General features: G+C 44.7%; 1 protein-coding gene across 1 annotated transcript; it reads left to right on the forward strand.

Annotated features, from left to right (window-relative positions):
* Nucleotides 1–13,808: 13,808 nt before the first annotated feature.
* EBI3 (Epstein-Barr virus induced 3) lies at nt 13,809–91,641 on the forward strand. The gene is made up of 6 exons (XM_073588100.1): nt 13,809–14,007; nt 75,893–76,138; nt 78,716–78,833; nt 79,907–80,085; nt 83,841–84,004; nt 87,671–91,641. The coding sequence occupies exons 1-6, from the start codon at nt 13,830–13,832 to the stop codon at nt 87,842–87,844; spliced, it is 1,059 nt and encodes a 352-aa protein (XP_073444201.1). The 5' UTR covers nt 13,809–13,829; the 3' UTR covers nt 87,845–91,641.
* Nucleotides 91,642–129,136: the final 37,495 nt, after the last annotated feature.

The raw sequence follows: 129,136 nt of genomic DNA on the forward strand, positions 1-129,136 counted from the left end.
GGGAAATCTAAACTGCCCCCAGAGCAGACCCCAAAGCAATAGACAGCCCCCAACATGTATTGACGGTGAAAACAGATGAAAACACAAACACAGACAGAAAAACAGGCTGAGCAAACGATGGGGCCCTCACTAACTAGATAGGACAGGAAAGAAAAGCAACTGTCTGCAATCACGCAAAAACCCTGCCAAAAATAATGTCCAACACGTCTGGTAGAAAAGGCCCTGAAGTCACTAGACTTCAAAATCACTATATCAGCACTCAGGTATATTCTGAAAACAGAGCAAAGAGATCAACTGATCAAAGACAAAGATGGAGTTCAGCCAGTCCCTACCAGGACTGGCTGAACACAAACATTAAGTAAACCAGACAAAATCTCATGGAACAATAGCAGAGCAAAAACTTAGCTTTAGTAGACAGGACTAAACTGGAGGCCAGAGCTCAGAGCAGAGAGGATCACCAGCAACCCAGCAGGGCGTCGGCGGCCTTATATCCACTCAGAGATTCCAGATGTCCAATCACAGTCCACCTGTTCAGATGACAGGTTTTTCCCATCCAAATCAATTTCACTACCTCCTTTCACCAGCAGAGGGAGTTCATCGAACATCAAAGGTGAAGGAGAAAATGAGCTCATAACAGCACCCACTGATGAAACTATGTCTCACATCAGCGGCACCTGCTGTCACTGTTATCAGTAACAGCAGACATAGCCTGATGGGAGCAGTAGTCTCATAAGCCCACGCCTGCTAACTAGAGTTGAGGGAAACGGGTTGAAAAATTTCAAAAGTCACCGACTTTTGGCAAAGTCGGGTTTCATGAAACGAAACCCGACCCTAGGATGAGGTCGGCCACGAGGTCGGCGACTTACGCGCCAAAGTCGCGTTTCAAAAGTTTGTTTTGCGCTCTTTTTCAGCCAATCAGGATCCACGGACACTGTGGGCAACGTGATGACATAGGCACAGGTCACCACCATCTTTCAGAAGGGCATGCAAGTGATTGGCTTGCTTTGGTGGGCGTCACAGGGTGTATAAAAGGGCGTGCACGCCGACCGCCATCTTACTTCTGCCGATCTCAGTATAGGGAGAGGTTGCTGCTGATTCTGTAGGGAGATCATTAGGCAGGGAAGAAGACAAGAAAACTGCTTCTGCTGCTAGCGATTTGGCCTGCACAACACACCAGTCACTGTGTGTGCAGTGCAAGGGGAGGCTATATAGTGGTGTATCAGTGTTGTTGGTTGTTGGGCTGCCTTCTAAGGCTTCCTGACATTCCTGCATTGCTGTTTACCCACTGCTCCGCAAACTGCTTTTTTAAAAGCAATCCCAATTTTTTTTTTTTGTCCTGCTGAGAAGAAAAAAAAACTGCTTCTGCTGCTAGCGATTTGGCCTGCACAACACACCAGTCACTGTGTGTGCAGTGCAAGGGGAGGCTATATTGTGGTGTATCAGTGGTGTTGGTTGTTGGGCTGCCTTTTAAGGCTTCCTGACAGGCTGGCATTGCTGTTTACCCACTGCTCCGCAAACTGCTTTTTTAAAAGCAATCCAATCTCCCTTATCCTCTAGTCACTTTTGTCACAGCTGTGCCATCGAGCCTGTGACATAGCGCTCAGATATCAGTGGGCCTCACACAATCCAAAAGTGTCCAGTGTCCACAAGTGTCCGCAGAAATTCAAAATCTCCCTTATCCTCTCGTCACTTTTGTCACAGCTGTGCCATCGATCCTGTGACATAGAGCTCAGATATCAGTGGCCCTCACACAATCCAAAAGTGTCCAGTGTCCACAAGTGTCTGCAGAAATTCAAAATCTCCCTTATCCTCTCGTCACTTTTGTCACAGCTGTGCCATCGAGCTTGTCACATAGCGCTCAGATATTCATTGGGCCTCACACAATCCAAAAGTGTCCAGTGTCCACAAGTGTGTGCAGAAATTCAAAATCTCCTTTATCCTCTAGTCACTTTGGTCACAGCTGTGCCATCGAGCCTGTCACATAGCGCTCAGATATTCATTGGGCCTCACACAATCCAAAAGTGTCCAGTGTCCACAAGTGTGTGCAGAAATTCAAAATCTCCCTTATCCTCTCGTCACTTTTGTCACAGCTGTGCCATCGAGCCTGTCACATAGCGCTCAGATATTCATTGGGCCTCACACAATCCAAAAGTGTCCAGTGTCCACAAGTGTGTGCAGAAATTCAAAATCTCTCTTATCCTCTCGTCACTTTTGTCACAGCTGTGCCATCGAGCCTGTCACATAGCGCTCAGATATTCATTGGGCCTCACACAATCCAAAAGTGTCCAGTGTCCACAAGTGTGAGCAGAAATTCAAAATCTGCTTTATCCTCTAGTCACTTTGGTCACAGCTGTGCCATCGAGCCTGTCACATAGCGCTCAGATATTCATTGGGCCTCACACAATCCAAAAGTGTCCAGTGTCCACAAGTGTCTGCAGAAATTCAAAATCTCCCTAATCCTCTCGTCACTTTTGTCACAGCTGTGCCATCGAGCCTGTCACATAGTGCTCAGATATTCATTGGGCCTCACACAATCCAAAAGTGTCCAGTGTCCACAAGTGTGTGCAGAAATTCAAAATCTCCTTTATCCTCTAATCACTTTGGTCACAGCTGTGCCATCGAGCCTGTCACATAGCGCTCAGATATTCATTGGGCCTCACACAATCCAAAAGTGTCCAGTGTCCACAAGTGTGTGCAGAAATTCAAAATCTCCCTTATCCTCTCGTCACTTTTGTCACAGCTGTGCCATCGAGCCTGTGACATAGCGCTCAGATATCAGTGGGCCTCACACAATCCAAAAGTGTCCAGTGTCCACAAGTGTCTGCAGAAATTCAAAATCTCCCTTATCCTCTCGTCACTTTTGTCACAGCTGTGCCATCAAGCCTGTGACATAGCGCTCAGATATCAGTGGCCCTCACACAATCCAAAAGTGTCCAGTGTCCACAAGTGTCTGCAGAAATTCAAAATCTCCCTTATCCTCTCGTCACTTTTGTCACAGCTGTGCCATCGAGCCTGTCACGTAGCGCTCAGATATTCATTGGGCCTCACGCAATCCTAAAGTGTCCAGTGTCCACAAGTGTGTGCAGAAATTCAAAATCTCCTTTATCCTCTAGTCACTTTGGTCACAGCTGTGCCATCGAGCCTGTCACATAGCGCTCAGATAATCATTGGGCCTCACACAATCCAAAAGTGTCCAGTGTCCACAAGTTTGTGATGAAATTCAAAATCTCCCTTATCCTCTCGTCACTTTTGTCACAGCTGTGCCATCGAGCCTGTCACATAGCGCTCAGATATTCATTGGGTCTCACACAATCCAAAAGTGTCCAGTGTCCACAAGTGTGTGCAGAAATTCAAAATCTCCCTTATCCTCTCGTCACTTTTGTCACAGCTGTGCCATCGAGCCTGTCACATAGCGCTCAGATATTCATTGGGCCTCACACAATCCAAAAGTGTCCAGTGTCCACAAGTGTGTGCAGAAATTCAAAATCTCCTTTATCCTCTAGTCACTTTGGTCACAGCTGTGCCATCGAGCCTGTCACATAGCGCTCAGATATTCATTGGGCCTCACACAATCCAAAAGTGTCCAGTGTCCACAAGTGTCTGCAGAAATTCAAAATCTCCCTTATCCTCTCGTCACTTTTGTCACAGCTGTGCCATCGAGCCTGTCACATAGCGCTCAGATATTCATTGGGCCTCACACAATCCAAAAGTGTCCAGTGTCCACAAGTGTGTGCAGAAATTCAAAATCTCCTTTATCCTCTAGTCACTTTGGTCACAGCTGTGCCATCGAGCCTGTCACATAGCGCTCAGATATCAGTGGCCCTCACACAATCCAAAAGTGTCCAGTGTCCACAAGTGTCTGCAGAAATTCAAAATCTCCCTTATCCTCTCGTCACTTTTGTCACAGCTGTGCCATCGAGCCTGTCACATAGCGCTCAGATATTCATTGGGCCTCACACAATCCAAAAGTGTCCAGTGTCCACAAGTGTGTGCAGAAATTCAAAATCTCCTTTATCCTCTAGTCACTTTGGTCACAGCTGTGCCATCGAGCCTGTCACATAGCGCTCAGATATTCATTGGGCCTCACACAATCCAAAAGTGTCCAGTGTCCACAAGTGTCTGCAGAAATTCAAAACCTCTCTTATCCTCTCGTCAATTTTGTCACAGCTGTGCCATCGAGCCTGTGACATAGCGCTCAGATATTCATTGGGCCTCACACAATCCAAAAGTGTCCAGTGTCCACATGTGTGTGCAGAAATTCAAAATCTCCCCTGTCCTATAGACACCTTGTACCTTGTTTTACATTACTATATAGTTTGTTGGATTTTGTCTACATTTCTACCAAAAATGAGGAAGGCTGGTGGAAGAGGCTGTGGAATTGGGCGGGGGTTGGCAGCTGGTAATGATGGTGTTGGTGGTGGATCTGATGGTAGTGGCAAGAGCAAAATAGGACCGAATGCAGGAGGTGTTGAGCCTGCGTCATCGTCTGGCTACATAAGGCCTCGAACGCTTAGTTTTCTAGGAGTTGGCAAACCGCTTTTAAAGCCAGAGCAACAGGAAAAAGTTTTGTCTTACATTGCTGACTCAGCCTCCAGCTCTATCGCCTCCTCTTCTTCAGTTGTAAAAAGTAAAAGCACTGAGTCGTCATTGGAGGCTCATGTTCATGAACCACACCTTTCCTTGTGTCCTTCACCCCAACCAAGATTGAAGGATGACGCAGGCCATACTACTGATTACTCCATGGAGCTGTTTTCACATACCATGCCTGGATTATCAAGTCAAATGGTGAATTACCCAGGCCAAGATGAATCTGACATGGAGTGCACTGATGCACAGCCGCTGATGTATGATTCTGCTGGTACATTCACTCAGAGCACTACATTGTCCTCGCAGTGTACAGAGCCAGATTCTGACCCTGATGAGACTCAGGTGCCCCTTCCCGCACACTATACCACCATACACGGTGACACAGAGGAAGGTGCACATGACATAGAAGAGGAGGTGATGGATGACCCAGTTGTTGACCCAGACTGGCATCCATTGGGGGAAGAGGGTGCTGCTTCCAATAGCTCAGATGAGGAGCATCCACAGCAGACATCGACATCGCAACAGCTGTTATCTGGCAGGCCCGGAGCACTCCAAAGACAGGTTCCAAACATCAAAAGAGTTGCTGGACAGCTTGTCCAGAGGGTCAAAAGATCACAGCGTACTAGGCCGCAAAATGTCTGCCAAAGTAGGAAGAGTGCAGTGTGGCACTTTTTTGACCAAAATCCTCATGATCAGGCCAAGGTTATCTGTAAGAAGTGCGCAAAGACCTTTAGCCGAGGGAAAAATCTGAAAAATTTGAATACCAGTTGCATGCTTAGACATTTAACCAGCATGCACTTGCAAGCGTGGACACAACACCAAACCTCAAGTGCCACATGTGCAACTGATCACAGCGAAGGTAGTCAGCAACGCTACATTGTTTCCCCCACTGTAAGCCCACCGGTTAGCACAGCAGCAAATGTTGAGGTGTCGTTGCAAGGCCACAGCAGTCAGGGAATCCCACTGTTATATCAATGAAAGACTGATTCTAGGCCATCAGAAAGAACACCAACTCCATCACCATCATCAACCCTCTCTCAGTCCGCCCTGTCCACCGCTACTTCCACCATATGCAGCTCTCAAGTCCAGCTCACCCTCCCAGACACTATGAGTAGGTCAAGAAAGTACTCAGTCTCTCATCCGCGTACACTGGGTTTGAACGCCCACATTGCCAAACTAATCTCGTTTGAGATGATGCCCTTTCGGTTGGTGGAAAGCACAGCTTTCTGCGAACTCATGGCCTATGCAGTACCATGCTATGACCTACCCAGTCGCCACTTCTTCTCTCGCAAAGCCATCCCAGCCCTCCACCATCATGTGAAAGACCGCATTGTCCATGCACTCAAGCAGTCAGTGAGCGGAAAGGTGCACCCCACAACTGATGCATGGTCCAGTCGGCATGGCCAGGGCCGTTACATGTCCATCACTGCGCACTGGGTTAATGTGGTGGATGATACAGGGTCCACAGGGGACAGCGGTGGTGGGACAGTGCTGCCTAGCCCATGGTATAGGAAACAGTTGGCAGTAGGCGTTCGACCCTCCTCCTCCAGAAGCGAAAGCTCGTCCACAGAGCGCAGTCGTACGAGCACTCCATCTGCAGCTGCCACTGTTGCACACGATGTGTCCCCCTATCGAGCAGCTAGTGGAAAGCGTCAGCAGGCTGTGTTGCAGATGATGTGTTTGGGCAACAGACACACCGCCGAGGTGCTGGCCGAGTACTTGAAGCGACAAACTGAGTCATGGCTGGGCAGTGTACATCTTGAGTCAGGCAAGGTAGTTAGTGATAACGGCCGGAATTTTGTGGCAGCCATAGCCCTTTCAAAACTCAGCCATATACCTTGCTTGGCTCACACCTTGAACCTGGTGGTGCAGTGCTTCCTCAAAAATTATCCGGAGTTAACAGCCGGTCGCCTGTACACTCCGTTCGTATGCAGAAGCTGCAGCGATTGCTCCACCTTCCCAACCACCGCCTCATTATCGACATTGCAACAAGGTGGGACTCCACCCTGCACATGGTGGAGCGGCTGTGCGAGCAGAGGCAGGCCATAATGCATTTGTGGGAGGATACACGGACAGGCACTTTGAGAGCAGACATGGAGTTGACAGGTGTGCAGTGGTCGAAGCTGAAAGACCTCTGTAAAGTCCTTCAGTGTTTTGAGGAATGCACACGGCTGGTAAGCGCAGACGACGCCATCCTAAGCATGAGCATCCCACTTATGCGTCTGCTCATGCAAACTTTGACGCACCTTAAGGAGCAGGCGTCTGCAGCCAATGTTGATGAGGAGGAAGAGGAGGAGGGAATCCTTGATGACATTCAGCCATTGTCTGCTCAGGGACCTCTCCTGGAAGAGGTGGAGGAGGAAGAAGAGGAGGAGGATGATGGGGATGATTACTTAGGGGAGGAGGATGCATCTCGTGGGGCAAGTGAAAATGTTGGCGTGGCAAGGTCTGGTACAGGGTTTGTGCGTGACTGGAGGGATGTGGATTTGCCAGAAAGTGCTCCTCCACCCAGCACTCGCAGTGCATCATTGACACCGGGAACATTGGCCCACATGTCAGATTATGCCTTGCAGATCCTAAAAAGGGACCCCCGCATTGCCAAAATGATGAACGATGACGACTACTGGTTGGCCAGCATCCTGGATCCACGCTATAAAGGCAAATTACAAAACATCATGCCACAGGAGAACCTTGACCTAATATTGGCTAATAAACAAGCAACTCTGGTAAATCAGTTGCTTGAGGCATTCCCAGCACACAGCAGCGGTGATGGTTCTCACACGAGCCGTACGGGCCGGGGGCAGCTTGGCAGAGGTGTTCGTGGTGCACACAGCAGAAGTGGCATTGGAGACAGGGGTTTCATGACAATGTTGTGGACTGATTTTTCAAATACCGCTCACACAACTGGTAATACTGCATCGATGGAAAGTGACAGGAGACAGCAGTTGTCAACTATGGTTACAAACTACTTTTCCTCCCATATCGATGTTCTCCCACACAGGTCATTCCCCTTTGACTATTGGGCCGCTAAACTGGACACCTGGCCTGAATTGGCCCAATATGCCTTACAGGAGCTCGCTTGCCCAGCTGCAAGTGTGCTATCGGAAAGAGTCTTCAGTGCAGCTGGATCAATCCTGACAGAAAAAAGGACCCGTCTGTCAACCCAAAATGTGGATGATCTAACCTTCATTAAAATGAACCATGCATGGGTTTCCAAGGATTTTGTCCCACCTTCCCCTGATGACACATAGGGTGACAGAAAAATGGCTTTCTTTGGTCCACCTCTTCCTGGGACTTGACCTATTTCGCCTTTTGCATCAGCTGAATGTCCAACATCAACATATGCCACTTTCTAAAACTCCCTAACTGTGCTGCCTCCCCCCCATGGCCGGGGTCACCACCTAGCGCACGACACCGTGCGAGTGCCGTTGCCCTGGACAGGTGGGTAGGCCGACTCTTGGGCGCGGGCACTGGCACAGGGTCCCTCATAGTGCAATCAAGTGTCTCTGACAGTGGTGGTGCACACCCGCCGTCAGACACACCGCCGTACTATGAGGGGCCCAGTGCCAGTACCGACGCCCTCGAGTGGGCCCCCCTTGCTTGGGCAGGGCCCCAGCATTTGCAATCTTTGCCTCTCCCTGCTCCTCCGCTGTGTAATCTGGGCCGTCAAATCCATACTGTGCCTGACACCGTCTGAGCCTGCCTCCTGATGTACAGACATATATTTTGAATGTGTACGCTATTCATACATGTTATCCGGGGATACGGTACCCTTTCTAACCTTTGTGCAATCACGTGCAATCCATACTGGGCCTAACACCGTCTGAGCCTGCCTCCTGATGTACAGACATATATTTTGAATGTGTACGCTATTCATACATGTTATCCGGGGATACGGTACCCTTTCTAACCTTTGTGCAATCACGTGCAATCCATACTGGGCCTAACACCGTCTGAGCCTGCCTCCTGATGTACAGACATATATTTTGAATGTGTACGCTATCCATACATGTTATCTGGGGATACGGTACCCTTTCTAACCTTTGTGCAATCACGTGCAATCCATACTGGGCCTAACACCGTCTGAGCCTGCCTCCTGATGTACCGACATATATTTTGAATGTGTACGCTATCCATATATGTTATCCGGGGATACGGTACCCTTTCTAACCTTTGTGCAATCACGTGCAATCCATACTGGGCCTAACACCGTCTGAGCCTGCCTCCTGATGTACAGACATATATTTTGAATGTGTACGCTATTCATACATGTCATCCGGGGATACGGTACCCTTTCTAACCTTTGTGCAATCACGTGCAATCCATACTGGGCCTAACACCGTCTGAGCCTGCCTCCTGATGTACAGACATATATTTTGAATGTGTACGCTATCCATACATGTTATCCGGGGATACAGTACCCTTTCTAACCTTTGTGCAATCACGTGCAATCCATACTGGGACTAACACCGTCTGAGCCTGCCTCCTGATGTACAGACATATATTTTGAATGTTTACGCTATTCATACATGTTATCCGGGGATACGGTACCCTTTCTAACCTTTGTGCAATCACGTGCAATCCATACTGGGCCTAACACCGTCTGAGCCTGCCTCCTGATGTACAGACATATATTTTGAATGTGTACGCTATTCATACATGTTATCCGGGGATACGGTACCCTTTCTAACCTTTGTGCAATCACGTGCAATCCATACTGGGCCTAACACCGTCTGAGCCTGCCTCCTGATGTACAGACATATATTTTGAATGTGTACGCTATTCATACATGTTATCCGGGGATACGGTACCCTTTCTAACCTTTGTGCAATCACGTGCAATCCATATTGGGCCTAACACCGTCTGAGCCTGCCTCCTGATGTACAGACATATATTTTGAATGTGTACACTATTCATACATGTTATCCGGGGATACGGTACCCTTTCTAACCTTTGTGCAATCACGTGCAATCCATACTGGGCCTAACACTGTCTGAGCCTGCCTCCTGATGTACAGACATATATTTTGAATGTGTACGCTATCCATACATGTTATCCGGGGATACGGTACCCTTTCTAACCTTTGTGCAATCACGTGCAATCCATACTGGGCCTAACACCGTCTGAGCCTGCCTCCTGATGTACAGACATATATTTTGAATGTGTACGCTATTCATACATGTTATCCGGGGATACGGTACCCTTTCTAACCTTTGTGCAATCACGTGCAATCCATATTGGGCTTAACACCGTCTGAGCCTGCCTCCTGATGTACAGACATATATTTTGAATGTGTACGCTATTCATACATGTTATCCGGGGATACGGTACCCTTTCTAACCTTTGTGCAATCACGTGCAATCCATACTGGGCCTAACACTGTCTGAGCCTGCCTCCTGATGTACAGACATATATTTTGAATGTGTACGCTATCCATACATGTTATCCGGGGATACGGTACCCTTTCTAACCTTTGTGCAATCACGTGCAATCCATACTGGGCCTAACACCGTCTGAGCCTGCCTCCTGATGTACAGACATATATTTTGAATGTGTACGCTATTCATACATGTTATCCGGGGATACGGTACCCTTTCTAACCTTTGTGCAATCACGTGCAATCCATAATGGGCCTAACACCGTCTGAGCCTGCCTCCTGATGTACAGACATATATTTTGAATGTGTACGCTATCCATACGTGTTATCCGGGGATACGGTACCCTTTCTAACCTTTGTGCAATCACGTGCAATCCATACTGGGCGTGAGAACGGCTGGCGAGCTGTTAAGCAAGCTACAGCACCTGTGGTTTGCACACATAAGTTTTTCATTTTTTCAGGAATGACGGTTAGGCCTAATTCCGGAACTGCGGTTGACCTGCACTTACTGGGAAATCATTGTTCGTGGGTAATAATTGTCATCAGTGATCCCCATCAGTAACGTTGTTCAGCGGGTTATCTGCACCTGTAAGCGACAAACGCTGGCCTTTTCAGTGTAGCGCACATGCAGCCACGGACATGTAATGGCATGACACACCAGTTATTGGCCAATCTCATGTGCCAGAGCCTCACGTGTCCCTCTAGTAAGCCGGACTCGGACCGCGGGGCATGACGGAGTCTCGTTCGTTAACGGAATTAAGCTTGCAATGTGTGCATCTGTTCTGTAGCTGGCATGGTTGAGTTTTCCCAGGTGGAGTCGAATTTAACCGTAGGCTCCACTCCTGGTGGTGCCCTTCTGGACATTCCTTTAAGGTTCAGCTTTGCAACCATACTGCCCACGTAAAACAAACACTTTGCCTTCATGAACGCTGTTTGGAGGGTCATGACTCGTGGGAATAACGCCGCCCAATCAGTTAACCTGCTAGAGAGATCGTTCGTTGCTCCCAAGCATGACATCACACTCCCTAGGAAGGAGGTAATGCCACTGTGGCGACCGTACTCCTGGGGGCGACACAAGTGCACTGATGCCCAGCCACTGCTCGATGAATCTGCTGGTACATTGACCCAGACCACTACATTCCCCTCGCACGCTACACGGCCTGAATCTGACCCTGATGAAACTCAGGTTACCCTTCCCATATACAGTTCCATCTTACACGGTGACAAAGAGGAAGCTGCAGATGAAAGTGCAGGTTCGGCCCACCCGCCATCAGACACACCACCGTACTATCAGGGGCCCTGTGCCAGTGCCGTCGCCAACGAGTGGGCCCCCCCCTGCTTGCTCAGGATTACAGCACTTGCAAAGTTGAAATACTGTGCAGTGAGATGGAAGATGGGGACGACGAGGAGTCCAGACAAGTACAGGGATTCCCTTATTTGATTGTTTTCAATGTTGGGACAGCAATTTTTGGGGAGCACTATACTCTGGAGAATGATAGATGGTGCCCACCATACACTGGAACATTCCAAAGGTGGACATCAGACACTGGAGCAGCATTTACAGGGCCCATTATACACTAGAGCATTAGAAATGGGGCCCATTATGTTTGGAGCATTATTTGGGCCCATAAGACAGTGGAGCTTCATCCATGGGGACCAACATATACTGTAGCATTATGTGGAGCTCATCATATACTGTTTCAAACATTATATGGGACCAATGATTCTGTATGGAGAAATAGATGGGCCTCGTCATGAGATGTAAAAAGTGAAGTATTTTTCATTGTACTATACCGCTATTTCTCTGCCGTATCGGAGCATGATGAGTTGTGGTATGTGTTAAAGGGGCGCTCTTTCGCCCAGGGCACATGAAAACCTGGAGCCAGCCCTACCCCCCACAACTTCAACCAAATAACCCCCATTTTTCAGTGCGTAACTTGTATTATGAAGTTAATTAAGGTTGACAAGCTTAAGTAAGAAGAATTGATGCTTTTGGCATTCAAATGGGCACTGTAGGTGTGTTTCCTGTCCTCCTCTCACTGCCGACTTTTATTCCCCATTGACTTACATTGGGTTTCGTGTTTCGGGACGACCCCGACTTTTCCCTATAATCGGACGATCTTGCTCGACCCGACTTTTGGAAAAGTCGGGTTTCACGAAACGAAACGAAAAGCGACCCTAAAAAACAAAAGTCGCTCAACTCTACTGCTAACCTGTGGTAATCTTTTTACCGAAGGTCACTGCTGCGGGTAAGAGTCACAGCTGCGGGGTCACACTGACATCTGACAGCGTTACCCTTCAGCACTCTGACTGTCAGTCTTAGGCTAGTTTCACACTAGCGTTAGGAGGCTCAGTGCCGGGCCGTCGCTAAGTTCCGCTCTTGTCCGTGCCTCCTCCGGTCAGCTCCTCCTATGGGCATGATGCTGCATGCGACCTGCGTACCCTATATTTAGCGTTGGGCACGCTGGGCATGCGCTGGTATGGTTTTGCTGGCGCATGCGCCCTTTTTGCGCTGCGCCGACGAACGCCAAATGCACCATGTTGCATTTTTGTGCGCTCGGTGCAGCACAAAAAGGGCGCATGCGCCGGTAAAACCATACCAGCGCACGGCCAGCATACCCAACTCTAAATATAGGGGACGCTGGTCACATGCAGCGTCACGCGCCCATAGGAGGAGCTGACCGGAGGAGGCGTGGCCAGGGGCGGAACTTAGCGGCGGCCCTGGGCTGCGCCTCCTAACGCCAGTGTGAAACTAGCTTTACTGTCGGTAGTGTTAGCGCAGGTCACAGTCATAGCTGCTGGGTCATGCTGACATCTGACAGCATGGCCCCGTAGCACTCTGACCGATGGTCTTACGGGCAGTAGCATTACCACTGATAAGAACCACCATGCCTGTGTTTCCCACGCTGTCACACAGATGACATTGTGGGGAACACCATAGAAAGCCGGTAAAAATGCAAACAAAAACTCGGCAAATCTGCAAACATTTTTACACCTGCGTTTTTGCTGTGGACTTGACTGACTAATTTGAATTCAGTGGGTGAAAAACGGTGCAGAAAAGCAATTGACATGCTGCAGAAAAAAACGCACTGCAAATACTCAAAAGAAGTTTACTGATCATGTGCACAACACTTCAGGATTGTCATTGAATTATCTTGCCTAAGGAGTCCATAGCGTTTTTGGCCCATTTCCTCATGGAAGAAATGCAGCGAAAACGCATCAGAAACGCACTGTGTGCACACAGCCTAAAAGAACAAAGAAGGTACTCATCCTCTCAGCTTCTGCGCCGGATCCTGTACGCTTTTTGAGTCCCGGCTGCAGCAGTGACGTCAAGTCGATAGTGCGCATCATTGCTGTAGCCAATCACTGAACTTAGCTGCTTGGCTAAGCTAGATGGCAAAAACTGCTGAACTAAGTGATTGACAACAGTTTGATGGGTACTGTTGTAGTGGCGATACTGCCGCAGCCAAAATATGAAGAACCAAGCAGCGGCGAGGAGACAGAACAGAACATTGCAAAGGTGTGTACCTGCTTTGTTTGTCATTTTAGGTATCTTAGAGCATTTAAAGTCCATTTTCCTGAAAGTGGAAAACTCCGTTAATACTTCATAGCATGAAAACACAAAAATGCCATGGGTTTTCCAATAGTTCATGTTTTGTGATTGAATTGGAAATTCCTAAAGCACATGACTGTAATTGGTAGTTAGTTTGAGGTTGTTTCACTTTTGATTTTGCTAAACGTTGTTCTTCCTTTGATCGTTCTTTTAGCTTCCAATTTGTTTTCCTGACCAATGGATGGGAGGATCTAATGTAGTAGATAACAGGATTTGTTCATGCAGCATAGTTTGCCAATAGGAGTACTGTAAATGAAGAGAGATCACACTTCACTCCCTGAACACTGCCATTACGTATATTACGTATTTCATGTATTCTCCTTGAGCTTACATAGTAGGAACTGTGTCCTTCATGTTTCAACAATGATCTGGACAGTAACTCTAGCAGCTGTGTTTGTGCTTCCTTCTTGTGAAGTCCTGGAGAGCAAAGGTAGGACAAGAAACATTTATATTTTGTTACAACTAGGTATCTGAAAGCCCCCATATGCATTAAAATAAGTTGATACTTCTGTTTTCTATGAAAAAAACACTGGCGGCTTATCTCCCGGAGAACATAGCGATTTGCAGTCCAAAATAGGACATGCCAGAACCACATCTTCCCCAACAATCAGTTGGCCGACCCTCATACACATTAGGCAGAACCTGTTGATATCGGGGGGTGGCAAATATTAGTTTATGTGTTTTCGGGCTTCAAGATCAATCCTAAAATCACACAATAAATGAAGGTACGTCGGACAGACAATATTGATTATAATGGCCCTCGTAAAGGGAAGTGAAATGTTAAGCCTCTTTTTCACACACCTGTTTTTAACTCATATGTGAAAAATGTGCCTTGTTTTCAGCATGTTGGACCCATTTTGGTCCATGTGTCAGTTACTACAAACCTTGTTTCATCTGTTCTTACATTTTTTCATGTCACATTTACAAACTTAAATGTATTTTATTGGGATTTTATGTGATAAATATCAGTGTAGCAAGTATTTGTGAAGTATAAAGGAAATTATACATTATTTTCTAAGTATTTAAAAAATATAAATCTGAAAATTGTAATATGCATTTATCTTCAGCCCCACGAGTCAATACTTTTAAGGATCACCTTTCGCTGCATTTACTGTTGCAAGTCTTTTGGGGTATGTCTCTACAAGCTTTGCACATCTAGAGACTGAATTTTTTGCCAGTTTATCTTTGCAAACCAGATTTAGCTCAGTGAAATTGGATTGAGAGCATCTGTGAACAACAATTTTCAAGTCTTGCCACAGATTCTTAATGGGATTTAGGTCTGGTTTGTGACTGGGCCATTCACACACATGAATATGTTTTGAAATAAACCATTCCATTGTAGCTCTGACAGTATGTTTAGGGTCATTGTCCTGCTGCAAGGTGAACTTACGCCCCAGTCTCAAGTTTTTTGCAGACTCTAATAGGTTTTCCTCCAGGATTTCCCTGTTTGGCTTCATCCATCTTTCTATCAACTCTCATCAGTTTCTTGTCCTTGCTGAAGAAAAGCATCCCCACAGCATGATGCTGCTACCACTATGTTTGATGGTGGGGATAAAGTTTCCAGGGTGCAGTTTTAGTTTTCCGCCACGCATAGTGGTTTGCATTTAGCCCAAAAAGTTCTACTTTGGTCTCATTTCACCAGAGCACCTTCTTCAACTTGCTACTTGTGCACCTTACATGACATGTGGACGAAGGTGCTTTAGTCAGATGAGATCAAAGTATAACTTTAAACACCTTGTGATTTTCTAAAAGGACATGTTTTATGGAGTTTCCTCATTGCACAGTGGTTATTATTGACCAACCAAAAGACAATTGTTGAACTGTTTACAGTGTCATGGGCACCAAAGGCTCACTCATTGTGATGAGTGAAGACTGGCTTATCAGGTCCAATCTCACAAAAGAGATACTGTAAGCATAAATTATTGGCTATAATAACAAGGTATCACAGCTTGCTATTTATAGGACTTTGTAGTCACAGACCAGTCTGATAGCTCTTGAGGACACCAGACATTGTGATGCTTTGGGATTTTTCTTTTACGTATATCACCTACCTAAAAACATTATTGAGGACCAAATAGTCCCCTTAATTCCCTAATTATAGTGTCTTCTTTTAGTAGGATAATACACCTTGCCACAATGCAAAAATTGGTCAAGAATGGTGCAACATCAAGATGTTGAATTGGCCTCCAAGTTCCCTAGATATAAATTGCTATATCCATTGAGGAAAACTATTGAGAAATTAGCCAAATAGAACTCTGAAACTCCAAGGTCATACTTACCACCAAACATACTAGGCCCTATTTAAGTTAAGGCTCAGTACACTTCATCACTGCACCTAGTCTACAGTATACTTGGGGAGCTTTTCCCCGACATACACTGAAATATTGCCATAGGCGACCATTCACCATATGCAGGCTGAAAGTGAGTTCTTTCCACCTCTGTCTAACTGGTATGTGCTTGCTTACTGTTTGTTTAATTGCATAGGAAAGTGTAACAGAATATGCTTTTTTATAAGTAGGGGCAATTGTAGGAAACTCTCTAGCACACACTTTAGTCTTGGATGTCCAGGACACAAAGACAACTTCCTAGTATCCCCTGGGGCTGAGCTAACCACATCCTGTCTGCCATAACCATTTTAACCCCTTTAGTTGCTAGACATTTCTAAATCAACAGTACAGCTTCTATCTGTCGCACAATGCAAAGAAATCCATTTCATTTGGTATACGTTTCTTTACAGTGGGTCCCTAAAAGCACCAGAATTCTGGCACAATTTGCAAAAGAAACCTGTCTTTTATGACTTTCACCATATCTGTTATTTCTCCATCCATCAGTAGCATAAAAATGTCTTTTGCACCATCAGTTTCAGTCTGGGGTGCAGTATTTTTTATTAATTTGTACTATCTATTTTTATCAGCTGTAAGTAGTAATTATCTATTTATTTATTGATTTATTTCTACCATAAGTTCCCAGCTCTCTAAATGATGTACTTCCAGAGATTTACATTTATTTGCAATCTCACCAAGCTGATGAAATGGTACATACATATATATCAATTTCCGGGGGTAAACTGAGAAGGTATGGGGGTTGTGCCGATGATCGCATGTAGTATATATGGATGGGGTCAGCTAGGGGGCGGTAACCCTGATGAAAAAAAATGCCATCCTTTGAAACGCGTTGGTCAGCCCCTTTTTGATCCCAACGCTGCTCTGTAGTTAGCTAGTGTGATGTCACACTCGAGCAGGTCCCATCGGCCTTTTTTTCTCTCCACGTCTGGTATCCAGGGACGCCACCAGCCAGGGCTTCCCTGGTTCTACTCAGTACCTCATACCTTCATGGCCTCTCGACACTAAGGCCTGTTTCACACATCCGTATGTTACCATCAGTCAAAATCCGCCGTTTTGCAAAAAAAAACGGATACGCCATTTTGCTTGGCGGATCCGTTTTTTTCCCATTGAGTTGCATTACCGGCGGATCTTGCCGGATGGCCATCCGTTGGATCAGTTTTTTTGCGGATCCGCCAAAATTTTGGCGTCCGCCGACATGCCTGGACGGACAATGCAACGTTTTTTCGGGCGGCTGGATCCGCATTTTACATTGCGCATGCCCGGAGGACTTGCCTCAGCGCAAATTTAACCTTAAACTCTGTTCTGGCGGCTGAAAAATTCATTCTCTCTCTCGCTCTCTCTCTCGACAGCGGTTCCTTTAAATTTCTTCCTTCACCGGATCTGTCAAAAAAACGGCCCGATGGCACACGTTGATGACCATGCACAGGCGGACAGGCGGACAACTGACAGAAAAAACTGATGTGTGAAACAGGCCTTAGGAGCACACTGCCTGCATGATCCACATTACTGGACGCCGCTCTGCAATTCCCTTGGTAAGCAGGTGGCCACATGTACCTGCACTCTTGCCTGCAATATCTGTAATGTGGCCATTGTCTCACCTACAGTATAAGAACAAATAGCCTGCAATATCTGTATTTTGAACATTGCCTTACCTGTAGTATTGGAACAAGTAGCCTGCAATATCTTTATTTTAAGCATTGCTTTACCTGCATTATTGGAACAATTAGCTCCCTAGGGAGATCCCATTTGGAGGTTCAGCTACATCATTTAAGGATCTATGCCTCTTCTGTGGTTACTGCCCATTCACTTTGATATTTGATATTTGCCACTTGTGATTTGTACATTCTGGGCAGTAGTTCAGTCGGCATCAGCTTTTGTAGGCAGTCCTCTGGAGTGACCCTATGTGCTAGGAAATTTTCAGTAACCCCAGGCTTAGCCTCAGTGGTCATTTAAAGGGTCTACTTTGTGATGGACTGTACTGTACCATCAAGTGGACATTATTTTATCAATCTAAGTATTTCTTCCGGTTTCTCATCCTCAAGCGCGCTATCATCCAGTTATATTCCTAAGCTCTTTTACTGGCATTATTGGCACTCTATCTGTCTTGATCCCAGCTGCTGAGGACCTTGTTGTGGTGGGTGAGTGCCAGTGTGTTCATTTAATTGTTACATATCTGTTATGTGTTTTACTCACCTTTTTGCTTGGCTTTTCAGAAAACGTGCCATGTCTAACATGCTGCACCGTGCACTAAAAAATAGCTAACATTTTGGAGTAAATTTCTTGCACGAAGTAAGACAACCAATAGGTAGTGAAAACTTAGACTAAACAGTCAAAAGTTGCGGGAGATTTTTTGTGCATGAACTATAATGACAGATTTGCGGTATTTTAAGACTGTTTAGTCCACATGTGGCTCGCGGCCCCATGAACTGTGGCTAGCAACTGTCTGCCAGCTTCGTGCATTAGGTCCAGGTCTAGCAAACAGGTATGAAGAGCAGATCTCAAAATGGTGAACTTTGTGAGTGGCCCTGCACAGAAGAGCAGATCTGGATGCATATTTACTGGTCGTAGGGGTTTAGAGATGTTTAGATATGGTATGCTGGAGGATGGAACTACCTGTTAGAGGAGGTGCTCAAAGCTGGATGTGACTGTGGGATGGGAGTCCTTGATGGGAGAATACTGAATGGTGGTATTGTGGGAACCCCTGGATCTCAGTGTACTGCTTTGGAGTGATTTCTGGGGAAAAGCTTTGGTTATCATTATACCTGTAATGGGGGATTTAGTTGACACTACTTTGAAAAGGGTGGGAGCTGGATGTGGCTCGCGACCCTCTCTCAGTGCTGAATGTGGCTCGCGACCCTCTCTCTAAGCTGAATGTGGCTCTCAAGGTCAGAAAGGTTGGGGACCACTGGTCTAAGGATTAGGCATTATTGATAAATATGCCCTACTATCTAAAATTATGAGTTTAGACTAACTGTTTAAACCTGCTGTGGATTAAACCTTTCTAAGAAGGTGCTTAGCAGTGAAATTCTAAGTCCAGGTATACACTAATAGTAACTGTTAATAACAAAAAAATTCCCAAATACATATTTAAAAGCCAGGGAAATAACAAAAAATTATGTCAACTCCCAAGCTACCTACATCAGCTCCAATACACATGTGACGCGCCTGAGGGGCCGTGGGATACTTGGTACCGGGCCCGTTAACTTCAATGGGAGATGTCACAGCGGCGGTGACCCGGTCCATGGCCCCAGGCGGTCATGTAAAAGGGGTAGAATTGAATGGGAATAAAGTTTATGTAGTGATTCGTGACGCCAGTTGGAGTGTTCGACTGTAGTATAGCCGGCACTGCAGATGATCCCTGGGGGAGTAGATGGTGATGGCAGTGCAGATGTTAAAACCCTCTCTAACCAGGTCAGGACCCCCAGAGATTGTGATGCAAGTAGAAGGCACGAAGTAATAAGGCAGGAGACAAGGAAAGTCACTTTATCATTTACTGTAGTTCAGGTGCAGTTCAGAGGAGATATTACAACTCTCACCAGGTGACAGTCTGCTCTGGAGAATGGGAGTTTTCTTTCCTTGCTGTAACTCAGTGTAACCTCCTGCTATTCTAATCCCTTCTGGGACCAAGGCTTTCTGGAGTTTGGAACTTCCCAGTATTGCCTTTACTCACTGTGTATTTCACCTTCAGCAACTTGCAGTTTGAATCCTTTGTGACGCAGCTCAAGTTCCCACTTGCACTGTCCTTCACTGATTCCAGGTTATTGCATTATTTCTGAGGGAAAACACTTTTCTGCTGGTTGTGTAATCCCACGCAGCCTCTCAGCTTACCACCCAGCTCTGAAAGCATGGATGATCTAGGGGCTGGTTCCCTGCTTTTTAGTACTCACTCCTGGATCAGCCACATGTCATCATGGCGTCCAGGCGTACTTCCTCCTTCTTCACCCTGAGAACAACAAGTTGGCCCCTCCCCCTCCCAGTTAGGGAATGTCTGCAAAGCTCTCAGCTTCAGACAAATGAGGGAATGAGGCAAATTGTGTGTGTGTCTAGCAGAGAAAGCATAACTCCCATTGCTCACAAAACACATACAGAACAGTACATATTTAACCCTTTTGTGGCGATTAAGACGCAGGGTGCCACACATGAAAGAGAAGGAGGACAAGGAGCAAACAGATGTCATCTCATAAGGTAAAAAAGTCAATTTTATTAATCAGTATATTAAGGTAAAAGAGTACATGCAACAACACATCATGACAATAAAGTGCCAAGTCAATACAGAAGATGATAAACTCCCCACACGCCCCTCTGATCACCCCAAGAAACATAACCCCATAATACAGTATAGGTCAAGTGACTGAAAGCAGGAGGATAAAGGCAAGCTCACAATAAACTGATGGCAAGAGGTGTAAAGCATTCACAGTGCGGGTGCACACATACAAGCCCCAGTGTTATAATTAGTGTTGAGCATTCCGATACCGCAAATATCGGGTATCGGCCGATATTCGCGGTATCGGAATTTCGATACTGAGTTCCGATACATTTTGCATATCGAATACCGGAATCAGAAGTTCCCATAATGCTATGAGCCAGTTTGATTTGATTCAGCCAATGAGGAATCCTCAGAAGTGTGGGCACATCCTGTTAGGCATGTAGGCATTTTAACAAATGGCATGGCTGTGATTGGCTGCTGAAATGATGTCATGATGCACTATTAAAGCCGCCGCCGCCATTTTGGGTTCACTCTGCTGTGAATTCAGTTAGGGACAGGCTGCTGTTCAAGACTCTGAGTGACAGTTAGAGATAGCGATTTGCTATATAATATTGTGCTTTACCCAGGCTACATTATCAACCACTGTAGCTTTCTTTTGTCTTGCAGCGCTGTTCACAGCTGTCTGCAAGGTCTGTGTGAGTGCAGCTCACGCTGTGTAGTGTGTCCTGCAGCCACCTCTGGTTGTAGGCCGCTCAGCGTGCGTCACTGCCTCATACAAACTTATTTTTGTTTTATTGCTGCTCATTTTTCATTAATTCTCCTATTAGTGCGCATTCATCCGTATCCATCTACATTGGTTGCAAACACTATATAGGAGTAGACAGCGGAGCCTTTCTGCAGCCTTTCAGTGCTAGTGCACAGTTATCTGCACTGTAAACGGCTGTCTCTGAGGTCTCCGTGTGTGAGTGCAGCTCACGCTGTAGTGTGTTCTGCAGCCACCTCTGGTTGTAGTCCGCTCAGCGTGCATCACTGCCTCATACATTGTTCTTTTTTGCTGTAGTGCTGCTTATTTTTCCAGAATTTCTCCTATTAGTGAGCTTCCATCTGTATCCAGCTAGATTGGTTGCAAACACTATATAGGAGAATATAGAGGAGCCTTTTTTCTGGCTTGTGCCCTGCAGCCCCAGCCAGATTAGTATTAGCCTATTTTTTGGAGCCTCATCTATTGCATTGTAGGTTACCTTCCTGCATTGAAATAGCTCCAAAAAGTTTGTGATACTATCGCTTTCGCATCTTTGGTCACATCCTTTTTGTTTTTTTGAAAAAAAACACGTAAATAAAGTTCACCAAACGCTCCACTTGACAGATGTGTAGGCCACATTAGCTCATATTAAAGTGTAGTCCACACACTTTATAAAATTAGTGTTTCTTATACCTGTTAGCAGCTGTTCAGGAATAAGCACACTAAGCCCCCCCTTTGTACTTTTCTGCCTATCTTTATCAGTCTACCAAGATGAAGAAGGCAGGGAGTAAGGCACGTGGTCGTGGGCATGGAGTTTCAGCAGGGAGAGGACGTGGGCATTCTGTGCCTGCTGCGGGCACCAGTGACTCAGCATCCCCCAGTTTTACCTGGGCACAGTCCTTTATGCGCAGCTTTGTAGGACCTCGCCGTACCCCACTGCTGCAGGATGAACAAATTGAAGCCGTTGTCGGATGGATGGCAGCTAACGCATAGACTTCAATTACTTCCACATCCTCTCAGGGCCAGAGCACTGAAGAGCAACCGTCTGTCTCTTCACCACCAGCCAAATTGCCCAGGCAGTCAGAGAGCCCTGGACAGGAGCCATCTCTACTTCTGTTCTCTGAATCTCTTGGCTTGGAAACAGGGGGCCAGCCAAGCAGCATTCTAGAATGTGAAGAAGAGGGAGTATGCAGTGATGCGCAACTGCTTTGTCCCTTTGAATCTGAAGAGGCGGGTGGGCAAGTGCCTATGGTCAGCACACCTCAGTACGCATTAGATGATGAGACTCAGGTGCCACTTTCTGGTGCGTACTGTGCTGGCGACACTACCCAGGAGAAGCAGGTGTTTGAAGAGGGGAGTGTAGATGATGAGGTCCTTGACCCATCATGGCGTGAGGAACGGGAAGGTGGTGGGAGCAGCTCTGAAGAAGAGATTCCCCGAACGGCCAAAACAGGAGGGAGGGGGCAGACCTTGGTTGCCTGTAGCCTCCACTTCGGCACCCGTAGGAGCATTCCTCTTCCAAAACCCAAAACGGGCGCTCCCAGGACTTGCAGTGCGTGGTCCTTTCTTGACACAGTTGCAGATGACATTTGCTTTGTCAAATGCAAGCTGTGTAATCAGAAAGTCAAAAGAGGGAAAAGTGTCAGCAACCTCAATACCACAAATATGTGGAAACATGTGCGGACCAAGCACGTGGTGGAGTTACAAAGACACACTGAAGACGTAGGCCAACCTACAGCACCACCTACCACCTCTTCAGCTCGTGTTGTAGCCTCTTCCTCCAGCTCACACACAGCTGGTTCGGCTTCCTCACAGGATCGCCATGGAAGAACCTCTGGCACTGTTGTCCAGAGACCCAGTGACATTCCACCCACAGCACCACGTTCCCTGTCATCCTCACACTCCCAGGCCACTCTACAGCCATCGGTAGCACAGGCATGGGAGAAAAGGCGGCCATACTCGGCAAACCATCCCCGAGCACAGGCTCTGAATGCTGGCATTGCAAAACTACTGGCCCTTGAAATGCTTTCATTCAGGCTGGAGGAGACTGACACCTTCCGTAACTTCATGGCATTGGCAGTCCCACAATACACCGTGCCCAGCCGCTTTTATTTCAGCAGGCAAGCCGTCCCTGCCCTGCAAAAGCATGTGGAGGGAAAAATTAAACATGCACTACTTAACGCCGTCAGTGATCAGGTGGACCTTGCTACTGACGGCGTTAAGTAGTGCATGTTTAATTTTTCCCTCCACATGCTTTTGCAGGGCAGTGACGGCTTGCCTGCTGAAATAAAAGCGATGCATGGACCAGTAACCATGGACAGGGATGATACCTTTCCCTCACTGCCCATTGGGTCAATGTTGTGGAGCCGGGTACAGATCTTGAGAGTGGCGCTGTTCTGCCAAATCCAAGGATTGCAGGAATCCAGTCTGTACACATTGACTCCTCCTCATACTCCAGTTCCTCAGAATCAGCGCTGCAGGAGCCGTCACGGTCTACCTCCACATGGACCCGTGAACGCTTACCTGTTACGACCGATATGAGCACAGCTGTGGCCAAACGTCAACAGGTCGTACTGAAATTAATTTATTTGGGTAATCTAAGCCACACAGCGCAGGAGCTCTGGAATGCCATCAAGCAGGAGAGCGACGTGTGGTTTGTGCCAGCGAATCTCCAGCCAGGCTTGGTAGTGTGTGACAATGGCCGAAACCTGGTGGCAGCTCTGGGCCTAGGCAACCAACATCCCATGTCTGGCACATGTGCTCAACTTGGTCGTGTAGAGCTTTCTGAAGGACTATCCGGATCTTGATGCACTGCTGCACAAGGTCCGCATAGAGTGCGCTCACTTGTGGCATTCCAGCATGGCAAGATCGCGCATTGCAGCTCTGCAGCACCAATTTCGCCTTCCGGAACATCGCATCATATGTAACCTACCCACCAGGTGGAATTCAGCATTACATATGTTGGAGCGGTTGTGTGAGCAGCAGGCAGCAGTAATGGAGTACCAGCTGCATCAGGCGCAAACAAGTCACACTGCGCGCCGTTCACACTTCACCACCACTGAGTGGGCCTCTATGAAGGACATCTGCCACGTTTTGCGTGCCTTCGATGATTCCTCGCAGATGGCGAGTGCAGATGATGCACTAGTCAGCATGACTGTCCCCTTTATCTGCCTGCTTCAAAAAACGCTGCAAGCACTAAGGGAGGAGGTTTTGGAAGAGGTGTAGGATGAGGAGTCACAAATGCCATCTGCTTCTGGACAGTCTGCGCAACGTGGTTCCTCACAAAGGCCTAAGCAGGGGACACTTTGTAAGGAGGATGAGGAGGAGTCAATGGAGGAGGAAGTCATCTCTCCAGAGGTACACAATGCTGTAGTAGTCAGTATGTAGAGCGAGGGTGGGGTGATGCAGAGCAGGCAGAGATGACGCCTCAAGCAGGGGACAGCGTTTCTTGGCCAGTTGGGATTCTGCAGCACATGGTTGATTTCATGCTGCAGTGCCTGAGAAACAACCGCCGCATCGCCCACATTCTCAACACGGCTGATTATTGGGTGTACACCCTCCTAGATCCTCGCTACCGGGACAACTTACAAAGCCTCATAACACCGTTGAACCGGGAGCATAAAATGCGGGAGTACCATGACACACTGGTGCATTCCATCATGTTCTCCATGCCACCTGAGAGCAGTGCTGCTAGTGCTTTACAAAGCAGCTCTGTGCGTCGAGGCAGTGGAGGAAGCTCTGCACAAAGAGGGAGCAGAGCCAGCGCCTCAGCATAAGGCAAGACCAGTATGGCCAAATGTGGCAAAGTTTTGTGTGCCCGCCACAAATGTCTACACCATCACAGACGGCAACGTTTCCGTCAGATGGTGACAGACTACATGTCTTGCCCTCTCAGTGTACTCCCAGACGGCTCTTCCCCCTTCAAGTTTTGGGTCTCTAAGCTGGATACATGGCCAGAGCTTAGCCAGTATGCATTGGAGGTGCTGGCTTGCCCTGCTGCTAGTGTAATATCGGAATGCGTCTTTAGTGCCGTAGGTGGTGTACTAAGAGACCGTCGCACGCGACTATCCTCTGATAACATTGACCGGCTTACTTTTCTGAAAATGAACAAGGCCTGGATCTTGCCGGAATTTGCCAGTCCTCTTCCAGAATAAATAATTGGTTGGCAACAGTATCCAGGTCTCCTGTTGTGTTCATGTTTCTACCACCTGAACTATAGTCCCTGGGCTCCAACACCGCCAGTTGTTGCTCAGAAGTGCCATCTGCACAGAGAAAAACACTAGCTCCTGTGTTAGTGGGGTTCAGTAACGCCAGCTGCTCCCCTGCTGTGTTTCCAGCAATGTCTCCTGCTCCCTCCACATTCAAACTACATCAGATATTAAACTTTTTCTGCACAGAAAAAAACACTAGCTCCTGTGTTAGTGGGGTTCAGTAATGCCAGCTGCTCCGCTGCTGTATGTCCGGCAATATCTCCTGCTCCCTCCACATTCAAACTACATCAGATTTTAAACTTGCTCCAAGTAGGCCTCAGCCTACTCCATGATTGATCCTGGGCTCCAACACCGCCAGTTGTTGCTCGGAAGTGCCGTCTGCACAGAAAAAAACACATGCTCCAGTGTTAGTGGGGTTCAGTAACGTCAGTTGATCCCCTGCTGTGTGTCCGGCAATTTCGCCTGCTCTGTCCACATTCACACTACTCCAGATTTTAAACTTGCTCCTATAGGCCTCTGGCTACACTCTGTTTCTACTGTAATCCCTGGGCTCCAACACCACCAGTTGTTGCTCAGAAGTGCCGTCTGCACAGAGAAAAACACATGCTCCAGTGTTAGTGGGGTTCAGTAACGTCAGCTGATCCCCTGCTGTTTGTCCGGCAATTTCGCCTGCTCTGTCCACATTCACACTACTCCAGATTTTAAACTTGCTCCTATTAGGCCTCTGGATACACTCTGTTTCTACTTTAATCCCTGGGCTCCAACACCACCAGTTGCTGCTCAGAATTGCCGTCTGCACAGAGAAAAACACATGCTCCAGTGTTAGTGGGGTTCAGTAACGTCAGCTGATCCCCTGCTGTGTGTCTGGCAATTTCGCCTGCTCTGTCCACATTCACACTACTCCAGATTTTAAACTTGCCCCAATTAGGCCTCTGGATACACTCTGATCCTACTGTAATCCCTGGGCTCCAACACCGCCAATTGCTGCTCAGAAGTGTCTTTGGCACAGGTACTCCCTCCTGTCCAGCCTGGTTCCAGCACGCCAGCTGTTTCCGGGTAGTGTCAACATCACTTTGCCACCAATACGATGTCCTGTCATGTTGCGGTCGGGTTAGCCGACTCTATGATGCCTGCAGTTTAGGTGCTTCCTATGTGGGCTGCGGGATCTGGCAATAAAAGCTGGTTCCGTAGTGCCAATAGGACAAGCACCCCCTGTAGGACTGTGGGTTTTGGTAACTGCGGCCGGCTCGTGGCCTTGCAACTTTGTTTTTCATGGGTACCTTCTGCTACCCATCTGGGTTCCAGCACTGTCAGCTGTTTCTCGGCAGTGTCTTTGGCTTAGGTGCCTCCTTCTTGGTATCCGAGTTCCAGCAATGTCTGCTGGTCCTTGGTAGTGCTTTGTAGCACCTCCTGCTTAGTAACCGGGTTCCAGTACCATCAGCTGGTCCTCGGTAGTGCCATAGGCTCTTGTTCCTTCTGCTACCCATCCGTGTTCCAGTACCATCAGCTGGTCCTCGGTAGTTCCATTGCCTTCTTGTACCTTCTGCTACATTTCCAAGTTCAAACTTTTTGAAATGGTTTTTGGTAATCACTCTGGATCTCCCTGACGACGACCCTGAAGACCACCCCAAAGAAGACCAAAAAGATGACCCTGAAGAAGATGACCAAGAGGACAAAGAACATGAAGACAACCACCCAGATACAGAACAACAAGAGACAGAAGAACAAAAAGCAGAAGAACAAAAAGCAGAAGAACATTAAGCATAAGACTAAAAATCAGAGCAAAAGATATTATCTAAATTATAAGCAGAAGAAGACTAAGCAGTGTATGGGGGTGAGTCCGTTCCTCCTCGTGGTGCCCCTGGAAAATGCCTGCTGCTGCAGGCCAAACTGAACGCTGACAAATCCTGTTGTAAATCTTTTGTGACAGGCAGAACGGCTGGTGTAATCTTCAAACTTTTATAGATAACAACTACAGGAATGCCTGTCACAAATAAGAATATGATGAAGAAGAAGAAGAATAGGAAGAAGATGAAGAAGTAGAATATGAAGAATAATAGTTGAATAAGAAGAATATGAAGAATGTAAAAAAAAAGAATAATAGGAAGAAGGTGAAGAAGAAGAAGATGAATAAGGTGAAGAAGAAGTTGATGAAAAAGATGCTGCTGCTGCTGCTGAGGATCATGAAGGAGAAAGTGTGGGAGAAGTAAAAAAGAAGGTGAAGAGCATGGAAGTAGTGAAACAAACATATCTGACAACATATTAAAAAAATGTTAACATAGTCAATATCTTTGTAACGCCGAACGTCTTAAAAAAAAAAAAAATTCCTGCTATTCCATTTGATTGGGCTAAACCTCTATGCCTTTAATGTCTCCTCCACCTCCCCCAATAGATTCTACATTATTATTACTTGTTTTTCTTCATGTAGAATTAACCTATAATGAAAGAAAGGGTTTATTTTAATTCCGATATTTCTGTCCCATTGACTTGCATTGGTTTCTCGTATCGGAATCGGCGATATCCGATACTTTTTGGGTATCTGTCCGATCCAATCCGATCTGATATTTCACGATATCGGATGGTATCACTCAACACTAGTTATAATGCCATAATAATAAAATAAAATAGTAGACAGAGCTTACCATCAAGAGGTGAGGAGAAGGGGGTCGGATGGAGGGGCATTCCATCCGACCCCCTTCTCCTCACCTCTTGTTGGTAAGCTCTGTTTACTATTTTTTTGATTATTATGTTCCCATATTTATTCTAGTTTGACCCTAATCTATTACATTGGATACATAAATGGGCCCAAACATTTCTCGATGATTGGCAACCCTAGCCATAGGGGATGCTCCTGATAGCACTGGCGGGTCAGGACTTAACATCATTTTTATAAACCTTTAGAAATAAATACACTTAGCGCATAAGAGCAGGAGAAAGCTAGGATAGTATGATTCCTCCCTGCATTTCTTTTTATGCTGGCGTCACATAAGCCATATAATGCATTCAGGGCTTTGGATGTCTATTAACAATTATCTATATTCAAAGGGTTGTTGACAGTACAAAGATCATGTCCTCCCAGCATGCTTTGCCACTAAATGTCACAGTTCAAAGCCCGTGCTGTCATTGTGATGTTTCCATAACAACAGTCCTGCATTTGTGTTCCAGGACTTAGTGTACACTTTGAACATTGTTTTCAGTGTTTTGTGTGTCAGGTAGCTGATCATTTCAGATCTCTGTCATCTCAGGGGATTCAGGCTGACACTATGTCAACTTGATCTCTTTAATGTCTAGTGCTGTGCAGCATGACCTGGCATTAAAGTAAGAACTGGGTTATGTGTCTGAATAATGTGACAAAAAAGTGACAAAATAATGTTACATAAAAGATGGTGACATCGATTCAAAAAAAGTTTCCAAGAACTGGACTGTTGTGACATTACAGCAAAACATTCAGAATTAATTTGGTTGATATTTTCCACATAGAAACTGTGTTTGACATTGGGTGAAGCAGTGAAGCAATTAGAAACCACTGGGTGTTCATATCATGGCAAAAGAAATCTAGGCTGCCCAAAGACCTTGGATGAGACAGTGAAGAAATCGAGTCGCGAACAAAATTAGTCCTAGAAAGTCAATCTGGCTGACTTACTAGTATGGATCTACAGGTGCCACAAACCACAGTATGGGGTATCTTACCAAAAAAGATCTTCATTGTAAGTCGTAGAGATTACATCTACAGGAGCTGAAACCAGACAGCAAACCAAAATGCTATAACTTTTGTCTTACAAGGATGATTGAAAAAGGACAAATTCACCGACAGTCTGGTGTTCAGCGATGAGGCTACCTTTCATCTAAGTAGGAAGGTCACTCGCCACAATGTTAGAATTTGGGGCTCAGAAATACCATGTGGACTTATTGAGCACAACGCAGAATCACCCAAAGTAACCTTATTCAGTGCACTGAGCAGGCTGCAAAGTCTATGGCCTATTCTTTTTTGCTGAGGGTACTATCTCTGGCCACTCCTGGCTTATGCCACAGATAGACTATGTTGGCAGATCTTCCTCTATCAGCAGGATGATCTACCTCGGCATTTCCTTTTGGATGTTCTCCGATACATGAATGAAACTCTGCCAAAAATATTGCAATGGCCGCGTCAGAATCAATTCACCAATGTTGCTCTGGCCTTCACAATCTAACACCTTATCATTTTATTTTTGCGGGGTTACATTTATGTCTCAGGGTCCACAGGATCTGAACCATCCGAGACAATGCATCACCAAAACAGTGGATTCCATGTCCGAGGATATGCTGGCATGCATCTGGACAGAACTGGATTGCCACCTACACAATTGCCGTGTCACCAGTGGAAATCACAGAACATATCTAGTATATAGATAAGACCTGGATAGTGTTTTCATGTTAATACATTTGTGTTATGTTCTCTCTGTTATGAATACTGAGGCTAGCATTTTACTCCATTTTTTTTAATCATCCTGTATTTATCTGCAGACTAGGATGAGTTTAGTATTGTTATATCATATCATTTTCTTATCAGATAAGTCTTTTTGTGGTCTTTCCTGATGAAGAAGTCATTTGTACTTTGAAACGCGTTGAATAAACCACCATTTTGTTATTTTGTTTAATCTCCTGGGGTATATGTCTCATTAATCATCAGCAAGTGTGGAAACCATCCACAAACCCTTTTTTCCACCCTTTGGTACAAATAGATGACATATTTAAAGCCTAATTTATACTTTCATATAATTTCTACTAATTTCTACTAATTTATAAAATCAAAATTGGTGTCAGATAGTTGAGGGCGATCAGTATTTTTTTTTACTGATGTTCATTTAGTAATTGTAGGTACAGAATTGTAGTGAAAAATTCTTGTAGTACTTATACTACAGTTTTTTCTACTGCATAGAATTACGGTAATTTATCTGCCGTCTCTCAGTAATTGTTTTTACTGTCGTTCGTTTATTAATTTTGTTTTTTATTTTACCAAATATTTATATTCTCCTTTTTATTTTATTTTTGTCTTTTTCTTTAAAGATTTTTTTATTCTATTCTTTTTTCTTTCTATTTCTTCTACTTCAATAAATGTATAAATAAAAAAGCTTACAACAAACACACACACACCTGAAAAAAAATTTGGTTATTTTACACAAACACACACATGAAAAATAAAATGTCTTGCTCGTCCCAAAGACAGTATTCATCCAAGGAGACATACGCCTTCCTTAGCTCCGACACTGATGGTGAGGGAGAGGATGACACCATCCTCTATTTTTCCTCCTCCTCTTCTTCTTCCTAGTGATAACGAACCCCCTTGCAGGTACCTCAGGACAGCAAAATAAGCCGGCACCCACCGATAGTAACCCTCTATGGACCTCGCCTCGCAAAAATTGTGAGCATCAGATTCCAGATTTGTGGACCAGGAATCAAATTTGACACGGCCGGAAAATTTTACACAGGAATCAATTTTTCTCTGGAAACTTTGTAATCCTCATGGTGGCCCAGACAAATTTATATGCCAATCAATTTTGTGTCCAAAATCCCACTTCATCATATGCTAATTGGACTCCTGTAGATACAATAGAAATGATGAAATTAAGGGGTCTTGTCCTTCACATGTGGTTAGTGAAGTCACAAGTTTGGCAATATTGGAGTGCTGATATTTTATACAACACTCCAGTTTTTCACATGGCTATGACCCGGACACTCTTTGAGGCCATCCACAAATATTTGCAATACAATGATAATGCACAGTGTCCACCCTGAGACTACCCCAATTTTGACTGACATTTCAAATTTTGGTTGGTCATTGATCATTACAGAAACAAATTTGCTGAGATATACATTCCCCAAAGGGACATCTGCGTAGATGAGTCCCTAATACATTTCAAGGCGAGGCCTAAATTCCAGCAATATCTGACCAGTAAGAGGGCCAGTTATGGAATTAAAATCTACAAGCTGTACGAGAGTACCTCAGGGTACACCCACAGATTTAGGGTCTATGATAGGAGGGATACTCGTATTGAACCCACTGAATGCCCCCTTGTCCTAGGAGTGAGTGGAAAAATTGGCTCAATGGGTAAAACCAAAGACCGCCCGTTGCCACCAGAAGATATACCGTGAGGTGTGGAATCTCCTCTGAGGACTTTGCACTGGCCGTTACTGGGACTACAACCCTCATCAGTTCACCTGTGACTGAGGAAGCCACGAACACGATAAGTTTATTGAGTGGACTGCTATCACATTGTTGTTGTTTTCAGCCCTATCATTTAAAAATTAACTATTCATCTCTCAACGAGGAGTATCTTTACTGTTCAATTAAATTGCTCTGCCATTCTTGCGTCGCTGCATCCCGCAACCTGCTGATGCTTGGTGTAGTCGGTAGGATGCAGCCAATAAGCGCAGAAGTGGCAGACTAGGTGGTCATGGGTGCCCAAAGGGCCAGCTTGTTGCTGGGGGCCATGTTCAGCAATCTCCCAAAGTTTACAGGGAGCAACTCACTGCTATGGGACTGGACCGAGCGCGTCAAGGGAATGCTGAGGATGCACGCTATGACACCAGCTATGCAGGCAGAGATTGCTGTGATAGCCCTGGATGGAGAAGCCAGATGTTCTGTTATATTTCAGCCCCTGCATGAGCGGAACACTTTCACTAAAGTGTTAAAAATTCTGGAGGAGATGCATGCCCGGGAGTGCATTAAGCGGGGGGGAGGCCGCTCACCCGGCAGCAGTTAAACTAGTGGGCTCCACGCCCGGGCGCCTGGAGTCTGAGCAGCCAAAGAGGAGAGCAGGCAGTCCCGCAAGTTTGATTTCCTTGAGCCCCCTTGTATGGGTCGAAATGGATGGTCGGGCCATCCACGGTCTAGTTGACACCGATTCCCAGATGACCACCATGCCGGTGATTACGTTAACTGCGGCCAATCAATTGCCCATCCCGGTCGCAAGGGTGGTCTGGATGCAGATTACAGTGTGTGGCAAAGATGTGGGCTGGAAAGGAGTTGTGTTGACCTCTGGAGACTCAAGTAATGGCCCCACCATGACGTTGGGGATGAATGTACTAAAAGAACTCGGGACTCTTCTGATCAGTGAGTCACCAGATGCTTTTCTAGACCGATGGAGCCCCCGCTGTTGTGATTGAGTCACCGTAGGAGGCAAAAACAGAAATGCTAGCTAAGTCCAGAAAACCAGAGAGGTTGGCAGCTATCGGATTGCAGACCCCTGAACCTATCAACACAACTAGCAGTAGCCGTGGGGGGTTCCTACGATGCCCTAGACCCCTCGATCACAGCCGGAGGACTAAATAGCCTAAAGACAGAAAGGGAAATCTAAACTGCCCCAGAGCAGACCCCAAAGCAAAAGGCAGCCCCCACATATAATGACGGTGAAGCAAGAAGAAAGAACACAACACAGACAGAAAGATAGACTGAGCAAAGACGGGGCCCAAGCTAACTAGATAGGAAAGGACAGGAAGGCTGCTGTCTGCAGTCCGTGAAAAACCCTATGAAAATAAGAGCCAACAGACTGACAGTGAAAAAGGCCCTGAAGACACTAGGCTTCAAAAAACTATGTCAGTACTCAGGAATATTCTGAAGACAGAGCAACCGGCAAAAGGAGATTCAGCTCACCCCAGCAGGGAATGGCAGAATCCAGAAAAGCAGGGCAAACAAAAACAAAACACAAATGCTAAAAGGCAAAGCAGAAAACTTAGCTTTAGAGGAGCAGGAATCAGACTGGTCTCCTAGACACAGAGAAATCACCCGCAGGGCAGAAGGGCGTCGGCAGCCTTATATCCAGTCCGTGACTCCACTCAGCCAGTCATCATCACTAGGCTCAGGTGCCTGATAATCAGGCTCATTACCTTCCTTTACCAGAATAGGGAGTTCACCAGACCTCAGTGACGAAGGGGAAAATGAACTCACAACAGTACCTCCCCCTTGAGGAGGGGTCACCGAACCCTCAACCACGCCACCAGGGCGATCAGGGTGAGCCCGATGAAAGGCACGCACCAATCTTTTGGCATGAATATCAGAGGCAGAGACCCAGGAATTATCCCCCTGACCATAACCCTTCCACTTAACCAAATACTGGAGTCTCCGTCTAGCCAGACGGGAATCCAGTATTTTCTCTACCTCATATTCCATGTTACCTTCAACCAATACAGGGTCCGGAGGTGCCACCCCAGGAACAACTGGTTCAACAAACCTCTTCAACAAGGACTTATGGAACACATTATGGATTTTAAATGTGACAGGAAGAGCCAAACGAAAAGAGACTGGATTAATAATCTCCAAAATCTTGTAAGGTCCAATAAATCTAGGCTTAAACTTAGGAGAAGCCACCTTCATAGCAATATTTGTTGATGATAACCACACCATATCACCAATCTTAAACTGGGGACCAATGGTCCTATGTCGGTTGGAAAACCGCTGGGCCTTTTCCTGGGAGAGAGATAACTTATCCACCACTTGGTCCCAGATCTGGTGCATTCTCTCCACCACAGTGTCAACACCTGGGCAGGCAGAAGGCTCCACCTGCCCTGAAGAAAATCGAGGATGAAACCCAAAGTTACAAAAAAAAGGTGACATCAAAGTAGCAGAACTAATGAAACCCAATCATCCTGATCAGCGGAAATAAAACATCTCAAATACGACTCCAAGGTCTGGTTTGTTCTCTCTGTCTGCCCATTGGTCTGAGGGTGAAAAGCAGAGGAGAAGGACAACTGAATTCCCAGCTTGGAACAGAAAGTCCTCCAAAATCTAGACACAAACTGAACTCCTCTGTCAGATACAATGTTCTCAGGAATCCCGTGCAAGCGAACCACCTGTTGCAAAAACAGGGGCACCAACTCAGAGGAAAACGGCAACTTAGGGAGTGGTACAAGATGAACCATCTTAGAGAACCTATCACAAATCACCCAAATAACAGTCATTCTTTGAGAGACCGGCATATCAGAGATGAAATCCATTGAAATATGGGTCCATGGCCTCCTGGGGACCGGCAAAGCCATCAACAACCCACTAGAGCGAGAACAAGATTTAGACCGGGAGCAAGTCCCACAGGACTGCACAAAATTCCTGACATCATGAGACAAGGTGGGCCACCAAAAAGAGCGACTCACCAGATCTCTAGTACCAAAAATACCTGGATGACCAGCCAATGCAGAGCAATGAACTTCAGACATCACTCTCTTCTTCCACTGGTCAGGAACATACAACTTTCCACTGGGACAACGCTCAGGTTTGTCCTCCTGGAACTCTTGCAGAGCAAGTCTCAAATCAGACGAGATGGCAGAAAGAACTACCCCTTCGCCTAAGATGGTAGCAGGCTTGGTCACCACAGGAGAATCAGCAAAGAAGCTCCTAGAGAGGGCGTCTGCCTTGACATTCTTAGTTCCAGGAAGAAAAGAGACCACAAAATCAAAACGTGTAAAAAACAAGGCCCTCCTAGCCTGTCTAGGGTTCAAGTGTTTAGCCGACTCTAGGTAAATCAAATTCTTGTGGTCAGTGAGGACCACAACTTGATGTTTAGCTCCCTCCAACCAATGTCTCCACTCCTCAAATGCCCATTTCATGGCCAACAGTTCCCGATTCCCCACATCATAGTTACGTTCAGATGGAGAGAACTTTCGGGAAAAGAAAGCACAGGGATTCATTTTCGATGTTACAGGATCCTTTTGGGACAAAACAGCTCCTGCACCAATCTCAGAAGCATTCACCTCTACCTGGAACGGGAGTGAGACATCAGGTTGCCGCAAAACCGGGGCGGAGGTAAATCTTCGCTTCAGCTCCTGAAAGGAAGCAACAGCCTCCGGAGACCAATTCAACACATCAGCACCCTTCTTATTCAGATCAGTCAATGGCTTGGCAATACTAGAAAATTTTGCTATAAATTTCCGATAAAAATTAGCAAAACCCAAAAACTTCTGGAGGGCCTTCAAAGAAGTGGGCTGAACCCAATCATAAATGGCCTGTACCTTGGCCGGGTCCATTTCAATAGTTAACGGAGACAAAATAAATATCAAAAATGAAATCCTCTGTACTCCAAAAAGGCATTTCGATCCTTTGACATACAGGGAATTCTCCCTCAAGATCCGGAACACAGTCCGAATATGTTCCACATGAGAATCCCAATCCTTGGAGAAGATCAAAATATCATCCAGATAGATAATCAAAAATTTATCGACAAAGTCTCGGAAAATATCGTTCATGAAGCACTGGAAGGCAGAAGGGGCATTAGTGAGCCCAAAAGGCATCACCAGGTACTCAAAATGTCCCTCCGGAGTATTAAACGCCGACTTCCATTCATCCCCCTGCTTAATGCGGATAAGATTATACGCCCCCCTGAGGTCAAGCTTGGTAAACCAGCAAGCACCTCTAACTCTAGAGAATAGATCCGAAATCAGGGGTAACGGATACTGATATTTAATAGTAATTTTGTTGAGGGCACGATAATCAATACAAGGCCTTAAAGAACCATCCTTTTTGGCCACAAAAAAAAATCCGGCACCTAAGGGTGAAGAGGATGGTCTAATATGACCCTTCTCCAACGCCTCCTTAATATAGGACCGCATAGCCTCGTGCTCGGGTACAGATAAATTGAAGAGCCGACCCTTGGGAAATTTACACCCCGGGGTCAGTTCAATTGCACAGTCATAACTCCGATGAGGAGGCAAGGACGCAGACTTATTCTCACTAAATACATCATAAAAGTCCGCCAAATAGTCAGGAACATCATGCGACTGAGGAGAGGTGGAAAAAAACGGAGCCTCACTAAAGGCACACCGACAACCCCAACTCACCACAGACACAGATTTCCAATCCAAAACTGGATTATGAATTTGCAACCAGGGAAACCCCAGAACAACGGCATCATGCAGACCATGCAACACCAAAAATCTGCAATTTTCTTGATGGTCTGGGGCGACCCGCATGACCACCTAGGTCCCAAACTGAGGTTTATTTTTCGCCAAAGGAGTAGCATCAATCCCCCTCAAAGGGATAGGCGTCTGCAGAGGTGTCATCGGAAATCCACAACGTTTAGCAAAATCCAAGTCCATTAGGTTTAGCGCTGCTCCCGAATCCACAAAAGCCTTGGCGGAAAATGTGGACAGGGAGCAGATCAGAGTAATTGCCAGAAGAAACTTAGGTTGAACACCACCAACAGAAAACGTGTGTGCAAAGCGTTTCTCTCGTTTAGGACAAACAGAAATAATATGCGAGGCATCTCCACAGAAAAAACACAGCTTATTACGCCTTCTGAACTCCTGACTAGAGTTGAGCGACTTTTGTTTTTTTAGGGTCGCGTTTCGTTTCGTGAAACCCGACTTTTCCAAAAGTCGGGTCGAGCAAGATCGTCCGATTATAGGGAAAAGTTGGGGTCGTCCCGAATCACGAAACCCAATGTAAGTCAATGGGGAATAAAAGTCGGCAGTGAGAGGAGGAGAGGAAACACACCAACAGTGCCCATTTGAATGCCAAAAGCATCAATTCTTCTTACTTAAGCTTGTCAACCTTAATTAACTTCATAATACAAGTTACGCACTGAAAAATGGGGGTTATTTGGCTACAGACTGTGGGGGGGGAGGGCTGGCTCCAGGTTTTCATGTGCCCTAGGCGAAAAAGCGCCCCTTTAACACATACCACAACTCATCATGCTTCGATACGGCAGAGAAATAGCAGTATAGTACAATGAAAAATACCTCACTTTTTACATCTCATGACGAGGCCCATCTATTTCTCCATACAGAATCATTGGTCCCATATAATGTTTGAAACAGTATATGATGAGCTCCACATAATGCTACAGTATATGTTGGTCCCCATGGATGAAGCTCTACTGTCTTATGGGCCCAAATAATGCTCCAAACATAATGGGCCCCATTTCTAATGCTCTAGTGTATAATGGGCCCTGTAAATGCTGCTCCAGTGTCTGATGTCCACCTTTGGAATGTTCCAGTGTATGGTGGGCCCCATCTATCATTCTCAGACGGTGTTAGGCCCAGTATAGATTGCACGTGATTGCACAAAGGTTAGAAAGGGTACCGTATCCCCAGATAACATGTATGGATAGCGTACACATTCAAAATACAGTGGGGAAAAAAAGTATTTAGTCAGTCAGCAATAGTGCAAGTTGCACCACTTAAAAAGATGAGAGGCGTCTGTAATTTACATCATAGGTAGACCTCAACTATGGGAGACAAACTGAGAAAAAAAAATCCAGAAAATCACATTGTCTGTTTTTTTTTTCATTTTATTTGCATATTATGGTGGAAAATAAGTATTTGGTCAGAAGCAAAATTTCATCTCAACACTTTGTGATATATCCTTTGTTGGCAATGACAGAGGTCAAACGTTTTCTGTAAGTCTTCACAAGGTTGCCACACACTGTTGTTGGTATGTTGGCCCATTCCTCCATGCAGATCTCCTCTAGAGCAGTGATGTTTTTGGCTTTTCGCTTGGCAACACGGACTTTCAACTCCCTCCAAAGGTTTTCTATAGGGTTGAGATCTGGAGACTGGCTAGGCCACTCCAGGACCTTGAAATGCTTCTTACGAAGCCACTCCTTCGTTGCCCTGGCGGTGTGCTTTGGATCATTGTCATGTTGAAAGACCCAGCCACGTTTCATCTTCAATGCCCTTGCTGATGGAAGGAGGTTTGCACTCAAAATCTCACGATACATGGCCCCATTCATTCTTTCATGTACCCGGATCAGTCGTCCTGGCCCCTTTGCAGAGAAACAGCCCCAAAGCATGATGTTTCCACCACCATGCTTTACAGTAGGTATGGTGTTTGATGGATGCAACTCAGTATTCTTTTTCCTCCAAACATGACAAGTTGTGTTTCTACCAAACAGTTCCAGTTTGGTTTCATCAGACCATAGGACATTCTCCCAAAACTCCTCTGGATCATCCAAATGCTCTCTAGCAAACTTCAGATGGGCCCGGACATGTACAGGCTTAAGCAGTGGTACACGTCTGGCACTGCAGGATCTGAGTCCATGGTGGCGTAGTGTGTTACTTATGGTAGGCCTTGTTACATTGGTCCCAGCTCTCTGCAGTTCATTCACTAGGTCCCCCCGCGTGGTTCTTGGATTTTTGCTCACCGTTCTTGTGATCATTCTGACCCCACGGGGTGGGATTTTGCGTGGAGCACCAGATCGAGGGAGATTATCAGTGGTCTTGTATGTCTTCCATTTTCTAATTATTGCTCCCACAGTTGATTTCTTCACTCCAAGCTGGTTGGCTATTGCAGATTCAGTCTTCCCAGCCTGGTGCAGGGCTACAATTTTGTTTCTGGTGTCCTTTGACAGCTCTTTGGTCTTCACCATAGTGGAGTTTGGAGTCAGACTGTTTGAGGGTGTGCACAGGTGTCTTTTTATACTGATAACAAGTTTAAACAGGTGCCATTACTACAGGTAATGAGTGGAGGAAAGAGGAGACTCTTAAAGAAGAAGTTACAGGTCTGTGAGAGCCAGAAATCTTGATTGCTTGTTTCTGACCAAATACTTATTTTCCACCATAATATGCAAATAAAATGAAAAAAAAACAGACAATGTGATTTTCTGGATTTTTTTTTATCAGTTTGTCTCCCATAGTTGAGGTCTACCTATGATGTAAATTACAGACGCCTCTCATCTTTTTACGTGGTGGAACTTGCACTATTGCTGACTGACTAAATACTTTTTTTCCCCACTGTATATGTCTCAGGAGGCAGGCTCAGACGGTGTTAGGCCCAGTATGGATTGCACGTGATTGCACAAAGGTTAGAAAGGGTACCGTATCCCCGGATAACATGTATGGATAGCGTACACATTCAAAATATATGTCTCAGGAGGCAGGCTCAGACGGTGTTAGGCCCAGTATGGATTGCACGTGATTGCCCAAAGGTTAGAAAGGGTACCGTATCCCCGGATAACATGTATGGATAGCGTACACATTCAAAATATATGTCTATACATCAGGAGGCAGGCTCAGACGGTGTCAGGCACAGTATGGATTTGACGGCCCAGATTACACAGCGGAGGAGCAGGGAGAGGTAAAGATTGCAAATGCTGGGGCCCTGCCCAAGCAAGGGGGGCCCACTCGTGGGCGTCGGTACTGGCACTGGGCCCCTCATAGTACAGCGGTGTGTCTGACGGCGGGTGTGCACCACCACCGTCAGAGACACTTGATTGCACTATGAGGGACCCTGTGCCAGTGCCCGCGCCCAAGAGTCGGCCTACCCACCTGTCCAGGGCAACGGCACTCGCACGGTGTCGTGCGCTAGGTGGTGACCCCGGCCATGGGGGGGGAGGCAGCACAGTTAGGGAGTTTTAGAAAGTGGCATATGTTGATGTTGGACATTCAGCTGATGCAAAAGGCGAAATAGGTGAAGTACCAGGAAGAGGTGGACCAAAGCAAGCCATTTTTCTGTCACCCTATGTGTCATCAGGGGAAGGTGGGACAAAATCCTTGGAAACCCATGCGTGGTTCATTTTAATGAAGGTTAGATCATCCACATTTTGGGTTGACAGACGGGTCCTTTTTTCTGTCAGGATTGATCCAGCTGCACTGAAGACTCTTTCCGATAGCACACTAGCAGCGGGGCAAGTGAGCTCCTGTAAGGCATATTGGGACAATTCAGGCCAGGTGTCCAGTTTAGCGGCCCAATAGTCAAAGGGGAATGACCTGTGTGGGAGAACATCGATATGGGAGGAAAAGTAGTTTGTAACCATAGTTGACAACTGCTGTCTCCTGTCACTTTCCATCGATGCAGTATTACCAGTTGTGTGAGCGGTATTTGAAAAATCAGTCCACAACATTGTCATGAAACCCCTGTCTCCAACGCCACTTCTGCTGTGTGCACCACGAACACCTCTGCCAAGCTGCCCCCGGCCCGTACGGCTCGTGTGAGAACCATCACCGCTGCTGTGTGCTGGGAATGCCTCAAGCAACCGATTTACCAGAGTTGTTTGTTTATTAGCCAATATTAGGTCAAGGTTCTCCTGTGGCATGATGTTTTGTAATTTGCCTTTATAGCGTGGATCCAGGATGCTGGCCAACCAGTAGTCGTCATCGTTCATCATTTTGGCAATGCGGGGGTCCCTTTTTAGGATCCGCAAGGCATAATCTGACATGTGGGCCAATGTTCCCGGTGTCAATGATGCACTGCGAGTGCTGGGTGGAGGAGCACTTTCTGGCAAATCCACATCCCTCCAGTCACGCACAAACCCTGTACCAGACCTTGCCATGCCAACATTTTCACTAGCCCCACGAGATGCATCCTCCTCCCCTAAGTAATCATCCCCATCATCCTCCTCCTCCTCTTCTTCCTCCACCTCGTCCAGGAGAGGTCCCTGAGCAGACAATGGCTGAATGTCATCAAGGATTCCCTCCTCCTCTTCCTCCTCATCAACATTGGCTGCAGACGCCTGCTCCTTAAGGTGCGTCAAAGTTTGCATGAGCAGACACATAAGTGGGATGCTCATGCTTAGGATGGCGTCGTCTGCGCTTACCAGCCGTGTGCATTCCTCAAAACACTGAAGGACTTTACAAAGGTCTTTCAGCTTCGACCACTGCACACCTGTCAACTCCATGTCTGCTCTCAAAGTGCCTGGCCGTGTATCCTCCCACAAATGCATTATGGCCTGCCTCTGCTCGCACAGCCGCTCCACCATGTGCAGGGTGGAGTTCCACCTTGTTGCAATGTCGATAATGAGGTGGTGGTTGGGAAGGTGGAGCAATCGCTGCAGCTTCTGCATACGAACGGAGTGTACAGGCGACCGGCGGATGTGCGCGCACAGTCTTCGCACCTTCTGGAGCAGGGCTGTTAACTCCGGATAATTTTTGAGGAAGCACTGCACCACCAGGTTCAAGGTGTGAGCCAAGCAAGGTATGTGGCTGAGTTTTGAAAGGGCTATGGCTGCCACAAAATTACGGCCGTTATCACTAACTACCTTGCCTGACTCAAGATGTACACTGCCCAGCCATGACTCAGTTTGTCGCTTCAAGTACTCGGCCAGCACCTCGGCGGTGTGTCTGTCGCCCAAACACATCATCTGCAACACAGCCTGCTGACGCTTTCCACTAGCTGCTCGATAGGGGGACACATCGTGTGCAACAGTGGCAGCTGCAGATGGAGTGCTCGTACGACTGCGCTCTGTGGACGAGCTTTCGCTTCTGGAGGAGGAGGAGGAGGGTCGAACGCCTACAGCCAACTGTTTCCTATACCGTGGGCTAGGCAGCACTGTCCCACCACCGCTGTCCCCTGTGGACCCTGCATCCACCACATTAACCCAGTGCGCAGTGATGGACATGTAACGGCCCTGGCCATGCCGACTGGACCATGCATCAGTTGTGAGGTGCACCTTTCCGCTCACTGACTGCTTGAGTGCATGGACAATGCGGTCTTTCACATGATGGTGGAGGGCTGGGATGGCTTTGCGAGAGAAGAAGTGGCGACTGGGTAGGTCATAGCGTGGTACTGCATAGGCCATGAGTTCGCGGAAAGCTGTGCTTTCCACCAACCGAAAGGGCATCATCTCAAACGAGATTAGTTTGGCAATGTGGGCGTTCAAACCCAGTGTACGCGGATGAGAGACTGAGTACTTTCTTGACCTACTCATAGTGTCTGGGAGGGTGAGCTGGACTTGAGAGCTGCATATGGTGGAAGTAGCGGTCGACAGGGCGGACTGAGAGAGGGTTGATGATGGTGATGGAGTTGGTGTTCTTTCTGATGGCCTAGAATCAGTCTTTCGTTGATATAACAGTGGGATTCCCTGACTGCTGTGGTCTTGCAACGACACCTCAACATTTGCTGCTGTGCTAACCGGTGGGCTTACAGTGGGGGAAACAATGTAGCGTTGCTGACTACCTTCGTTGTGATCAGTTGCACATGTGGCACTTGAGGTTTGGTGTTGTGTCCACGCTTGCAAGTGCATGCTGGTTAAATGTCTAAGCATGCAACTGGTATTCAAATTTTTCAGATTTTTCCCTCGGCTAAAGGTCTTTGCGCACTTCTTACAGATAACCTTGGCCTGATCATGAGGATTTTGTTCAAAAAAGTGCCACACTGCACTCTTCCTACTTTGGCAGACATTTTGCGGCCTAGCACGCTGTGATCTTTTGACCCTCTGGACAAGCTGTCCAGCAACTCTTTTGATGTTTGGAACCTGTCTTTGGAGTGCTCCAGGCCTGCCAGATAACAGCTGTTGCGATGTCGATGTCTGCTGTGGATGCTCCTCATCTGAGCTATTGGAAGCAGCACCCTCTTCCCCCAATGGATGCCAATCTGGGTCAACAACTGGGTCATCCATCACCTCCTCTTCTATGTCATGTGCACCTTCCTCTGTGTCACCGTGTATGGTGGTATAGTGTGCGGGAAGGGGCACCTGAGTCTCATCAGGGTCAGAATCTGGCTCTGTACACTGCGAGGACAATGTAGTGCTCTGAGTGAATGTACCAGCAGAATCATCCATCAGCGGCTTGCATCAGTGCACTCCATGTCAGATTCATCTTGGCCTGGGTAATTCACCATTTCACTTGATAATCCAGGCATGGTATGTGAAAACAGCTCCATGGAGTAATCAGTAGTATGGCCTGCGTCATCCTTCAATCTTGGTTGGGGTGAAGGACACAAGGAAAGGTGTGGTTCATGAACATGAGCCTCCAATGACGACAGTGCTTTTACTTTTTACAACTGAAGAAGAGGAGGCGATAGAGCTGGAGGCTGAGTCAGCAATGTAAGACAAAACTTTTTCCTGATGCTCTGGCTTTAAAAGCGGTTTGCCAACTCCTAGAAAACTAAGCGTTCGAGGCCTTATGTAGCCAGACGATGACGCAGGGTCAGCACCTCCTGCATTCGGTCCTATTTTGCTCTTGCCACTACCATCAGATCCACCACCAACACCATCATTACCAGCTGCCAACCCCCGCCCAATTCCACGGCCTCTTCCACCAGCCTTCCTCATTTTTGGTAGAAATGTAGACAAAATCCAACAAACTATATAGTAATGTAAAACAAGATACAAGGTGTCTATAGGACAGGGGAGATTTTGAATTTCTGCAGACACTTGTGGACACTGGACACTTTTGGATTGTGTGAGGCCCACTGATATCTGAGCGCTATGTGACAGGCTCGATGGCACAGCTGTGACCAAAGTGACTAGAGGATAAGGGAGATTTTGAATCTCTGCACACACTTTTGGACACTGGATGGACACTTTTGGATTGTGTGAGGCCCACTGATATCTGAGCGCTATGTGACAGGCTCGATGGCACAGCTGTGACCAAAGTGACTAGAGGATAAGGGAGATTTTGAATCTCTGCACACACTTTTGGACACTGGATGGACACTTTTGGAGTGTGTGAGGCCCACTGATATCTGAGCGCTATGTGACAGGCTCGATGGCACAGCTGTGACCAAAGTGACTAGAGGATAAGGGAGATTTTGAATCTCTGCACACACTTTTGGACACTGGATGGACACTTTTGGATTGTGTGAGGCCCACTGATATCTGAGCGCTATGTGACAGGCTCGATGGCACAGCTGTGACCAAACTGACTAGAGGATAAGGGAGATTTTGAATCTCTGCACACACTTTTGGACACTGGATGGACACTTTTGGATTGTGTGAGGCCCACTGATATCTGAGCGCTATGTGACAGGCTCGATGGCACAGCTGTGACCAAAGTGACTAGAGGATAAGGGAGATTTTGAATCTCTGCACACACTTTTGGACACTGGACACTTTTGGATTGTGTGAGGCCCAATGAATATCTGAGCGCTATGTGACAGGCTCAATGGCACAGCTGTGACAAAAGTGACTAGAGGATAAGGGAGATTGGATTGCTTTTAAAAAAGCAGTTTGCGGAGCAGTGGGTAAACAGCAATGCAGGAATGTCAGGAAGCCTTAGAAGGCAGCCCAACAACCAACACCACTGATACACCACTATATAGCCTCCCCTTGCACTGCACACACAGTGACTGGTGTGTTGTGCAGGCCAAATTGCTAGCAGCAGAAGCAGTTATTTTGTCTTCTCAGCAGGACAAAAAAAAAAAATTGGGATTGCTTTTAAAAAAGCAGTTTGTGGAGCAGTGGGTAAACAGCAATGCAGGAATGTCAGGAAGCCTTAGAAGGCAGCCCAACAACCAACACCACTGATACACCACTATATAGCCTCCCCTTGCACTGCACACACAGTGACTGGTGTGTTGTGCAGGCCAAATCGCTAGCAGCAGAAGCAGTTTTTTTGTCTTCTTCCCTGCCTAATGCTCTCCCTACAGAATCAGCAGCAACCTCTCCCTATACTAAGATCGGCAGAAGTAAGATGGCGGTCGGCGTGCACGCCCTTTTATACCCCCTGTGACGCCCACCAAAGCAAGCCAATCACTTGCATGCCCTTCTGAAAGATGGTGGTGACCCGTGCCTATGTCATCACGTTGCCCACAGTGTCCGTGGATCCTGACTGGCTGAAAAAGAGCGCAAAACAAACTTTTGAAACGCGACTTTGGCGCGCAAGTCGCCGACCTCGTGGCCGACCTCATCCTAGGGTTGGGTTTCGATTCATGAAACCCGACTTTGCCAAAAGTCGGCGACTTTTGAATTTTTTCGACTCGTTTCGCTCAACTCTACTCCTGACGTTGCGCCTTAGACAAAACTCTATCACATTGCATAGGTTCAGACGTCTGTTCAACCGGTGGCAACACCTCTCGTGCAATCCTGCGTTCACGTAAACGCCGATCAACCTGAATGGCTAATGACATAGAATCGTCCAGACCAGAGGGAACAGGAAATCCCACCATAGTATCTTTTACAGCTTCTGACAAACCCTTCCGAAAGAGAGCAGCCAAGGCATTATCATTCCAGGTAGTAAGGACCGCCCACTTTCGGAACTTTTGACAGTACAACTCTGCAGAATCTCGACCCTGGTTCAATGCCAACAGGGTCTCTTCAGCCTGATCAATAGCATTAGGTTCGTCATACAACAACCCCAAGGCTTGAAAGAATGTGTTCACATTAGTCAGAATAAAGGATGGAATCTCCAGCGCTGGACTTCAGTTAAAAATACATCATTTATTGTAAATTCTTAAAATAGAACAGAAAAAAGTATGGATAAGGACATACAGGCAGATGGGGTCTCTGGTGGTCTCCAACCAACGCGTTTCGACCTAGAGGGTCTTACTCATGGTTCACACTAGACCAATACTGACGACTACAAATAGTACAAAAACTAGTAAATCACAGGTGTTGGACAAAAGAATTAATGAAAATAGGGAGTATCCCTACCAGTTAACTCTTGCAAACACTCAGCCTAATGTGGAGCTGAAACAAAAACTTGTCGGAAAAACAGGAAAAAAAAAAAAAAAATCTAATAAAAAGATATCATAAGAATATAATAACAATCACAAAAATTATCAGAATAACCAGAATTGAATAGGACTAAGTAGAATGTAAATATACAGAAGAAAATATCAATCTAATTGCAATATTAAATCAAGTCGTTTGTTCAGACCTAATGGTACTCTTGTATTTAATTTAAAAATCCAAAAGGATTCACGATTTAATAATTTTCTCCTGAAATCACCTCCCCTAGTAGATCTATAGACTTTCTCTATTGCTATAATTTTGAGACTATCAGTTTTACCTCCATGAACAGTTTTACAATGATAAGAAACTGCTGAAATATTATAATTACTACTAGTAGCTTCTGACAAGTGTTTCCTAATTCTCTTTTTAAGAGGTCCTATTGTGCAGCCTACATATTGTAGGTTACAAAAAACGCATTCAATAACATATATTACTCCTTCTGAATTACAATTTATGTGAGACTGAATAGGGTATGATATGCCAGTAACACTGGAAGTAAATCTGCTGGTTTTAACCACATAGTTGCAGACTTTACAGGGATGATGTCCACATTTGGAAAAGCCTTTATATGACAACCAAGTATTATTTTTAGTTCTCCTATTGCTGATAAAAAGACTGGGGGATAAGATATCCCTCAAAGCAGGAGCTTTCCTGGCTATGTATCGTATCTGGGTATTGTCCAGAATTTGACCAAGTTTATTATCATTGTGTAAAATAGGTAAATATTTTTTGACAATGTCCTTTATCTTATTGAATTGTGGACTGTACATGGTAGAAAAACTAACTATAGGACGGTCATAATTATTACAGGAGGCCCGTGTGCGATTATTTTTCTTGTTAGCAGTAACTCCAGTGTGTACAAGGCTCAAAGGAGATTCATTCAGCAGGGTGTGTCTATCCATCCTGCTGACAATATTATCAGCTTTCCTTAGCATCCAATTGGCATATCCTATGTCCTTAAGTCTAGAGAGGGTTTTGTTTGATTCTTTAGCAAATGTTATAGGTGAACTGCAATTTCTTTTTAACCTAATTAATTCTCCCACTGGAATGTTTTTAACCACGTGCTTGGGGTGACAAGAATAAGCTTGTAAAATTGAATTTGTATCTGTGGGTTTTCTGAAAGGAAAAACGCAGACCTTTTGGTTGTCAGGATTCACAGACAAAGTCACATCCAGATAACTGATAGAAAAATCCGACACTGTAAATGTAAATGAAAGATTAAAATCTTTCATATTGATATAGCTAATGAAATCACTAATCCCTGAGATGTCTCCCTTCCAAATCAAAATCAGGTCATCTATAAAGCGGCCATATAGTTGTATATTTTGTGAAAAGGGATTATTGTTACATAAGATATATTTCTCTTCCCAAACAGCTACTGTAATATTAGCTAAAGCTGGGGAACATTTACCCCCCATACTTACTCCTTGTTTTTGTAAGAAAAAAATTCCATCAAATGAAAAATAATTATGTGAGAGAAGAAAGGAAACTGCATCCACAATGAAGGATTGAATTTCTATCACATATGTGCTATATTTGTCCAAAAAGAATGTGAGACTAGAAATAATCACATTGTGTGGTATGGACGGGTATAAACCCACCACATCACAAGTAATCCATGAATATTCTGGTGACCAATGATAATCATCCAAGGCAGAGATTAACATTTTGGTGTCTCTGATATATCCTGGAAGATCAATGACCAAAGGTTGTAGGTAATGATCAACCCACTCTGCCAATTTCTCTGAAAAAGACCCTATCCCCAAAATTATAGTTCTAAAGGGGGGGGGGGAACAAATCCTTGTGGATTTTAGGAAACGCATGATAAATGGGAATCACAGGGTTCTTGATATTAACATAATCATAAATTTTCTGTGTTATGGCCCCTGTGACTAAACCATCGTTTAATAATTTTGACAAATCACACTGAAATTTAGACGTGGGATCACTAGAAATCTTGGAATAGGTAGCAGAATCATTCAAAATGCGCAGATTTTCTGAATAATACAGACCAGCATTAAGCACGACTACTCCACCCCCTTTATCTGCCTGTCTCACCAGAATGTCAGCATTATCTTTTAACTCTTTCATAGCTGCTCTCTCTTGTGCTGTTAAATTGTCATATGTCATTTCTGTTATTTTATCAAGCTCCACTAAATCTTTCTCTATTAGTTCTTGGAATATATCTAGAATAGCAGGTCTGGACTGAACTGGATAAAACCCTGGATTGGGCATTTTAAAGAGATCATTTAAAGTCCTATTTTTTGGTAAGGAATGTGATTGTAAGTCTCTAAGAGTGGAATAGCCTATAAGATCTTTAAAAGAAAAATTTCCATAGGGAAAAATTAACTCAGGAATATTTGTAGATCCAGACAGTGACAAGGTCTCTGAAGAGGTGGACTGGTAGTCAAAATGACATTTCAAAGTTAAATTTCTGGCAAACTTATTCACATCTAGAAGAGTCTGATAAATATCAAATTTGTTGACTGGACTAAATCCCAAGCCTTTGCTCAAGAGAGTCATATGAGCTTCTGATAGGATATAGCTTGAAAGATTTATTACAGGGCATGTTGATATCTCCTCCTGTTTCTGAAGTGGTAGTTTCTTTTTATGTTTCCTCCCCGCTCTTCTCCGTCGTTTTTTGATCTCCTTACGATAATTCCATCACTACGGATATCCTCAGAATGATTAGTGTTGAAGGAAGCATCTAAGAACTCTTCTGACGTATTCAGATTAGAACTGGAAGACACTGTTGAATCATGAGACCTGGTGAAGCTGACCCTGCGATCTCTATGGTGAAAGCCTGAAAAACCATGCTGATATCGTTTTTTACCTTCTTGAAAAGGACGGCTTTTCTTCCAGGAATAGACCTGGTTCAATTCAAAGTCGCGTTTGTCTCTTGTGAATTTACTGCGTTTTATATCTGCAATATATTCTTCCAGTTTGGAAAGATTTTTTTCCATTCTTGAATTAAATTTGTCAAAGTCTTTCACATTATTGTGTTTGTTCAGAGAAGTCTGCATCTTAGTGATCTCTTCTTTAACACAAGTCATCTCCAGTACCTCTCTAAAATCTTATCTGACGAAAAAACTTATCCCTAGGGGATTGAGACTGAATAAAAGACCTACCTTCATCTACTCAGACACTTTCAGATTAGAGTGGGAGCAGATTCTTACACAAAGTTCTTTCAAATTAATGGAGTTGATTATTAAATATGAGGAACTGGAGATGACTTGTGTTAAAGAAGAGATCACTAAGATGCAGACTTCTCTGAACAAACACAATAATGTGAAAGACTTTGACAAATTTAATTCAAGAATGGAAAAAAATCTTTCCAAACTGGAAGAATATATTGCAGATATAAAACGCAGTAAATTCACAAGAGACAAACGCGACTTTGAATTGAACCAGGTCTATTCCTGGAAGAAAAGCCGTCCTTTTCAAGAAGGTAAAAAACGATATCAGCATGGTTTTTCAGGCTTTCACCATAGAGATCGCAGGGTCAGCTTCACCAGGTCTCATGATTCAACAGTGTCTTCCAGTTCTAATCTGAATACGTCAGAAGAGTTCTTAGATGCTTCCTTCAACACTAATCATTCTGAGGATATCCGTAGTGATGGAATTATCGTAAGGAGATCAAAAAACGACGGAGAAGAGCGGGGAGGAAACATAAAAAGAAACTACCACTTCAGAAACAGGAGGAGATATCAACATGCCCTGTAATAAATCTTTCAAGCTATATCCTATCAGAAGCTCATATGACTCTCTTGAGCAAAGGCTTGGGATTTAGTCCAGTCAACAAATTTGATATTTATCAGACTCTTCTAGATGTGAATAAGTTTGCCAGAAATTTAACTTTGAAATGTCATTTTGACTACCAGTCCACCTCTTCAGAGACCTTGTCACTGTCTGGATCTACAAATATTCCTGAGTTAATTTTTCCCTATGGAAATTTTTCTTTTAAAGATCTTATAGGCTATTCCACTCTTAGAGACTTACAATCACATTCCTTACCAAAAAATAGGACTTTAAATGATCTCTTTAAAATGCCCAATCCAGGGTTTTATCCAGTTCAGTCCAGACCTGCTATTCTAGATATATTCCAAGAACTAATAGAGAAAGATTTAGTGGAGCTTGATAAAATAACAGAAATGACATATGACAATTTAACAGCACAAGAGAGAGCAGCTATGAAAGAGTTAAAAGATAATGCTGACATTCTGGTGAGACAGGCAGATAAAGGGGGTGGAGTAGTCGTGCTTAATGCTGGTCTGTATTATTCAGAAAATCTGCGCATTTTGAATGATTCTGCTACCTATTCCAAGATTTCTAGTGATCCCACGTCTAAATTTCAGTGTGATTTGTCAAAATTATTAAACGATGGTTTAGTCACAGGGGCCATAACACAGAAAATTTATGATTATGTTAATATCAAGAACCCTGTGATTCCCATTTATCATGCGTTTCCTAAAATCCACAAGGATTTGTTCCCCCCCCCCTTTAGAACTATAATTTCGGGGATAGGGTCTTTTTCAGAGAAATTGGCAGAGTGGGTTGATCATTACCTACAACCTTTGGTCATTGATCTTCCAGGATATATCAGAGACACCAAAATGTTAATCTCTGCCTTGGATGATTATCATTGGTCACCAGAATATTCATGGATTACCTGTGATGTGGTGGGTTTATACCCGTCCATACCACACAATGTGATTATTTCTAGTCTCACATTCTTTTTGGACAAATATAGCACATATGTGATAGAAATTCAATCCTTCATTGTGGATGCAGTTTCCTTTCTTCTCTCACATAATTATTTTTCATTTGATGGAATTTTTTTCTTACAAAAACAAGGAGTAAGTATGGGGGGTAAATGTTCCCCAGCTTTAGCTAATATTACAGTAGCTGTTTGGGAAGAGAAATATATCTTATGTAACAATAATCCCTTTTCACAAAATATACAACTATATGGCCGCTTTATAGATGACCTGATTTTGATTTGGAAGGGAGACATCTCAGGGATTAGTGATTTCATTAGCTATATCAATATGAATGATTTTAATCTTTCATTTACATTTACAGTGTCGGATTTTTCTATCAGTTATCTGGATGTGACTTTGTCTGTGAATCCTGACAACCAAAAGGTCTGCGTTTTTCCTTTCAGAAAACCCACAGATACAAATTCAATTTTACAAGCTTATTCTTGTCACCCCAAGCACGTGGTTAAAAACATTCCAGTGGGAGAATTAATTAGGTTAAAAAGAAATTGCAGTTCACCTATAACATTTGCTAAAGAATCAAACAAAACCCTCTCTAGACTTAAGGACAGAGGATATGCTAATTGGATGCTAAGGAAGCTGATAATATTGTCAGCAGGATGGATAGACACACCCTGCTGAATGAATCTCCTTTGAGCCTTGTACACACTGGAGTTACTGCTAACAAGAAAAAGAATCGCACACGGGCCTCCTGTAATAATTATGACCGTCCTATAGTTAGTTTTTCTACCATGTACAGTCCACAATTCAATAAGATAAAGGACATTGTCAAAAAATATTTACCTATTTTACACAATGATAATAAACTTGGTCAAATTCTGGACAATACCCAGATACGATACATAGCCAGGAAAGCTCCTGCTTTGAGGGATATCTTATCCCCCAGTCTTTTTATCAGCAATAGGAGAACTAAAAATAATACTTGGTTGTCATTTAAAGGCTTTTCCAAATGTGGACATCATCCCTGTAAAGTCTGCAACTATGTGGTTAAAACCAGCAGATTTACTTCTAGTGTTACTGGCATATCATACCCTATTCAGTCTCACATAAATTGTAATTCAGAAGGAGTAATATATGTTATTGAATGCGTTTTTTGTAACCTACAATATGTAGGCTGTACAATAGGACCTCTTAAAAAGAGAATTAGGAAACACTTGTCAGAAGCTACTAGTAGTAATTATAATATTTCAGCAGTTTCTTATCATTGTAAAACTGTTCATGGAGGTAAAACTGATAGTCTCAAAATTATAGCAATAGAGAAAGTCTATAGATCTACTAGGGGAGGTGATTTCAGGAGAAAATTATTAAATCGTGAATCCTTTTGGATTTTTAAATTAAATACAAGAGTACCATTAGGTCTGAACAAACGACTTGATTTAATATTGCAATTAGATTGATATTTTCTTCTGTATATTTACATTCTACTTAGTCCTATTCAATTCTGGTTATTCTGATAATTTTTGTGATTGTTATTATATTCTTATGATATCTTTTTATTAGATTTTTTTTTTTTTTTTTTTTTTTCCCCCCGTTTTTCCGACAAGTTTTTGTTTCAGCTCCACATTAGGCTGAGTGTTTGCAAGAGTTAACTGGTAGGGATACTCCCTATTTTCATTAATTCTTTTGTCCAACACCTGTGATTTACTAGTTTTTGTACTATTTGTAGTCGTCAGTATTGGTCTAGTGTGAACCATGAGTAAGACCCTCTAGGTCGAAACGCGTTGGTTGGAGACCACCAGAGACCCCATCTGCCTGTATGTCCTTATCCATACTTTTTTCTGTTCTATTTTAAGAATTTACAATAAATGATGTATTTTTAACTGAAGTCCAGCGCTGGAGATTCCATCCTTTATTTTGCTTCAGTCAACACCCCTGATCAAGGTGACTCCGTGCGCAGGAGGATTATGGATCGCAACCGAGACTGGTGAGCTGACCTCCCTTCATTTTCCCTATCCTTCTATAATTACATTAGTCAGAATAGGATCATCTGGTTTCAAAGAAAACGCCCAATCCTGGGGATCGCCACGCAGCAAGGAGATGACAATTTTAACCTGCTGCGCGGAGCTCCCTGACGAGTTAGGCTTCAAGGCAAAAAATAATTTACAATTATTTTTGAAACTCAAAAATTTAGATCGATCCCCAAAAAACACATCAGGTGTTGGGATCTTTGGTTCAACAGCATGCGAACGAGCAAGGTAGGCGGAAATTCCCCACACTTCCGCAGCGAGCTGCTCCACACGATCAGACAATTGCTTTATCTCCATTGAGAGAAAAAAAATTCCCCCTACGGCCTCAGAGATATAGAGGAAAGAATATACACACTTTTTTTTTTTTTTTTTTAAACACAATTCTTTCCTGCTATTGAGTACCCTAGGATCTGCGGTATGGCGGGTGATTCTGTTGTGATTGAATCACCATAGGAGGCAAAAACAGAAATGCTAGCTAAGTCCAGAAAACCAGAGAGGTTGGCAGCTATCGGATTGCAGACCCCTGAACCTATCAACACAACTAGCAGTAGCCGTGGGGTGTTCCTACGATGCCCTAGACCCCTCGATCACAGCCGGAGGACTAAATAGCCTAAAGACAGAAAGGGAAATCTAAACTGCCCCAGAGCAGACCCCAAAGCAAAAGGCAGCCCCCCACATATAATGACGGTGAAGCAAGAAAAAAGAACACAACACAGACAGAAAGATAGACTGAGCAAAGACGGGGCCCAAGCTAACTAGATATTAAAGGAAAGGAAGGCTGCTGTCTGCAATCCGTGAAAAACCCTATGAAAATAAGAGCCAACAGACTGACAGTGAAAAAGGCCCTGAAGATGCTAGGCTTCAAAAAACTATGTCAGTACTCAGGAATATTCTGAAGACAGAGCAACCGGCAAAAGGAGATTAAGCTCACCCCAGCAGGGAATGGCAGAATCCAGAAAAGCAGGGCAAACACAAACAAAACACAAATGCTAAAAGGCAAAGCAGAAAACTTAACTTTAGAGGAGCAGGAATCAGACTGGTCTCCTAGAAGTCCACAGAGAAATCACCCGCAGGGCAGAAGGGCGTCGGCAGCCTTATATCCATTCTGTGACTCCACTCAGCCAGTCATCATCATTAGGCTCAGGTGCCTGATAATCAGGCTCATTACCTTCCTTTACCAGAATAGGGAGTTCACCAGACCTCAGTGACGAAGGGGAAAATGAACTCACAACACCCCGCACCTTCCAGAGCAAGGTGTTTCAATAATTGATACGGGTTGCTCAGGCCCAAGAGATGTCAAGTGAAGGAAAAGTTTTGGAAAGAGTAGTGATCCCAGCTGGTGCTAAACTAGCTCTGTCACCTGGACAGACGGTGCTCATGCTGCCCGTATGAGCTTGTACACCCCTCGAGAGAGTGGAAGTCCAGATAGAGCCAACGGTATTGGAACAAATACCCCTGTGACTCCTGAATGCTCGGACATTGGCTATCGTTCATAACGGCGGTGTAGTGGTGCAATGTGTCAACCTAGGGGAGGATCATCTTACACTCGCACTCAAGAGTGAAGTGGCACAAGTGCTGGGCATGCCAGAAGAACTAATACAACCAGAGGCCGTTCAGCTACCAGTGAAACCAGGGGACCCTTGGACTGTAGCTGTTTCTGTGCCCCCGGAGCAGTCATCTGGAAGAGCGAAGGAAGGGTGTCGAATCCTGGAGCAGATGCGGGCTGAACTGACGGGGCTCTCCCCCCAACAGGTGCAACAAGTGGAAGCTGTGCTGGAGCGTTACCAGGACATCTTCGCCCGTCATGATGATGACTTCGGGTGTACCACCGCCATAACCCACGAGATACCCACAGGAAGTGCCACACCAATCCATGAAAAATATAGGCAGACCCCGCCTCAGATGTACCAAGAAGTAAAAGAGATGTTGGCCCACATGCTGAGGACTGGATTTATCCAGGAGAGCCAGAGCCCGTGGAAAGCCCCTATCCTTCTATTTAGGAAAAAGGACGTAACCCTGCGATTTTGTGTCAATTATAGGCGACTGAATGCCTGTACGGTGTGGGACTTGTAACCCCTACCAAGAATTGAGAAGTCGTTGTCCGCCTTGGGAAAAGCAAAATACTTCTCGTCCCTAGATCTGGCCAGTGGATATTGGCAGGTGGCCATGGCTGAGCATGACTGGCCGAAGACAGTGTTCGTCCTGCCCATGGGATTATTTGAATTCAATCGAATGCCTTTTGGCCTGACTAACGCTCCTGGCATGTTTCAGCGACTAATGGAGAGATGTTTGGGAGATCTGAACTTTGAGGCTGCCCTCATCTACCAAGATGACATCATTGTCTATGCACACACCTTTGAAGAGCATCTGCGACGGTTGAAACAGGTGTTGAGTCGCTAACAAAAGCACGGCCTAAAAGTGAAGCCTCAAGTGTCACCTTTTTCGCAAACAAATTGAATACCTGGGACATGTCATATCCGCTGAGGGAGTGAGACCAGCAAGAGAGAAAATAGTGGCAGTGTAGAACTGGCCTACCCCGAAGACAGTGAAGGATGTTCAGGCCTTCTTAGGGCTCACTGGATATTACCAAAGATATGTGAAGAACTTCACCCGAATTGCTAATCTGCTGCTAAAGTTACTAAAGGGAGTGCCGTCTGGTGCAAAGAATCGGACAATCCGGTGAGTAGAAAGCCAGGAAGAAGCCTTCTGAGCTTTAAAGATGGCCTTGCCTGAGGCCCCAATATTGGCTTATGCTGACTTCTCACAGCCCTTCATCTTTCACACCCGTGAAAACCTACATGGCCTAGGAGCTGTCCTGTCACAAATGCAGGATGGGAAGGAGAGAATGATTGCCTATGCAAGCCAGTCCCTTCATGACTCAGAATGTAACCCGAATATGCTTAGCTACTTACCAGTAGCGGTGTTTTTCAGGAGCACACGACAGCACCACGAGAGAGAGGATCCGCCCTTCAGGGACAGGAAACCTACAGACACAAAAAGGGCAGCCCTCTCCCTCGCTTCAGTTCGATTACAGAGCACCTCCCTGGTTAGTAGCAACATATATATATATATATATATCCAACTAAATACTCTTCACACCCGTGCCTAAGGTCTAACTCCCGAGGAAAAGGTGTTGATCCATACTTGAGAAAATGAAGAAAGGGAGGGAATGGAAAGGTGCTGTCGTGTGCTCCTGAAAAACACTGCAACCGGTAATTAGCTAAGCATTTATTCGGTCGCCACGACAGCACAACGAGAGAATTACAGAGATGTAAAGAGCCTAGGGAGGGACAGCTGCCTCAAGCACCTTTCTCCCAAATGTGAGATCGGAGGAGTCGCCCAAATCCAACCTACAGTGTTTAAAGAACGTAGATGCAGAGCTGCCTTACAAATGTCCTCGATGGATACCACAGAGAACTCTGCCCAAGATGTCGCCAAGGCCCGGGTGGAGTGTGCTCTTACATCTTCCGGAGCTTCTGCGCCACCTGCTGTATAAGCCAGAGAAATTGCCTCCCTAATCCACCTGGCTAACATGTTTTTGGACACCCTAAGCCCTTTCCTAACTCCTTGAAAGGAAACGAATAGGGATTTGTCCTTCTTCCAAGAGTCTGTGGCCCTAATATAAGTAAGGAGACATCTTCTTATTTCTAGTGAGTGAAGTTTTTTCTCTGACTGGCTAACAGGGTTTGGGCAGAAAGAGGGAAGGACTATCTCTTGTAGTCTGTGAAACTTTGAAGCAACCTTGGGCAGATACAAGGGGTGGAGTCTTAGTATGACTCTGTCTTCTCTAAACTGAGTATACGGGGAGAGTCTAGAGAGAACCTGCAGATCGCTAACACTCCTGGCAGATGTCAGTGCGACCAGTAGGACAGTTTTGAAGGATAGGATCCTAATAGGGGCAGAATCAATAGGCTCAAACGGGGCTACTGTTAAAGCTGATAGTACCAAGTTCAGATCCCAGGGGACTAGCTTCTTTTTAATGATGGTCCTTGATCTAGCCACTGCCTTTATGAATCTGGATGCCCAGTAGTTGCTCGCTAGGTTACAGTTGTATAATGCCCCAAGGGCTGAGACCTGGAATCTGAGCGTGTTTGTGGCCAGACCCATCTCTAACCCCTTCTGCAGGAACTCCAAACCCTGGTTAACACGGATTCTCTGACCAACCTCCGCCCCTGAGACTTACAAGAATCTTTTCCAAATTTTGACGTAGATGTTTGTCATGGAAGGTTTTCTGCTTTTTAATAGAGTGTTGACTAACCCCGGGAGAAGCCTTTCCCACTCAGTAGTGCCCCCTCAAATTCCCCGCCGCTAGATGTAGATTGGAATACTGGACCCTGGGAGAGGAGATCTGGGAGCTCCGGGAGAATCCATGGCTGGGTCATCGACATCTTCCTCAGCCAAGGAAACCACGGCCTCCTGGGCCAGAATGGAGCTATCAGGATTGTGTGGGCCTTGTCTTCCTGAATCTTCCTCAGCACTGTCGGAATTAGATTCAGTGGGGGGAAGGCGTAAGCCAGGCCAAAGTTACATGGTATTAGGAGAGCGTCCACTGCGAGCGGGTCTTCTCTGGGGTCCAACGAACAAAATTGATGTAACTGCCTGTTTTTCCTGTTGGCGAACAGGTCTATTTCTGGGGACCCCCACATGCGCATGATCTGTTCAAAGATGGGCCTGTTTAGTACCCACTCTCCTTGCTTGAGCATGTTGCGGCTTAGGAAATCGGCTGTAATATTGTGTTTCCCTTTTATATGGAGGGCTGTAAGGGATAGAAGATGAACCTGTCCTATCTGAAAGATATAATATGCCACCTCCATTAATGCCCTTGAGCGCGTTCCCCCTTGATGGTTAATGTAGGCTACGGTTACCTGATTGTCTGAGAGAAACATCACGTGTCGGCCCTGTAGGGACATAAGGAAACCACTTAAGGCCCATTCTACCGCTAGTAATTTCTTTATATTAGATGAGTAGTCCTGCTCCTGTGGTGACCATACCCCCTGGATCCACATCTCCCCCATATGCGCCCCCCAACCCTTGGGGCTAGCATCTGTGATTATGACTCGGGAGACCTGATTTACCCAGGGAACCCCTCTATGCAGGTTTGGTATGTGAGTCTACCACCGTAGAGAATGTACTGACTCATGGGACAGTGTAAATTTTTTCTCTAGGCGACCTTCTAGCCGACATATCCCACTGCAGGGACCTGGTGTGGTATTGGGCCCAGAGAACCGCCGGTATACACAAAGTGAGAGAGCCCAATAGTGACATTGCCCCCCTTAGAGTGACCGAAGGGTTCTGTATTGCCCTGAGTGTTTGTCGCTGAATATTGTCCACTTTTGTTTCTGGTAACCAACCCTCCTGTAAACTGGAATCTATTAGCAGACCGAGAAACTGCTGCATTTCCATGGGTTGCAACCGCGATTTTTTGAAATTAATAATCTATCCCAATTCTTGAAGGCTGGATACTACCTTCCGTAATTGTGCGGTGCAATGTGACTCTGAATGTCCCACAATTAGCAGGTCATCTAAATAAGGGATCGCGAGAATATCCTGTTCATGTAAATGAGCCATAACTTCCGTCATTATTTTAGTGAAAACTCGTGGTGCAACCGCCACCCCGAAGTGAAGTGCTCTGATTTGGAAGTGGCTTACTATTCCCCCCAATGAAACCGCCACACTTAAAAATTGCTGGTGATATATGTGTATCGGGACATGATAATAAGCGTCTTTAAGGTCTAACACCACCATGAAACAATCGTTAGACAGCAGCTATATGGCAGATTTAACTGACTCCATTTTGAAGGTGCGAATGAAAATAAATTTATTGAGGCCATTAAGATTTATAATGGTACGGAAGGAGCCATCAGGCTTTTTGACCAGGAAGAGGGGGGAGTAAAATCCCTTACCTCTCTGTACCTCTGGAACTTTTACCAGGACTCCCTTCTGCTGAAGTTCCCGGACCTTAGACTCTAACGCCAGTTGTTCTGCAGAGGAAGAACGAATGGGAGTCAAAATAAATCGGTTAATAGGCATCTCCTGGAACTCAAATTTTAGCCCCGTTTTAATGACGCTATGGATCCAGTGGCTATTTGAAATATTTTTCCAGGCCGGATAGAAGTGTAAAAGCCTGCCTCCGACCTGGTCCGTCAGTCATTGAGGCTTTCTGCCTTCACGAGAGGAAAACATATATCCTTTTCCTTTCCTCCTGCTGGTGTCGTCCCTCGTTCTCTCTCTATTTGACCTTCTTCTGTCGAACCACCTTCTGTTATAGTCCCGCCTGTAAAGGGTCTCCCCAAGTAAGGGAACCATTTTTTGCTGTTGTCCGCTTTCTCCAAGAGCTCATCTAGTACCGAACCAAATAGGTGTCCCCCTTCACAAGGAATATTGCACTGCTTTGACCTGGCCTGCATGTCCCCCGGCCAACACTTCATCCATATGGCTCTGCGGGCGGCATTAGACAAGGCCGCTGACCTGGCCGCTAGCCTTATAGAGTCTGCTGATGAGTCTGAAAGGAACGCTGCTGCCCCCTGGATCATAGGGAGGGAGGATAGGATCTCTTCCCTAGGGACCTTGTCCCTGAGCTGTTCTTCTAGGCGATCTAGCCACACCATCATAGACCGGGCTGTACACGTGGCTGCAATAGCTGGCCTAAGAGATCCCGCTGAAGTTTCCCAAGACCCCTTCAGGAACACATCAGCCCTTCTGTCTAGTGGATCTTTCAGACTCCCCAAATCCTCGGATGGTAGAGAGGTTCTTTTGCAGGCATTGGCCACCGCCGCATCAAGTTTTGGGGCTTTATCTCATGCGGCTGATGCTGATTCCTCGAACGGGCACTTCCTTTTAAATGCTGGTGGTAAGGAACCCTTTCTTTCGGGTCTTTTCCACTCCCGCGTAATCAGGGAATTTATTTTATCAATAACTGGGAAGGAGCTACGAGACTTCCTGTCCAGTCCTTTAAACATAAGATCCTGTATGGAACTTTCTGACTGGGGCTCCTCGATCCCCATAGTGGTGTTCACTGCTTTTACTAGCCGGTTAATCTTGTCAGGCGGAAAACATGGGCGACCGGCTCTTCCCTCTGAGGATGAGGAGGATGAAGGGGATGATTCTGATCTCAGTTCCCCTGAGTCGCTCCCTGAGTCTGAAAACGGAAGCCCGGGTTCTACCTCTCTAACCCGTCTTTCCTGCGATAGGGCTTTAATGGCGCCCTTAATCTCCTGTCTAACCAACTCCCTCAGAGTGGTGGACAGGTCTGGGGTCTCCTCCGCTAATAGGTTCTGGATGCAGGGTCTGCATAGTTTCTTCACGTGGCCATCAGGGAGAGGAACGCCACAGTCGGCACACTCCCTGTGTTTGGTCTTAGCGGAACTCTTTTGTCCCTACTAAATTTAGGAGAGAGGGAACATAAGGGGAGACAATATATTACCAAGTAAACCCTCACGAAGATCACTTACCCCCTGCCTGTAGTAAGAGGTACCGCAGTCTATGGGGGGTCCTTCTTAGCCGATGATGTGTCTCTGCGGCTTGAGGACCTGCCGGACTTATCCTTCTCCTTTTGGCTGGCTTTAGCGTCTGTAAGGCGGCTACTGCCAATAGACCGCCGTTGGGAAGCTGAAGTGTGGGGCTTTCCTGTTGCGGGCGATCTGGCAATGCGGCTGCTGCTTGCTCCAATGAGTCCATTATGTGTAATGGCCTTGAAGCATCTGGATGCCTACGGAGCCCCCTTAACCGGCCTCCCCCGACGGTACTTGCCCTGAATGAGGCCAGCAGGTGAATCCGGGTGGCCTGCCCGATACTATGATGTGCGTTGGGGATGACCCCCCTACCCCAGACCACGCCCCCGCCAGGCAATGCCCATCGATGGCCTCCAGTACCCCCCTCCCGCCTGCCGGCGCCTACCTGGCCCAGCGCAGCATTCCGGAAGAGGCCCACGCCGCTGGTCCCACCGCGCATGCATGGCCGTGTCATCAGACTGCGCCGCCGGCCGCGTCATCAGGGACCACCCCCTTCCAACACGTCACAGAGGCCACGCCCCAACGGCAGCGGGCACCCGCCGAGACCGCGCCGCCAACCCCACCAAATAGAGGGGCACCCGCCCCAGATGCCGCCAGCAGGCCCCGGCCCAAAGGAGGGAAGCCCCCGCGCGTGTACTTAATGGTACACGTGGCGATGGGCCCCCTAAAGTCAGCCCTCCCCCTGGAGGGTGCTTTGCCCTGCTGCCACCTTACCAACAGTTCCCCTGCCGTGGGAGCTTCCAGGATACCGGGCAAGCTGCGGCAGGGGCCCTCCCGCTGCCTGACCCGACCAGCCAGCCCTGGGAATCATCTTCCGACAGATGTATGTCTGAAGAGGTTTGCCTGTCAGGGACAGGAAACCAAACTGAAACGAGGGAGAGGGCCACCCTTTTTGTGTCTGTAGGCTTCCTGTCCCCGAAGGGCAGATCCCCTCTCTCGTGGTGCTGTCGTGGCGACTGAATAAAACTACAGCTCTTTCAAGCTAGAATTGGGAGTGCTGATGTGGGGCGATGACTGAGAAATATGCCAAATATCTGTCACGGTCTGAGGTCTTGCTGCGCACCAACAACAATCCTCTGGCTCACCTAGAAAAGGCAAAACTGGGGGCCTTGGAGCACAGATGGGTGGCCCACATGGCGAAGTATCGGTATAAGATTGCTTACCAGAAGGGGACGAGAACACACACGCTTATGCTCTGTCGAGAGTGACCCATGACCGACCTGGACACGACCGAGATGAAGTGCTAGATAGATAAGGATAGATTAGAGAGGCGTCAAGAGAACGAGTGCCGGGACAACCTCGAGACGACTGGGTGTGACTCCAGTAAGAAGATAGGGATCTCGCCCAGCTGAGACAGTGGGTGGCATTGAAACAACTCCCTAGCCAAAGTGAAAGAGATGTTCTGTCCCCGGGAACACTGCGGATTCTCAGGCATCGCTGGGCCTCTCTGACCATTCCCAGCACCTGTGCACCGCAGTACTTTGGCCTGCCCACAACAGGGCAGATAAGTACACCTGCGCAGGAGCTCAGTGCCGGGGAACGATGAAGCAACAAGAGGGCGGCATCGCAAGAAGATGGGAGGCGCCAGACCATGACCTGCGATACCCATCAGACTGGACTGCACCAGACCGCCCCTCGAGGGGGGAGTATAATAAAACTTATTTTTCTTATCTTTCAGGTTGGACCAGGGGCTTATCTACAGCATTATAAAATGCTGTAGATAAGCCCTGAAAGGCAGTTGCCACATCTTATATCAGACAAAACTGCTGACAGGTTCGCTTTAAGCAACATATTAATTTCCAGCTGTTATCGTTGAGAAAACAAACTTTCTGACCGACCTGACTCTAAAGCGCAGTCATTTTTTAGTGTTGATGTGTCTGTCTTGTGTGCTTGATTAAGAGACCATAGTTTTATAGACTTATTTTCTTTACATATACAATATTTTAATAAAACGGTGCTAAAAATCTAAAATGATAGATGTTGCATCCACCGACGCCCCTAGGTTTTGTCAAGAACTCATCTCAAAGAAGCTGGCAAGACCAAGCCATCATAATACCATGCTTAGGAATAACTTTACTTCCTATGTCATTGTAGGGGGTCAGCCCCTGCTAAGAACTGAATTACACTATGACTTTAAGAGACAATGCTCCTCTTTGATTTGTGCTCATTTGGACTAGACCTTTATAGCTTGCACCTTGCTGTGTGTTGGTTTTGGACAAGAATCAGGAAGCGTGTCAGGTCAGGAAGTGGAGAAGGAGCCTCGTGGCTGTGAGAGACAGGCAGGACAATAACTGTGTTCTAACAACGAGAGATTGTTAAATGAACCAACGGCTTCAAGGGAGAAGATAGTGCCCAGTTACCACAGGATCGATCACTAGGAACATGTCAGAAGGAAAATGTTGCATCGCAAAGCCAAGATAGTTCTCCTGGAGCACCTGTAACCAGAGAGAGAAAACAATGCTGTGGTACCAGAAATCTTTCAACATTGGCACAGGGAATGAAACTTGCTTGGATCCGGAAGAAGACAGATCAGTTTACCTGAAGGAAGAACTCAACACAACAAACTTGGCTCATCTACATCAGGACCAAACAACAGCTACCAGACTTTCTTGTAAGCTCTACAGAACTGTGAGTGTACACCAGTGTTCAACTGTGTTATGGTGTAGAGCATGGTTCTTTAGCTAAGGCACTGTTGCAGCATGGACCGATTATCGGAAGCCTGTTTGGAGGTTAAAAGAGAGTAGTCTGTAGATATGGTTTATACTGTTTATATTGAACTTTGCATTGCCATAGTTGGAGTGCAGCTTGTGTGACATGATCCAGCTATCTCTCTTTGTATCTATTAATGCTGTTATCATTACAATAACTGTTCCAGCATATAATCCTCTGTCCTTCAATAAAGCCGGTGTTTTATTTCTGCCTCCTCGTCTACTGTACCGTATTTGACTCCTGCCCGGCGGTGTTATTCAGGCACCGCTACAAGTGCTGCTAGCAAAGTATGGTCACAGAGATGGAGGTGACTGACAGCAGTGGTGATGTTGTTAATGTGAGTAATGTAGGCAATGGTGGAACTCCTGCAAGGGCCCTCCCTATGAGCACATTGTTTTTAGTGTGCTGCACAAATTTACTGGCCAGAATACGCCACTGTCAGACTGGGTGACCAGTTTGCAGAACGCTGCTAAGATTTATACCGTTGGCCCAGAGCTACAAGTGGAGATAGGTCTGGCCACACTGGAAGGTGAGGCCCGCAGAAACGTATTCCTGCAACCAGAAAGCATGTGTAACAACCTTGAAAGAGATGGTGAAATTCCTTTAGGAAATATACAGTGAAACAGCTAGTGTGGGGCACCTCCAGGCAAAGTTCTCCAACCAGCTGCAGCGGGAAAGGTTCTCCAAATTTGCCATGGCATTTCATGAAATACTGGAAGAAGTGCAAAAGAAAGAAGCAGACGGAGTAGGCGGCATAGGCTCTGTGGACCGGGTACTATGAGAACAATTTATCCTGGGACTCTACAGTACTCCCCTAAGGCAGATCCTGCATGAGCGAGTTAGAGTGGATCCTGTTTTAAGCTCTTGACAAATATTGGCAGAGACAGACCTGAAGCAAAGAAAAAAGCTATGTTTCCGGAGTGCTACAGACCCAGACCGTCACAACCATAGGGGGCGTAAAGAATGAAGAGACTCTGATCAGAGTAGTACAAGTGCTTCAGAATTCCATGAATGTTATGCAAGAAGAATTGACTCAAATGGAAAAGATGGGAATTGGCTCTGCCAATGAGGCCGCCTACCTGGCCCTACAAAATCCTTATTGGATCTTCCCTCAGGCTCCCAAACCTGAGCCTCCCTACGCAAGTCTGCTGAACCTTTACCGTCCTTCACCTACTATGCCTATATGTGGACCATTCTACCAAGTTTCTCAATATCATCCACCGGCGGGCCTCCACCTGAGCCAATCAATCTGGGAACCCAGTGTCTTCCACTGAGGCCAGCTAGTCAGACTCCAAGGGCGCCTTCTACATACAAAGAAAGGATCATCAGGACACATGGTGTTGGTGGCGTGAAAGTAGAGCATACTTCACTAGAGGGTGCTAGAGTGATTTGCAAGGGCACCAAGAACCACCGGTAAACTTCTGGGCCCCCCGCAGTAGTGCGTACTGCGGGGGAGATAGAAGAACAAACCACCAAGCACAACTCCTAACATTTAGTTGCAGGGTATCCCATCCTGACAGCTGATTTTAAAGTCATCCCATTGGTCTGCTTAATGGATACCAGGTCACAAGTATTGACTATGCCCAATTGTACTTCAACCGTTATTTTCAAGTGATGGCTAAGCCGGAGCAGGAGACATTGATCCAGGTAACAGCAGCTAATCAGCAACTGATCCTTGTCATAGGAGTTGTGTGAATGAAAATGCAGCTATGTGGACAAGATGTGGGAAGAAAAGGCATCTTGCTTGTTCCATAGCCATTCAAAGAAGATGTAACAGTAATTATGGGCATGAATATCCTGTGAGAGTTGGACCAGATCATGTTCATTAAACAGGGGTCTGGCTTCTGGAAACAGGCCACTTAGCACAAACTCACCCAGAAAGCATTCCAACTGCTGATCTGTGTCTGTGGGACACAGAAGAGTGTCCCGATACACCTGTCTGTGCGAGTTATCTGAGTGAAGGGAAGGGTATCCCTTACCCTCCCTCCTTGTCAGGAGCCCATCCTACCACTGATTGTGGGAACCTCCCACAATCTTGAAGGTTTGGAGGTAGTCATTGAACCAGTGGGCATAGGAGAGGTAGGCCAGAATGCCCTGGAAGTCCATACATTAACAGTCGTCTATAATGAATAACTACCCATCAGAGCCATAAATGTAGGACAGAGAGAAGTCTGCATAACCCCAGAGGTGGAACTGGCTTGTGTGCATCTACATTGAAGCAAAGTGCTGATTTGAAAGACGTGGACTTGGCCCCGGTAGATGATGTGGTCTGGACCCTGGCAGTCACTGCCAAAACGGAAGAGGCCCCGACCCCGGAGAGTAATGAGTGTGACATCTTAGCCCAATTGAGGGTGGATGTGAAGGCTCTCAATCCTGTTCATATACAGTAGTTGAAGCAATGTTGTTGGAGAATCAGGCCGCGTTTGCCCACCACGCCGATGACTTCGGCTGCACAGATGCCATCATACATGAGATACCGACGGGGACACTTCTCCACTCCGAGAAACATATTGACAGATACCATCCAAGCTGTACCAGGAGGTGAAGACCTTGTTGATACAGATGTTGGATTCGCAAGTGGTGCAGGGTAGTCATAGTCCATGGGCAGCCCCAGTGGTTCTTGTCAAGAAGAAGAGTGCAACCATTCATTTTTGCATGAACTACTGTTGGTTGAATGCATGTACTGTGCGAAACTCACACCCCCTGCCCAGCATCGAAGGCTAAATAGTTCTCCACCCTGGATCTAGCTAGTGAGTACTGGCAGGTACCGGTGGCAGAAAAAGACAGGGCAAATACTTAAGGTGTTTATACTTCCAATGACACTGTTTGAATTTAACAGAATGCCAATCGGACTACCCAATGCACCGGGTACGTTCTAGTGTCTTATGGAAAAGTGCCTAGGCAACCTGAACCTTGAAGCTACTCTGATATACCTGGACGACATCATTTTGTACTCCGCTACCTTTCAGGAACAAGTGAACAAACTTGGGTAGGTACTCTTGTGATTACGGGCCCATGGCCTGAAGGTAAAGCCAAAGAAGTGTCATCTTTTCAGAACCTGTAGGAAGAGCTCAACCCAACAAACTCGGCTCTGCTACATCAGGACCAAGCAACAGCTACCAGACTTTCTTGTAAGAACTAGAGAACTTTGAGTGTACATCGGTGTTCAACGTGTAGAGCAGGGTTTTTTAGCTAGTGCGCTGTAGCAGCGGGTCCCAATTATTGGAAGCCAGGTAGGAAGTTAGAAGTAAATAGTCTGTAGAAATTGTATATACTGTTTGTGTTGGACTTTGCATTGCCATAGCTGGAGCACAGCTTGTGTGACACACGTCAGCTATCTCTCTTTGTATATATTATTGCTGTTATCATTACAATAACTGTTAGTCTTATTTTCCAACACATAATCCTCTGTCTTCAATAAAGTCAATGTTTTGCTTCTGCCTCCTCATCTACTGTACCGTATTTGAGTCCTGCCCTGCGGAATCATTTAGGCACTGCTACATCATGCATAGAATACCTTCACAAAATTGTTATTAGAATGTAGGTTAAACTTACAAATCTATAGTTTCTAACCAGTATAAGCACACAAATGCTGGTCTAATGATGAATGGCACTTCCACAATCACATATGAACCTACAAGCACAAGGAAGTATATGCTATATTTTAAAAAAAAAATGAAAAACTTTATTGAACAAATATCTACACATAAATTTTAAAAAAAATAAAAAAAATTTTTTTCAGAAGACACAAAATATAAAACGGATCTGCAATTGCAAGGCCAATATAAATCTAACTAATTTAGAAAAAGACTCACAAGTAAGATCCTATATCCAATATCTTGCACAACAGTTTGTGCTTATGAGAGTCTATGCACATATCAATCTAAATTTTCTAGCACATAATAGTTGGGTTTTATTAATTCAATGACTTATAAAGCAAAATTAGAGATGTTTCTATTGATTCCAGGTCATAAAGTGCTAAGTGCTTAAAGACAAATTAAATAATAAATTCGTCCTAGTGGACAAAATTCAAGCATACTAGGTTTAGAACAGGTATAAACATAATTAAGTTTAGATTGATATGTGCATAGACTCTTTAAAAAAAATAATTTATGTGTATATATTTGTTCAATAAAGATTTTTCATTTTTTTAAAAAATATATGGCATATGCTTCCTTGTGCTTTCAGGTTCATATAGTTTCTAACCAGTTTCTTGCTTAGTGAAATTTTCTGTTTTTTTGTAGCTCCTTTGCAAAACATATTAAAAAAAAACAAGTGAAAATGTAATATGTAATTATGGCTATTTTCAAGGTGTCCTTCAATCTGTATATTCAACCTACAGCTGGACCGTGATTCAGAAACTGACATTGAATTTTAAAAGTGTTTAAATCTTGTGTCAGTTTTCATCATGAGTGTTTCATCAGTATCTTTGTATGAAAAAATGGTTTCTAAAACTTCTCCTAGAAAATGGTTCGTGAAAAATGGATGATACAAGTATGCAACTAGAAAGCCATTAATATGCTGTCCAACCTAGCTTTCTTTTATTTGGGATCTAGTTAGCACTGAACTAGTCTTAAGCAAACCAATGACAAAGGATTTTCTCCTTGGAATTTATTTGAACCATATGTTGACTGGTGGCGCAGACGCCCATTTGGACACATATCTGTTGACACAGTGAGTAAGAGTTCTGTTTCTCATGGCAAGTGAAATAATTGTTCCCACCAGAATGCAAACTAGTAACACTTTTATGAGGCCGCACATGTATAAAATACCAATAAAAAACAACACACCTACTATTTAGGGCAGGGATGCTTGATGCTTTTATGAGGTGCCAGTGTATTGCACCATACTATGAGCCTACTGATCGCACATGATCAAAAGCTGCTCAGTATTTTTTAATTAAAATACAAAGTGCCAACAGTCTATTCTGAAAAGATATTATGTGACCGTGCTTAAAATAGATAAAAAACTAAGTACAATACTTCAAAGATGCCCTGATTTGAGAAATACATTCATGACCAAAAGTGTTGTAACCTTGAAATTGTTCCAGAAAATGAAGTATTTCTTCCAGAAAATTATTGCAATTATATGCTTTGTTATACACATTTATTTCCTTTGTGTGTATTAGGAAAAAACAAAAAAACAAATTAAAACAGAGAAAAAAAGGCAAATTGGACATAATTTCACACAAAACCCCAAAAATGGGCCAGACAAAATTGTTGGCACCTTTCCAAAATTGTGGGTAAAATTGTGGGTAAAGAACGTTGTTTCAAGCATGTGATGCTTGTTCAAAATCACCTATGGCAAGTTACAGGTGCGGACAATATGAAAATCACACCTGAAACCAGGTAAAAAGTTGAGAAGTTGACTCACATTGTGTGTCTGTGTGTGCCACACTAAGCATGGAGAACAGAAAGAAGAGAAGAGAACTGTCTGAGAAGTTGAGAAACAAAATGGTTGAACAAAATCAACAATCTCAACGTCACAAATCTATCTCCAGAGATTTGATGTTCCTTTGTCCACGGTGAGCAACATAATCAAAAAATGTACAATCCACAGTATAGCTAATCTCCCTGGATGTGGAAAGCAGAGAAAAATTGAAAAAAGGTTGTAACGGAGGTGAATAAGCAGCCCCAATCAAGTTCCAAAGAAATTCAAGCTGTCCTGCAGGCTCAGGGTGTATCAATGTCAGCGCAACCTATCTATTATTATTATTATTTATTGTTATAGCGCCATTTATTCCATGGCGCTTTACATGTAAGGAGGGGTATACATAAAAACAAGTACAATAATGTTAAACAATACAAGTCATAACTGGTACAGGAGGAGAGAGGACCCTGCCCGCGAAGGCTCACAATCTACAAGGAATGGGTGAGAATACAGTAGGCGAGGGTAGAGCTGGTCATGCAGCGGTTTGGTCGAGCGGTGGTTACTGCAAGTTATAGGCTTGTCGGAAGAGGTGGGTCTTCAGGCTCTTTTTGAAGGTTTCGATGGTAGGTGAGAGTCTGATATGTTGTGGTAGAGAGTTTCAGAGTAGAGGTGATGCGCGAGAGAAATCTTGTATGCGATTGTGGGAAGAGGAGATAAGAAGGGAGTAAAGAAGGAGATCTTGTGAGGATCGGAGGTTGCGGAGGTATCTATCAACATTGGAATTTAATGCAAATCTTTGGCAGGAGACCCAGGAGGACCCTACTACTAACAGAGACATAAAAAAGCTAGACTGCAGTTTGCAAAGATGTACATGAGTAAACCAAAATCCTTCTGGGAAAGCGTCATGTGGACTGATGAGACCAAGATAGAGCTTTTAGTTGAAGCTAGAGTTGAGCGATACCGTCCGATACTTCAAAGTATCGGATCGGAATGGATCGGCCGATCTTAAAAAAAAGTATCGGTATCGCCGATTCCGATACCGGAAGTCCCATTCAAGTCTATGGGACTTCCGGTATCGGAATAAGAAAAACCCTGTTTTTGCCTTGTACAGCCTCTCTGGGGTCTGTACGGGCCTTTCGGGGGGCTGTGCCGGCCTGCCAGGGGGTCTGTGCAGGCTCCGGTGGTCTGTGCCGGCCTGCCGGGGGGCTGTGCCGGCCTGCCGGGGGGGCTGTGCAGGCTCCGGTGGTCTGTGCAGGCTCCGGTGGGCTGTGCCGGCCTGCCGGGGGGCTGTGCAGGCTTCGGGGGTCTGTGCAGGCATCGTCCGATGGGACTACAAGTCCCATCGGGCGATGCCTGCTACCATGACAGTGATTGACACATTAGCCAATGATGGGACAGTAGTAGTCCCATCATCTGGCTAATGTGTTGAATGTAAAAAAAAAAAAAAAAATTACATGCTACATACATACTACATACATGCTACATTCATACTACATATATACTACATGCAACATACATACTACATATATACTACATGCATGCAACATGCATACTACATATATACTACATGCATGCAACATGCATACTACATATATACTACATGCTACATACATACTACATATATGCTACATATATACTACATGCATGCTACATACATACTGCATGCTACATACATACTGCATGCTACATACATACTACATATATACTACATGCATGCTACATACATACTACATATATACTACATACATACTACATGCATGCTACATGCTACATACATACCACATACATACTACATACATACTACATACATACTACATGCTACATACATACTACATATATACTACATGCATGCTACATACATACTACATGCTACATATATACTACATGCTACATACATACTACATGCATGCTACATACATACTACATACATACTACATGCATGCTACATACATACTACATGCTACATATATACTACATGCTACATACATACTACATGCATGCTACATACATACTACATATATACTACATGCATGCTACATACATACTACATGCTACATATATACTACATGCTACATACATACTACATGCATGCTACATACATACTACATATATACTACATGCATGCTACATACATACTACATGCTACATATATACTACATGCTACATACATACTACATGCATGCTACATACATACTACATACATACTACATGCATGCTACATACATACTACATGCTACATACATACTACATATATACTACATGCATGCTACATACATACTACATGCTACATGCTACATACATACCACATACATACTACATATATACTACATGCATGCTACATACATACTGCATGCTACATGCATGCTACATACATACTACATACATACTACATGCTACATACATACCACATATATACTACATACATACTACATACAATACATTCATACAATACATACATAGACATACAGTACATATAACATAGAGTAACATACTTACCAATACTTGTCACATTGTTCCCCGAAGCCATTGTCTTTTCCGGAATAAATATTAACATAACAAACCACAAAAATACTCACCCACGATCCGAAGCAGTCCACGAGTGTGTCCCACGACGATCTTGGGTAGAGAACTGCAGCATCAGCTGATGCCGCCGTTCTCTACGGGCTGCAGGAATCCAATGACGGAAGGTAGGTATCCTTCCGCACTGTATTCCTCCGCCACTTAAAAAAAAAAAAAGTCCCTAGTCTCACTTTATGCCATTGCTGTGTGGGAATTTCCCACGCAGCAATGGCATAAAGTGAGACTAGGGACTTTTTTTTTTTTAAGTGGCGGAGGAATACAGTGCGGAAGGATACCTACCTTCCGTCATTGGATTCCTGCAGCCCGTAGAGAACGGCGGCATCAGCTGATGCTGCAGTTCTCTACCCAAGATCGTCGTGGGACACACTCGTGGACTGCTTCGGATCGTGGGTGAGTATTTTTGTGGTTTGTTATGTTAATATTTATTCCTTTAAAAGACAATGGCTTCGGGGAACAATGTGACAAGTATTGGTAAGTATGTTACTCTATGTTATATGTACTGTATGTCTATGTATGTATTGTATGAATGTATTGTATGTAGTATGTATGTAGTATATATGTGGTATGTATGTAGCATGTAGTATGTATGTAGTATGTATGTAGCATGCATGTAGCATGCAGTATGTATGTAGCATGCATGTAGTATATATGTAGTATGTATGTGGTATGTATGTAGCATGTAGTATGTATGTAGCATGCATGTAGTATATATGTAGTATGTATGTAGCATGTAGTATGTATGTAGCATGCATGTAGTATGTATGTAGTATGTATGTAGCATGCATGTAGTATGTATGTAGCATGTAGTATATATGTAGCATGTAGTATGTATGTAGCATGCATGTAGTATATATGTAGTATGTATGTAGCATGCATGTAGTATGTATGTAGTATGTATGTAGCATGCATGTAGTATGTATGTAGTATGTATTTAGCATGTAGTATGTATGTAGCATGCATGTAGTATATATGTAGTATGTATGTAGCATGTAGTATGTATGTAGCATGCATGTAGTATGTATGTAGTATGTATGTGGTATGTATGTAGCATGTAGTATGTATGTAGCATGCATGTAGTATATATGTGTTATGTATGTAGCATGCATGTAGTATGTATGTAGTATGTATGTAGTATGTATGTAGCATGCATGTAGTATGTATGTAGTATATATGTGGTATGTATGTAGTATGTATGTAGCATGCAGTATGTATGTAGCATGCATGTAGTATATATGTAGTATGTATGTAGTATGTATGTAGCATGCATGTAGTATGTATGTAGCATGCATGTAGTATGTATGTAGCATGTAGTATGTATGTAGCATGCATGTAGTATATATGTAGTATGTATGTAGCATGTAGTATGTATGTAGCATGCATGTAGTATGTATGTAGCATGTAGTATGTATGTAGCATGCATGTAGTATATATGTAGTATGTATGTAGCATGTAGTATGTATGTAGCATGCATGTAGTATGTATGTAGTATGTATGTAGTATGTATGTAGCATGTAGTATGTATGTAGCATGCATGTAGTATATGTTATGTATGTAGCATGCATGTAGTATGTATGTAGCATGCATGTAGTATGTATGTAGCATGCATGTAGTATGTATGTAGTATATATGTGGTATGTATGTAGCATGCATGTAGTATATATGTAGTATGTATGTAGCATGTAGTATGTATGTAGCATGCATGTAGTATGTATGTAGTATGTATGTAGTATTTTTTTTTTTTTTTTTAACATTTAACACATTAGCCGGATGATGGGACTACTACTGTCCCATCATTGGCTAATGTGTCAATCACTGTCATGGTAGCAGGCATCGCCAGATGGGACTTGTAGTCCCATCGGACGATGCTTGCACAGACCCCCGGACATCAGCACAGCCCCCCGGCAGGCCGGCACAGCCCCCCGGCAGGCCGGTACAGACCCCCACAGGGTGCACAGACCACCGGCAGGCCGGCACAGCCCCCCGGCAGGCCGGTACAGACCCCCACAGGGTGCACAGACCACCGGCAGGCCGGCACAGCCCCCCGGCAGGCCGGTACAGACCCCGGGCAGTCCACACAGCCCCCCGGCAGGCCGGCACAGCCCCCCGGCAGGCCGGTACAGACCCCGGGCAGTCCACACAGCCCCCCGGCAGGCCGGCAGAGACCCCCGGAAGGCCCGAAATGACGGCGCATCATGATGCGCACACACCGCGCATCATGATGACGTCAGGCTGTCAATCAACTTTGAACTTCCGATTCCGATGCCGACTTCCGATATTGAAAAAATATCGGAAGTCTGTATCGGAATTCCGATACAGCAAGTATCGGCCGATACCCGATACTTGCGGTATCGGAATGCTCAACACTAGTTGAAGCACATCATTCTACTGTTTACCGTTAACGGAATGAGCCCTGCGAAGAAAAGAACGCAGTATCTACAGTTAAACATAGTGCAAGTTCAAAGATATTTTGAGATTGTTTTGCAAGCCATCATGAAATATGAAGATTATGAAAGGTTTTTGGTCGAACGGTAGTGCCTAGTGTCAGAAACTTGGGTTTGCATCCAAGGTCATGGGTTTTGCAGCAGGGCAATGACCCCAAACATACTTCAAGAAGCATCCAGAAATGGATGGAAACAAAGTGCTGGAGAGTTCTGAAGTGGCCAGCAATGACTCCGGATCTAAATCCCACTGAACACCACTGGAGAGATCTTAATATTGCTGTTGTGAGAAAGCACCCTTCAAATATGGGACCTGGAGTATTTTGCAAAAGAGTGTTCCAAAATTCCAGTTGAGAGGTGTAAGAAGCTTGTTAATAGTTATATGAAGCGATTGATTGCAGTTATTTACTACATATTGTGTGCAACCAAATATTAACCTGACGATGCCAACAATTTTGTCTGGCCCATTTATGGAGTTTTGTGTGAAATGATGTCCAATTTGCCTTTTTTTCTCAGGTTTTTTGTACTGTTCTAATACACAAAAAGGAAATAAACGTGCGTAGCAAAACGTGTAATTGCAATAATTTTCTGGGAGAAATACTTTATTTTCTGGAACAATTCCAAGGGTGCCAACACTTTTGGCCATGACTGTATCTGTGATGGTCACAATAAGTTCAATATTTGGCCTGTGCTTGACACAAGGATCAGTTGCTGTGTGTAGGAGGCTGACTGAATGGCTTGTTTCAATAGCTGTTAGCCGCTTTCTCTATACATCGGTCATGAAACAGGAGGAAGCTGGCCTAGTTTTGGAAATGAGAAGCCAGCCCCCTTCACACAAAATGCAGATGATGTTGCAACATAGGGAACATTCTCCAGCGTCAATCCAGGACTTGGAACTGGTGCGGGTATCATGACGTCAGAGACTCTTTTTACCTTTTGTTTTACATCTTGTAAAGTAAATTGTGTTACATTTATCCACTGAAATGTAATAGAGCGGTTTCCACTAGTTTATTTTGTTACATGTACTTTATTATTATGAAATCTGAAATTGTATCTTATTATTGCTGTTTGGCAAGACTCCCAAAAGCAGCAAGATGAGCCAGTCTAGCCTCTTTGCTCCTCCAGCAATACCCTCCCATGTGATGTCTTCACTATTTTTTAGTCTGCTTGGTTTTGCAGCTCTTCCCTCCTATTGCTTACAGACTATGATTATGAAGCAAAGAAAATGCAATCAGAGCCACCTAATGGACATCTTTATCCCTGCCGTAACCATTATTTCTCAATTTTGGACATGGCGAAACTGCTTAAGACTATGTCATTAAATAAAGATAGGGTATACAGAATTTAGCTTTGCATGCAGGATACGTCTTTCTGATGCCTGTAAACAATAAAAGTAAATTAATAGTTCAGGTTTTCTAGTTTCATAGTAGCTTGTTTTCTAATTTAGGTAATTGTAAAGTAACTAAAGCTGTTTCTACCCATACCTTTTCTTGAACAGGACCTGTCACTTTCTAAAAGAAAATTTAGTTAATCCTCTGATTCTGGTGCTTTTTTTATTTGGCAGAATGTCACTTCATTTCAGAGATGTTCACATTTGTTGCTTTTGAAGCATGGCATGTGAAATCTCTGCTTGCAGACAAACTGGGTGTTTTTTCAGAGTCTTCTCTGGGGGTTTGTGCTTTCACTCCTTTCCTCCCAAACACGGCTCGGCAGCTGATATAGCAGCACTATATGCTGCCGAGCTGTAATTGGCAGTGTCTGGGAGGAAGGAGTGAAAGCGCACACCTCTAGAGAAGACTCTGAAGAAATGCCTAGTTGGTCTGGAAGCATAGATTTCACATGCTGCACTCCAAAACCCACAGATGTGAATATCTCTGCAATAGAGTATCGCAGCGTAAAACAGAAAAGAATGGCAGAATCAGGGGATTTTTACAAGGTGTGTAACTCCAATTTTTTTTAGGCACATGACAAATACTCCTTAAAGTCTCCAGTTTTCCACAGAACACATTTAATACGTTATTGTGACATACTAGAAGAACCTTTGACAGACTGCAACTCTAACTGGATTATATCATAGGTATTGTAGCTTTTTTTTAAATGCTCGTAATCTTGAGCCAAATCTTAGAATTGGATGAACCAAAATGAAAAGTAAGAATTTCTAGAGCCTTGCTCTGAGCAGCATGTATAGTTACCCATTGTCTTTCCATTAATAATGGTTCTGGACTATTTACCCCGAACAATAGTCTTCTTTATTATTGTAGATCTTATACTAAGTCATTCAGTGTCCAAGTATCGAACAATCGCTTGACAAACAGAGAATCCTAAATTTCATGGTTCAGACTAATTGAGTCTTTGCTATGTTATTGTGTTTAGTCTGAGGTTTGTTTGTTATTTCTACTAATCCAAAATGGGAAGTCAGTAGAACTTGTGTAAATTGCAACTTTCACTTCCGACGGTTTCAAAGACATCAGCATATACTAATGTGTCACTGGAGAAGTGATAATAAATGTTAAATTTGTGGGGGTCCTTCAGGGGCCCCCTGTCAATCCCTATAAGGTGGCAATCACTACTCCTGCTCCCCAGCCGGCATGGATTCTAGTTAGGCATCATGGCTTATAGAAAATATTTTGATATGGACTTACCAGATTTGTCATCCAGAGGATTTATAATGTTTTTTCTCATATATCTACATGTATATTGCCAAATATAAGACCATTTGTGGTGTGAATAGATTAAAAGGCTGAAAACTGGTTAACACTGTTGCTTTGTAGCTCTGGAGTCCTGGGTTCAAATCTCACCAAGGGCAACATCTGCAAGGAGTTTGTATGTTCTCCCCGTGTTTGTGTGGGTTTCCTCCGATTTCCTCCCCCCAAAAAATTGGTAAAGAATCTAGATTGTGAGCCTCAATGGGGACAGTAATGATGATGGCTATAAAGCATTACAGAATTAATGCCATTACATAAGTGAGTAAAAGAAACAAAGTGAGTACAGTAATTAATTTTGAGGACAAATAATATTTCCATCAGCTGTTTCTTTTAGAAATCTATCCACTGATTGTTGATTAAGAGGATTAATTAAATGTTATCTCCTTTTTTTTCCACAGCGGTCATTCCAATTACTCGTCAGTTTGGGGAAATAGGAAAAGATATAGTAGTGCATTGTCATACTTCTTTTCCATCTGTAGAATGGAGGCTTAATGGTAGGGAAATCGGGAAGAGCGATGTTGTGTATTCTAATGGAAGCCGAAATCTCACACTAGTGGAAGCAAAGAAACACCAGAGCGGTAATTACAGCTGTCATCGCCCTCACAGCAACAAGACTTTGTCCTTAACAGAACTACAACTTGGATGTAAGTCTATGCTGATCCATTTACTTTGTTCTTGTTGATTTTTTTTTATTGCACAAAGCAGAAAGGTTGTAAATTTTACTCATAAACCAAATTTGTAACACGACTTGAATCATTTTGATTGCGCCTGTATAACTGGGAATGGACACTATTGCATTCCATTTCTGGCCATTTTGAGCCACATCCAGCAAGGGGAACACTGGACAAGGCAGAATGTTCAGCCACACTGATTGACAATCAATTTTACATGCTGTTGTGCAAATCAAATAGACCACAACCCCCATCTGTGGACGTCGGGCACTCAGACCATCCTCATGGAGTTGGTTTCTAACCGTTTGTGCAGACACATGCACATTTGTGGCCTGCTTGAGGTCATTTTGCAAGGCTTTGGTAGTGCTCCTCCTGTTCCTCCTGGCACAAAGGATGAGGTAGCAATCCTGCTGCTGGGTTGTTGCCCTCCTATGGCCCCCTCCAAGTCTCCTGGTGTACTGGCCTGTTTCTTGGTAGCGCCTCCAGCTTCTGGACACTATGCTGACAGACACAGCAAACCTTCTTGCCACAGCTCACATTGATGTGCCATCCTGGATGAGCTGCACTACCTGAGCCACTTGTGTGAATTGTAGAGTCCGTTTCATGCTACCACGAGTGTGAAAGCAAAATCAACATTCAAAAGTGACCAAAACATCAGCCAGAAAGCATAGGTACTGAGATTTGAGGGTGTCTTGATAATTGCCAATAATTTCCATCTGTTGTCTATTCCATTTGCACAACAGCATGTGAAATTTATTGTCAATCTGTGTTGCTTCCTAACTGGATAGTTTGATTTCACAGAATTTTGATTTCCTTGGAGTTATATTCTGTTGTTTAAGTGGTCCCTTTATTTTTTTGAGCAGTGTATTTTATTTTAGGACAAAAGTGTTTTTGGTATTGTCCCGAATTGGACTTTATCTTTGAAATGTTCACAGTGGCCCAGATACAGTCATGGTGAAAGTGTTGGCACACTTGAAACTATTCCAGAAAATGAAGTATTTTTCTCAGAAAATTATTGCAATTACAAATGCTATGTGTGTATTGCAACAACTCAAAAAAAAAAACAAAAATGGGCCAGACAAAATTATTGGCACCCTTAACTTAATATTTGGTTGCACACCAATTGGAATAAATGACTGTAATCAATCACTTCCTATAACCATAAACAAGCTTCTTACAACTTTCAGCTGGAATTTTTGACCACTCTTCTTTTGAAAACTGCTCCAAGTCTCTCGTATTTGAAGGGTGCCTTCTCCCAACAGCATTTTTAAGATCTCTCCACATGTGTTCAATGGGATTTAGATCCCGATTCATTGCTGGCCACTTCAGAACTCTCAGCACTTTATTTCCATCCATTTCTGGGTGCTTCTTGAAGTATGTTTAAGATCATTGTCCTACTGGAAGACACATGACGAAAACCCAGCTTTCTGTCACTGGGCATTACATTGAGACCCTAAATACTTTGGTAATCTTCAGATTTCATCATGCCTTGCACACAGTCAAGGCACCCAGTGACAGCGGCAGCTAAACAACCCCAAAACATCTTTGAACCTCCATCAGATTTGACTGTAGGTACTGCATTCTTTTCTTTGTAGGCTTCATTCCATTTTCAGTAAACAGTAAAATGATGTGCTTTACCAAAAAGCTCTATCTTGATCTCATCTGTCCACAATACGTTTTCCCAGAAGGATTTTGGCTTACTCACGTACATTTTGGCAAACTGCAGTCTAGCTTTTTATCTCTGTGTGTCAGCAGTGGGGTCCCCCTGGGTCTCCTGCCATAGCGTTTCATTTAATTCAAATGTTGACGGATAGTTTGCACTGACACTGATGCATCCTGAGTCTACAGGACAGCTTGAATTTCTTTGGAACTTCATTGGGGCTGCTTATCCACCATCAGGACTATCCTATGTTGCAAACATTCATCAATTTTTCTTTTCCATCCAGTTACAGGGAGATTAGCTACAGTGCCAAGGATTGTAAACTTCTTGAATGTTGCGCACCATGAGCAAAGCAACATCAAGATCTCTGGAAATGGACTTGTAACCTTGAGATAGTTGTTATTTTTCAACAATTTTAGTTCTCAAGTCCTCAGATATCTTCTCTCTCTGTTCTGTTTTCTGTTCCATGCTTAAAGTGGCATACACAGATAACTTCTCCTCTTTTTATCTGGTTTCAGGTGTGATTTTCATATTGCTCACACCTGTTACTTGCCACAGGTGAGTTTGAATGAGCATCACATACTTGAAGCAAAGTTGATTACCCACAATTTTGGAAGGGTGCCCACAATTTCGTCTCGAACATTTTTGGGGTTTTGTGGGAAATTATATCCAATTTGCCTTTTTTTCTCTTTTTTTGTGTTGTTCCAATACCCACAAAAGAAATAAACATGTATATAACAAAACGTGTAATTGCAAAAATTTTCTGGGAGAAATACTTTGCTTTCTGGAATAATGTCAAGGGTCTCAACACTTTTGGCCATGACTTTATATCCACCATACACACAGTACACATATAGCTTTGTTGATGGTTAAACTTGTCGTCTACTTAGTTCCTCCAGAAAAGCTCCATATCCAATGTTGGTCTGCAAGTTACCCAGAGAAAATAAAATGTACCTGGCACCTCCATCCTGATACCAACCTACACACCATCTTCCTTACATCATACAGGTAATGTTTCTACAATTAGTGAATTGGAAGCATTTTGAAATGTAAAATATTGACAAGAGATTTCTTTATTTTTCTTCTCCTGGACTGATCTTTAACCGATAATTCATGGGTAAAATCTGATTTCAGCTAAGACATATGTACCCAGTAGGGATTGTTCAGACGGACATATGTGCTCTGTCCATACGTAAAACTGATAGCATACAGATAGCACACTACTGACCAATGCAAGTCGCTGTGATAGTGCACATGAACGTTTTTATTCTCGGACCGATGGTCAGGGAGTAAAATGTTGTAATACGCACTACTGTGATCTGTATTCTGGGTCAAACTCGACCATTATAACTCACTGATCACATACGGGATACCATCCATATGTCATGTTTTTTTCACAGATCCAATACTATTATTAACATCGGAAACTGGATATGCCCTCTATTATTTATTGTTCATGTAGAAAACAGATGCCGTAGTATGGGTGTACAAAATAGACATGCAGACTGCATATGGACGTAACAAACTGATGACCGGAAGGCATACACATGACAATTCGGATGAAAAGCTGTCATTGTTCGTGAAACAGACAAATTTGCATTTGATCGTGTGAACCCCGTCTTATAATGGACGTGTCTGACCCAGAATACAATCACTATAGTGCATGGTGCGATTTTTTTTTTTTCATGTGAAAGATCACAGCGACTTGCATTGGTCAGTGTGCTGTCCGCATGCCATCGGTTTCCCATACGTTTGCATAAAACGTTTTTATGAACAAGCCCTTGCAGAGGTAGGAGATGACTATTGGCGCTTGGAGGGAGGAGATAGAGGCAGACCGACATTTTGCTGCAAGTTCTCTTGAAATGACAGGTACGGTTTTCCACAGAACTTCATGAGCACTAACTGTCATCTATCTCAGTAATGGAAAAATCTGTATTCACTCTAGACAGGCTTTACTTGTGAATTGAAAATTTTGAGAATGAAAGATGAGTGCTGAAGGAGAAAGAAGCAGATTTCTCTGATAATTAGAAACTTTGTAATATATCTTATGTCTGATAACTAAAACATGTATTTCTTTCTAGGTTGGGCTTGATAGGACCGGGGTCACCTAAAATATGTATACAGCATGAAATGAATCCAATGAGCTGCGAGATAAGAAGCTTTCAGATGTTTGAAGCGTTTCCTTATCTACTTAATGTAACAGCTGTAAACCGCTTGGGATCCATAACACAACTGTACTATTTCTTTGTGGAGAACATCAGTGAGTTTCGCTCCATAACTGTGGAGTTCTAGTATTGCAAGTGTGATCGTGTATACAAGGTTGTGCCGCTATATCGCCTTGTTCACACAGTGCAGTGATGTGGCGGAGACTGCAAGCGTTAACGCTTTGTGGGTAAAAAAAAAACATCAAAACCCGATCATTTCTTTATATTTTACATTTGAATCTTTTATTCATATTAATAAATTACACTGAAAAAACCCCACTGAAATATATTCTCAGCGCCACTTTAATAAGGCAGATATGACAATTCATAAAATTAAGATAATTACATTCTTACTCATTTAAAGGGGTTTTCTCAACATCACACCATAGGATTAGGGGTATTGTGCTGATCAGTGGGGGTCTGTATACTGAGACCCCCCAGTGATTCTGAGGGTTTAATCTTGAATAGAGTGAAGGTGCACATGCTTAACCTCTTCTCCATTCATTGCCTATGGGACTGCCAGGGAAATACAGCACTATTATAGACATGGGGATAACTTTCAATTTTGAGAATATCTCTAATATTTTTTTAGGAATAAACACATAAAAAAGTACCTCCTGTTTGTTTAGTCTCCAGATCCCTAATCTTTTTAATGTCTGCTTCTTCTGCACTACATTAGTGACCACAGCGTATATGTATGATATAGTAGGCACAGTATTTGTGGTAGCTGTAAAGTTTCCAATCTTGGCACTACTAATGCTATAGTGACATTATCATTATAACTCTGCTGTGAAGATTATTATAGTGGGCATTAATTATATAGCCTAAAACAGAAGTAGTGGAACAATATTGTAATTAGCATAACTTTGTAGTAGATGCACTAGTAAAGCTAAATCAGATTCAATAGTACCAATTTCCTCTTAAGGTGAACCTGTCAGCAGGATGTTGCTCAGTAAACTACAGACATTGTCTTGTTGCCGCTGTTACACAGATTGAAATGAAACCTGTGGTGAAGAAATCCGTCTTGTAGTTCTTGTGTAATCTGTGTTCGAAGTTTTCAGTTTATGATATGCTTGTGCTGCGAAGTGGGCCTGTAGGCAAAGTCTTATCTTCCTGCTCTAGGCTAGAGAAACCAAGGAAAGACCTGCCCACATGCTGCCCTGAAGCATAAACAGTCTGTCTCTCTCTATGGTGAGGAATATGTTTGTGCTTCGGAGTGGCCTGCTGGCAGGTCTTTCCTCGGTTTCTCTGGCTTAGAGCAGTAAGATGAGACTCTGCCTACAGTCCTATCCCAGAGAAAGGGCATCTCATTAACTGAAAACTTCTAACACTGGTGATTACACAAGAACCAGAAGATGGATTTCTTCAACCCAGGTTAACAACACCAACATGACAATGCCTGTAGTTTAGTAAAATTCTGCTGACAGGTTTTCTTTAAGGGTTGTCCACTACTCTGATAACTTCTTCTTAAAGAAACCTCCCATGCATATTTTTTTAATTAAATGTGTATATATGTGCAAATAATTTAGTGTGCGTGTATTATTATACTTGCCTACTGACGCCCTCTTCGGTGTCCAGTGCCGATCTTCTCCTTTTCTGAGTGACGTCACCACAATTGTGACTAGACAGCTCACTCTATGCTCCATGTGTGACCCAGAAGTCTCGTTTTGATGCTCCATAGGCTTACATTATAAAAGCCACTTCTGGGTCATGTAGGGTCAAGAACAATGCTGGAGACCGGTGAGAACAACGGTTGGTGAGTATATTAACAAACTCACACTACATAACATGCATGCATATATAGGGGAAAATAATATTTGATACACTGCCAATTTTACAAGTTTTCCCACCTACAAATAATGGAGAGGTCTTTAAATTTTAACGTAGGTACACTTCAACTGTGAAAGACAGAATCTAAAAATATTAACCAGTAAACTATATTGCATTATTTTAATATAATTAAATTGCATTTTATTGCTTGAAATAAATATTTAATCACCTACCAACCAGCAAGAATTCTGGCTCTCACAGACCTGTTTGTTCTTTAAGAAGCCCTCCTACTCTGCATGTATTTACTGCTCCTGTTTAAACTTGTTACCTGTATAAAAGACACCTGTCCACACACTCAGTCACACTCCAACCTCTCCACCATGGCAAAGTCCAAAGAGCTGTCTATGGACACCAGGGACGAAATTGTAGACCTGCACAAGGCTGGGATGGGTTACAGGACAATAGACAAGGAGTTTGGTGAGAAGGCAACAACTGTTGCCACAATTATTAGAAAATGGAAAAAACACAAGATGAATGTCAATCTTTTTCGGTCTGGGGCTTCATGCAAGATCTTGTCTCAGGAGATAAGGATGATTCTGAGAAAGGTCAGAAATCAGCCCAAAACTACACAGGAGGACCTGGTCAATGAGCTGAAGAGAACTGGGACCATAGTCAAAAATTACCGTAACACATTATGCTGTTATGGATTAAAATCCTGCAGGGCACGCAAGGTCCCCCTGCTCAAGCCAGCTGTAACACCCCTGCCGGCATCACTGCATGGCGTCCCACCTTCCATCTTACTCACCACTCCAGGCCATGCTGTGAGTTCTGTCCTCTGCCGTTTCCTTGCTGTGGGCCTCATGTCCTTGCTTGCTGCATACTTCCTGGCTGTATGCTTAGGACGGCGGCCCCGACACTTCCTGAGTCATATAGAGACAGGGTGCACTTTCCTAAAGTGTCCCCAGCCAATTGTGAAGAGGCCTCAGGTATTTTAGGCATCTTCACCCATTGGAGGATGCCTGAGCAACATTTCCCCTCAGTCAGTGTCTTGCTACTGAGGTGCCAGGTCCTGTCCTGTTTCCGCCTTCTCTGGGGGGCTGCATACCCAGACCTGTCTCTGTGCTTTGAGAGTCTTGTTTCCTGCCTTCCTGAGGGCTTCATACTTAGTCTTGTATCCTAGATCCTGTCGTTCCTGTACCTGACCTTGTCTGAACTCAGTCCTAACCTGTACCTGTTTGTATCCTTGTCTGTGGCTTCCTTTCCCTGCTGAGTGTATCCTTGTGTTTAAAAACGCACAGCAGGGAAAGGAAGCCACAGACATTGGGGACAACAAAGCTACAGACAAGGCAGAGGGCGAAAATGACTCTCCACTGACCGGGATGACCATCATATTATTGGAATGTCATTCAGCAACCGCAGGATGACATCAAGTGACCTACAAAAGGAAATGCAAATGGCAGCTGGGGTGAAGTGCACGGCAAGAACAGTTTGTAACAGGCTCCTAGAGGCAGGGCTCAAGTCATGTAAAGGTAGTAAAAAGCCTTTCATCAATGAGAAGTAAAGGAGAGCCAGGCTGAAGTTTGCCAAAGACCATAAGGATTGGACCATAGAGGATTGGAGTAAGGTAATCTTCTCTGATGAGTCTAATTTTCAGCTTTGCTCAACACTTGGTCGTCTAATGGCTAGATGGCGTACAAGCCACAGTGTCAGTGCCAGTTATGAATCCACCTAACAGTTGCCTTGTCCATTCCATACTTAGTCATTTTTTCAATAAGGATGGTGTGAGATACTTTGTCAAATGCTTTGCTGAAGTCAAGATATACTATATTTACAGCATTTCCCTGATCCACCCAGTCAGTGATTCTGTCATAGAAGGAAATAAAGTTAGTCTGACATGTCTTATTAGTTACAAACCCATGCTGACTCTGATTAATCCCTTCATTCTTATCCAGGTAGTTACATGCATGTTTAATAATTTGTTCAAAGATCTTTCCTGGTATAGAAGTCAGACTCATTACACTTAATATGTTTTATTTTCTAGTACGCCCTGATCCTCCTGTGAATGTCAGCATATCTTCCATATGTCATGAAAGCAAGAAATTATATATACAGTGGCAGCCTCCATATTCTTGGCCATACCCAGAACTATTCCCACTAAAATACAATGTCCGCTACAGAAAGGAGGGTTCCAAATTCTACACAATGGTAAGAAAAACAAACCAGCATTGTGCCCTATATGTAACCAAATGTAAACACACAGTGACAATTTCATACTGACAGCTGAGTGGCAAGGGAAGAGGTGCGGATCCCCGCATTCAGGGAGCTGTGATTGGTCAGTCAATCTTAAGCCCCCGTTACACACTGCGATATCGCTAGCAATATCGCTGTAAAGTCACCGATTTTGTGACGTTGCAGCGATATTGCTAGCGATATCGCTGCATGTGATACTTACCTCCGACCGGCTCCCCCGCTGGTTATTGCTGATTGCGCGAGAAGCTCCTGGACCATTCCTCGTTGGCCACTTCCTGCTGGGCTTCCTGTGGCGCCGATGAGCGACGTGTGGAGCCAGGCGGGAGGACGCAGGATCGCTGCGTCTGACAGGTGAGTAGCGACCCCCGACCCCTGCGATGTTGCTGGTGAGATCTGCCTGTGTGGCAGCTCACTAGCAACCACCTAGCGATGCACCAGAGATCCTGACCGCGTCATATCGCTAGTCGGGATCGCTGGTGCATCGCTAGGTGTAACGGTACCCTTACTGACCAATCACAGCATGATCGCACATGAAGTGCTGAAATATCAGCACCTCCTACCTGATCACAGCAGGAGCTCGGTGATTCTAGTGGCTGAGCTCCTGCGCTAACAGCCAGGGATGGTGCAGGCACTTCCCCAGGCTGTTTAACCCTCTAAATGCTGCAATCCAGAGCGATCGCAACATGTAGGAGGCAGGCAGTGGGATTGACCTCCCTCTGCCTGAAGATTGGTGCCCGCGTGACGTCAACATGGGGCGGCCTGGTTGTTGCCATGGTGACATTGGTTTGTCATGATGATCCCTGGGTCACCAAGCTACGGAAAGATGCTTAGACCATGTTTAGAACATGGTCTAAGAAGCTTTCCATATAGATATAATGCATTGCAATGCATTATATTTGTGATCAAAGTGAAAAAAAAGTGACATAGAGAGACTAAGTAAAAAGAAAAAACGTACATTTGTTTAAAAAAAATATAGAAAAATGAATTACAAAATAATACAAATATATTACACCGATAAATACAAATTTTTATGTAAAAAAAAGCACACATTTGATATCGCTGTGTCAGGAAACTATAAAACTGTCACACTAGTTAACAAAAACGAAACATGGCAAACTATGCTTTTTCTTCATACTGCTGGAAAAAAAGTGGAACAAGATGCGATAAAAACAAATGTAAATAAAAATGGTATAGCTGAAAATGTCATCCCATCCCGCAAAAAAAAAACAAGCCGCCCTGCAGCTCCATCAGTGGAAAAATTAAAAAGCGATGCAAAAATAATTATATTTTCTATAAATGCTTTTGTTGTATAAAAGCACCAAAACATAAAATAATTATATAAATGTTGGATCGCTATATTCATACTGACCCGAAGAATAAAGCTGCCATATCAATTTTACCACAGGCACAACGGCATACAATAAAACCTCCAAAACGACAATTCCTGAATTGCTGGTTTTTGTTCATTCTGCCTCCCAAAAATGGGAATGGAAGGTGTTCAAAAAATGTACCCGAAAATGGTACCAATATAAACTTCAACTTGTGCACTTCTGAAAAGAAGGACTTGCGGAACAGAGGCCAGACGGAGTCCAGAGAAACTCTGCGGCCTCATTATAGTGAATGGATTCTTCGGGGATCTCATCTAAATCACTTGACTCAGAGAAGTAGATGGAAACCCTGATATAAGTTCTCAGCGTAGAGCGCCGGATAAATGTGACCCCTAACGTTATGTAAAATGTTCCCAACAACAGCCCCAACTCAATTAAAAAAGGGCCATCATCTGTTAAAGTAAATAAAGGGGCTTCCATGTTACTGGTAGTACAAAGGATCTGGAAAATCGCTATGGTTCCTCAAGCCCCAAAATATGGTTAATTCAGCGCTCCCGAATCCAAATGCCGTCCTCCCTTCTGATCCCCACAGTGTTCTTAAACCACATTTAGTATCGGTATGATTGGCAGGGGTATAATTTCCAAAATGGGGTCCCTTGAGTAGTGGAGTCTGCTTTTCTAGCACAGGGGCTCTGGATATGGAGTCCGCAAACTATTGTAGGAAAATCTGCACTCCAGGAGGCAAATAGCTCTCCATCCATCCCAAAACTAAGCAGAATTGTACAGCCATATATGGGGTATTGCCACGTTCAGCAGAAATTGTGTGGAAATTTTTGGCCGTTTCCCCATGTGAAAATGTAAAATCTGGGGCTAAAACAACATTTGTGGTAAAAATGTAGTTCTTTTTTCTTCACTGCCCAATGGTATAAAATTCTATGACACACCAGGTGGTTTCAATATGACGATTGAGCCCCTAGATGAATTCATTGAGACGAGGTTTCGTTTGTAAAATGGGGTCACTTATGGAGGGGTTCTGCTGTTCTGGCAACTCCGGGGCTCTGCCAGTGTGACATGGCACATGCAAACAGAACAGTAAAATCTCCACTATAATATGGTGCTTCTTCCCTTCTAAGCTTTGTACTGTGCTTCAAAAATAGTTACCGATTACATTTAGGGTATTGGCCGAATCAGGAGAAATTACACAATAAACTGAGAGGTCTATTTTTTCCTATTAGCTTTAAAAAAAATTTAAAAATTATCTACTAAAACAACTTTTTAGAGGTAAAAATGAAATTATTCTTTCTTCACTGCCCAATCGTATACATTTCTATGAGGCACATGTGGTGTCAGCATGCTCAATGCACCCCTAGATCAATTCATTAGGGGGTGGAGTTTGTAAAATGACAACACTTTCTGCTCTTCTGGAACTTCAGGGGCTCTGCCAATGTGACCTGGCAGCCTCAAAGCATTCCAGCAAAATTTGAACTCAGATATGGCTCTTCTTCCCTTCTGAGCTTTGTTAAGGGTTGCCCGGTTAAAACAAATTACCCTCCATCCTCGGGAGATTTTTTTATCCTGGATTCAAAATGGAGCTGCAGGTCAAAAAGTTGCTCAGCAGCCCCGTAGAGAATGAATAGAGTGCAGATTGAGCATGCACATTGAGGCTTAATTCTAATGGGGATAAAAGTGCCCCGTACTGGCGATCCTTGCAAGTCCCCCCAGTCAGACCCCTACTGACAAACATTTGTTACCTATCTTGTGAATAGTTAATAGAAGTTGTCTGGGGAAAATATGTTATCAGCAGGATTTTGCTATGTACTCTGAGCGCACCATGATGTAGGTGCAGAGATCCTGATTTCAGCGATGTGTCACTTACTAGGATGTGTGCGGTTTCAATAAAAGCAGGAGAGTATCACTGCAGGACTATTGTACCAAGTAGTCCTCCTGATCTGTTTAAGCACACCCCCCACCACTGATAAGCAGCTTTCTGTCAATACACAGTGTACACAGAAACCTTCCAATCAGTGTTGTGGGCGGGGCTACACAGGGATCAGCATTCTGAGCTCTGCTAGATATGCAGCAGAAAAAACAATGAGTTTATTATCATAATTACTGCAACCAGTAAACAAAGTGATCCATCACTAGCATCAGGGTCTCTGCCCCTACATCATGCTCTTCTCAGATGAGCTAGCAAACACTTGGTAACAGATTCTTCTTAAGATTGATATCGTTTAGCACTGACATGTACTGACTATTCATCTTGCACTTTCACTTATTTTTCTACATCCCACAGGTTGGACCTTATGAGCAGACCTCTTTAGTGCTCACTGGAATTCGACCAGGAACCACTGTACATGTTCAGGTGGCTGCTAAAGATATTACGGACTTGGGACACAACAGTAACTGGAGTGAAGTAGTAGCTGGTCGTCCATGGAAGCCAAATGATTTTGTGTGTTTTTCTGTATAGTTAAACAATGATTACACACTGACACTGCATCACCTACTGGAAATAACCGATACAGGCTGTGCCTACCTTATAGCAAGGGAAGGGGTTAAACCGAGCTCTATTTACCTAGTGACAGAAATTTCATTTTTGAGCTTTCATTTTTTTTATTAAAGCAACATTTGTTTATAGAACTTTGTTATTTTTTGCGCACATAGTCACTTGAAGAGCTTATTTTCCTATTTTTGGGGGGACAATTTGAAGTTTTGAATGATGCCACTTACTTTACCATGTAATATACTGTAAAGCAGGAAAAATAATCCAAGGCTGGTAAAACGGTGAAAAAAAAATGCAATTCTGACATTGTTATTTGGGTTTTAATGTTATGGTACGTGCTATTTGGTTAAAATGACCTTACAGTATGCTTCATCATGTCAGTAAGGGTACGGCAATACCAAACATGGTTTTTTTTTTTAGATTTTAGTAGTAAAAAAAAAAAAAGTTTGTAAAAGAAAAACACTTACTGATGATGCAAATTTTTTTTTTTTGCATTTTTCCATTAAAGGAGTGATGAGGTGAGGATTTGTTTTTTTATGCGCTGAGCATACATTTTTTAATATCATTTTGGGGCACCTGCGACATAAATTAAGTTTGATGATTAGCTGCTCCTGCTGCTAATATATGTTACGGCAGGGCTTATTGTAACCTGAATTCCTACCAGTAGCAGCGAATCAAAACCATGTAGTTCACTGCTTTTTTGTAAAAGTTTATATAAATCAATAAATCATACTGCTGCTATTCATCCCTTGTATCTTGGTCAACAGCTGCCAACACAATAAGATATCCCCACACACTATGATTTCCACCCAGCTTCCCCCGCCACAATATGATGTCTGTCCACACAGCCAGTCAAACAATATGATGTGCCCGCACAGATCCTCACGTAGTATGATGTCCTCATGCAGCCCCCCCCGAAGTATGATGCCACCACATAGCACACAGTATAAAGTCCCCACACTGCCCCCACCAGTACTAATAACTTAAAGAAAAAAAGTCCCCTATCCCCATTTCTGCTTCTCTGGTCTGTGCTGTGTACTGAGCTCCTCACAACAATCGCGATGTAGTCATGTCATCGCCTCTGCACTTTTGGATGCACAGGCTTAATGGTGGAAAACGACAGCTCCCTGTTCAGTCATTGTATTCACCATTATCTGCATCCCGAGGATGCAATTACCGATAAAATAGAGTCACTGGGCAAGTGAAGGCCAGGTGGTGTGGGATGATGTTTCCAGCATTTTGACTGTCCATGGGCCAGACGGGAACAGCCAAAGGGCTGCACGTTGCCCAGGTCTGATGTCTATACTGTAATACTACAATATTCCAGTGTATAGTGAAAATGATATTCCCCTATGAAGCCCACCCACAGGTTGGGCTTCACAGAAGAACCAAGATTGCAACTGCATGGGCCATCAGCAGGCCACTGACCGCCAGGCCAACCCACCTGTTCCTAGGGAGGAGCTAGAGCAGACCTTTGATCTGATTAGTCAGTAACGCCACATGAATTGGGTGTCCTTAATGTGATCAGTGACTGGGGCAATGGGTAGCGTGATCCACAAGGAAAAGTGTTAGCAGGAGTGAGTGATACTCCGTAGACGAGGTCTGGGGAAGAAAGCCTAACAGAATGCTACGGAGTCATCTGACAGTCAAATGACAGAGCAGGACAGCGTGACAAAGAGAGAGTGCCTCGTGCGGCAGTTCCAAGGTGCTGGCAAGCAGAGAAGCTAAGTAACGGCCATAGTTGCACAAGTAGCTCCCCTAAGGGGAAAAGTCACAAGGAATCGTGGATTGAAAAATTGGAATCTCGCTTACTGGTTAGTGGGGCTGTCATTTGAGGCTAGGGAAGTTCCTGAAGTGCTGTGCTGTGTAGTGGTGTAGCTAGAGAGGCTATCGGAGAGAGTGGAGCAAGCTCAATAAGGAACGGTGTATGAAAATGTCATATGTTCTAAGAGAAAGGTCCACAAAGTTTTGCACCTGCTTTCCACTATACTGTATATATTTCTCTGTATTTTATTGTTCAGTAAAAGACAGTTGATTTTTGAGCGGTGGTCTCCTTCATTTTCATGTAGTGTGCCGGAGAGTGAACCACGAGTACCTCATCGACAGCTACCGTGCCGCGTTACAGGACATTCATAGCATCTATACAAAAAAATATTTATTGAAACTAAAATGGCCTTAAATTCAATTTGTAGAAGTATCATAATATTACCTTCTGACTTAGGTATTATGACAGCCATTTTATGCACTGGTCTTAATAAAAAGCTTGCTGAAATGCACATCAGGGTCTTAGTCCCCTTCCCTCCTGGCTTACGTACACGATATATCTATATACAGTATATATAATTGCTATGTCACTATAGTGTCCAAAAAAGTAAAAAATGGCACTTTAACTCAGAATATGTTACTCAGACCCCTATTTAAAATAAAGAGGGGGAACGAAAAGATAAATAATTAAAATATAATTTTATTACATATAAGGTTAAAACAAACAATAAAATTAAAACGCAGAATGCCTCACATAGGACTGTGCCAACTCCCAGAATAAAGACTAGAATCCAATTATATATATGAATAAATTAGGAAAGCCACTAAAGACTCAAAGTCTCCAGAAATTCAATTTAAACAGCAGACAAAAAGGCAGCAACACTTATCTGCCCAGATCATGGAACAAATGCACTACAGGGTGCAGCCATCCCATAAAGCAAGATGTCAGCAACACAGGTGCAAAATGCTAGATAAGCAGCCACTCTCCACCTACCCATTCCTGGAGGGGGTGACTGCCCAGTATACTATTGCACAATAAAGGCCAGCATAGGGCGCTGTTCACACAAGGGAACTGCATGGTGTCTGGTTCTCAGCCTATTAGTCAAGCCCCTACTATTCGAGCTATCTTTGCTCATTAGCATCATCTAGTGTGACCATTATACTGTATTTATAACAGCCTTGGTGCTATAGGTAGCTCAGCATTATACGTGTCATTCATCTTTTTTTGCTTATTTTAACAGAGACTTTATTCAAGTAAAATTAACACCGACAGCCACTGTGATTCTTTCCTCCATATTAGGCTAAATTTGTATTTATAATATTCTATTAGCATTTTGTGTATTATGAATTTATTACTGTGTTCACTTGTAACTTTTTACTACTGAAACTGATCTGACCTGATACAGAGATCATTTAATCACTTGGTATTCATATATATAATTGGATTCCGGTCTTTATTCTGGGAGTTGGTACGGTCCTTCTATGTGAGGCATTCTGCTTTTTTAATTTTTTGTTTTAACCTTATGTTTAATACAATTATATTTTAATTATGGATCTCTTTGTTCCCCCTCTTTATTATAAGTAGGGGTCTAAGTAACAAATATATATTTATGTATCATCATGTATGCTTTTGCACACTGACCACCAGAGTGCATTCTCCTCTCATTTTTAACACTACTGTTGAATATTATTGAAGCCCACATGGACTAGTTGTACTAACATTTATGCTTCCATGGTATTTTTAATATCTTATTGTGGATGAATCCTAGGTCCACTTGGAACATTTAATTATGCAGTTGATCTTTCTATTTTATGCATTTCACCCCCATTGAATATTGACTTCTACGTATGTATCCTCATATATGGGCTACTGAGCTCATCAGACATACTGGTTGCCATCCCTTTGGATGCATGCAAAGGGATTTCTGTTGTCTTAGTCTCACTTTATAATTTAAACTTGTTTTATTCTTATTCTAATAAAGTTTATATTCTTATTTCTATATGGACTTTTTGGCTTCCCTTTGTTTTGGTATGTCATAATTTATTACGGGGCACATCCCTGTTAATAAATTAAGCATTCAGTGGGTACAGAAAGTATTCAGACCCTTGAGTACTGCAGAAATTCTTTTGTAACCTTGGCCAGATCTGTGCCTTGCCACAATTCTGTCTCTGAGATACTTGGTCAGTTCCTTTGACCTCATGATTCTCATTTGGTCTCACATGCACTGTGAGCTGTGAGGACTTATATAGACAGGTGTGTGTCTTTACAAATCAAGTCCTATCAGTTTAAGTAAACACAGCTGGACTCCAATGAAGGAGTAGAACCATCTCAGGGAGGATCACAAGGAAATGGGCAGCATGTGACTTAAATATGAGTGTCTGAGCAAAGGGTCTGAATACTTATGGCCATGTGATATTTCAGTTTTTCTTTTTTAATAAATTTGCAAAAAGTTCTACATTTCTGTTTTCTTCAGTCAAGATGGGGTGCAGAGTGTACATTAATGAGAAAAAAAAGAACTTTTTTGAATTTACCAAATTGCTGCAATGAAACAATGAAACATTTAAAGGAGTCTGAACACTTTCCGTACCCACTGTTTCTCAATCAATTCTATGACCTCTTTCAGACGTCCGCATTGCACGTCTGTACTGTATTGCACATATTTCTTACAGATAGCACACGTACAGTAGTGTTCAAAAACATGAGTTAAATACAAAACCTTTACACTAGTTTTTATTTCCATGCATTGGAAACATTGCACACTGTTTTCTAATTCAAAACATGAAGAGAAATGTATATAAATTTCAAACTACTTTACGAAAATAAAAAATGAACATTGGGCTGTTCTAAAAAAATAGCAGTGAATCACTCACCTAATATTTAGTTGCATACCCACAGTTTTTTAAGAACTGCTTCACATCGATGTTGCATAGAGTCAGCCAACTTCTCACCCCTGTCATCTGTTATTCCAGCCCAGGATGCTCGGACTACATCCCACAATTTATGGCATTTATTGGCTTTGCTTCAGAAACAGCATTTTTATGTCACCCCACAAGTGTTCTTTTAGAAAAAGGTCTGGGGATTGGGCTGGCCACTCCATAACCTCAATTTTGTTTACTTGTGTATTTAGGATCGTTGTCTGGTAGAAGCACCCATTTCAAGGGCATAGCCTCTTCAGCGTAAGGCAACATGACCTCTTATTGTAATATATGCAAACTGGTCCATGATCCCTGGTAAATAGGTGTGGAACCATAGTAAGAGAAACATGCCCATATGCTGCTGGCACCACCAGGCAGAGTGTACTGTGGCTTGAATGCAGACGTTGGGGGTCGTCTGACGAACTGTCTGCAGCCCTTGGCCCCCATAAAGAACAATATTACTTTCATCAGTCCACAAAATTTTTCTCTCATTTCGATCCAGGCCGGTTGATGTGCCATTTGGCAAATTGTATCCGCTTCAGTATGTCTTTTTTTTTACATTTTTTTTTACAGTACTTGGTAAGAGATTAGCGTCACACAAGTGTCTTCTGTCACAGTCCTTACAGGTAACTTGAGACTGTCTGTGATCATCCTGGAGCTGATCATTGGCTGAGCCTTTGCCATTCTGGCTATTCCTCCATCCATTTGAATGCTTGTCTATCTTCTTCCATTTCTCTCTGGTTTGGCTTTCCATTTTAAAGCACTGGAGATCATTTTAGCTGAACAGCACTTCTTTATAAGTGTTACCCTCTCCAATCAACTTAAGTATGTTGTTTTTCTGAACAATGTCGCTAACGACCCATATTTCTCAGTCTTTCAAGGAGAAACGATCTCCGATTGAGACGCGGTGATAGGGAAACAAGGAGCGTAATCTCCGTAAAGGTACTGTCACACTTATCAATGCACCAGCGATCCCAACCAGCGATATGACGCGGTCAGGATCGCTGGTACATCGCTAAGTGGTCGCTAATGAGCTGCCACACAGGCAGATCTCACCAGCGACATCGCAGGGGTCGCTACTTACCTGTCAGACGTTGCGATACTGACGTCCTCCCGCCTGCGTCCACGCGTCGCTCGTCGGCGCCACAGGAAGCCCCAGCAGGACGCTGATGTCGAGAAACGGTCCAGGACGTTCTCGCGCGATCAGCGATAACCAGCTGGGGAGCCGGTCAGAGGTAAGTTCCAGACATAGCGAGATCGCTAGCAACATCGCTGCTACGTCACAAAATCCAGTGACGTTATAGAGATATTGCTAGCGATATCGCTTAGTGTGACGGGCCCTTAACACATACCGCTTAGCGGATCGGGGACTGTTGGCACCCACAGCACTACTGCCAGACAGTGGCACGGATATCTCTGGCCTCGGTTTGCAGCTTTGATATAACTGCTGAGTATGCAGTGCCAATGATCTCCTAAATTCATTCCAGTGAGTCAGTGGGAGACTATTGGCATGTGGCTATAATTAACATTTTTGCTATTTTTAAACCTTTTTTTTTCTTTAGTAATTGTGGCCTTTATTTGCCTTTCCAAGTGCACTGCCCTACAATTAGCAGTGATCTAGCAGCATATGACATATCCTCCTTCCTTGTGTCTATTAATTTTATATGATTTAATGGAACTTTTAGTGGATTTTGTGCACTGAGGAAGAAGTGTTTTTCACTTTGAAACGTGTTGGGAATATGAATAAAGCAGCGACCTGTTGATGTATGAGTAATTGTTTGTCATGTTAAGCAGCGCATAAGATCCACTAAAAGTTCCATTAAATCATATGTTTTTGCGGTCACTGGTTTGACCTGTGGATGTGCAGCAGCTGACTGACAATTCCATGCGTTATACCTCTCCTATACCAGGTGAGTAGAAATCTAGTACTGTTCGTACCCTGTTTATCAGATAATACCCTATTTGCGTTTTCTCCGATCCTACCGTGTGAATCAGTGTCTATTAATTTTAACATTCCTAAAAGGCAAACATTGGTATTGTACTGTTCAATTAAAAATGGTGCCGAAAATCTCTATGGCTCATTTAATTTTGTTGTAGGCCTCCGGAACTAATTTTCTAGTTTTTTCATCAATTTTTGAGGGATATCCAGTTCTAGGTTATATCATTGTTGTGCCAAATATAAGCCACTTCTTGCTGACCGTCTTGAGTGTTGCATAGTACATCTAATGCCTTGGAAATTATTTCGTGCCTTTTTCCTAACTGATAAATTTCAACAGTAAGATCCCTTTGCTGTGTTGTAAGCTGTTTACTGACCATGGCTTTTGCGCTTTACATGACAAAAACCTGGCGTCTTAACAGGGGAGTGTAGACTTTTATAGCCACTGTCGATAAATATATAAAGGGCCTCATTTATCAAAACTGTCTTCGTTGTCCATAGCAACCAACAAATTCCACTTTCATCATTATTATACATCTAATAAAATTAAAGCTGCACTGTGATTGCGTATCCAACTAGATGGTGTCCCGTATTTTAAAGTGAGCATTTAGTGTATATTACATATACAGTGGGGAAAATAAGCATACCCTGATTTTGCAAGTCTTCCCACTTACAAAGAATGGAGAGGTCTGTAATTTTTAACACAGGTACACTTCAACTGTAAGAGACAGAATCTTAAAGAAAAAAATCCAGAAAATCACATTGTATGATTTTTACACATGTAAGGCTAGTTTCACACTAGCTTATTTTCCACGCAGCGCTCGGTGCCACTAAGCCCCGCCCCCTGCCTGCCCCATCCGGTCTTTAGCATAGGGTGTGCAGACCGTGCGCTAGTAGGATTTTAGCGTGCGCTGTGCACTTTTGAAGGTGCGCCGGTGTGCGCCGAACGCACCATGTTGCATTTTGGCGCGCTCGGCGCACCTTCAAAAGTGCATAGCGCACGCTAAAATCCTACTAGTGCACGGCCAGCGCACGGCCAGCGCACCCTTTGCTAAAGATAGGGTGCGCAGATCGCATGCAGCCGTGTGCGATACTAGGCGGAGATGACTGGATGGGGCGGAGCTTAGCGGCGCCGAGCGCTGCGTGGAAAATAAGCTAGTGTGAAACTAGCCTAATTTGCATTTTATGGCATGAAATAAGTATTTAATATAATAGAAAAACAGAACTTAATATTTGGTACAGAAACCTTTTTTTTGCAATTAAAGGGGTCAGATGTTTCCTGTATTTCTTGACCAAGCTTGCACACACCGCAGAAGGGATTTTGGCCCAATCCTCCATACATATCTTCAGATCTTTCAGGTTTCGGTTCGGTCGCTAGGCAACATTGAGTTTCAGCTCCCTCCAAAGATTTTCTATTGGGTACAGGTCTGGAGACTGGCTAGGCCACTTTAGGACCATGAAAAGCCGGATTACTTACCAGTAATGCTCTTTTAATGAGTCCACGACAGCACCCACTTGGAGAGAGGGATCCGCCCATAGGAACAGGAAACCTACAGAGATAAAAGAGGGCGGTCCACCTCTCCTCCTCAGTTGGATTTCAGAGTACGCGGGGGAACCGCCAATTATTAGGCTATTATATTATTCAATATTCAAATTTTATTTATTTTACATCTAAGAAGGTGTATGTACATTATGTTAACTTCTAGGGAGGGTAGTGAACGGGTGCTGTCATGGACTCATTAAAAGAGCATTACCGGTAAGTAACCCGGCTTTTTACTCTTCGCCACGACAGCACCCACTTGGAGAGACTTTCAGAGACCTTCACCTGGGAGGGACCACCGTGCCGAGGACCGCTCTACCAAAGGTTAGGTCAGAAGAGCATGATAAATCAAGCCTATAGTGGTTATAAAAAGTAGAGGGCGTTGACCAAGTTGCGGCCTTACATATAGACTCGATTGCGACGTCTCCCCTCTCTGCCCATGAGGAAGCCATAGCTCTGGCGGAATGTGCCCTGATACCATTTGGAGGATTTTCATTGCTCACGGAGTATGCCAGACTGATCGCGTCACTGATCCATCGAGACAGGGTACCCCTTGTGACCTCATATCCCTTCTTTTGGACCTGAAAGGAAATAAATAGAGCCCTAATCTTCCTCCAGCTGCTAGATCTCGCGATGTATTGTAATACTGCTCTTCTAACGTCTAGTGTATGAAACTTTTCTTCTTCTGGAGTAGAAGGGTTACTAAAAAATGAGGGGAGGTGACTCTCTTGTGACTTATGAAACTTCCCTGCTACTTTTGGTAGGTATCAGGAGTCTGGTTTTAATATTAGCTGATCCTGGAATGTCAATAGAAAAGGGGGTTCTATTGAGAGTGCTTGTATGTACAGTCTTGAGAGATAGGTGCTTAAGGGATAGAGTCTAATGGCTCAAAGGGGGAGCGTGTAAGGGCCTCTAGTACGAGATTCAAGTCCCAAGGAGGAACTCTGGGTATGTGTACCGCTTCGCTCCGCTCACAGGCCGAGATGAATCTGGCTACCCATCTATTGCCTGCCACATTATAACTATAGAGGGCTCCTAGAGCAGACACCTAGACCTTCAGTGTGTTAACAGATAGTCCCAACTCTTTCCCTTTTTGTAGAAATTCTAGGATCGATGTTATCGGAATTTCTCTAGAGTCGGGAGCTGTGTGGAACTCTAGGAATTTCTTCCATACCCTGGTGTAAATTTTTGTTGTTGCCAATTTTCGACTCTGTAGGAGAGTATTGACTAACCCTTCCGTGAATCCTCTTGCTCTCAACATTTCCCTTTCAAGTTCCAAGCCGTCAAGTGGAGGTTGTCCACTTGAGGATGGAAGAATGGCCCCTGCGAGAGGAGCTTGGGGATTGAAGGAAGTACCCAAGGGTCTGTCACTGACATTGCCTGGAGGCAAGAGAACCATGACCTCCTAGGCCAGAATGGCGCTATCAAGATTATTCGTGCCTTTTCTGCCCTGATCTTCCTGATCACCTGCGGCAATAGTATGATTGGGGGAAATGCATATGCTAGTTTGAACTGCCATGGGGCTTGGAGGGCATTCAGAATTTCTGGATTGTCTGTCACGTTCAAAGAGGCAAATCTTCGCACTTGCCTGTTTTCCCTGGTGGTGAAGATATCTATCTGGCAAAGACCCCATAGTGACACGATGCGTGTAAATATCTATTGGCTCAGGCACCACTCTCCTTGCCGTAGTGTATGGCGGCTTAGAAAGTCTGCTTCCGAATTGTCTCTCCCTCTTATATGGAGAGCCGAGAGAGACAAAAAATGTTTTTTGGCTAAGGACAAGATCTTTCTTGCGGAAGACATTAACGCGACTGATCGAGTCCCGCCTTGCCTGTTCAGATATGAGACCACTGTGGTGTTGTCTGAAAGGATTCTCACGTCTTCCCCTCGTAACTGTGGAAGAAAATGATATAATGCATGACTAACCGCCTTTAAATCTTTCAAGTTTTAAGAATCCTGACCCTCACTTATATCCCATAGGCCCTGGGTGAAGATGCTTCCCATATGAGCCCCCCCATCCTGTGGGGCTGGCATCGGTAGTAATTATACAGGAGGGTGTTATCACCCATGGTACTCCTCCCGATAATTTATCATCCTCTAGCCACCATGCTAGGGAGGATAGGACCGTCTGGGATAAAGTAATTTTCTTTGTCAAATTCCCACGGTCATGGGTTTCTTCTAAGAGGATTTGATGCTGTAATTCCCTCGTGTGGAACTGTGCCCATCGAACTGCTGGAATGCAGGAAGTCAGGGACCCCAGGAGGGACATTGCATCCCTTAGGGATATGTGTGGCCTGTCTATTGCTGACCTGACTTTTATTTTAATCGCTGAAATTTTCACCTGTGGCAGCAGACATTTTTGATTTATGGAGTCTAGTTGGAGACCCAGGAAGGACTGAACGGATTGTGGCTCGATTCTGGACTTTTTGAAGTTTATTATCCAACCTAGAGCCTGTAGGGATAAGATTGCATCAGCAACTTGTTTATTACATTGCCGAGTTGAATTTCCTATTATCAAAAAGTCATCCAGATTGGGTACTATCAGTGTGTCCTTTTGGCATAAGAAAGCCATCACCTCCAGCATCACCTTTGTAAAGGCTCGTGGTGCGATGGAAAGGCCGAATGGCATGGCTGCGAACTGGAGATGTTGTATGGTGCCATCGAGGAATACAGCCACTCTGAGGTATTTCTGATATCTGTAATGGATCGGAAGATGATAATAAGCATCTTTCAGATCCAAGCCTGTCATCATACAATTGGGGAAGAGGAGCTTAATTGTAGATCTTATGGATTCCATCTTAAATTTATGGTTTATTATAAATGAATTTAGCTTCCTCAGGTTGATTATTGTCCTGAATGAGCCATCTGGTTTAGGTACCAGAAAGAGAGGGGAGTAAAATCCTCTCCATTCCTGTCCTTTAGGCACATTGACCAAAACTTTTTTGTCCAACAGACTCAAAATCTCAGCCTCCAGGGCCCGATGTTGGATTTGCGAGCTGAAAGATGTTATGATAACTGAGTTACGGGGTACGTGATGGAACTCTATCCTTAACCCTTCTCAAACAATGCCCAGAACCCACGGGCTGGCTGTAACTTTCTCCCATTCCTGAAGAAAAAAATTTAGCCTCCCTCCTACTGGAGGACCTGGCTCTTTAGCTCCTGTCCCTGCGGAAGGAGGATCCTCTAAACATGGCACCTTTGCTTTTTTCTTCCTTCGTGGCCCAGCGATTTTGATTTTCTGCTGGTCTCCCTCTGCCAAATGGTCATCTCCTAAACGCCTTCCTATAAAATGGGAGATAGGGGTTAGGGAACCCCTTTTTTCCTTTCCTTTGCTTTAGTCAGGATTTCATCTAAGGCTTTCCCAAACAAGAATGTGACCTCACAAGGAATGGCACAAAGCTTTGCCTTGGATTGGGTGTCACCTCTCCAGCTTTTAAGCCACAGGCTACGTCTGGCGTTATTAAGTAAGCCTGCTGTTCTGGCTGCCATGTGTAATGAATCAGCCGAAGCATCTGCTATATATGCAGCTGCGCCACGGATCAGTGGTATGGTAGCTCGTAGCTTGCCTCTGGAGATTTCTTGGTCTATTTACTGGTCTAGTTGATCAATCCAGACCAGCATAGAATGAGCTGTGCAAGTACTAGCTATTGCCGGATTAAACGTGCCGATAGCCGCCTCCCATGCCCTTTTTAATGAGCCATCAGCTTTTCGGTCAAGTGGGTCTTTTAGAACCCCTGCATCCTCCACTGGTAAGTCCGATTGTTTTGAGGTGGAGGCGACTGCTGCATCCACTTTCGGGATCTTAGACCATATTGCCAATTCTTCGTCGCTGAAGGGGTACCTTCTTTTTGAGGCCGAGGGAAGATAAGCTCTCTGGTCCTGCTTCTCCCATTCCTTCTTAACCATAGCTTTTATAGCTGGTATAACAGGAAAAACTCTCCTTTTCCTGTTAGCCCTGCAAACATAATTTCTTGTGTCGTTTGCGGCTCCTTTGTCTCTGTGCACCCCATGGTGTTCCTCACGGATTTAACCAAGTTGTCCATGTTATCTAAAGGAAAACACAAACGCCCCTCCATATCTGAGGAAGATGATGATGTGGATGCATTGGAAGTATCAGAGAGTATCGTCCTCATCAGTCTCCATGCTAACCGTAGCTGGCTTGTTAGCCTTAGTATTCATAGGTATGCTAGACTGGGATAGGGCCTGTAATTCTTCTCTTATTATGGCCCTTATGTCTGTGGCTGATGCTGAAGCCTGTTTTGCTGTTTCATTAATGCATTTTTTACATAGTCTTTTTGTGTAAGAGTCCGGTAGAGGACGTGTACAGAGGGCACATTCTTTATTTTTTGATTTTTCCTTCCTCTTAGCCTGCGGTGAATGTAGCGGAGGAGAGGGAGAGAGAGACAAAGATAATTATCAGCTTGATAGGTAGAGAGACGCCCACTCACCCAGAGAAGCTGTAGGTACTGGCTCAGGAGGCTGAGAAGGAGGCTTGTTGACGTGGCTTCTATCCGAGGAATCTCGACGTGAGTGATCCTTGGCTGCCGCTTCACCTGCCTGGGGATGCGTGTCCTGTCTTGGGGAAGACATGTTTGCACGCCATATCCATATCCCCATGGTTTTTTTATATCCTCCTTCAATACGCCAGTACCTCCCCCTCCAGGTGCCCCTGCCGGTAGGCGCGGCTAATTGGTATGCGCCCGGCTCAGAATACCACTGCCGGCGCTGAGAAATTTTAACCATCCTTTTTTTTTTCTTTCTTGGAGGGGGCAGGGAGCGCTCCTCCATGCTTTTAGTCTCGCGTGGCTTCCTGAGACCGCGCGGGCGCTCTGCGGTGAGGAACCTCCAGTAACCCGGAAGTTCCTCCTTACCTTCCTGTCAGCGCTGCATGTGCGTCCTCCTGGACGTAGAAGCCCCAGGAACGCTGGAGACTTTCACCTCTCTCCGGTTCCGCGCTCGCACACAGACCGGAATGGTTCTCACCCAAAATCCCGGTGGCGTGTATTTTTGCAGAAAACCCCCAGTCGGCCTTGCCCGGTACCGGTGTTTCTGATGCGCTGCTGCTGTCCCAGTCGAGGAGGGAGCCAGACCCCAGCACTCCCCCGTTGCTGCCTCTGGACTGGAACCCCTGCCGTTCCCGCAGATACTGCACAGGCGGTTCCTTGGCCCAGGTATGTAGAGAATCCTGCGGTTCCCATAGGAACAGGAAGCCAACTGAGGAGGAGAGGTGGACCGCCCTCTTTTACCTCTGTAGGTTTCCTGTTCCTATGGGCAGATCCCTCTCTCCAAGTGGGTGCTGTCGTGGCGAAGAGTAAAATGCTTCTTATGAAGCTACTCCTTAGTTTCCCTGGCTGAGTGTTTCGAGTCATTATCATGCTGGAAGACCCAGCCATGACCCATTGTCAGGCTGTGTGCCCACGTAGCATTTTTTTAAGCGTTTCTGCGGCGATTTTAAACGCGCGATTCTGCCGTGGAAACGCTTAAGAAAAGCATTCCATGCATTCCTAATTGAAAACGCACATGTTGTGCCAATGGTGCGATTTTTACCACTGCGGAATTGCTAAGCGGTAAAAATCGCAGCATGTTCATTAATTTGCGGAATTGCTTGCGATTCTGCATACATAGACTTGTATTGAAACACTTGAAAATCGCAAATGTAACAAATATTTGCATTTTTTTAAGGGTCTCAAAATGCACACAACAGGCCATCCCATAATGCTATCCCATGAGCATCCCATAATCCAGGAAGACAAGAATCAATCCCATAATTCCTGTCTTCCTGGATCATGGCTGCCGGTATGGAATGGTATCGCAGGATGGCCTGGATGTGGGCCTCATGATTAGTGTGGTGTCGATGTGTGTGTCTGTGTCTCGGGGTGTGCGGTGTGTGTGCGGCATCTGTATGCTGTCTGGCATAGGCCGATAGGACTACTCCCATCGGCCTATGTCTGTTTCCCTACACACGAGTGGCAGCAGGCTCAGCACGATGGGAGCAGTATTTCCCATTGAGCTGTTCCTGCTGTTAAAAAAAACAACCTCCCCCCCCGGTTATTTTTCTACATAAATTTAAAATATTTATTATGGGCCCCAATATTTTGATATCCTTTTTATTTTTTTTACAAACTTTTTTCTTTTTTTAATTTTAAACTTTGTCCAATAATTTTTTTTCATTGGTGGCCAGTGGTTACCTGTGGAAAAAAATAATACCTGTCCCCGACTTCACCACCTTAAATAAAAATAACAAATCCCTACTCACCTACACAGCTACTTCCCCGAAGACCATGTTCCACCTAAAAATAATATAAAGCAACAAACCCCTCTGCTTAACCCTTGCACTCCTCCCGTTAACCTGCAGGTGTTCTCAACCAGTTCTACTAGCCCATTCACTTGTAGGCTTGCAGCCCAGGAGAGACATGTTTGTCCATTATAATAGGTTTTTTTATAACCTGAAATTGGCATATATAGTAGGGTTCATACAGGACCCGTCAGAGAAGTGTCACCTTACCGCGGTTGACGGGCACACATGAATTGGCCAAATCATGTGCTAAAAACCTTCGCTTTTGTAAGTACATTTTCCTGAGGGACAGAGCATTTGGAAGTTTTTATTTCCATTGACATCATATGTCTTGGCATTCACAGGGTGCTGCTGTGCTTTTTTTGTGTGTGTTTTGCAGTCACTGCAACTTGCACCTATTCACACTTGGAAGATGCTGGTCAGGTTTTTTTTTTGTGTGTGTGTATATATATATATATATATATATATATATATATACATACACACACACACACACACATACATACATACACACACACAATTTTCAACCCTCACCTCCCCAAAATAAAAACTATATATATATATATATATATATATATATATATATACACATATACACACACACACACACAGTTAGGTCCATATATATTTGGACAGAGACATTTTTCTAATTTTGGTTCTAGACATTACCACAATGAATTTTAAACAAAACAATTCAGATGCAGTTGAAGTTCAGACTTTCAGCTTTCATTTGAGGGTATCCACATTAAAATTGGATGAAGGGTTTAGGAGTTTCAGCTCCTTAACATGCGCCACCCTGTTTTTAAAGGGACCAAAAGTAATTGGACAGATTAAATAATTGTAAATAAAATGGAATTCCGGAATTCTCGCGGTAATTTCCGCTACGTGTGAACCCAGCCTAACAGTTATCTTGTGTTTCTTTCATTTTCTAATAATTGTGCCAACAATTGTTGCCGTCTCACTAAGGCTACTTTCACACATCCGGTGTGTGGGGTCCGGCGGCGTGCGGCGAAAAGCCGGGCCGCCGGATCCGGCCTGCAGCCGTGACACCGGATGTGTATGCGGCGTCCGATACGGCTCGGACATGATTTAAAGGAGCCGCAGGAGGAACATATACACCGGTGGACAGAGGCAGCCGCTGAGAGAGACAGCTGCTGAAAGGGAGGGGAGAGGGGGGTGGAGAGAGAGAGACATGTGGAGTTAACACTCAGTGTCCAGGCGAGAGAATCTCTCTCTTGCCGGGCACTTGTGGGGTTAACCCCACAGAGATCTCTCTCTCTCACCCAGACACTGAGTGTTAACCCCACAAGTGCCCGGCGAGAGAGATCTCTCACAAGTGTCCGGGTGACAGAGAGAGATCTCTCTCTCTTTCTCTCGCCGGGCACTTGTGGGGTTAACATTCACAGAGTCCGGGCTTGCGCTGCAGAAAAAGCCGGTCCGGCGCTGACAAAAAACGTTGCAGAGAACGTTTTTTGCAGATGCCTGACGGCTAATTTTTGCCGTGTCCGGCAACAACCGGACACGACGCATAACCATCCGGCACGATGCGGCGACCATGAAAGCTTATGGGAGAAAACCGGATCCGGTGCTGGATCCGGTTATTAAAAATTTCACCGCATCGTGCCGGATTACAAAAGCCGGATGTGTGAAAGAGGCCTAAGCTGCTTGCCTATTGCTTGCCTAAAACTGTGCCGCTAACTATAGACCTGTCTCTAATCTTCCCTTCATCTCTAAACTCCTGGAACGCCTGGTCCACTCCCGTCTTATCCGCTATCTCTCAGAAAACTCTCTTCTCGACCCTCTCCAATCCGGTTTCCGCTCTTTACACTCCACTGAAACTGCCCTCACTAAAGTCTCTAATGATCTGCTAACAGCTAAATCAAATGGTCATTACTCCATGCTAATTCTCTTGGATCTCTCTGCAGCATTCGACACTGTGGATCATCAGCTCCTCCTCACTATGCTCCATTCCATTGGCCTCAAGGACACCGTTCTCTCCTGGTTCTCCTCCTATCTCTCCGACCGCTCCTTTACTGTTTCTTTTGCCGGTTCCTCCTCCTCTCACCTTCCCCTTACTGTTGGGGTTCCTCAAGGATCGGTTCTAGGCCCCCTCCTCTTCTCCTTGTAGACTGCCCCTATTGGTCAAACAATCAGTAGATTTGGTTTCCAGTACCATCTCTATGCTGATGACACCCAATTATACGCTTCTTCTCCTGACATCACGCCAGCCTTTCTAGAAAACACTGGCGATTGTCTAAACGCTGTGTCTAATATCATGTCCTCACTATATCTGAAACTGAACCTGTCAAAGACTGAACTCCTGGTGTTTCCTCCCGCTACTAATGCACCTATACCCGACATTGCTATTTCTGTGTGTGGTTCCACTATTACTCCCCAGCAACTTGCCCGCTGTCTTGGGGTCATACTTGATTCCAAGCTTTCCTTTGCCCCCCACATTCGATCACTGGCTCGCTCTTGTCATCTGCACCTCAAAAACATTTCTAGAATTCGACCTTTTCTTACTTTTGACTCTGCAAAAACTCTTACTGTTTCTCTTATTCATTCTCGTCTCGACTATTGTAACTCTCTTCTAATCGGTCTCCCTCTTACCAAACTCTCCCCTCTCCAATCTGTCTTGAATGCTGCAGCCAGGATCATATTCCTCACCAATCGTTACACCGATGCCTCTACCTTGTGCCAGTCATTACACTGGCTACCCATCCACTCCAGAATTCAGTATAAACTTATTACCCTCACCCACAAAGCCCTCCATGGTTCAGCACCACCCTACATCTCCTCCCTTGTTTCAGTATACCACCCTACCCGCGCCCTCCGTTCTGCTGATGACCTGAGGTTAGTATCCTCAATAGTCAGAACCTCCCACTCCCGTCTCCAAGACTTTACACGTGCCGCGCCAATTCTTTGGAATGCACTTCCCAGGTCAATACGATTAGTCCCCAATCCCCACAATTTTAAGCGTGTCCTGAAAACGCATTTATTCAGACTGGCCTATCGCCTCAACACATTAACCTAACCTATCCCTGTGTGGCAGAGCCAAAAGTTTTACCATAACCAGGTTCCCAGCATCATGTTCCCACATGCTTTATGCATCCATTAGCCCTCTGTGTCTGTACTGTTACACACTTAACATTATGGCTGGTCCATACAATCAGAGCAACTGTTACCACCCACCTTTCGTGTCTACCTCTTTCCTCATAGACTGTAAGCTTGCGAGCAGGGCCCTCACTCCTCTTGTTATTTGTTATAATCTACTGTATGTGATTATTGTTATGCTGTAATGTCTATTGTCTGTACAAATCCCCTCTGAAATGTAAAGTGCTGCGGAATATGTCGGCGCTATAAAAATAAAATTTATTATTATTAAATTTATTATTGTCCTGTAGCCCATCCCAGCCTCATGCAGGTCTACAATTTTGTCCCTGCTGTCCTTAGACAGCTCTTTGGTCTTCGCCATGGTGGAGAGGTTGGAGTGCGATGGATTTGATTCTGTGGACAGTTGCCTTTTATACAGTTAACGGGTGCAATAAATACAGGTAATGAATGCAGACTAGAAGGGCTTCTAAAAAAGAAAAAAAACAGGTCTGCAAGAGCCAGAATTCTTGCTGGTTGGTAGGTGATCAAATATTTCAAGCAATAAAATACAAATGAATTATATAAAAATTCCACCACCTGGCTTACTCACTTTCTATCCTGTGACATCCCCACCCTCATCATGGGAGACTTTAACATCCCCATCAATGATCCGCTCTCCCAGTCTGCCTCTCATCTTCTTTCTCTAACTTCTTCATTCGGCCTCTCACAGTTTACTAATTCTCCTACACATGAGGACGGGAATACTCTGGACCTGGTTTTCTCCCGTCCCGGCTCGCTGCACGACTTTACTAATTCACCCCTCCCGCTCTCGGACCACAACCTTCTTTCCTTCTCTGTCAAGAATTGTCTCCTCACCCGGAACACCCCCACTTACCACACTTATCGGAATACACGTACCATTAATACCCAACAGCTTAGGGACAATCTCCACACATCTTTAGCCCCCATCTCCACCCTCTCCTGTCCAGACATAGCATTGTCACACTTCAATAATACACTGAAGAATGCCCTAGATGAAGCAGCACCTTCTATACGCAGAAAGACCCGACACAGACAACGGCAGCCCTGGCACACAACGCAAACACGCTTTCTTCAGCGCTGCTCGAGGTGTGCAGAGCGGCAGTGGAGAAAATCTCTCTTAGCAGAAGACTTCATCCACTATAAGTTCATGCTCAAAACCTATAACTCTGCCCTTCATCTGGCCAAACAATCCTACTTCACCACCCTCATCACCTCACTATCCAACAACCCAAGACGACTTTTTGAAACCTTAAACTCCCTCCTGAAACCTAAAGTACAGGCCCCCATCACCAACCTCAGCGGTGAGGATCTGGCCACTTATTTCCTAGAAAAAATCAACCACATCCATCAGGATATCTCAGCCCTATCTCCTCAGTGCCTGGATCCCCTTCCCTGCCGCACCTCAAGCTCACTAGACATCTTTGAGCCTGTTTCAGAAGAAGAAGTTTCCAAGCTCCTCGCTTCTGCTCGGCCTACAACCTGCAACAGTGACCCTATTCCTTCACAGCTCCTGCAGTCTCTCTCACCAGTGGTCACCACTCACCTGACTAAAATATTTAACCTCTCTCTTTCTTCAGGTATATTTCCCTCCTCATTTAAACATGCCATCATAACCCCTTTACTTAAAAAGCCATCCCTGGACCAGAACTGCACTGCCAACTACAGACCTGTCTCTAACCTTCCCTTCATCTCTAAACTCCTGGAACGCCTGGTCCACTCCCGTCTAATCCGCTATCTCTCGGATAACTCTCTTCTCGACCCCTTACAATCTGGTTTCCGCTCTTTACACTCTACTAAAACTGCCCTCACTAAAGTCTCTAATGATTTAATAACAGCTAAATCGAAAGGTCATTGCTCCCTGCTGATTCTACTGGATCTCTCTGCCGCATTTGTCACTGTGGATCACCAGCTCCTCCTCACTATGCTCCGCTCTATAGGCCTCAAGGACACGGCCCTCTCCTGGTTCTCCTCCTACCTCTCTGACCGCTCCTTCACTGTATCTTTTTCCGGCTCCTCTTCCTCTTCTCGTCCCCTTACTATCGGGGTCCCGCAGGGCTCAGTCCTAGGCCCCCTCCTCTTCTCTTTATACACTGCCCCTATTGGACAAACAATCAGCAGATTTGGGTTCCAGTATCATCTCTATGCTGATGACACCCAATTATACACTTCTTCCCCTGACATCACCCCTACCCTAATTCAAAATACCAAGGATTGCCTGTCTGCTGTCTCTAGCATCATGTCCTCCCTCTATCTGAAACTAAATCTCTCTAAAACTGAACTTCTTGTGTTTCTCCCCTCTACTAACCTCACTCTACCTAACATCGAAATAACCCTGGAGGGTTCAACCATAACTCCCAAGCAGCATGCCCGCTGTCTTGGGGTCATATTCGACACTGAACTTTCCTTTACCCCGTACATCCGATCACTCAGTCGCTCTTGTCACCTGCATCTTAAAAACATCTCCAGAATCCGACCTTTTCTCACCTTTGAAACTGCTAAGACTCTTACTGTCGCTCTTATTCATTCTCGCCTGGACTACTGCAACTCTCTTCTGATCGGTCTCCCTCTTACCAAACTTTCTCCTCTCCAATCCATCTTGAATGCGGCAGCCAGGGTCATATTTCTGTCCAGCCGCTTCACCGATGCCTCCATCTTGTGCCAGTCATTACACTGGCTACCTATTCGCTACAGGGTCCAGTATAAACTCATCTCTCTCACCCACAAAGCTCTCCACTGTTCTGCACCGCCTTATATCTCCTCTCTCATCTCTGTCTATCGCCCTACACGTGCCCTCCGTTCTACAAATGACCTAAGACTAACATCCCCCGTAATCCGAACCTCGCACCTCCGCCTCCAAGACTTCTCTCGTGCTGCTCCAGCTCTCTGGAATGCACTTCCCCAGGCGATCAGACTGATACCTAGCCCTGACCTATTCAAGCGCACTTTGAAAACCCATCTCTTCAAACAAGCCTACCACATCAACTACCCAGCAAGCTAACTTTGCCCTGTTCCCTCCTTCCAAATATTATTCTGAATCTGCACCCTACTATTCATCTGTCTCCACACCCTTCATGCACATGATAACTGCACTTGATACTTGTCTATTGCACTTAAACACACGGGCTGATGACCGGATCATGCAGCTTTATATGAAAAATCCCTATTATAATTGCCAGACCTGAATTAACAAGCATTTTTCACCTACTGTGTCCCCCCATTTCCTTGTAGATTGTAAGCTTGCGAGCAGGGACCTCACTCCTAATGTCACTGTTTGAATTGTCTTAACTTGTATTGAATTTATTGTCTGTACATGTCCCCGCTTAATTGTAAAGTGCTGCGGAATATGTTTGCGCTATATAAATAAAAATTATTATTATTATAAAAATCATACAATATGATTTTCTGGTTTTTATTTTTAGATTCTGTCTTTCACAATTGAAGTGTACCTATAATAAAAATTACAGACCTCTCCATTCTTTGTAGGTGGGAAAACTTGCAATATCGGCAATGTATCAAATACATATTTTCCCCACTGTATAATGATGGTGCTATGGACTAAAAAGGCAGGATTTCCCCTTGAGCATTCAGCTCTATTATTTATGCCACACCTACACTTTCATGGCAATTTAATCTAATTCCATTAAGTGTTCTCAATGAATTTTTTTTTATTTTATCTTTTTAAATACAATGAATGGCAGTCACTAAAGCAAGTAGAAAAGGTAGTATTATATACTGGCCATTTAAAATAATAAACCATCCATGTAATACAGAATTGACAGAGAATTAGAATCAGACAATGTCAGAAGCTATTTAAATGAGGTTGTCCACTGCTAGAACACCCTTGTCAATGTGAATGTTCACCTCTGTTAAAATAAAGACACCTATACCCAACTCTAAAGCCATTCCAGAGGTGCCGGCACTCACGTTCCCTGGACTCGAGTGAGGCTTTTACATCATGTGAGCACTGCGCCAAATCAGCGCCGGCTTCACTGTCTCCAACTTTGGACAAATCGAACATCCATTGGAAGTCAGAGAGCAGCCGCCCAACACGATCAGCTCCCGAAGCGTCTGGGAATATACAGTATATGAAGTGGACTGACATAGTAGCCCATTTACTGAGCACTGATGAGCATTGCAGACCAGCTGCCACACGACTGATAAATAATAACACAGTTGAATTTGTTTTTATATTCTTTTATTTGTAGCACATTTCAATAAAAAAGTTAACAATTGCAATGATATTTTATGAAGTTTTTTTTTCATTCACAATTAAAAATAGAAACCATCCTTTCAATCCCAGATCTTGTATTTTAAACTCAGTCAAGAATATTAGGATCTACAAAATTACTACAGTCTAAAGGGAAGCCATTAGAAAATGGACTATTATTTAAATCAGGTTTTGTACTATACATATTTTTTACTTTCAGCAAGTTTTTTTTTTTTTTTTTATCGCAAACTGTATTACAACTAACAAATCCTGCAATTTTCACTCTGGCCACTGGGGCATTTCTTTTTACTCTAACTTTTTGTTTCAGGAAACATCACATGAACATTAGCCACAATGAACACTGACCCTATCTTTTGTAATGAAGCCTCTAATGAGTGTGTGCAAAAGTCACTGAAAGGAGGAGAGAAGGGTCAGCTGTGAATGGTGGATCCTTTGTTAGCCATGTATAGAGATGTGACCTGTTATTGTGATCCTGCCTCTGATATTATGGACAGCTGCTAAAAATTCTTCCTTAAAGAACAGGAAGTACAAGTCTAAAAAAGCCCCAGTAACCAGTGTGAATAATGCAATTTTAATAACTTATATACAATTTTTTTGTTTTGACATAGTAATAACAAAAAAAAACCAAAAAACAAACATTGCCAAAAAACAAACATGCAACACAAAAATCTGATTTACATAATATACCATTTTCTGATAACTTCCAGTAAGTGATTGTGTAGCCAAGAGTTATACCATCACTTATCTCTAGGGTTCCAACCTATGAGAACCCCCATCAATCCTGAGCATGAAGAGTCCTCAGAAGGATCCAGTGCTGCATCCCCTTCCAACATTTTCCTTGCATACGGTGGCATTACAGACCTCCCACCTGTGCATGGAACTGCAGCCGTCTCCATGCACTTAAAGGGATTCTGTCAGCAGGTTTTCGGTATGCAATCTGACAGCAGCATGAGCTAGGGAAAGAGATGTGTTGCTTACTATACGGTGTGAAACAGATTACTGTGTACATTTTATATTAAGAGAGCTGCTAAATCAGTGCTAGCATCAAGGTTGGACTACTGTGCACGTGCCATATTGTCCTGTAAAGATAATCTCCTGCTGATGAAACATTGATTTGTTGTTTCAAATCAAACACAGCCCTGTAAGGGACACATCCCTTGTAATCAGGGTCTCTGCTTTTACATGATGATGCTCTCAGATTACACAGCAAAAACGTTCTGAAAGATTCCCTTTAAACAGTCACACTATAGTGGGTGGCCAAGAACGCCTTTGTGCAGTGGGAAAACGGAGGCGAGAGTGACTTCTCACCAGCTTTCGCTATACAGCTGAAAGTGATTGACAGGTCACTATTTATACACAAAAAGGGAGGGACCTATTAAATATAGCGGACCAGGGAAAGGCAACATGGCAGACTCCCAACAAAGATTCTCCCTGTACCTGGTTCATTTTACAAACTACCGCATTTTACGGATTATAAGACGCAATTTTTCCCCCTTAAACTTGGAGGGGGGGGAGGGAACGGGGGTGAGTCTTATAATACATATAGAACTTACCGGTACCGTTGCTGCAGGCTGGGATGAGGGGGTGTCCGGCGGTGCTGCTGGGTTCTCCGCCAACATTTTGTGAAAGGCCAGAGCTCCCGCAGCCCCATGGTATCCTGTGCGGTGGACTCCGGGAAAATCGCCGCTGGGGGGGGGCGGGCGCATACGCAGATGGAGACTTCGGCATCTCTGGGGATGAAATTTCAGTGGTGAGATATCTCCAGAGATCTTGGTGCCGAGATCTCCATCTGCGCAAGCGCCGCCCCCTGGCGGCCACTTTCCCGGAGTCCACTGCATAGGAAACCACAGGGCTGCAGGGGCTCTGGCCTTTCATAAACGTCGGCAGAGCCCCCCCCAGTACCGGAGACCCCAACAGCACAGCCTGGCACCCCCGCAGCGGCGCACTGCACATCGGACACTCCCTGGTCCCAGCGTGCGGCCTGCAGCATCACCCCACTTCCTGCCTCCTCCAGCAGCGACCCTGGGACCCCGAATCACATCAGCCACCACTCCCGGTAAGCAATAACACGCATGGATTATAAGAAGCACCATCATTCTATTAAAAAAAAAAAAAATTTTCATACTTTTCTCCTCAAAATTTGCAGTGCGTCTTATAATCCAGAGTGTCATGTAATCCGAAAAATACGGTATTTTTTTGGGGAGCCTGTACCAATTTCTTGGCTTCGTTTAAAGGGGTTTTCTAGGCCAGGGAAATTTTTGAGCAAGCACTGTAGCACGCAGATCCATAGTACCTTACATACTGTCACGATTCAGTGCTGCTTACCAGTATGCGACCTGTGTATCTGCAGACAAGAGCTGACTAGCTTCTCATCTACTTATCTCAATGAACACTGAAATTAGCAGGAAAAGAAGCTAGTCAAAACATCCACATACCTATGCAAATCGCATACTTGCAGCCACAGGATGAGAAACTAACAGCCAAATTCTGACAGTACATACAGCTCTGGCAAAAATTAAGAGACCTCTGCAGTTTTATAAAAATCAGCTTCTCTCCATGTCTGACAGCCATTCCATTCCAGTGTCAGTTGAATTCCAACCAGAGTACACCTCATTCTACTTAATGTGCTTCTGATTAGGCGATCACCTGAACCAAATCTTATATAAGGAAGGAAAGTATAAAAAACCCTGCTGTGGTGTTCACAATCCTCTTGCAACAGGACAAGCTGGATGGCAAAACAAGTGCTAGTAATATCCCAAAAGTAATAGGAAGGAAAAAATAACTTTTAACCATGCCAAAGGAGTTGAAAAGAAAAGTCTTGAATGAGGAAAAGAAGGGCTCAAGTCTGGCTTTACTAGCAGAGGGATTCAGTGAGTGTCATGTTGCCTCCATCCTTAAAATTTTTAAGACAGCAGTCCATTACAACAAGGTCAAGCAGAGAAAAACAAAGGCAAACTGCGACCAAAAATTCCAGTACTATATAAGTTTATGCAAAATTCAGTGCTTTATTAATTGCAAGGGTATCTGGAGGGGAAGAAATTCTTAAGAAACGCGCAATCTGCCGAAACGCGCGTTGGGGGTGGATGCTCCTGGACATACTCCCACCTAATAATCTGGTAATTTTATATAAGGATGATTAATTATATCTATGCGGGCTTTACATGCTTCTTTAGTTCCTCTTAGGCCATATGGGATATGTGCAATATATCTTTTTGATTAAATGAATATTATCCTATCTGTGGTTTCTTAAGAATGGATATATGTATGTATACACTATTATGATCACCATTTAGATGTCCGGTGAGCTTCCCTTTTAACATGTGTCATTTGGTGGACCCCTTCCCCTCCAGATACCCTTGCAATTAATAAAGCACTGAATATTGCATAAACTTATATAGTACTGGAATTTTTGGTCGCAGTTTGCCTTTGTTTTTCTATGTTGTTTTGCGATTTTTCCAACATGATGTCTGTACCAATATTACACCTTTGATAATCTTCTGGATCTTGTTGGTGTAATGTATTTCATGAGGTGTTTACTAACAAGGTCAAGCAGCAGACATTGGGGACAACAAAGCGACAGACAAGGCAGAGGGCAAAAACGACTCTCCACTGTCTGGGATGGCCATCATCTTATTTGAATGTCACTCAGCATCCGCAGGATGACATTAAGTGACCTACAAGAGGAATGGCAAATGGCTGAGGTGAAGTGCACGGCAAGAAAAGTTCGTGACAGGCTCCTAGAGTCAGGGCTCACGTCATGTAAATCTAGAAAAAAGCCTTTCATCAATGAGAAGCAAAGAGTCAGGCTGAAGTTTGCAAAGACCATAAGGATTGGACCATAGAGCACTGGAGTAAGGTAATATTCTCTGATGAGTCTAATTTTCAGCTTTGCCCAACACCTGGTTGTCTAATGGTTAGACGGAGACCTGGAGAGGCGTACAAGCCACAGTGTCTTGCACCCACTGTGAAATTTGGTGGAGGATCGGTGATGATCTGGGGATGCTTCAGCAAGGCTGGAATTGGGCAGGTTAATCTTTGCAAAGGACATATGAATCAAGCCACTTACAAGGTTATCTTGGGAAAACAGTTGATTCCATCTGCTCAGGCAATGTTCCCCAACTCTGACGACTGGTATTTCCAGCAGGACAATGCACCATGCCACACAGCTAGGACAATCAATGTGTGGATGAAGGACCACCACATCAAATCTCTGTCATGGCCAGCCCAATCTCCAGACCTGAACCCCATTGAAAACCTCTGCAATGTAATGAAGAGGAAGATGGATAGTCACAAGCCATCAAAGAAAGAAGATCTGCTTAAGGTCACCCAGAAGCAGTGTGAAAGACTGGAGGAAAGCATGCCAAGACGCATGAAAGCTGTGATTAAAAATCATGGTTATCCCACAAAAGATGGATTTTTGGTTCTTACCGTAAAATCTCTTTCTTGGAGCCTTCATTGGGGGACACAGAATACCATGGGTGTATGCTGCTGCTGCTAGGAGGCTGACACTATGCAAAAACAGAAAATTAGCTCCTCCCCGGCAGTATACACCCACCGACAGGCACCAAGCACCTCAGTTGGTGAAAAAGCAGTAGGAGAAGCAACGAGAAAAACTCGAAACATATGTACCAACCCAACAAGGGACTCTAAGACCCAACACGGTACAACTTAAACAGGGAGGGTGCTGTGTCCCCCAATGAAGGCTCCAAGAAAGAGATTTTACGGTAAGAACCAAAAATCCATCTTTCTTTATCGCCTTATTGGGGGACACAGAATACCATGGGACGTCCCAAAGCAGTCCCAAGGGTGGGAACAGCAAAAAGGAACGAAAGTAACCGAAAGGCTCAGGTCGGCCGGTGCGCCACCGCCGCCTGCAGAACCTTCCTACCAACCACAGCATCAGACGAGGCCTGGGTATGAACCCTGTAGAACCTCGTGAAGGTGTGCAAAGATGACCAGGTTGCAGCCTTGCAAATTTGCATGGCCGAGGCCTGGTGACGAGCAGCCCACGAAGCCGCCACAGCCCGGGTGGAATGAGCTCTTACTCCCGGAGGGGGCCGCTTTTCCTGAAGACGATACGCTTCCAGAATGGTAGAACGAATCCAGCGAGCGATCGTGGATTTGGAAGCCGGAAGGCCCTTCTGGCGACCTTCAGAGATGATCAGCAAGGAATCGGACAGACGAAAGGAAGATATCCTGGCTAGATAGACACGCAGGGCTCTAACTACGTCCAATTTGTGGAGAGACTTCTCAAGAGGATGAGATGGAGCCGGACAAAAAGAAGGAAGGACGATATCCTCATTGATATGGAAAGCGGAAATCACCTTTGGAAGAAAAGAAGGAACGGGCCTGAGGACGGCTTTGTCCTGATGGAGAATGAGGTAAGGGGAACGTCATGACAAGGCCGCCAATTCAGAAACTCTTCTGATGGATGAAATGGCGATCAAAAAGGTGACCTTCCAAGAGAGAAGGGACAAAGGGATGTCCTGGAGAGGCTCGAACGGCGCCTTCTGGAGAGCGCCAAGAATGAGGTTGAGATCCCACGGATCTATTGGCGAATGATGAGGAGGAGCCACGTGGGAAACCCCTTGCAGAAAGGTTTTGACCTGTGGTAGAGAAGCTAGCTCTCTTTGGAAGAGGATAGAGAGAGCGGAAACTTGGCCCTTGAGCGTACTGAGGGACAGACCCGCGTCCAACCCAGACTGAAGGAACCCAAGGATAGATGGGATAGAAAAGGACATTGGGAAGACTCTTTTATCATCGCACCAACGGAAAAAAGCCTTCCAGTACCTATAGTAAATGCGGGAAGAGGCCGGTTTCCTGGCTCTGATCATAGTTTGAATAACCTGACTGGACAGACCTGATTCCTTCAGAATTGCGGTCTCAACGGCCATGCCGTCAAACTCAGAGACTGAGAATTCTCGTGGTAAAGGGGGCCTTGCGAGAGAAGGTCTGGACGGTCCGGAAGCCTCCAGGGAACGTCCGAGGGCATGTTGACCAGTTCCGCGTACCAAGGCCGTCTTGGCCAATCTGGAGCGACTAGAATCACTGGTACGCCTTCCGATCTTATCTTTTTGACCACCCGAGGGATCAATGCCAGAGGCGGGAACAGATACGGAAGTTGAAACTGGGACCACGGAGTCACCAGTGCGTCGCATGCGACGGCTAGAGGGTCCCTGGACCTGGCTACGAACTGCGGCACCTTGTGTTTCATCCGAGATGCCATGAGATCGACATCCGGGGTGCCCCAACGGTCGCATATCTGAAAAAAAACCGCGGGGTGCAGGGACCATTCGCCGGACGCTAGGCCCTGGCGACTCAGAAAGTCGGCTGCCTGATTTTCCACCCCTGGAATATGGACGGCGGAGATTGTCGGAACGTAACGTTCTGCCCAGCGTAATATCTTGGCCACTTCTGACATTACTTGTTTGCTGCGCGTGCCCCCCTGATGGTTTATGTACGCCACGGCCGTGGCGTTGTCCGACTGAATACGGACCGGCTTGCCGGAGAGGAGGGGCTGCCAATGAAGAAGGGCCAGGAAAATTGCCCTGATCTCCAAAAGATTGATTGGAAGGAGAGACTCCTGTGGCTTCCAGCGGCCTTGGGCCGCTTTCTGATGGAACACGGCTCCCCATCCTAGAAGGCTCGCATCAGTGGTGATGATTTGCCACTGAGGCGGAAGGACCTCCCTTGGAGAACTGACGCTGGCCGTAGCCACCAAGTGAGAGACTGCCTCACTCTGAGAGGAAGCCGAATAGGACGGTCCAAGGACATCGTGGTCTTGTCCCAGGCTGAAAGCAGAGACAGCTGGAGGGGGCGAAGGTAACACTGCGCAAAGGGCACTGCTTCCAAGGAGGCCACCATCTTCCCCAGGACCTTCATGCAGAACCGAATGGGAATGGGAGCAGGCCTCTTGAGAGTTCTGATGCCCTTGGACAGAGTTGTAAATTTTTCCTTTGGAAGAAAAACACGGGCTAGCTCCGTGTCGAATTCCATACCCAGAAAGGTCAGACGCTGGGTGGGGATCAGAATGGACTTCTCCTTGTTGACCAGCCAACCTAGGCGGCTGAGAGTGTCCAGGGTTATCTGAAGGCTCCGGAGACAGTCCTGGCGAGACGAACCCTTGATCAAAAGATCGTCCAGATAAGGGATGATGAGGATCCCTCTGGAGCGAAGGATGGCCATGACGGTCGCCATCACCTTCGTGAAAACCCGGGGCGCTGAAGCCAGGCCGAAAGGAAGAGCTGTGAACTGAAAATGGTCTAACCGGAAACGCAAATCGAAGATACTTCTGATGTTGCACACATATTGGAATGTGCAGATAGGCATCCCGAATGTCCACCGAGCAGAGAAATTCCCCGGGCTCCATGGAAGCAATCACCGACCGAAGAGACTCCATCCTGAAATGAAGAATCTTCACGTGGCGATTGAGCAATTTGAGGTCGAGAATAGGACGAAGAGAGCCGTCTTTCTTCGGGACTACAAAGAGATTGGAGTAGAACCCGGAAAACCGTTCGTCTGAGGGAACGGGAACAATGACTCCGGCGGAAAGAAGGGAGGAAATGGCCTGCAGAAAACCCGGAATCTGGGCCCGCTGTCACGGAGGCCGAGACCGGAAGAACCGTCTGTTCGGGAGTGAAGCAAATTCGATTTTGTAACCGGATGCGACGAGTTCTCTGACCCAAGCGTCGTCTACAACGGACAGCCAAGCATCCGCGAAAAAGGAAAGTCTGCCGCCCACCCTGGAAGAAATTCCAGGTGGGGGTGACCCGTCACTTAGACGAAAATCTGCCGGAATTGGCTCCTGCAGATCTGGAATATTGTCCTCTAGATCTCCAGCGAGGAGCGGGTTTGTAGGAAGGTTTCCTCTGATCCCGCTCCCTGGTGGCAGGCGGCCGATCCTGTTGAGTGGCTCTCTCCGTGGCAGAGAAGGGACGAAAGGGCCTGAATGGTCGAAACCCCCTTCTGTTGAAGGTACGTTTTGGTCGAGACTGGGGAAGCGAAGTACTTTTACCTCCAGTGGCATCGGAAATTATCTGATCCAGCTTTGCTCCAAAGAGCCTAGAGCCATGGAATGACAGATTGGTAAGCGACTTTTTCGAAGTAGTGTCCGCATTCCATGACTTTAGCCAAAGGACTCGGCGTACAGCTACTATGTTGCTGTTAGCCCTTGCTACGCAGCCGGCCGCGTCCAAGGAGGTGGCCAAAAGGTATTTTCCCGCCTGGTTAATCTGATCTGCAAGATCTGCCAACTCGTCTTGCGGAGCTGACGCTAAGATGCCTCTGCGAAGAATCTTTGCCCAAGCGGAAATGACCTTCGCCACCCAGGCGGATGCGAAAATATGGCAGAGAGAGGCGCCAGATGCCTCAAAGATAGACTTAGTCAGAGATTCAATCTGCCTGTCAGTAGGATCTTTGAGCGATGCCCCGTCGGGCAGCGAGAGCACCGTTTTTGAGGCTATCCGGGATACTGGAGGATCTACCTCTGGAGCCTTGGACCACTTTGAGAGCAGTTCTGCGTCAAAGGGGTACAGAACGTCCAAGTACTTGCGGCCTGAGAAACGTTGCTCAGGGCGCTCCCAGTGTTTGGATAAGGTAGTATCGAAATCGTTGTGATTGGGAAAGGTTCGAGACGGAGGTCTGGCTCGTCTAAGGAGAACCGAGCTTTCCTGAGCTGGAGCCTCATCCTGTTTAAGCTTTAGTGTTTGGAAGATAGCTGCAAGAAGACTATCGACCATGTCCCGCGTTTTAGAAACGCTGTTCCCCTCTGAGCTAGCTTCCGAATGAGAATCATCGAATGACTGAAGGCTGTCCTCCGAGGAAGGAGAATGAGGCCTGGGAGCGGAAGGGCCCTGCGAGCTCGAAGACGAAGTGGACAGAGCCCGCTTCCGAGAAGTCCTTCCCTGTCTGTCTCTCTGAAGGTCGCGGTCAGGTACGGACGACTCACCCCGAGAGGTGGTCGGGGCAGAGGTGGCTGAGGATAGCTGAGGTAATCGTTCTAAGACCTGGACCAGCGACTGTGATACTTTTGTCAAGTCAGAAACAGACTGTGACATTGTAACGGCCCACTCCGGGGGGAGAGAGGAGGGAAGAGCGCCCTCCGCCCGGGATTCTGTGCGTTCCTGAGATGCTGACATATTTGAAGGACTGCAGGGGGGGCAGAATGGGGACGACTGACCCGATGCCCACTTCTTTTTACAGCGCGTACAGGCGTAATAGGTAGCGGTGGGCCTGAAGCAGAGATCCCCTGAAGGGTTGGGCATAAGTGAACTGCACTGAATGGCCGCAGAAATTAGGGAATAACTGCCGAGGAGAGCTAATCCCTGCCCCAGAGCCAAGCCTACCGAGATTCTGTGAGCAGCAGAAGAAACGCCGAAGTGTCCCCCAAGCAGCGCAGGAAGGAGTGAAAAAACCCAGGAAATCCTTGTGCTGGAAGATGGGGGCGGAGCTTAGCGGCTGCGCCGTGATTGGCTACCAGCGATGGAGAGGGCATGACAGAGAGGGGAGGCTGGCATCTCAAAGAGAAAGAAGCCCTGTGATGGGCTAGAAAGGGCGCGCTGAAAGAGCGCGCTCAGGAAGGGAGGAGGGAGCAGAGAAATTCCCCTCGCTGAGGGGAAAGTGAAAGTGACGGCGCCCGCGCCGGCGCCGCAACCCCTTGCCTACCCCGACATACCGCGCTCAGGAAGGAATATGAAGCGGTCCCCTGCTTGCGACGCTGCTGCGGTGAGTGAAGGGATCCGCACAGTCTCCCTGACTAGAAGAGGGGAAGGGATAGTGTCCGCATTCCATTGTGAGAGCGCGCGGCAGGCAGAAAGGGCGGGATATTCAAAAACAGTGGACCTGTAATCCCAAGGTCCAACTTCTCCCATGCACTGGAGCTTATGCGGGGGCCGGAGGGAACGTACAGGCACTTACCTGACGTCCCTGAAGAGGATGACCACAGGGGCCCACGGGGAAACGGCAGGCCATTGGGAGGGGAAGGAGTCCTCTGTACCCGCATCCTGCAGAAGACGGCTTGAACCACCTGCGATCGCCGTCTTCCTCTCAGCCCTGTCCCGAGAGAGGGGTGAGGAGGGGGATTCGGCAAGGACCAGCCACCTGTCCACAACCCTTATCACCGGAAGGTGATAGGGAAAAGTCCTGCCTGCGGTACTGAGAGTTGCGATGTGGATGACACCACACTGCTCGCTCAGCCGCATGATATGGGAAATCAGGGTGATAAGTATACCCTGTTTCCCAACGGAAAAACCTAAAAGATAAAAGAAGAAAAGATTAAAAAGTTCAAACTAAACCCTGAAAGGAAAAATTGGATTAATAACTGCGGATCTGGGGAGATCCCGGTCCGCCTCCTACAGACACTAAGCACAAACTGGGGTGCTTGGTGCCTGTCGGTGGGTGTATACTGCCGGGGAGGAGCTAATTTTCTGTTTTTGCATAGTGTCAGCCTCCTAGCAGCAGCAGCATACACCCATGGTATTCTGTGTCCACCAATAAGGCGATAAAGAAATATTGATTTCTGAACTCTTCCCGAGTTAAAACATTAGTATTGTTGTTTCTAAATGATTATGAACTTGTTTCTTAGCATTATTTGAGGTCTGCAAGCACTGCATTTTTTTGTTATTTTGACCATTTTTCATTTTCTGAAAATAAATACAAAATTTAGTGCTTGGAAATTTGAAGACATGTTGTCAGTAGTTTATAGTATAAAAGAACAATTTACATTTTACTCAAAAATATACCTATAAAGAGAAAAATTAGACAAACTGGAAATTTTGCAGTGGTCTCTTAATTTTTGCCAGAGCTGTATATTAAAAACATTAGAAAAAAAGGCAGAGATGTTTACCTTCCCAGGCCTCCAAACAAATGCACTATCAGGATGCAGTGGATTGGTAAGATGTGAGTGGTTGTCTCATTGGTATTTTTGCACCTGTGTTGCCGCCATCTTAACTACATGGGTCATCTGCATCCAGATAGTGCATTTGTTTGGAGGCCTGGGGAAGGGGGGTAAACAACGCTGCCTTTTTCTTACTGTTTTTGAATTTTTGGAGGATTTTTAAGTCCTCTTTTTGTGCTTTTGTTGTTCAGAAAATATATTACACACTGATAGCATTTTTTTTTGGTTAAGCCAAACCCTCCAACCTGGCAAATCCCTTTAAACACAGGGGATACTAAAATACTGCAACCCTTAAAAAAATACATAAAGTTGCATTAACTTGTCAGTGTTCCTTCTGTGACATCCTGCAAGGTATATCACTAGTCAGATCAGCAGCTTAACCCAGAGCTCCTCTGAAATTTGGGAGAGGGAATAGTCTCAATTTTGTAAGGAACTGAGATTAATCTTTAAAAGGGTTTTCCACCTTTAACCCCTTCACCCCCAAGGGTGGTTTGCACGTTCATGACCGGGCCAATTTTTACAATTCTGACCACTGTACCTTTATGAGGTCATAACTCTGGAACGCTTCCATTGATCCCGGTGATTCTGACATTGTTTTCTCGTGACATATTGTACTTCATGTTAGTGGTAAAATTTCATTCAAATAACTTGCGTTTATTTATGAAAAAAATGGAAATTTGGCAAAAATTTTGAAAATTTCGCAATTTTCCAACTTTGAATTTTTATGCCCTTAAATCACAGAGATACGGCACACAAAAAACTTGATAAGTAACATTTCCCACATGTTTACTTTACATCAGCACAATTTTGGAACCAAAATTTTTTTTTGTTAGGAAGTTATAAGGGTTAAAAGTTGACCAGCGATTTCTCATTTTTACAACACCATTTTATTTTTAGGACCACATCACATTTGAAGCCACTTTGTGGGGTCTATATGATAGAAAATACCCAAAAGTGACACCATTCTAAAAACTGAACCCCTTAAGGTGCTCAAAACCACATTCAAGAAGTTTATTAACCCATTAGGTGCGTCACAGGAATTTTTTTGAATATTTAAAAAGAAATGAACATCTAACTTTTTTTCACAAAAAAAATACTTCAGGTTCAATTTTTTTTATTTTACCAAGGGTAACAGGAGAAATTGGACTGCAAAAGTTATTGTGCAATTTGTCCTGAGTACGCTGATACCTGATTTGTGGGGGGGAACGACTGTTTCGGCGCATGGCAGAGCTCAGAATGGAAGGAGCGCCGTTTGACTTTTTCAATGCAAAATTGGCTGGAATTCAGATTGGACGCCATGTCACGTTTGGAGAGTCCCTGATGTACCTAAACAGTGGAAACCCCCTACAAGTGACCCCATTTTGGAAACTAGACCCCCCAAGGAACTTATCTAGATATGTGGTGAGAACTTTGAACCCACAAGGGCTTTACAGAAGTTTATAACGTACAGCGGTACAATTAAAAAATCATTTTTTCCACAAAAATGATCTTTTCACCCCAATTTTTATTTTCCCAAGGGTAACAGGACCCTAAAAGTTATTGTGCAATTTGTCCTGAGTACGCTGATACCCCACATGTGGGGGTAAACCACTATTTGGGCGCATGGCAGAGCTCGGAAGGGAAGCAGTGCCATTTGACGTTTTTGGCTGGAATTGAGATCGGACACCATGTCGCGTTTGGAAAACCCCTGATGTACCAAAACAGTGGAAACCCCCCCACAAATGACACCATTTTGGAAACTAGACCCCCTAAGGAACTTATCTAGATGTGTGGTGAGAACTTTGAACCCCCATGGGCTTCACAGAAGTTTATAACATAAAGCCATACAATTAAAAAATCATATTTTTTCCACAAAAATGATCTTTTCACCCTCAATTCTTATTTTTCCAAGGGTAACAGCACCCTAAAAGTTATTGTGCAATTTGTCCTGAGTACGCTGATACCCCACATGTGGGGGTAAACCACTATTTGGGCGCATGGCAGAGCTCGGAAGGGAAGCAGCGCCATTTGACGTTTTTGGCTGGAATTGAGATCGGACACCATGTCGCGTTTGGAAAACCCCTGATGTACCAAAACAGTGGAAATCCCCCACAAATGACAACATTTTGGAAACTAGACCCCCTAAGGAACTTATCTAGATGTGTGGTGAGCACTTTGACCCCCCCAGTGCTTCACAGAAGTTTATAATGCCCGGGCGTGAAAATAAATAATTCGTATTTTTTCCACAAACATGATCTTTTAGTCACCATTTTTTTATTTTCCCAAGGGTACCAGGAGAAATTGGTCCCCAAAAGTTGTTGTCCAATTTGTCCTGAGTATGCTGATACCCCATATGTGGGAGAAAACTACTGTATGGGCACACGTCGGGGCTCGGAAGGGAAGTAGTGACGTTTTGGAATGCAGACTTTGATGGAATGGTCTGCGGGTGTCATGTTGCCTTTGGAGAGCCCCTAATGTACCTAAACAGTGGAAACCCCCCACAAATGACATCATTTTGTAAACTAGACCCCCCAAGGAACTTATCTAGATGTGTGGTGAGCACTTTGAACCCCCCAGTGCTTCACAGAAGTTTATAACGCCCGGGCGTGAAAATAAAAAATTCGTATTTTTTCCACAAACATGATCTTATAGTCACCATTTTTTTATTTTCCCAAGGGTACCAGGAGAAATTGGACCCCAAAAGTTGTTGTCCAATTTGTCCTGAGTATGCTGATACCCCATATGTGGGAGAAAACTACTGTATGGGCACACGTCGGGGCTCGGAAGGGAAGTAGTGACGTTTTGGAATGCAGACTTTGATGGAATGGTCTGCGGGTGTCATGTTGCCTTTGGAGAGCCCCTAATGTACCTAAACAGTGGAAACCCCCCACAAATGACCCCATTTTGAAAACTAGACCCACTAAGGAACTTATCTAGATGTGAGGTGAGCACTTTGAACCCCCAAGGGCTTCACTTAAGTTTATAATGCCAGGGCATGAAAATAAAAAAATCGTATTTTTTCCAGAAACATGATCAATTAGTCCCCAATTTTTTCATTTTCCCAAGGGTAACAGGAGAAATTGGACCCCCAAAAGTTGTTGTCCAATTTGGCCTGAGTACGCTGACACCCCATATGTGGGAGAAAACTACTGTATGGACACACGTCGGGGCTCGGAAGGGAGTGACGTTTTGGAATGCAGACTTTGATGGAATGGTCTGCGGGTGTCATGTGCGTTTGGAGAGCCCCTGATGTACCTAAACTATTGAAACTCCCCACAAGTGACCCCATTTTGGACACTAGACCCCCCACGGAACTTATCTAGATGTGTGGTGAGCACTTTGAACCCCCAAGTGTTTCACAGAAGTTTATAACACTCGGACGTGAAAATAAAAAAATCATTTTTTCCACAAAAATGATATTTTTGCCCCCAATTTTTTATTTTCCTAAGGGTAACAGGAGAAATTGGACCCCAAAAATTGTTTTGCAATTTGTCCTAAGTAGGCTGATACCCCATATGTCGGGGTAAAACACTGTTTGGGCGCATGGCAGAGCTTGGAAGGGAAGGAGCACCATTTGACTTTTTCAACTCAGAATTGGCTGGAATTGAGATCAGACGCCATGTTGCATTTGGAGAGCCCCTGATGTGCCCAAACAGTGGAAACCCCCAATTATAACTCCAACCCTAACCCCAACACACCCCTAACCCTAATCTGAGCCCTAACCCTAGCCCTAACCCTAGCCCTAACCCTAGCCCTAACCCTAGCCCTAACCCTAGCCCTAACCCTAGCCCTAGCCCTAGCCCTAACCCTAACCCTAGCCCTAAGGCTGTGTGCACACGCTGCGGATTTTGCTGCGGTTCCGCAGCGGTTTTGGCTGCTGCGGACCCGCAGCAGTTTCTGCTGCGGTGTACAGTACCATGATTCCCTATGGGAATCAAAAACTGCAGTGCAGACGGTGCGGAATTTTCCGCGCGGATTATCTGCGGTTTTCAATCCGCAGAAAGAATTGACATGTCAATTCTTTCTGCGGATTCTCCTGCGGTTTGCCATCTCCTCTATTGAGGAGATGAAAAACCGCAGGACAAAACCGCAGGTCTTTTGACCTGCGGTTTCACCTGCGGATTTTACAAAATCCGCGCGGATGAATCCGCACCTAATCCGCAGCGTGTACACACAGCCTTACCCTAACGGGAAAATGGAGATAAATACTTTTCTTTAGTTTTATTATTTTTCCCTAACTAAGGGGGTGATAACGGGGGGTTTGACTTACTATTTATGGCGGTTTTTATGTTTGGCGGCTGTCACACGCTAAAAGACGCTTTTTATTGTAAAATAGTTTTTGCATCACCACATTTTGAGAGCTATAATTTTTCCGTATTTTGACCCACTGAGTCATGTGAGGTCTTATTTTTTGCGGGACGAGTTGACATTTTTATTGGTACCATTTTCGGGCACGTGACATTTTTTGATCGCTTTTTATTCCTATTTTTGGGACGCAGAATGAACAAAAACCAGCGTTTCATGAATTTCTTTTGGGGGGGTGCGTTTACACCGTTCCGCGTGCGGTAAAATTGATAAAGCGGTTTTATTCTTCGGGTCAGTACGGTTACAGCGATACCTCATTTAGGTCGTTTTTTTGTTTTTGTCGGTTTTATGCAATGAAAACTATTTTATATAAAAAATAATTATTTTTGCATCGCTTTATTCTGCGAGCTATAACTTTTTTATTTTTTCGCTGATGATGCTGTGTGGTGGCTCGTTTTTTGCGGGACAAGATGACGTTTTCAGCGGTACCATGGATATTTATATACGTCTTTTTGATCGCGCATTATTACACTTTTTGTTTGGCGGTATGATAATAAATCATTTTTTGCTTCGTTTTTTATTTTTATTTTTTAAGGGGTTCGCTAAAAGGGTTAACTAATGGGACCGTTTTATAGGGTGGGTCATTACGGACGCGGCGATACCTAATATGTGTACTTTTATTGGTTTTTTTTTATTTCCAAAAAATGGATTTATTGAGGGAATATTTTTTTTTAATTTATTTGGCGATTTTTTTAAATTTATTTTTACATTTTTTTTTTATTTTTTTTTACTTTATTACATAGTCCCAGGTGGGACATCACTGTCCTGTGACAGATCGCTGATCTGTCACATCACAGATCACTGTGACAGATCAGCAATCTGTCACAGGCATTGAAGAAGACTTCCTCTTGCCTGCGCTTTGCAGGCACTGAGGAAGCCAGCTTCCTCAGGTCCCCGAAGGCCCCCGTCGCCATCTTGGATTCGGGGGCCTGGAGGATAGGAGCCCCCGGCAGCAGCGCTGCACATTGCGCTGCCGTGGGGGGCTCAGGGAAGCACGGAGGGAGCCCCCTCCCTCCCGATGCTTCCCTTTAACTCCCGGTACACCGCGATCATGTTTGATCGCGGTGTGCAAGGGGTTAACGTGTCGGGGGCGGTCCGTGACCGCCCCTGACACATAGTGCCGGGTGTCAGCTGTGATAATCAGCTGACACGCGGCCGCGATCAGCGACGCTCACCATGTGGGCGCCGCTGATCGCGGTAGACGTACTATCCCGTCCACGGTCATACGGGCCCGGGTACCGTGGACGGGATAGTACGGCGGATGTCAGGAAGGGGTTAAAGGGAATCTGTCACCCCTTTTTTTGGCCTTGCAGCTGCCAGCATACACATCGGGGGCTTATCTACAGCATTCTGTAATGCTGTAGATAAGCCCCCGATGTAACCTGAAAAAGAAGAGAAGAGGTGGGCGGTCCGGTCCGGCGCCTCCCTTCTTCATGCGATGATGTCCTCTTCTCCCGTCCTGAAATGGCTCAGACGCAGGCGCATTGCTCTGCACTGTTGAGGGCAGAGCAGAATTCTGCAGTGCGCAGGCGCCAGACCTCTCCCGACACCTGCGCACTGCAGGACTCTGCTCTCAACAGGGCAGAGCAATGCACCGGAGCCATTTCAGGACGGGAGAAGAGGACGTCATCGCATGAAGAAGCGAGGCGCCAGACGGGACAGCAACACCCATCGGACCAGACCACCCACCTCGGTGAGTATAATATAACGTGTTTTTCTTATCTTTCAGGTTACATCGGGGGCTTATCTACAGCATTACAGAATGCTGTAGACAAGCCCCCGATGTCTATGCCGGCAGCTGCAAGGCCAAAAAAAAAAAAGGGTGACAGATTCCCTTTAAGGACTTTTTTTTTTTTTTTTTTAAACTTAAATGGGCCTAAAAAAATGACAAAAAAGTTTGTCAAACTTTTTGCACAATTTGGCTTTTTATAGGTTCTTTGTTTCACTGCCAAATAAATTTCGATGTGGCTTGTGGCCATAAATCAACCGAGAGGAGTTCAGAAAAAAAAAAACCACAGACTGAAGAGTTACAAACTGCGCCAACACTCAATATTAATCTATGCTCACTGACAGATTCTCAGTAAACTCATTCTGCAGCCAGCAATAATCATGATATAGGTGGTGAATGGTGCAATAATTTTAGCGTAATCTAATAGCAAAAATTATTGTGCATCAAAGTTAAATAACACGAAAAAAAAGTCCCCAGAAGTGGAAAACTCCTGTATGTTACCCAGTCACAGCAGCTGCAGCCCCTTTCCCTTTTCAAGTCTTTCATGTTACTCCCATAGTAACATTTCCATGCTTTCTATTCCTAATTTCATGAAATAATTCTAGGAGCAGCTGCTTCTTCCGTGAGCTAAAAATGATCATAAGCCACGTGCACTATAGGAACTAGACAGCATACCCAACTTTAAGGGTGTGTGCACACGTAAGCATTTTTACCAGCAAAAACGCTTAAAAAAAAACCGCTTAGGGTATGTGCACACGTAGTTTTTAGTCTCTGCGGATTTTGTAGAGAAAACCGCAGGAAATCCGCAGGACAAAGTGCTGCGGTTTTTCTGCGGTTTATCTGCGGATTATCTGCGTTTTTTCTGCGGTTTTGCCCTGCGGTTTTACACCTCATAATGGATGAGGTGTAAAACCGCAGCGTTTCTGCACCAAACAATTGACATGCTGCGGATTGTAAACCGCAGCAAAACCGCGCGGAAAAAAACGCAGCATGTGCACAGCTTTTTTTTATTTCAATAGGAAATAAAGGTACTGTACAACGCAGCAAAATCTGCTGCGTTTCTGCAGAGCCAAAAACGCTGCGGAAACGCAGCAGAATCCGCAGCGTGTGCACATACCCTTAGGCACATATGCACATGTGCACATATCTCATACACACACATACATTATATATACATACACACACATATATATGCGCGCACACACACTGTATAGACCCAATTTGAATAGTTTTGAAGTATTTAGTTTTGCAGTAGATGCAAAGTAAAAAATATTAAGAAGATCATAATTAACTGCCTGATGAACTTAACATGCAAATTAAAAAAGTGGATCCGGGAAAAAGAAAAAAAGAAAAAAGTGATAAAGGGCTAATTACATTATTATAAATTAATTCCTAAAAGCCTTTTTTTAGTACATTATATTCGTTTTGGCTAGGGAGGGACTAACAACCCCTTCCCGTCGTGGGCAAGTTCCCTTTTTGCTACCTCCTCATAAGGGTCATTTGGTACACATTGGCTTATGAGGTCTTGTTTATTACTGGTCGAGTTCAACTTTTGAATGACACCATTCATTTTAGCACATATTGTACGGCAGCATGGGAAAAAAATTCAAGTGCAGCGGACACTGCAAAAAAAATCACAATGAGGCTGAGTGCACACATTTGCGTTTTTTTCGTGTTTTTTAAAGGTTTTTACTGGCAAAAAACGCTTAAACGCTTACAAGAAGCATCCCATTCATTTTAATGAATTCTGCACTTTTTGTGCATATTGATGCATTTTTTTCCGCGAACAAAACGCTGCATGCTCATTAATTTTGAGGAAAAATCCGCATTTCTAGCTATTTTCTATGAGACTGGGGAAAAAAATGCATAAAAAAACGCGTTTTTTGCGCAAAAAACGAGCAAAAACGCGTGGAAAAAAAACGCGCGTTTTCTGGGAAGGAGTCCAGTTTTCATGCAGAAATTTTCTGCATACGTGGGTACATAGCCTGACATTGTTTATAGGGATTTATTAAGACCGCTCCCGAGGTTTATATAAGGGGTTAAAATGACCCGAATAATCAGGATTAAAGGGAACCTGTCAGCAAGATTGTGCTGAGTACCCTACAGTCAGTGTCAGGTTGGTGCCGTTATACTGATTAAAATGATACCTGGGTGATGAAATCCGTCTTGTGGTTGTTGTGTAATCTTTATTTTCAGTTTATGATATGCTCGTGCTCCGGGGCGGCCTGTGGGTGGCGCTTTATGTGATGCTCTGATTAGATATTCATCTGTATGGCTTCTGACAGGTTACTGACCCCTCACTGACCTGCCCCCTATTTTACATACTGAAAATATTTATATAAAAAAAAAATCATCATCAAGTAGGCACCTGCGCTGCAGCATAGCATGTATACTGTGCATTTATTTCATTTGCTGGCATAAATAAAATTCAGTAAATAAAATTTTGTCTAAAAATGGCGCTGGCCGCACATGCAGAGA

This window comes from Dendrobates tinctorius, unplaced genomic scaffold, assembly GCF_039654945.1.
Source record: "Dendrobates tinctorius isolate UK_male_01 unplaced genomic scaffold, ASM3965494v1 ptg000103l, whole genome shotgun sequence".
Classification (NCBI taxonomy): domain Eukaryota; kingdom Metazoa; phylum Chordata; class Amphibia; order Anura; family Dendrobatidae; genus Dendrobates; species Dendrobates tinctorius.

Bases quoted from the DNA above. Each gene is read 5' to 3' on its own strand.
- EBI3 (XM_073588100.1), top strand. From the start codon at position 13,830: ATGAAGAGAGATCACACTTCACTCCCTGAACACTGCCATTACGTATAT. The intron at 76,139-78,715 runs GTAAGTCTATGC...TCGTCTACTTAG, and splicing joins AACAGAACTACAACTTGGAT to TTCCTCCAGAAAAGCTCCAT. The intron at 78,834-79,906 runs GTAATGTTTCTA...ATTTCTTTCTAG, and splicing joins ATCTTCCTTACATCATACAG to GTTGGGCTTGATAGGACCGG.